This window comes from Xenopus tropicalis, chromosome 9 (assembly GCF_000004195.4).
Source record: "Xenopus tropicalis strain Nigerian chromosome 9, UCB_Xtro_10.0, whole genome shotgun sequence".
Lineage (NCBI taxonomy): Eukaryota > Metazoa > Chordata > Amphibia > Anura > Pipidae > Xenopus > Xenopus tropicalis.
Window position 1 is genome coordinate 20271495 of NC_030685.2, and position 144179 is coordinate 20415673.

The 144179-nt window shown below is 44.4% G+C and overlaps 6 protein-coding genes and 1 pseudogene across 9 annotated transcripts in view; 2 read left to right on the forward strand and 5 right to left on the reverse strand.

Annotated features, from left to right (window-relative positions):
* Positions 1–7511: 7511 nt before the first annotated feature.
* foxj1.2 (forkhead box J1, gene 2) lies at positions 7512–13989 on the reverse strand. Its single transcript, NM_001008142.2, is given in 3 exon segments — positions 7512–8868; positions 10630–11118; positions 13875–13989. Coding segments are annotated over 2 exon segments (1116 nt in total). The 5' UTR covers positions 11092–11118; positions 13875–13989; the 3' UTR covers positions 7512–8214.
* Positions 13990–15592: 1603 nt separating this feature from the next.
* On the reverse strand, positions 15593–25875 carry dnaja3 (DnaJ heat shock protein family (Hsp40) member A3). 2 transcript variants are annotated; one of them, NM_001126905.1, is given in 12 exon segments: positions 17321–17592; positions 18417–18538; positions 19690–19787; positions 19879–19994; positions 20448–20576; positions 21372–21436; positions 21521–21668; positions 21750–21902; positions 22148–22351; positions 22568–22651; positions 23823–23947; positions 25651–25875. In NM_001126905.1, coding segments are annotated over 11 exon segments (1374 nt in total). In that variant the 5' UTR covers positions 25793–25875; the 3' UTR covers positions 17321–17592; positions 18417–18428.
* Positions 25876–28718: 2843 nt separating this feature from the next.
* Positions 28719–108128, forward strand: coro7 (coronin 7). The gene is made up of 28 exons (XM_002932462.4): positions 28719–29066; positions 32232–32328; positions 32866–32940; positions 34519–34589; positions 35834–36011; positions 36423–36499; positions 37866–37916; positions 54281–54367; positions 55035–55117; positions 95937–95991; positions 96278–96335; positions 96858–97003; positions 97437–97532; positions 97670–97789; positions 98873–98969; positions 99241–99416; positions 101272–101377; positions 101731–101817; positions 102651–102793; positions 103047–103151; positions 103241–103326; positions 103462–103603; positions 103829–103918; positions 104565–104681; positions 105009–105144; positions 105414–105505; positions 106604–106690; positions 107449–108128. The coding sequence occupies exons 1-28, from the start codon at positions 29007–29009 to the stop codon at positions 107452–107454; spliced, it is 2724 nt and encodes a 907-aa protein (XP_002932508.2). The 5' UTR covers positions 28719–29006; the 3' UTR covers positions 107455–108128.
* LOC116407881 lies at positions 36875–37050 on the reverse strand (annotated as a pseudogene).
* Positions 71253–85380, reverse strand: vasn (vasorin). The gene is given in 2 exon segments (NM_001005036.1): positions 71253–73731; positions 85120–85380. A coding segment is annotated over 1 exon segment (1986 nt). The 5' UTR covers positions 73722–73731; positions 85120–85380; the 3' UTR covers positions 71253–71735.
* A 5699-nt stretch (positions 108129–113827) lies between the features above and the next one.
* pam16 (presequence translocase associated motor 16) lies at positions 113828–119402 on the forward strand. The gene is given in 5 exon segments (NM_001004771.2): positions 113828–113923; positions 115414–115498; positions 116127–116263; positions 117016–117081; positions 118836–119402. Coding segments are annotated over 5 exon segments (378 nt in total). The 5' UTR covers positions 113828–113920; the 3' UTR covers positions 118923–119402.
* A 4030-nt stretch (positions 119403–123432) lies between these two features.
* Positions 123433–144179, reverse strand: part of glis2 (GLIS family zinc finger 2) — a 25172-nt gene continuing 4425 nt past the window's right edge. For 2 of the 3 annotated variants that reach the window (XM_004918028.4, XM_002932461.5), the window contains exons 2-7: positions 132614–132811; positions 131900–132042; positions 131029–131202; positions 130226–130359; positions 128037–128155; positions 123433–126918 (exon numbers count right to left, since the gene is read on the reverse strand). In XM_004918028.4, coding sequence (XP_004918085.1) covers positions 126185–126918; positions 128037–128155; positions 130226–130359; positions 131029–131202; positions 131900–132042; positions 132614–132791 — 1482 coding nt within the window. In that variant the 5' untranslated portion in view covers positions 132792–132811 and the 3' untranslated portion in view covers positions 123433–126184. Of the gene's footprint in view, positions 126919–128036; positions 128156–130225; positions 130360–131028; positions 131203–131899; positions 132043–132613; positions 132812–133087; positions 133187–144179 lie in introns of those variants that run through there. The other variant, XM_004918029.4, reaches the window with a different exon arrangement.

Sequence of the window (144179 nt, forward strand, 5' to 3'; positions counted from 1 at the left end):
AGAAATCCCTAATATTTCGTTATATTTTGCCTTGAGTGGAGCTCCTCTTAACAATGCAGGACGCAGTTTGCTAAATGCAGAGTGCAGAGACCTGTGGCCTGAGGCTTGAATAGAGTGTCAGTAAGGGGTGCGCTCTTGCACTTGCACCCAAGTCTTAAGGGTCTGATGAGTTCTTGGTGGCTGCCTGTTACCCATCCATGAAATCACAGGCAGATTTTAATTAAACCACCCCCCCCCAAACCAATACAAATTAATTTCCTACAACACACAGGATGGAGGCAGTATTTGGCACTGCGTTTATCCTGCCGTGTGTTCTGGGGTATTATACATGGAATTGGCACTGCGTTTATCCTGCCGTGTGTTCTGGGGTATTATACATGGAATTGGCACTGTATTTAGCCTGCCATGTGTTCTGGGGTATTATACATGGAATTGGCACTGTGTTTATCCTGCCATGTGTTCTGGGGTATTATACATGGAATTGGCACTGTGTTTATCCTGCCATGTGTTCTGGGGTATTATACATGGAATTGGCACTGTGTTTATCCTGCCATGTGTTCTGGGGTATTATACATGGAATTGGCACTGTGTTTATCCTGCCATGTGTTCTGGGGTATTATACATGGAATTGGCACTGTGTTTATCCTGCCATGTGTTCTGGGGTATTATACATGGAATTGGCACTGTGTTTATCCTGCCGTGTGTTCTGGGGTATTATACATGGAATTGGCACTGTGTTTATCCTGCCATGTGTTCTGGGGTATTATACATGGAATTGGCACTGTGTTTATCCTGCCATGTGTTCTGGGGTATTATACATGGAATTGGCACTGTGTTTATCCTGCCATGTGTTCTGGGGTATTATACATGGAATTGGCACTGTATTTATCCTGCCATGTGTTCTGGGGTATTATACATGGAACTGGCACTGTATTTATCCTGCCATGTGTTCTGGGGTATTATACATGGAATTGGCACTGTGTTTATCCTGCCATGTGTTCTGGGGTATTATACATGGAATTGGCACTGTGTTTATCCTGCCATGTGTTCTGGGGTATTATACATGGAATTGGCACTGTATTTATCCTGCCGTGTGTTCTGGGTTATTATACATGGAATTGGCACTGTATTTATCCTGCCATGTGTTCTGGGGTATTATACATGGAATTGGCACTGTGTTTACCTGCCATGTGTTCTGGGGTATTATACATGGAATTGGCACTGTATTTATCCTGCCGTGTGTTCTGGGGTAAATGTACATGGAATTGGCACTGTATTTATCCTGCCGTGTGTTCTGGGGTAAATGTACATGGAATTGGCACTGTATTTATCCTGCCATGTGTTCTGGGGTAAATGTACATGGAATTGGCACTGTATTTATCCTGCCATGTGTTCTGGGGTATTATACATGGAATTGGCACTGTATTTATCCTGCCGTGTGTTCTGGGGTATTATACATGGAATTGGCACTGTATTTATCCTGCCATGTGTTCTGGGGTATTATACATGGAATTGGCACTGTGTTTACCTGCCATGCGTTCTGGGGTATTATACATGGAATTGGCACTGTATTTATCCTGCCATGTGTTCTGGGGTATTATACATGGAATTGGCACTGTATTTATCCTGCTGTGTGTTCTGGGGTATTATACATGGAATTGGCACTGTATTTATCCTGCCATGTGTTCTGGGGTATTATACATGGAATTGGCACTGTATTTATTATACATGGAATTGGCACTGTATTTATCCTGCTGTGTGTTCTGGGGTATTATACATGGAATTGGCACTGTATTTATCCTGCCATGTGTTCTGGGGTATTGTACATGGAATTGGCACTGTGTTTATCCTGCCGTGTGTTCTGGGGTATTATACATGGAATTGGCACTGTATTTATCCTGCCATGTGTTCTGGGGTATTATACATGGAATTGGCACTGTGTTTATCCTGCCATGTGTTCTGGGGTATTATACATGGAATTGGCACTGTGTTTATCCTGCCATGTGTTCTGGGGTATTATACATAAGATTGGCCTGCTTTCTGGGGAGATAACCAGGTAACTATTAGACACATGAGTGTGCTGTGCCCATTGGGCTAATAGAGCTGTACTGGGCAGTTTATGTCCCTTTTTGATGGCTTTATAGGCATAGGATGGTTTCCATTGTGAGAGCCAATAGGTAAGAGGAAGGGAGCGATGCACCTGCATGTGGCTGGGATAAGGTTAACTGCCTCTCTGACACCTGATCCCCGGCTCGCTGCAAGATGAGGTTACAGGTTTTGTTCTTTCACATCTGACACCAGGAAGGGATCACAAAATTACTGCTGCACACTCGTACAAAGTATCATGACTAAACCGGTATGGGCCGTTTGTACAGAAATGTTACACAAGGTGTCCCGTTAGGCCCCAGCCAAGAGCATTTCCTACTATATCTTGTGGTGGCTGCGTCTGTGCGCCCACACTTGCTCTACACTCCCATACTGATCATGTATGTAACATGTTGTATGACTGTGTTGGACTGGCCTGCCAGGGTACAGGGAAAACTCCCAGTGGGCCGAGGTGATGATAGAAATAAAAAAGAAGGTTATTAAAGAGAGAAGCAATTTGGTTAGTGGTGCTTGGGGGTCCCCGACACCCCAATCTGACACTGTACAGGACGTTCTACCAGGACCATAACTAGGGTTAGGGAGAAGAACCATGTGCCTAGGGCACACCATTGGGGGGGGGGGGGGGGGGGTTGCTAGGACCCTGGGCACAGGCCTCTTCTGCTTTTAACTCTTTCCTTTGCTGACTTCTGAGGATGGCAGAGAGTTGCTGAGTGGGGTGGTGGGTAAGTGGGGGGAGACTTGCCGACTGGGTGTGCAGTGTGGCCAGTGGCAGTGGGTGTTTGACATTAGGTGCCCTTCTGCATTGGCAAGCCTCTGTGCTCTACAACCGAACTATCCTGTACAACTCCTATACTGACCATTCACATCCTGTATAACTCAACTGCTCAACTGATTTTGTATTTAGGGAGGATAAAGACACTGATGCATTCTTATTATCCCAGTCTGTGTATAATACCCCAGATAAGGAACTTCTGGCCAACCTAGCAATTGGACAGTGGTTGTTTGGGCCAAAACTCACACCCCAGATATTAACTGCCACAAAAATATATTTAAAAGAAAAGTAACCCCATTAATCATAAGGATGCCCTACCCCCTCCCTAGAGAAGAGAAATATGGTGGGAGCATATACTGAATAATGGGGAAGGTACGAATAACAAGATGGACGATGCATTATGGGGGGTATACGGAAAAGAAAAAATGATGAGGGTTGAACGTGGTAAAAGGAGAAGGAGGTAGGGAAGAAATCCTGGCATAAGATCGGAATAAGCATCAATGTGAGAACAACAGAAAGGTGAGTGATGGCATGAATGATTCATTTCACCTCAGAATATTAAATATTTACACAGGTTTGGGCTTTGTGTTCTGGTAGCTTGCGTGTGAGAGGGGAGAAATGTCGGCCTTAGCGTTCGCTTTGGGAGAACAAAGGGAGGCCTTTCCTGCAGTAAGGATTGGTGTGAAGGAACGCGCTGAAAGGCTCATTTACAAACAGAGCTGGGGGGGGGGGGGGGGGCTGAGCACAACGTCTTGGCATTTGCTCCCAGTGCCCAAAGGTGCAGAAGCAGCAGAAGAGTTGAAAGGGTTCCGGAGTCAAATTTGACCTGAGAAATTGCAACATATCCAACCATCAGTCAGATAATAGGAAGGTCAACCACGGCCTCTATCAGTGATGAAGAAATAAGTCCACTCTCAGGGGCATCGATTGATAAAAAAAATGTGGTTTGGGCAGATCAGGTGAGGGACATGGGCATGGCCAGGCGCAGGCCCGGATTTACATCTCTGCTCATCAACCCCGCCACCCTCCCCTTCATGCAATGCGCATGTGCAAACTTTGATTCTTTGGGTATGGAGCACTGAAGATAGGGGTGCGGAGGACAGCACTTCCCCAGGGCTTTGGACCCAAAGTAGTTGCAGCTGGGCCAGGCCAGGTGGGTGTATAGGGACTGGTAATTTCTCAAGGTTGCCACCTTTAGCCTTACTTATCACAATATACTGCTAATAAAATCCTTTTATCTGGGCCTGCAAATCAACTGAGCAACCCCAATAGCAACACCCAACTGAGGCAGAATATACCTAAATAATCGGGGTGATTTACAGCAATTGAATGAGCAAGTAAATTACTGGGAACTGTACATTCCTGCCCCCCCCCCCCCTGGAACCACAGGGTTTGCTTCCTCTGTAGTAACGCCCCCAGGCAGCATCATGGTCCCTACAAGGCCTGTATCAGTACATGCAGAAAACTTGCCTCTAATGCAGTGATCCCCAACCAGTGGCTCGTGAGCAACATGTTTCTCACCAACCCCTTGGGTGTTGCTCCCAGTGCCTCCAAACCAGGGAGTTATTTTTGAATTCCTGACTTGGGGGCAAGTTTTGGTTGAATAAAAACAAGATTTACTACCAAATAAAGCCCCCTGTAAGCTGATAGTGTGCATAGAGGCTGCCTAATAGCCAATCTTAGCCCTTATTTGGCTCCTCCATGAACTTTTATGGTGCTTGTGTTGCTCCCCTAGTCTTTTTACATTTGACTGTGGCTCCAAGTAAGAAAGGTTGGGGATCCCTGCTCTAATGAATCGGGTGCAGACGTCATTTTCAAACATCATCTGAACACAGAAGATTTCCAGCGTGATAGCTTTCCATTCACGTCAAAGCAAAGAAAGTTATCGTTGATATAAGATAAATATGGATTTATGATGGACTAGCCAGTGGCCACCATGCCAAGCATTCCAGAAGAAGACTTTGGTGTTTCCATTCCAGGAGACTTTGGTATTCCACTTCTGGAAGAATTCTGCATGAAGAATACTTCACAGGGGATTCCCTGAGAAAAGGACTACCAGCACTGTGAGCCCCATCTTCATATTTTTACAAAAAGATTTGGGGAACCCAACCACCATTTAGTCCAGTGTCCCAATCTTTACATAAAAATATGTCTTTTGGGTAGGTTTTTTGCTAGAATATTCCAAATCACTAAAGATTGAGATAACACAGATATCATTGCACTGAGGCAACCCCAGGGGTCTTAAATGCCTTATTACCCAGAGACTTTAATTAATCCTGGGTCATTAAGGTCATAGCATTACTTTTTCTCCCCACTGGTGCCTCACCACCTACACATAAATACCATAACCTCCCCCATGCCGTGTAATTACACCACGAGTAACTGAGACCCTGCTGGAAATAATTAGCTGTCATCCGCTGAGAGAAGAGATGATCACACAAGACTCTAGGATTACACTGGGAACTTCACACTATGCAATATGACGGAGCCTCCTCGCCACTTGAATAATCAGCTTAAACTGGAGGTGCTCCTCAGAGTGTGGGAGAGTCAGCTGAGTGACGGGGCCAATGATGCTGTTCCAATGGGGACGAACATCCCAGGAGGAATCCTAATAACCTTTTGGGGTTTCCAGCTTTTCTCCAAATTCCCCAGAGTGGAAGGATTTAGGAAATTTACCATGAGCTCAGGTGAACCATTAATCGGTACAGGCCAATTTATATACAGCACACTCCTGATGGGACAAGGACAACCCAGAACCTTTATAACGAGCCAGAGAGCTGAGAGCACCAGCTTTTTTCTGCATAATAGCAGGAAATCTGGGAAAGATCACCTGCTTCTATAGTTCTACTGCACTCTCATAGTAATTAATGGGATGGGAATGACTCTAATCACCCTAATGAATGTTTCATTGGTTGTTTCAGTTGCCTGTACTCTGTAATCTGCATCTCTCACACTATATTCTTATTCTGTATATGATCTCACAGATCACAGAACAAGTGTCAGCCATGTCTAACACTCTTGATCGTCTCGTCCCCCCACAAGTTGACAAACAAGGGGTTATGTTACACCCGCTTATCAACATGGAGAGGGATAAATCCCCTACTACCCCAGCAGGCCCGGACTGGCAATCTGTGGGTTTTGGCAAATGCCAGAGGGGCTGCTGTAAGATGCCATAGACAGTCACTATTTATTGGGCTGGTGGGGGGCTGTTTGGGTGTCTGTGTACTTGTAATGCCAGGGCCTAAATATACATTGCAATCCCTGTTTCTCATTGGCTGGTTGGAAGAATCAATAGAAAAGTTCTTTAACACATGGTCCACCTACATACTAAACTTCCCTCCGTATACAGGATACCTATCCCATGCACCCATTTTGCTACACACTATGGGGTATGATATAGAGAGCATTCCTGGTAACAACCATCATAATTCACCAGGGCAGAGCCTAGCCACAATGCTGGCACCATTTATGCTGTTATAAATTAAAGCAATATGAATTTTCTATGAATTATGTTTGTGTAAAGAAAATTATGTTTCAACAAAAATGATTAGGATTCTTGAAAAAAATGCCTTCCAATAGTGTGTGCTACCCTTTATAGAATGTACGTGGCCCTCAATGGCCCTCTTTATCTTTGAGATTGACCACCCATAGGAACTACAACTCTGAGAAGCAATAGTGTGCCATTTTATAGAATAACACCATTAGGGTTCACACTGTGGGGTGTAAAGCACACATTTTACCCTGGTCCCTGTACTGCAAGTGTCTATTTTTCTGCCTCCCCATATTAGATAAACAGTACCAGCAATGGCCAACATACAGGGAAAAGTGGGAATTGTGACATAAGTCATGTGATGCTCATGACCAAAATGCTTCCTTGGCTTTAGTGATCTTGAACAGAAATTGCCCTGGGTAAACTCCAAATGCTACATTATCATTGTAAATAATTCATAACTACTGTATTTAATTTTAAAATGTTTATACTTGAAAGAAAAATTCTGGATTTGGGTTACATGTGACCCTTTCTCCGACTAGTGCTACTTTTGTAGTACAGGTCCAGCAATCTGCCCCCTAATGATTTTCCATTGTGGCTGATATGTTGGGTAAAAAGAAGGCCCTTCCCAACCTAAGAAGTCCAAATGCTGCTTTTTTTCTAAAATAAATTCTGCTAGTTTAGGACTATAACTATAAATACTTGGCTCTCATATATAATTATGATTTCTGTTAAGACCTATCGTACCCAAGCATAACAAGCTGTAGGTGCAAAGCTTGAATTTGGGTCAAGCAACCCATAGTAGTTTTTTTATTAAACAGCTGCCTCCTGATTGGTTGCTGTGATAATTATCAATAGGAAGCTTCAGTCTAGGCCACCAAAGGCCACGGGCTAGGGTTGCCACCTTCCTAACTCTCCTCCTTCCCTATTAATAATATTGACATCAATTGTCATATCCTGAACACGTGGCAACCCGCCCTGAGCCCCCAGGGGGTATCAAGGGTGCCCATTATTGTGTCTCCTTCTGTTGCTAATGGGGGATAAAAAATAAAACCACGCTATGCAGTTGTGAATGATAACAGGTGTATTAACGATTTAGAAAAAAAATCCATATTGCCACAAATAATAAGAACAAATTGAACATCAAATTGGAAACTTGTATTCCCCGTATCATAACCACTCACATTAAGGCAACGTGTGCACACAGGTTACCAGTCCTAATATTCATAACACAACAATGGCTGCCAAAAGTCTCTGTTGATTTCATACACAGCCCAGGTGCCCTATAATGAAGGCCTGTTGATCCGGAGCAGGGATTCCCTTTGTCTTTTAAATCAAAGCACCCAGCATCCTGCAAGTGAAGGCACTGCGGCACATTTATCATCAGAAAATGATTCCCCAGACTCCTAGGTATTGGAAAATATCTGTAAAAAATATCTATATATTCTGCCAGTTACGTTAAATTCTCTTTCAATAGACTTCTCTCAGCAGTTTCTCAAGACCTCACTCTAACATTGCAGAGACCAGTTTCCAATCAAGTCCAAGGCCCAGAACAGGAAGGGGTTCGGATATTCCAAGAATGTATGTGGCAGAGCAGCTCTAAAGATGTCATATGGCTAAGGGCTCTCTGCACAGAGAAATGGATGGCAACAAAGTCCACAAGGTTGATTGGATCCATACATCAATGAAATACAAGTCCCATCCGGAGCAACAATCTCTCTCTTCCTTATGCAGTTTGGAGGTTGGCAGCTCTTCAAACAAGAGTTCAGAGAGATTTGATGATGGATTCTCTCCCCTTTCAGTACGAGTTCCTCCACTTCTAACAAAGCTGTAAATAAGTCTGAGGTCATAACAAGGTCTCCACCCGTTCCCAAGGCGGACACTCATAAAGCACGTCTTCCACAAAGCCAGTTTCGTTGTACCATTGCTCCACCACGGGTTCTTCCTTGACCTGTTCCCAGGTCTGCTGCCCCTCAGTAGAAAGGTACCAGTGGTTGTCCTGCATGGGAGGATCCTGCAGATTCATGTCCATCCCTGAGGTGCCCGTGAGGGTGCTATTAAGATTAGAAGCCGCTAGGTCTCCTTCCCAGCACATGGATATTAAGGCTGTTTGTAAATCCAGATCATCAAAGTTACTCCCTTGCAGGGGGTCTTCAGGAGTGAACAGGGCGTCCCCTTGCCGTTCTGGAGCTCTAAGCGCCGGCAATACAGGATTGGGCTTCTCATACCGGCGAGACTGCCTGTGGCCACCAGATATGTGCTGCATGTGATGGCTGCTGGGTCTTGAAACTGGCAGATAGGGATGGTGGGCTATGGCCTTGTTGCAGCGTGGTGGGTCAAGGTGTGAGGCAGGCATTCTTCTCCTCTTCAGCACCCCATTGACAAACATGTCAGCATAGCGAGGATCCATCTGCCAGAATCCGCCTTTACCCGGCTCGTCTTTGCCTCTCGGCACTTTCATGAAGCACTTATTCAGAGAGAGGTTGTGGCGGATCGAGTTCTGAAACACAAATCAGAATGTGAGAAACAAGTCTATATATTCATACCAAGCCCTCACTAAAAGGATATAGGACTGCTCAGTCCCACAGCTCCAGCCACCTACATTGCCCACCTTATTGTCCTTCAAAGATCTGGTAGATTGAGGTCCCAGTAAACATCCTGTCCTTGCCAAAACAAGGCTACATTTACTGATTTTTTTTTTTGTATTTATCAGATGCAGAAGACCCAGAACCTGCCTTTATGATTCCTATTTAAGATAAAGGTGCAGTCATTTTATATTCCTGCACTTCATGAATTAAGACTATAAGCCTGTGTAATCAAGGGGTGATTGAACTCATGGCAGGATAAATGCTGCATCTATTCCTTGTATAATGTCCCTAGAACATATAGTGGAGTAAATGCAATGCCAGTTCCACAGTGCAGGACAGGGTTGGACTGGGCGGGTGGAATAACAGGAAAAACCTGGTGGGCCCCAGCCCTTGTGGTCCCTGCTCAGACCTGGTGGAAGATGGCAGCGAATGGAAAAGTTCATGACTGGGGTGGGGGACCCCTGAGGTGGCAGCCCCGGTGGGCCCTGGACATCCCAGTCTGACACTGGTGACGGATAAATACAGTGCCAGTTTTTTTAGTAATAGCTTTCAGAACCCACAGCAGGATAAATACAGTGCCAGCTCCATGTATATGTGTTGTAAGAATTCCATTGGTGTTGGTTTGGGAGACTTAGGTGGTTATGTAACAGAAGGCAAGTTTGCCCAGGAGCATTAACCCTTAGCTACCAATCAGCAGGTAGAATTTACTGGTCATCTGTTTTATAGCACAAACCTTATTGGTTACACCCAAGTAATCTTACTGGTCACCTACTGACAATCATGCCTCATTCATACATCCCCTCCTCTTTTTCTGAGGAAGTCACATGTACATTTTTGTGCATATTGGGACTATTATTTAGTGTATGTACCCAAGTCCCTTCCAATTACAAAGCATTAATACCTCCTAATAACCCCTTTATGCCCTTTTCTTTCAACCCCCCCCAGCTCAGGTGTCTCTCTTTCCAGCAGAAATTCCCTATTGTGCAGCTGTCTATGGGACCAGTCAGCATATGCTTGACCATAGACAGACACCTGGCTGGAGCTTGCACAAAGAGAATTCTTGCCATGAATAATGCATGTGGCACAGACAGGAGAGCTGTTATCAGCAGGCAGATAGAAAGTATGTCATCTGCTGCCCACCAGATACCCCCCCCAAAAAACTCTATACAGAGATAAAAAGTATCATTCACATCTTATAACAACAAACAAGACCCAGACTGGCAATCTGTGGGTTCTGGCAAATGCCAGAGAAGCTTCTGTAAGATGCCATAGACAGTTACTATTTAGTGGGCTGTTTGGGCCTCTGTGTACTTGGAATAACAGGGCCTATATTGAATCCCAGTCTGGACCTGGTGAAGACCTATTCCTAGTAAACTGTGGCCCCTGGAAACGTTCCCTTGTCCACATAAGACACTGGCCCACCACTGTCTTCATTCATTTCAACCACTGCCAACTAGTACTATACAACTCTCTATATATATAGGATGTCTCCCAAAAATATATAAACACTCTAAATAAATGACCTGTATAGAAATAGGAGCCCACCAGTCTTTTATGTACAGAGAAGAAGTCATTCCACTGTTATAAGTATTTAGTTTCATCTCACTGAGCTTGGCTAAACTAAGCATTCTGATTGGAAGTTGAATTTACCCCTTCTGATGATTCTGTCTCACCTGCCAGCTTGGGTCAGCATGCCGATAATAGCAGAAGTTCTGTGTGATCCAGCTGTAAATGGCGGATAGGGTGAGTTTACGCTGCTGGCTGGCTTCCATGGCCATGCAGATGAGGGTGGCATAGGAATATGGTGGCTTGATATTAGCATTGGTTCTATAATCCACCTCCTGTACAGGGCTGGGTGATGGAGTTGGCAGGGAGGCCCAGGCAGTGGGCACTGCGACTGATCTCTGTTTTCCAGTGCGAGGAGCCTGGCAAGAAGCAGTATCACCCGCTGGTGGGCTGCAAGGTCCCTGAGAGGCACGGGGAAGAGGGGGGCGACTGTTGGCGATGGAAGACAAGTCTGTACTCAAGATGGAGAAGTCCTGCAGCCACTGGAGGTTGGTGAGGCTATCATCCTCCCGACTGCAGTCTCGTTCCACAGAAAGCGGGAGCCGGTGAGCGGTGGAAAGTACTGGCATGGTTCTGGGGCAGAAGGTACACACTTTCTGGAGGGAGATAGAGAAATGGTTGAAAAACATCTATAAGATGAAAGCTCTATAGATAATGCACAACCAGTGGATTTTATACGTCTCTGGGCCACCCATAGCTCATAACAAGGTATACATGGAAAGGAGTAGCCACTCAATGTGTGTAACCCTAATTGCCATTTAGTCCATGCCTCCCCTATATAATGCTTTAGGCTACCCTAGTGGGATTGACCCCATATCTATCTATCTATCTATCTATCTATCTATCTATCTGTCTGTCTGTCTGTCTGTCTGTCTATCTATCTTTAATCTATCTATCTGTCTATCTATCTATCTATCTATCTATCTATCCATCATAATGATGTTCCCCATACATTACATATAACTGAAGATGAATGATTTTAAGCTAAGAAATATGCCGACTACAGGAAACTGGTGAACCATATCTTCTAATATATTTGCCCATGAATATCCTGTTTAAAAATCTGCCTCCTCTAGGGGTAACTTTGTAAATACCTGCAGGTTGTGGTGGTAATTTGGTAGAATGCAAGTTCTGCTATTTTTTAAATGACCCGAGCACACAAATATTATTCCATATAGATTTGATGTGGGTGATGTACAGGTGTGCACCTGTGAATGGCTCACTTGCCTTGTTTGCCATTTGTTCTCCATTTAGCTGCCTCCTCCCTAATGAGGGTAAATATAAGCACATTATTGCCCCCACTGGGCCCTGAGAAAGGATCGTTACCTCCCCCTAGACCTCACCCTAGAGCCTGTTTGTTGCTCTGCACAGAACAAATAGCGCGTGTTCTGCCTGCTGGCGCGCGTGTCACTAGGTCTCCCAGGGAGTGCCATTCTATCCACCTGCTAACCCTTTCCTGGCCTGGAGCAGTGAACCACAACACCTTGAGTACTGGCACAGGATACTGTGAACATCTGCCTTATCCTTCCTTTTCTACCCTTAAACTGGCTGGCCATGGCTCATTCTACAAACAGAATCTTTCTTCTCTGTATATTTCCATTTATACATTGAGATGGGGACTGCCATATCGCTTGCCTAGCTGAGACATTCCTCTTTAACCCTTCAGTATATTTATCATGATAGGCTAGTTCAAGACACAGAATTACCCACTACACAGCAATGATCTTGGCCCCATTTTCCCTTTAGCAGTGCCAGACTGGCAATCTATGGATAGGGGCTGCTGTAAGGTGCCATAGACAATCACTATTTATTGGGCTGGTGGGGGGCTGCTTGGGATTCTGTTTACTTGAAATGCCAGGGCCTATTTTTAATCCCAGTCCAGATCTGCTCTTCAACTAAAAAAGGGAGGCCCAGATACCAAACCTATGCACTGGCTGTACTGTGGATATAACTTTCCCAATCAATACGGCAGCTTCTACTCAATGTGCAGTGAAGGGAAGTTTTATGTATTTAGAGCCCCCACTACATTAGATAAGATCTAAGCTCAGCCCAATAAACTGTAATTGGGATACAGCCGGAAGCCATCCAAGTTAAAGGGTAACCCTGCATTTGCCTGCACCCAGCACCCTGTTAGCTCATCCTGAATGAATGGTAACCAGGTGACATTAAACAAAGTAGAAACCCAACACTGCCTGGGTTTTTCCTGCAAATCTGCGATCAGAACCCAGTACACTCACTATGAACCCTACACTGGATAATCTGTAGTCACAACACAGCTGCACCCAGTGCTGTGCAGTGTCTGCACCTGACCCGATATTGTAACCCTTGCAATATCCAATACCTTTGCTTGCCTTCATCATCAGAACCCAGAGGGTATTGCCTGGTATTGGACATAAACGCAGCATGTGTAAGCCTGTCCTGATAAAGTGAGCTGTGAAGGTGGCACAGTACTAGCTGAGCCTTATAAACTTCAATCACTTGGCTACACAAGCCTGGTAATCTGATGTCAGTTGAGCCTGTCCCTATAAAATGAAGCCAGGCTGTGGCATGATACACGCATTTAGTACTGAGTGAACTGGTCCTGTTAATAAATTCTGTGATGGTGTTGGATCATGTACTTTCCAGGTATGGACATTGCCTACACTGTAAACACAGCCCTGGTTTGACCTGTCTTTAAATATACCAATGGCAAAGCTAGAAGACACCAGGCCCCTATAAACTTTTGGAAATATCAGCCGGTGCCCCTTATACCTGTCCCTCCCCAACAGCCACAGGGTCTGCTTCCTTTAGGTGCCTGCTGAATACCCACCATATGCTGTGCAGGAGGGAAGGTGACACTGTATGCCTGGGTTTTATGTCACTCAGGAAACCATGTGCTGCAAAATGGACCAGGTGGGAAGAAAAAAAAAGCCTTTTGTATTGTCCAGGTACATCCAGCTGGTCACTCGGAACTCCTGATATCTGTCAGAGCATGCTGGGGGTTGTAGTTTAGCAACAGCACAGCTAGAGACTAAAGATCAATTGTCTTACAGTTCTACCCTGGTAGCTCCTGTGTATCACAGGAACCACCACCAACCAGGGATGTGAGTCTCTTGCTGAACTACAAGTCTCACCATCCTCAGCAGGACATTTCATACTGCAGTGACATATTGTAACACCCTGACTGGCTTTACTCTTTGCTTCTCTGGCATGTAAGGGTTAAGCCTGTGCTTGTAATAAATAAACTGAAATCAATTTTATTTTGCCCATTGTATAATCCTATTACATCCACTATGTGTGATTTTTTTTTTTACCTTTTAAATTAGGTTAGGCCTGACATTTATAGAAATAAAAAGCTTATTTTGCATCTTACCTTTTTCTGTTGAGTTCCGCCCCAATTAAAAGCCAAGACTGATAAGGAGATGTGTTGTGAGCCGTGTCCTGAGATCAATTGACACTGAACCCTGAGCAGATAACTACGCAATGCCACCTTACCTCCCAGGGGGACCTCAGTCCTATAAACAGATCTCTGGCATGTGATTGGCTGGCGGTTGCCTGGTATCCGTTTTCTGCGATGGCCAATAGCGCTCGCAGGAGCTTCAACTGTCTTTAACTTCAATTTAGGGATTGTCAGTCAACTCCTCCCCCTGTTCCGGAACGCAGAATGAGAAGTCATGCTGGCTGGACCTGAGGAATGCTACAGTTAGGGGGAATTCTGTGGGCAGAACCAGGAGGCGGTGCCCGGTGTATAGTTAATAGCTTTCCCAACAAAGGCTTTTCAAACTTTCAATAGAGAGTCACTTGTCACCTGTTCCAGGGACATTTTATTAAGATTTAAGGGTCTCTTTAAAGGTATAAACTCTGGCCAGAGCCCTTTTTCTTCAAATCAAGCTCAGATATGTGAAGTAGTATTTGTTTTACTAATCTTTATTCATTTGTTCCAAATAAGCGTTTGCCCTCAAATCTCATTCTCATTTGGCTGTACTTTTCAGGAAAGTCCAAAAAAACAGTTAATCATTTTGCAATTTACCATTACCTTTTCTACCACACAGGGGCGCTAATTACAAATGTTGGGGTCTGAGTATGGATGACCAAATATCTTAGATATTGCCAGTGGGCTGGCCAAATTCTTTAGGGCAGCGGCAGACTGGGAGTTTAGTCGCCCCGCATCAAATCTTCATTGCCGTGGGTGACTAATCTCCCCGCAGTGCCATCCCACTGGCAAGAATGTAAATCGCTGGTGGGATGGCATACGCGTCGCTACGATTTCCTGAAGTTGCCTTGAGGTGAAGACACACGGAGCTACTTAGTAGCAGCTACTTGTCACGGCTACTAAATGCCAGAAAATACCCTGCCATAGACAATACTGAGAATTGCCTCTGCTAAAACACACGTAGATACAATTATCAGTAAATGATCAGCATTGTCTATTTTAGTAGCCAAGATCACGGCCGGATTTAACTTTGCGGCCCCCCGAGTGCGCCTGCTCAATCACGCGGCGCCCTCTCCCCCTGAGTGCGCATGCACGATCAATGTGCAATCGCACATTTAAACTCCCATACGGAGCAGTGGGGAGAGGTCCCGACTGCTCCGTATGGGAGCCAAATTTAAAAATTCTGTTGCGGCATGCTGCCCCTAAACTTGTGCCGCCCTAGGCCCGGGCCTTTGTGGCCTTTCCACAAATCCGGGCCTGGCCATGACAAGTAGTTGCTACTATTAGCTCTGTGTGTCTTCACCCTTACTGCAAAAAGGGTCTAAAACCAGAACATATTGAAGCCCTCTGTTACATACGTGTGGAATACCAGGATATATAAGACAGCTTTCAATTTCAGTGTAAAAAAATATCCAGGCTTATTTAATAATAGGGGCTCATAGTTACTAAAGGGAAGAGCCATTAATTCTTCAATAGATAGCACTAGGTAAGTGAATGTGGGGTCATGGGACAGTGATATGAAATATGTGATGGGTTGGGTGACTGCACTGATCCAAATTAGAGACTTGTTAGTAGAAGAGCCCGGGCAGTAAACAGAAGGGGTTAAAAGAAAAAAAAAAGAAAAGATATAGATAAATAAAACACACTCTGGTCAAGGATTTTAGGGAGAAGAACTGCTGTTTATTCCATCCTGCAACTAAACAGTAGCATTGGCCTAGCAGAATCAGTGCAGAGCTATAGCCTGGCTAGGTTAGGTGGTCTCCAGTGTAATTCTAACCTCAACTCCTATACAAATATTACATTATCAGAGCAGCCACCCATATTGCTCTACTGCAACTCCCAGAATCCCACCCAAACCCTTCAGCTAAAGGTGGGATCCTGGGAGAATTGTTCAAAAACAACTATCTCTTGCCCCTGTCTATTTTAGGATGAACACCAAGAATGTGCATCATGTCTCTTTATCTCCCAGGCATTCGAAAAATATATCATTTGAATTGTGGGTCCCATTCAGACTGGATGGGGAGTTTTACAATGATACCCAGGACACAGCTTAAATAGTGCCACTACAGGTCAATAATCCAAAGAATAGGGCTCTAGTCTATAAAGCTCTTGGAATCCATATTGGCTCCTGGTGATGTCTCAAGTCTGAGTAACTTTGCAATGCATATTTTGCATTTATTCTGTAAGGAAATGCCTTCTGTTTCCACACCCTGCCTGCCTCTGATTAATATGCAAACAGAATTCTCCAATCAAAAAAGAGAGAAAATCCACAGACCAAAAGGCAAACTATTTGCACTTAAATTGATTGCAAGCAGTACAGTCCTTTAAGATGGGTTTCTAGAGGGGTCCTGGAATTTTCTTGTGATCTGGCAACCTCAAAGTAATTGCAATAACCTAGCCCAACCAACTATAAGCACATGAGAAGGTCAGAGGCTGTTGGGTGCCCTCTGCTGGTTTCATTATAACATGAAACCTAAAAAGGTTTTTAAAAAAAAATGGTGAGAGGGGAGGCTAAAAAATGTCAGTGTCACTTAAAATGTTTCTGAATGATAGGACTTGTTTATGGGGGAAAAAAACACTAATTAAAAGAGCTGGAAAACCTATTAGCCTACCACAATTCCCTAGGTACGACGGTGGCTTTAAGCTTGTCCAATTTAAAAAGAGAGCATAGCTGCAGGAGTAATGTAGATCAAAGAATCTTAACCCCTTCCCTCATATCGGCAGACACACGAGAGAGAGAGAGAGAGAGACAGAGAGAGAGCAAGAGACACACACACAGAGAGTGCGAGAGACACACACAGAGACACACACACCCCTAGGATTTAAGACAAAGAGGCAGCTGCTAGACTTGCACAAAAAGATTAAGATGTTTAAAGAAATACTGACACTTTTTTCTATAAACAACCTATCCCCTGGTCAGCTGCCCAATTTTAAAGGCACTCTAGTCAAGTGCAGCCTACTACAGGCAGACATCTACCTAAGCTCTCCTTACTGGCCAGGCAAGGGATTCTGGGTGGCAGTATAACCTATGAATATGGGAGCGAAAAAGCAATATACTGGGGCTTTCTGCCTAAGAGGCAATCCAGACCCTATTTTCCCTATAGGCCCTGTATTCACAGAATGGACTTTCCAGGTACAATGAAGACACCAGACCTTAGGTGGTGTATATCCTGTTTTCCATCTAACAGATCCTTTAAAATACAGAGTCTGAATGGGTGACAGAGGGCATACAGCATGGCACTGCAAAGCGTCCTTTTTAAAAGGAAACTTGTATAAGGTTTTAACAAACGTGACAGAAGCTATCACCCTTACCCACAATTGGTACCATTCATATAGAATACGAGCAGAGGAGAGAGCACATGGCAACGTAAGGATGTACAAGTTTTTTTTTTTTTTTTTTTAGATTGTTACAAGAACAAGAATGGAATAGATGGTCTGTATGGCAGATGCCTCCTTCATTCAACCTTAACGTCAGTCCTTGGTTATTTTGTGCCCGAGCAAGGTGCAACTCAATATGGCTTCTTCTGGCTGCCTGGCAAATGGTTATGCTTATTCTGTATGGTGCTTCATGGCATAGTGGTGAAAAGAGTCCATAGATTTGCTCCATTTTCACAGACAGGTAAGCTCTGCAATAACTAGTTTCCTGTTGATCGTTTTCCTATGGGACAGAAAGAAAGCAAGTTTGTAATAGCAGAGTACAGTCATTGTATATTATTGAACAGTATATATATATATATATATATATATATATATATATATATATATATATATAAAAGTAAAAATAAAATAGCATTTGTGCTACAAAATCAATCTTTACTAATTTAAGATCCCACACACAGGGAGGATCTATATGACCCAAATCGCCCTGCTTTGTTTGTTTGTTTGTTGTTGTTTGGTTGTACTTCCCCTTTACAATTAAGCTTATCAATAAAATACCTGCAATTCCTATAACTAAAATCACAGGTAGGTACTTAATTAAATCACTTCTTAAGGAATAAATCCATCCTGCAAGCATATAAAATAAAGTGCTTAAAGAAGCAGCGCAGTGTAAAAATATTTTTTATTTTGCGCAGTCAATCAGTAGCAGCCACCAGAGAAATCATTGGGAACAGGAAAGCTCAAGTTTTACTATGACTGAGACTCATGTATTTGCTATTACTATTTTTGATGATCTCTGAATCATGCCTAGATATATTTTCCCTGCAGTTTCCCATTTGACTGGAAGGCTGCTGCTTGCACATCCCTTGCTCCTTATGTTAAATGCAGCTAGCTGGTTGCCTTTGAGGGAAGAGGCCTGAGACTCGGCAGGGAGAGAATCAGCCATTTTATTACCTAGATAAAAGCAAATATCCAGACAATTTTAGCACAAAATATGTTATCATCCAATTGGAACAGACATTTTTAATTGTCTGGACCATATCACAGCTACTGGGTTATCAAGCTTGTTAGACTTTAGAGTAGAAATAAATAGACTGTTCCTACCTCACTGAGGTGTCAGGAGCTAAACATTTTCTTTAATTTGCTTAGGAATCCCTCCTTGTTCTCCCCTGCCTCCTTAGTCTCAGGGCTCTCCTCCCCAGTTGCAGATCTGTGCTGGTTTCTGCCTGATGAGCAAACAGCAATTGACTTTACAGTACCTTGTACCTTACATGCAGGGGGTGCCCAAGGCAACGGATGTCAACTAAGCACTAGGCAAGGATTGTCACTGGATCTAAGTTTGTTAAATTAGATTATGTGCCCCCAGCTCTTCCCACTATACACTCTACATTAGTGTTCGAATAGTTCCTATAGCTGGATTCTTCTGCTACATGGAATGATGGGAATAATTCCATGGAGCAGAAGAATACAGTGTTATCTCCACACATTCCCTCAAAGCCTGACTGATGTGATCACAAAGATAACTGTTGGCATCAAGAGCAACTGTCTTTAGTCTGTCCTGTAATGGGCAAGTTTCCATTATCCTACACCTAACACTTAACTGTACACAGCTATATGGGAGACAGCACAAATATGTGGTAACCAGAAGGCAAAAACCACCCCCTGGCCTGCATTACTCCCTCAGAGAAGATCTAAGTCATGCCTGAGCTGAGGGTACTTGTATAATGTCTACAGACAACATGAAGGAAATAGTCTATGCCAAAATTCCAATCAGCCTGCTATGTAGAGACTCCCCCTCCCAGGTGTGACTTGTCTGAAAGCCCAAGGGCCAAATAAGCGAATAACCCAGTCTGAATCCAAAAACAGTTTTTTGTCATTGTATGGATCCTATAAAACACTGGGGCTTATTTTGTAACACTGGGCAATTTTACCCCAGTGCATTAACCCATATCAACCAATCGCACAACTGCATTAATTTTCTGACTTCCAGTAGAGTGTTTAAAGTTTATTGCAGATTGGTTGCTATGCATTGCTGCACTAAGGGAAAATGACAGTTAGGGAAAAGACACATGAGCAGATAAGTCACCCCATGAAAATTCTCCTCTAGTGGTGGAGAATAATCTCCTCTGAAAGCTTTCCTACTGGCGATAATGTAAATCGCTGGTGGGAAAAAATATGAGACACTTTGGCTTTCTGAAGGCAACTTCGGAAAGCTGAAGCGACACGTTTTTCCACTGGCAGAAAAGCATTCAGAGGAGATTGGTTGCAACCGCTAGAGGATATTTGCGGGGTGGCTAATCTCCTCATGTGTCACTGCCCTTAGTAAGTAAGCCCCACACCTTTCCTGTAGCTGGGGTAACCTGTAAGGATCACTCACCTGTTGTTGTGTTAGTGATGCCATTTACTGTTCCTTCTACATCTGTCTCATCTTCTGCAAAGCTAAGCATTAGCATCCGTTGCCTGTCAGTCAAATGCCTGCACAAAAGGGGAAATTTGCCAATTAGTTAGGCTGCATTTATTTTACCCAGCTTGGCATTCCATAATGTTCTCTCATAAGATCTCTCACCTGGGTACTCTGACCTTGATGTGGATATAGTGATCTCCAAAGCCATAACTGTTCATACGAGGGATACCTTTCCCACTGATCCGAATCCTCTGGTCTGCTTGTGTGCCGGCAGGGACCTGGGAAGAGTAGCAAGAGACCGGTTTTAGGGGTTGAACTACATGACTTTTTTAAAGATTAAATAAATACTAGGTATTGACCACATGCATCATTTTTTAATTTGACCAAAATCCTATATATTGGGGGGGGAATAATATGGTGAAATCTTAAAAAAAATATTGCTTTACCCCCATTAACTATTTTTTGAAAGTCCTTCTATGGTAAAAGGCTAACTTCCCAGTGACCCTGTATTCAAGCTTAAAACAAAGAGTAGCGCAGCAAATATTGCAAAAAATATCCATCTTGAAGATGAAAAGAACTCACTCCCATTTTCTGGCATCATATCTGCCAAACCTCAAGAGTTAATAAACATGCCCTGAAGTGTTGGGATTGGGCCAAAGCCTGGGTTTGGTGCGTTCATAGTTCCTGCTATTCTGACCATGCATAACAAATAATAAGACAGTTATACTTACAGGGACATTGATGGGATCATAAAGTCCTTGTGCACGAGCCGAACCCCCCAGAACAGCTTGAGCAATGGAAATATACAGGTCCGAGTGAATATCTGCCCCATCCCTTCTAAAGATTGGACTTTTCTGCACCTGTAACAGACCAGGGGTTTTAATGCCAGTCCTCCAGTACCTGAGACTGAACAGGATGTAAAAAAAATTTCTAGGACTGAAACCTTTAACTTTTATCACAACACAGAGAGTGCTATTTTAAGACAATTTGCAATTGGTCTTCATTTTTTATTTGTTGTGGTTTTTGAATTATTTAGCTTTTTGTTCAGCAGCTATCTGGTTGCTAGGGTCCAATTTAACCTAGCAACTGGGCAGTGGCTTGAAAAAGAGACAGGTATATGAATAGAGGAGGGCCTAAATGTAAAGATAAGTGATAAAAAGTACAACTGTAGCCTTACAGAGCAATATTAATTTTGGCTGGAAAGAGTCAGAAGAAGGTAAACAATTTCAAAACTATAACAGACAGAAAACGAAGACCAGTTGGAAAGTTGCTAATAAGCCATTCTATAAGTTGAAGGTGAACCACCCCTTTAACATGACCGAAGCCTCCAGCAGAAATAATAAAGTAAATTTTTAGCAGCAAATCTACTTGACAAAAGTAGGCGAATTTACTACTGAAGGAGAAAACATAACATGTCTGATGCAAGACAAGCAGGCTGCTGTGTAACTAAAGCACATTGCCAAGGATAAGCATTACTGCCCTCTGCTGTGCAGGGATGGGTAGTAACACAATACTCCTGTAACTCATTACTTCTTAATTCTCAAATCATATTATAAGAAAACAGTTGTCAAAATCTGTGGACAGCACAGGCAAGTTAGGGAAAGGCAACCCCACTTAGAACTGAAAGCATTTAGGACCCAGGAGAAAGCACCTACCCGAAATGTAATAAAAATCTCTTTCTTTCCCACCGGCATCCGAACTGTCTGCCCGTCTTCCACACCTGTCAGGAATCAAAAATGAGACTCCATTGTACATTCCAAAATGGATCACAATTTATATATCTATTTACCTGCAAGAAACTTACCAGCAGGCACAGGCACTGTAACAGTTTTCTTCTGCTTTGTTTGGCCAGAGCCTCTGCATGACAGGCAAGGGTTGGTCATCGTAGCTCCCTTCCCACCGCAGCGCCGGCATGTTGAGCGCATCACAAAGGGGCCAGTGTTGATAGTTTCCTTGATTAAACAAACAAACGGTCATATCTTGCCTGACCAAAATCAGCGTGACACAGGTGCCTATGTCAATGTCGTTCTTACCATGCCAGTTCCATTGCAGTAATGGCAGTGCTGCAGTTTGGTGCCGGGCTCATTTCCTTTCCCATCACACCTCTGGCACGTGTCCGTAATGTTTACAGAGATCTGCTTATTCACTCCCTTAGCCGCCTGAATGAACGTGAGATCCATGATGTACTGAAAGAGAGAAGTTTTATCGCCTGGTAAAGCAACGCCACTTATCCAAAATATGACCATTGCTTCTTGCTACTCTCTCAGGACTGGATGGGGATGCAAAATAGGCCCTGGCATTTCAAGAACACAAAGACCCAAACAGCCCCCCACCAGCCCAATAAATAGTGACTGTCTATGGCATCTTACAGCAGCCCCTCTGGCATTTGCCAGAACCCACAGATTGCCAGTCTGGGCTTTTACTCTCTTACCTCTTGCGGCTGCTCAAACATGCTACCCAAGTCTCCGAATGGGGAGCCAGAAAACTCCCCAAAGATCTTTCGGAACAGTTCCTCTGGATCAACAGTAGGACCTCCTCTCCAGTATTGTTGTCCTCCTCCCCCTGCTGCCCCAGCAGCAAAGTCTGCAGTTCCATAAGTGTCATACTGCTTGCGTTTAACCTCGTCGCTCAAAACCTAAGCAGGAAAACGGACATCAGATTGCGCCAGCGACAGTTCTTAGGAATGTCATTTAATTCAAAATCTGGATTTTGCCAAGTAGGAGTTTAAATGCACTGTCCCTGGTTGTCAAAGTAAATGATAAACTGAAAGGCCAAGTTTGGGCGCCTTTCCAGCAGCTTAAAAAAAACTCTTTGGCAGAGAATATGCCCCTGTGCCCTTTAGAACTGTTACCTCGTATGCTTCTGCCAGCTGAGAGAACTTTTCTTTGGCTTGCGGATCCTCCTTGTTAGTGTCTGGATGGTACTTTTTGGCCAGCTGGAAAGGAAAACAGCAGCAGTTAAATGCAAAAACTTTGTGACAAGGTAAAAGGAAGAAGAATTCCAAACTGATTATATCAGAAGCAGTTGCCTGACAATGTGGGCGCACTAGTTAGTCAGGTGATGGTCACTATAATGTGTGGCAGAACCTGTGGGTGCACTCATGCAGCAAAGTGACTGCTACTGAAAGAAAACAAGGGGGAAAGTCTGAATGTGTTACCCCCTTCCAGCAGAGCAAAGACAAAACACTTGGGGGTGTATTTATTAACACTGGAGACAAGCATCACAGGTAATGTTGCTCATAGCATCCAATTTGATCTTTGCTTTTGTTTTCCAACTTGTAGATGACCATACTAATCTAATTGCTGATTGGTTGCTATGGGAAACATCACCGGTAATGTTTGTTTCCAATGTTAATAAATACACCCCTTAGAATCTCCCCATTGGCCATTGCCATAAATGATGATGCAACAGACCCCCAGTTACACAAAGTAAAATAAATGAATAAGAACCTTGTCAGCTCTGTAAATAAAATTAAGAAGCCTCAGCAGCAGCATTTAGTCATTTTTAAAGGGGTATGTTACAGAACGGTGTATTAGCATCTTTTTAATTGGTCTTTATTTTTTTTTTGTCTTTCTCTTCTACCTCTCTCTTGCTTCAAATGGAGGGTCTGAAAATTATAGCCATCTCCAGCTACAATTTTGGAATTTTTTTATTTATTGCTTATTATCATATTCTAGCCTCTCATTCACACCACTGCTTGGTTGCTAGGGAAAATTGGACCCTGCTGAACAAAATCCTAAATCATTAAAAAAAAAAAAAAAAAAAAATATATATATATATATATAAAAATGAATCCCAACCCCTTTCCTTCCTATGCTGAGCAAGGGAGATGGATTTTTAAAAGTCTCTGTACTGTATTCAGCAGTGAGATAACTATAGCTCAAACGAAACCAGCACCAGCATATTCTGCAGCACTGTACAACAAAAAGGTACATACATCAAACATACAGATAACATACTAATAACGACTGATACAAGAAGTAGAGAGGGCCCTGTTCAACAGAGCTTACAATCTATAAGATGGTTCCAAACAGCTGCTGTACCATGGTAACAAATAGTCCATTATGCCTTGAAGGTATGAAAAGTGTTCTGCAAGTGAGACCCACCTGGTAATAGGCCTTCTTTATTTCTTTCTGGCTTGCGTTCCTTGGCACCCCCAGTACCTGGTAAAAATCTGTCTTGTTGTATGAGGAAGAGCTGGTATGGAACTGGGACAGCCGCTCACAGGGGCCTGAGAAATAATGGAAAAATCAGTAACAGGTTTTGTATGTGTAATATAAACAGTACAACACACACAGGGAAAAAAATGTATTGAAAAAAATCCAACGTTTCGAACACAAACTGTGCTCTTCTTCAGGGAAGTCCCTGCGTGTGTGGTACTCTTTCTCTATTTTCTTTTATTGACCAGCACCTAGAGTAGTTGGTTTTCTGAAGGGTGTGCTCCTGTTCTTCTATCCTCATAAACGGTCACCTGTCACATGACTAAAACTTGTATATTATAATAAAGTACCCCCTATTGTAAAATATGAAGATATTAGGAGTCACCTCGGAGTTCCATGACCTGTATAAAAGCACTCAGCCTTCGGCCCAGTACCTTTATATGGTCATGGAACGCCTTGGTGACATAATATCTCTATATATTACAATATGGGGTACTTTATTTATTATAATATACACGTTTTAGCGAGTCATGTGGCAGAAATTACATCACTAAGCTCCAATTATTGTAAAATATGAGGATATTAGGAGTCACCCTGGGGTTTCATGACCTGTATAATAGCACTCGGCCTTCGGCTTTGTGCTTTTATATGGTCATGGAACTCCTCTGTGATTTATAATATCCCTATATTTAGCAATATTTTATTCACTATGCTACACTGCTGCAATTCAGAACCAACCATTTCACTCTAGAGAGGGACTTTATCAATGACTGGGGAAAGTGTTCATTCAGGGGGCATGGCTGCACCCTTGAGCTATGTATTTAGGTGGCTCCAATGAATGTATAATATCAATAGTACATACTCTGGTCCCCAACAGTTGTGGTGCTTCTTAAATATGTTTCCCCCTGCTGGAAAGCCACAGGCTTAAGATTTTAGGTCCAAATGATAAACACAATCATTACCCTAAAGACATTTAATCCTGATTGGATATATTGAACAGAAGCAAACACCTCCCCTATGATGTAGGAAAATTGCCCCTGTCTCTATAACAACCATATAAAATCCAGAGCACACATATAGATTGTAAGCTCTACGGGGCAGGGACCTCCATCCTCTTGTGTCTTTGACTCTTAACTTATTGCAACTGTAACTTGTATTTATTTGTGCTTATTGTAATATGTTGTAATTATCTATTTTAATACCCCGTTTATATTAATGTATTCTACTGTACAACACTGCGTACATAAGTAGCGCTTTATAAATAAAGTTATACATACCTACCTACACATTAGACTGCAGGATTAGGAGCCTATCCCACAGCTCCCCAACTCCCATGTATTGGGTACAACAAGGAGATACAACCTTAACCCTGCCCACTCCATCCCCTTAACCACAAGGGTATAGATAGGGTCAATTTTCTTGCATTTGTACCCTGCAGTTGTCCCTGTTACAGGCTTGTAGGTCACCCAAGATAAGAGAGAGAGATCTGCAACCTGTGGCTCTCCAGCTGTTGCTGAACTTCACCTCCCACACAGATCCCAATCCCAAAGGCACTGAAATCTTCACTCAGTTTTCAGGAGCAGCTCTCGGAGGGGACGCTGGGAGTTGTAGTTGGAATAAAGCTTTAAAGGATTACACTGAAGGCTTCTACACTAACCCTTTTATTCGCTGGGGGAATAGAACCCGTGTCCTTGAAGTTTAGATTTGTTGCACAGCTTAGAGCTCCACGCAAAGGTCAGCCCCAAGCTGCACCACAGACCCCATAGTCCTTTACCTGCTAGGGATCCGCGGCCCGCCCGCAATGCCAGCAGCAAAGCCGCCTCAGCCCTGGGCCACCGATGCACACCGGGAAGGATGTGGCCCCTAGCGCCTGATACTGCGACCGAGAACCAACGCGACGAACAGCGGGCCGCCATCTTCCCAGGACAAGCCGGCACACTGCACATGCCTATTAGAAACACGGGGAGGAAAGTCATCTGGACACCGGAAGTGCGCCATCTTACTCCTCTCAACCCTCCGCTAAATGAATGGCTCTCAGTAGCAGGAAGTGTAGGTGTCTCCATATTGGGACTCTCAGGGGCTGTCAAGTGACGACAATTGTCAACGTCGCCATTTAGATGGAAAGTTTATGAAGCGAAACCTTTCCTACGGAAATTACAATTTGTGTTATTACCTTCAAGTGCTATAAATCCTCTTTCTTGGCAGGGATGATGAAAGAGTGTATTTGGTGTTGCTATATGTTTTGGGGCCTAGCAGCAGTCATTTTGGGCTTTGGGAAGAATACTCTTTTACAGACCTATATCTATTGGATCTGTTTATCTCCACTGATCTCTTTATATCTCTTTAGCCCCCCCCTCAGCACTGCAGGGTCCTAATCTCATAAGCCATTTGGGGACAATGTATGTGTTCATTCTTTACTATAAAACAAAAACTGTAGTACCGTGTTAGCCAGTGTCAAAAATAATAATAGAAAAACAACAAAACACAAATACAAGAGTATTGTCGAAATGATGCCTATATTGGCTAACAATAAAAATACATTGCAAGCTTTCGGAGCTCTAAGGCCCCTTCATTTTGCCTGATGTAGGGGCCTTAGAGCTCCGAAAGTTTGCAATGTATTTTTATTGTTAGCCAATAATTGCAGGGGCAATTAACCGCCAACCCCTTAGAAAAGACATAGCACCCCATTCCCAAATAGGCCGCACGATTTGACACCTAACTCATGGGTCTGCGACAAACGGTGCGGGACAAGTTCCGTGCCGAACTTTTGTACGGAAGAATAATAATAAGCCTGTGAGATAATAGAAGTGATGCTTTGCTTCGCAAGCACCACTAATTACACCCATGTATTTGCTAGTAGTAACCATGCAGTTGTCAGAGAGTTTTAAATAAGCTATTACGCTGGAAGCAATAATCTGATTGGTCACTTCCTTTGTGCATTTAGCGCAGTGATTCTCAACCTTCCTAATGCCGCGACCCTTTAATACAGTTCCTCATGTTGTGGTGACCCCCAACCATAAAATTATTGCTAAGACCATCGGAAATATGTGTTTTCCGATGGTCTTAGGCAACCCCCATCAAAGGGGTCCCCGACCCACAAGCTGAGAACCGCTGATTTAGCACCTATGTTCATAAATCACCATCTTTATCCTAAATGCAAATGTTTGCCCTAAAAAGTGACAAAACACTGCATTTTATTTGCTATATCTTTATATATGGAAGCAGTGTAAATATGCATTTAGCAGTAATGTGTGCACACACCCGTAACCCTAATGTAATAATTATAATTTAATTATTGACTGTTCTCTTACATTCTTGTGGTTGGAAGGCATGTAAGGGCTCTGTGACACATGACTCAGCCTAATTACCTATTAAGTGATTAGAAAATAAACCACATATTAGTCAGTGGCGTGACACCCAGAAGTTGGTTGCATATAAGACAGGGGCTGCATTGCTTTGGTGCACATTGTATGTGTATGTTCATTACTTGGATTATATGAGCCTATTCAATAAACCATGGGGAAGTTATTGGCACCAGGGGAATTCTGCCAACACACTTCGGTTCAGTGCCTTTCTATGAGTACCCATTTTAGAAATAGACATATGATAAATGCCTTATTCCTAAGGTTTATGGTCCCCCTAAATTGATTTTGCAATGGGGCCCAGTAACTTCTATTTACAGCACTGCATATTGTTATTTTCTCTGTAATGTTACCAACCAGCTTGCCACCTGTCCTGAAAACAAAATACCAACAATCCCATCTCTGATTTGTTTTCTATAAAATAGGCAGTGCCTTTTTACCATGCAGGCTGTTCAGATACTGGCCAAGTGGCAAAACTAGCTACAAAGCATGAAACAAAGGTCAAAATATTTGTATATTATGTGAGATGACTGTCCTTGGTACAATGTAACTTTATGTTCAATACCCCATACAGATTCTTCTGTTCCATACCCACAGTGTTTTCATATTGTCCTCTGAACAATTCCTGCCTGTCCTGGTTTGACCCTCAATAGTCTCAGACACTTTGTAGATTAATCTCTAAGGGGGAGAAAAGAAAGAGACTGCATTCCCCAAGGGATATATAGTAGCTAAATGAGTGAGAGATAGCAGTACAGTATCAGTGTTCTGCTGATCAACTCCATTCTCTGTCCTGCAATATATAGTGTTCTGTGATTTCCCTGGGACCGCTACTTTTTAATTACGCTTTTTAATTGGGCATGTTGGCACATCAGCTGTGTTATCCATGACAAACATGTTGGCATGCTGTTTGCCCCTGCAGAAGTTTAGGGGCATTATCATTTTAAAAAATGTAGACTGTGTATAAGCCCTGCTTCAAAATTGGTGCAGTTAATAAATAGTAAAGTCTTTTATGGTAATGTATGATACATGGCACTGTTTGCAGTGAGCCCCCAGTCTATGGGTTGCCAAAATTAATAAGTAGCACAGGCAACAGCCTAAATGCAAAAAGACCATCAATAATTAAGGCAGTAGTGGTAAAATAACAATCAAAAAATGTCCTAATAAATGATTTTTATTGTTATTTTACCACTACTGCCTTAATTATTGATGGTCTTTTGCATTTAGGCTGTTCTGCTTAGGGTTATAATTTATATATTATTATAATAATATATATTTATGCTGCTTCTTTAATGGACCCTGAGAGCAAAGTCTAATTTTCTTCATTATGCCAAAATGATTCCCAATAAGTCGTTTATTAATTAAAGCTAGTTGGCCAATCATTTACACTGATGTTATAACAAACGAGGTATTTTTCATAGTCTGACTGTGCTTGTACAGCCCGGTAGGTGTCGCTGTTCCTACTCAATCACCTAGCGCAGTGACAGGGCTACATTTGTACCACACTGTATTGGCAGTCATCCATAGCCGATCTTGGAGCAATAGAGAGAGGAGCGGGGCAGGGACAGGGAGTGGCAGTGGATGGCCGATGGCATCGCTGGATGCTGTCTCAGGGGCAGGGAGGGACCCGAGGGAGAGCAGAGTGAGAGGAAGAGACAGCTGAGCAGTGAGTGTTTATGGTGTAGCAGGTAACTGGCTCCGGGACTCAGGAACTCTCGCATTCACTGCAGCTCAGCGACTGACTGACTGCGTCACAAACTACTTATTCGTCATGAATCGATTCAAAACATCGAAATTCAAGAACTGCATCCCCAAGATTCCCAAGAAGGAGGTGAGTGCTGGAGACATGCCTTGCTTTGTGCAGAACTACAACTCCCAGCATCCTCCTGACAGTAGCTGGAGGCTCCCTGGGGATCCATGCCTGCACATGGCTGGGGCTCAGTGTGTACATGAACTTGACATAGTTCTAATAATATATGTTTGTGCTGAGTAGCTTGGGATGGAGAGGGGTGTGCATGTGTAGGGGGCATAAGCTCTTTTGGGCAGGGCTCGCTTGTATCGGTTATTGATTGCTTTATATGTTACTCTGTATTATTATTATTAACACTTATTTATAAAGTGCCAACATATTCCGCAGCGCTGTACAATATGTGGGTTACATACATTGGACATACAGAGTAACATATAAAGCAATCAATAACCGATACAAGAGGTGAAGAGAGCCCTGCCCAAAAGAGCTTACAATCTATAAGGAGAAAGGGTGTGTGTGTCCAATGTATGAAACCCACTTATTGTACAGCGCTGCGGAATATGTTGGCGCTTTATAACTTAATGTTAATTATAATAATAATTATAATTATGTCACAAGCCCAGGTTGGTAAGGATGGCAGGACTCCCCTGTACCACTTCATTGGCAGGCCCCCCCTGTAAAACACTGGGGCAATTGGCATCTAAAGGATTGCAGTCCCCCCCCCTTTCCTCCCAAACCCAGGCATCTGCTCCACAGAAACATGCATTCTCTAGGGCTGCATTAAATGTCACTCCGCATTCTTTGGTTTATGTGCCGTGCTGAAGGCGGAAGTGCCAGCGCTTTCAGGTGGCCCCACAGTACCTGTGAGTGAAGAGCAGCAGATGGGCTAGCAGGGGTTAATTACGTGGCCGACTCTGCCGGGGTTATTTCAGGCCATTGGAGAGAAGGTGTTTGCAGTAGGTACCCAGCATCAAAGGGACCCCTCGGGGGAAAGAAAGTTGAAATCAAAGTACAGGTATGGGATCCGTTAACTCGAAACCCATTATCCAGAAAGCTCTGAATTACGGAAAGGCCATCTCCCATAGACTCCATTATAATCAAATAATTGGATTTTTTAAAAATGATTCCCTTTTTCTCTGTAATAATACAGCAGTACCTAATACTTGGTCCCAGCTAAGATATAATTAATCTTTATAGGAGGCAAAACAAGCCTGTTGGGTTTATTTAATGTTTAAATTATTTTTAGCAGACTTAAGGTATAGCGATCCAATTTATGGAAAGACCCCCATCTGGAAAACCCCTGGTCCCAAGCATTCTCCATAACAGGTCTCGTACCTGTACAAGGTATATATTTATATTTGTTGCGACAAGGGGGGCTGCTGGGAGTTGTAGTTTCTTCTCTCAGACCTGCCCTCTCCCAGACGTCTGATCAGATCAAGCAAATCGTATTTTCCCTGTACAAGCATTAAAAAGGGTCCCTATGAGAGACGCGCTCCCTGAAAGCTCCCTTGTTCTGTTCAGGCCCAAGCAGGCATTTAACCCCCTCAGTGCCAGACACGTGCTGTCAGTTTGCTTTGCACTGACACCGATCAACAGGCACTCGAGCAGCCGACGGAGCATCAAGTTTCCGCTGTTTTGTTTGCTCGAAGATTTCACAAGATTTGCATTTCCTCTTCTCTTTCCTATTCTAGTACCTAGGTCTCCTGCCTCATTAGGCAAGCTCTGAGGGGGACCTTTTGATTGGCTCAGGACAATTTAAAGGGGAACTTCATCCAAAAGGAGTTTTTTTGCCTAAAAAAAATGTGATTCTAAGTGACTTGCCAATATACGTTCATTGCACATTTTTAGATTCAGAGTTCTCTGTAAATGTAATTGCTATTGAAAGCAGCATCTGGCTGTTTAACTTCTGTGCACTCCTTGTTCTGGGCAGAAGTCTGATTAACAGACACAACAAGAACTGACTTCTGCTACATTGTTTCAAGAGTCAGAACCATAAAACAGAAATGGATAAACAGCAATTACATTTATTGACTCAGCAAACTCTTCCCGGTTTTTCTTGTCAGCCCATATGACAGGAAGCCCTTGAGTTTGCCGTACAGCTGAAAGCAAGGAGCATTGTTTTGGTTGGTGATTTTCGCCAGAATTCTAGGAACAGCAAGTTAAGTGGCCCGACATGGCAGCCACTAACCCTACTGCTCTGCTGTGCATTTTCAGTTCACCTACAGGGGTTTAGTGCTGTTATGTGGCATCTGTTTGGTGCAAGGGCCTTATGATTAAACAATGGGTTCACTTGTCCTTTAATACATTCATTACTGGCTGCCTGACAGCTGTTTTAAATTACAAACCCCAGCATACACCCACGTGGGAAGGATGGGGGGGGGGGGGGGTTAAAGTAAGAAAAGAAGCAAAGCTTGGTCTAGTAACCTGCAGCAACCAATCAGCAGGTAACATTTACTGCTCAAACAAGCATCTGACTGGTTGGAAATGGTTACTAGACCTTGCAAGCTTTGCAACGTTTATTACATTATCCTTAAAGCTGTAGCCCCCCTAGTCACCTAGTAATACACTAACTAGTTACACTATCACAGGAAGCCTGTTGTACAGTGTTAATAAGCCTTTACTTGTGAGGTTCACTTGAAACTGTGGTGAGGCCAGATGGCAGCTCCTACACCCAAGTGTTCATATCCCCATGGGTGGAGAAGAGACACCTTGGTGCTGCCTGGCATTTGGTCGGGGCCTGTGTACCTTATAGCATGGATACAGGTATATTGTAACAGTCCAAAGACAGTATAGAAGCATTCCCCCTACATCTCTCTCTTCAAGCTGCCTTTAGACTGCCCCCACTCTCACTTTAACCTGTCCTGCCCTTTAGTTTGGGAACCTTTCCTTCAATCAGACATTTGCTTTTATTGCTCTTACTGCATTGTTCTTTGAAAAGCTGATTACTGATTGGTTACTCTGGGGTCATTTCACCTCAGGCATCAATATTTTCCTGTATAAAGGAACGGTCTTGAAAGTAAAGGGTAAGCAGCACATAAATAGTAGGCATTGTAAAGCATTGGTAGCATATCACACTGGGCAGTTTGTCCATGGCAGTGCTGTGATTATCGCTGAGTGCGCTGTGGAGGTAAGTTTGCCCAAATGATACAGTTGCTGTCTGTTTTTTTATTTACTATTCACAGTGAGGCGTACTTAGCCCATTGGGTTTATCTACAAATGATATCTCTTCTATTACTGTGGTTTCAGGACTGGATTAATGACATCGGATCAGCATCATCTTCGTCCACTGGGAACAACATTAAGTGTGGGCAACGCGTTATTGCTTTTAATACAGACAGCGCAGGTAGGTTACACCAAACCATCACTTACAGATTATACGCAACACAGCAGGTTGCACCAAATCCTCTTGGAGTGGCCACTTTACTATCATTCCCAGGTTGGATGGCAGTGATTGGTGACCAGCAACATGTGCACTGGGCAAGGACCATAGATTGTCCTTTCATGTGCCAGCTTCTGCTGTGATCATTGGCATCAAGCTGGTAATGGAAGTGACAAGGGCAAATACTGTATAGCTTCTGCCAACATCACTGCACAATGCTGCAGCTCGGGAGTAGCAGTGGTGGTGATGGGGGTTAGAGGAGGCAGGGGGCACTGTGTGCTGGAGGTAAAGATTAAAAATCAGTGGGGGGTTTGTTTCCCTTTAAACCTAGGAGGAGTGTGACTCCTTTCTCAAGGATGATTTTATTGGCCACTTTAGACTGGCGGTGTGGGGTTTCCAGCTTTATAACTGTAATAAAATGGATATGATGTGAAAGCTCCACCCCTGAGTCTGCCCAAACATAGAGATGACCTAGTTTTTCCCTTTTTGTTTCTCCCTCAGGGGTGCTGGGTATTACTCCATTGGAGGTCAGAAGCGGAGAGAAGAGGACGGTCTCCAGAATAAGCTGTCACACAGGTATGCTCTCTAAGTACATATGACTGATGTTCTGGCCTGGGCCTCCTTGGGCCCACTAGAGAATCCTACATCCTACACTAGAGAATCCTACATCCTACACTAGAGAATCCTACATCCTACACTAGAGAATCCTACATCCTACACTAGAGAATCCTACATCCAGGGCTCATTCTCTTACCAATTAGATGGGGACAGTGCCAAAATGATATAGAGGTTAGATAGGCTTATAGTGGAATGAAGAAAGGGTTGATGGGAATTTTCCAAGCCTGGGGCCTGTTAGGAGATCCTCTGGTAGTATGGCAGGTTAGAGTGGCCCTTCTAGGCTTTTTCCTTGCACTCTTTCACTCCCAACTCTGCTTTCTCCCTCCCTCGTTTCTCACTCGCATCCCACACAGTTTGCCGTGGGAGTTTGGAGACCACGTGATGACTGATTCCTATTTAGAAACCTCTTTTTTCCCCTCTGCTGTAGCTTGAAAGTATTTCTGCATCTCTATTATATATAATGGTGCAGGAGAAAAGAACACTGAGCAAGCGCTGGCCAAAATTGGGCTGATCTGATCACGTAGGCCGTCTACACAAAACGGTCTATGACTCTACGCATTCCACTGGATAATGGAATTTTCCGCCTGGCCAATCAGCATGTGAATGAACCCTAATAGTTAATTATACAGATGAACTTTTTGGGCTGCTTCACAGAATAGCAATTGTTGTCTGCTGTTGCCTAATATAGACAGTGGCATACTAAGAGATTGCTCTTGGTGGGGTAACTGTAAGGTAGCTCTCATTGGTTGGGTAACTGTAAGGTAGCTCTCATTGGTGGGGTCACTGTAAGGTAGCTCTCATTGGTGGGGCCACTGTAAGGTAGCTCTCATTGGTGGGGTCACTGTAAGGTAGCTCTCATTGGTGGAGCCACTGTAAGGTAGCTCTCATTGGTGGGGTCACTGTAAGGTAGCTCTCATTGGTGGGGCCACTGTAAGGTAGCTCTCATTGGTGGGGCCACTGTAAGGTAGCTCTCATTGGTGAGGTCACTGTAAGGTAGCTCTCATTGGTGGGGTCACTGTAAGGTAGCTCTCATTGGTGGGGTCACTGTAAGGTAGCTCTCATTGGTGGGGTCACTGTAAGGTAGCTCTCATTGGTGGGGCCACTGTAAGGTAGCTCTCATTGGTGGGGCCACTGTAAGGTAGCTCTCATTGGTGGGGTCACTGTAAGGTAGCTCTCATTGGTGGGGTCACTGTAAGGTAGCTCTCATTGGTGGGGTCACTGTAAGGTAGCTCTCATTGGTGGGGTCACTGTAAGGTAGTCCTTGTCCAGACAGAAATTAAGAATGGAACTTTGGGGGGAAAAAAGCAGCAAATAGAAGAAGATGGCCAGAGATGTGGGGGGTGTGGAAAGGTGGGGGGATGTTCAGTGGTTTAAAGGTGCAAAGGGCTTTTAATGGGAAGAATGTGACAGCGCAAGTATCAGAGTACATGGCCACATTCAGGGGCTTCTCCACTGGCAGAGACGGTTCCTGAAGGCACAGGAACAGGATTGTTTATATAAGGAGCGCAAATTGTATTTCTCTTGTTTGTACTGCAGATTTAGTCACAGACTTCGCATTTTCACCCTTTGCTGATGATCTCCTGGTCACTGGATCGTCTGACCAAACAGTGAGTGGCCTAGAAACTTTCCATCTCCTTTACACCTCTGCCTTTTAACAGCGCCACCTGCTGGTCACTTCTCCTACTGTACATCTCCCTTATACTTCTGCCATTTAACTTGTAATAACAGGGCCACCTGCTGGTCACTTCTCTTACTATACATCTCCCTTATACTTCTGCCATTTAACTAACAGTGCCACCTGCTGGTCACTTCTCTTACTATACATCTCCCTTATACTTCTGCCATTTAACTAACAGTGCCACCTGCTGGTCACTTCTCTTACTGTACATCTCCCTTATACTTCTGCCATTTAACCAACAGTGCCACCTGCTGGTCACTTCTCTTACTGTACATCTCCCTTATACTTCTGCCATTTAACTAACAGCGCCACCTGCTGGTCACTTCTCCTACTGTACATCTCCCTTATACTTCTGCCATTTAACTTGTAATAACAGGGCCACTTGCTGGTCACTTCTCTTACTATACATCTCCCTTAGACTTCTGCCATTTAACTAACAGCACCACCTGCTGGTCACTTCTCTTATACTTCTACCTTTTAACTAACAGCGCCACCTGCTGGTCACTTCTCCTACTGTACATCTCCCTTATACGTCTGCCTTTTAACTAACAGTGCCACCTGCTGGTCACTTCTCTTACTGTACTCCCTTATACTTCTGCCATTAACTTGTAATAACAGCGCCACCTGCTGGTCACTTCTTCTGCTGTTGGAAAACTGACCAGCAGGTGGTGCCGTTGTCATGAAATTCATTATAGTGCTTTGAAACCAAAAATACAGACTCATTCATATTAATTACAAGTCAGAGCACCCTGATGAATTTAACATAGTTTTTACATTTAAGTTTACATTTTAAAAGGGTGGGTGCACTGGCTGCATGATATGCTCTTAATAAAAAAAATATAATTAGAACACAGTTTTGGTTGAAAAGATCTTTTCTGTGAATGAAATACTGTACAGATCCCCATGATGTGCTGTAGAGCTAGTGTATGAACTCACAGATACAGCAGCTATAAGACAATAAAATATCTTCTTGTAAGCTCCAATCCAATAGACCCCCATACTCCAGCCGTATGCCATGCCTGTTTATACCATAGTTATAGCAGTATGTACGTATACTTGTATCAGGGGGGTCCACCTTTTTTAAAACAGAGGTACAGCAGTTGCGTTTTGCGGATCAAGCAGCCCTGTGTTTATCCTGTGGTCTGTATGGTTAAGCTGTCATATATATTGCAGATAAAGCTGTGGCGAGTGTCAGAGACAGGAGATGCGGGGTCCCTGTCTGGCACACTGGCAGGAGTTGAAGGGCAGGTACGTTCCCTGCAGTTCCACCCATCAGCAGATTCCTTGCTTGTGACCGCTGCTGCAAAGACAGTGCAACTATGGGACTTATCCAGAGAGAGCAAACTGACAGGTGAGAGTTAATGCATGCACAGGGGAGTCTCGTGCCCTCATTGGCCTGAGCCCTCTCACTAGCATTCATCTGTAGGGCAAACTGCATTTCTTATTACTTTTATGGATATAAATGACTTTTAATGCCTAGAAACAGGATTGCAAATCACTGACAAAACCTGGTCTCCATGGTAACAAGGCAAAAGGAAAGAGCTTTTTTAATTAAACAAACAAGCAAAGGATTATTTCCTTTTACGCCTGCAGAGGAGAGGCCCCTACATGACAAGTACCATTTATTTGTGTTAATGTTTAAAACAGATTCCTAAAGGCCTAGTCAAAAGATGTTTCATACAGGAGCAGGAAGGTTTCTATGTTACATGGAGAGGATCAGAATTGTTCATTTGTTCCTCACGTTCTTTTCATTATGTTGTAGCTCTAGAAGCACATGGGGATCAGGTACAAAGCGTTTGCTGGAGCCAAGATGGTGTCCTGTTAGGGACATCCTGCAAGGTAAGAAAGACTAGTGACTTCCCCTCTAGATTCCTACAAGGACCCAGGAGGGTCATGTTACACCAAATCCTAAATAAATAATAAAAATTTCATTGTCAAAGTTGCTGTGTACAGCCTTTTGGCCGACATGTAAAAATTCAATTACTCCCAATGCCCAACAGGCTGGGGTAAAAGAGCAGTGCCACCAAAAGTAGTAAAAGTAGCCCAAGTAAAAGTGCGCTGTGCCATGGGCTTAATTCCTGCAGTCACAGTGATCTTAATGGTAGGAACCAACAGAGCAGTTCAGTCACCAGCAACAATAGGTGTCGCTGGTGGCAGGGTATTTTCTGGCATTTAGTAGTTGTGAAGAAGTAGCTGCTACTAAGTAGCTCCATGTGTGTTCACCCTAAGGCTCCCAGGGGTACAAAGCCTAGGGCACAAAAATGGTTGGGCACCATAGTGTCCAGCCCCCTGGCCAAAGCATCAAGGTTGTTCTGTCTGTCAGCAGGACCCCCCACTTCTGCTGATAACAGTTACTACACTTGATCTTAGCCAAAATGCCAAGAAGTGACACAAATCGTTAGACTTTTAGTATGTTTATACAGTACCTTCAGTAAAAGCGTGGGCTGTCCTTTCCAGAAGATGGCGCTGTTTACGCAAAGTACCCTGTTAGCAAAAAGAGCTGTGTTGGTGTTGTAGTTCAGCTGCATAGTAACAGGTTGGCTATCACTAGTCTTAGAGCACAGCTCTAGATGTTATGCAATTCAGCTCACAGCCATATTTGAAGTTAGTGAAATAATTGGCATTCGTTTCTGCTTTATGTCCACTAGAGGGCACTCTTGTTCTACTTTTTTTAATTACGTTCTAGTCATCATTAGGACTCCAGGTAATTAAAAAAGAAAATTATATCATCCCTTTATTTGGGTAAATTCTGAATTCCCAAATAAAACAAGATTAATAAAACATGATGACTTTACATCTGAAAAAAAACATTTTTAAATGTTGGCGGACACTGGAGGTATTTTCTAGTACTGTGTGGGGATATAAGGCAACCACACCACCATATTACTTATGCTGACACCCAACACAGAATTTCAAGGGAGAAAGAGAGAGCGTTTGCAGTGGAAGCCTTCCTATCACTGATTGCAATAGGACGAGCAGCAGGTAGCCCCTTTATTTGGCGCCAACACATAGGACTCACGTTTCCTTTTGTACCTGGACCTGCTGTGCTTTATTGAGTGGGAGGAACTAATGTAGCCCATGCACCTCCTCCTAAGTGCATATTGAGTAACTAATGTTTAAGGGTTTATCTGCCCATTAATATCTTGATACACTTATACCCCATTGTGTCTGTGGGTTAAATTCTGTCCATATTTTCTGTTGGCAGGATAAAAGGCTGAGAATCTTTGACGCACGCAGCGGTACAGGAGCCATACAGGTAGGGATAAATCTACAGTACGGAGCCCAGCTCTGCCGCATACAGTAACATACACACACAGAAGCACAATTTAGGCCCTCGTGCCGAATTATAACTGGATAAAGTAGATTTCATTGTTTCCTACTGGGCACGCCAATTGGGCTATTAATGGTATTATAATGCCCCCTTCATGGCATTTTCTCCAGCACTGTTTCCTGATGGATGGCAGCGGCAGACAAAGTACCATATGTGCCATAGCCCATAGAACTGGACATGCTGCACACAGAAATGACAAAGGGTCCGTGCTTATGCCGTGTGTTCCCTGCAATGTTGTTAACCATGTATGTGACCCCCCCAGCACCGTAATCAGAAGCAGTACTTCATGTGTGCCCACCTTACCCACCTTACCATTAGTTCATTTGATTCATGGAAGTCAGGATTTAGTGAAACACAGGTTAAACTGGTATCAGTGTGCCATATTTTTATTTATTTATTGCTTATTTTTCTATTCAGGCTCTCCTATTCATTTTTCAGTCTCTCATTCAGACAACTGCTAGCTAGGATAAGAATAGCAAGCACTAATTGCTAGGATAAGAACCCTAGCAACCAGATAGCTGCTACATTTCCAAACTGAAGAGCTAGACAAAAAGCTAAATAATTAAAAAAACAAAACAAAAAACACACACACATAATAAAAAAAAAGACAAAAGAGTATTAGTAAAATTATATTCTGTATACCCAGCTTTAAAATAACAATAGATAATACCCCCCAGTAGTCAACAGCAAGCAGGTATAAATGAACAGCTGTAAACTGTCTTTCTGGCTCGTAAGCGTCATATGTTGCTCCCGGTGTCCCCAAAGCAGGTGCTTGTTTTTGCCAGTCCACATAGAAGCTACTGAATAATAAATCACAGCCCTTATTTGATACCCCCATGAAGCTTTTTTATGCTTGTGTTGCTCCCTAAAAGGTGGTCATAAATATCGAGATTTGCTCTTTTGTTGAGGTTGCCAAACAAGCAGATCTTCTTCTGATATCGGGGCAACTTGATCATTTGGCCCTAGGCGGGCATAAGTGCCATCGGACCGAGAGCCGCATCAATGAGCTGATGTTGGTCCCTGATCCAAGGGAAAATCAAACCTGCCCGATGGAGATCTAGGCAATTTTAGGCCAGACTTTGGTCGGGTAGGCCTGTCAGGGGTGCCCATACACAGGTAGATAAGCTGCCGAATCCGTCTGAAAGACACAAATTCACTGCTGAAATCTGCTCGTGTATGGGCACCGTAACTCTTTTTACATGTGACCGTGACTCAGGTAAAAAAGATTGGGGATCCCTGATATAGAATATTGATGTGCTGTGCCCACTTGTAACCACTAGGTGGAGTCAATTCTCAAGTATTTTATGCCTATTACCTTCCCTGTATTGTTTATTTTCAAACATGGAAGACCTGTTAGGGGCCACCTTGATTAAAATCTGAAGATCAGCAGTTGCCATGCATATTTTAGTCTTCTTACCATGTATTTATATAAAGTTTATAATTAAATTGCCAATCTCAGATACGTATCTGTAGTCTAAGTTTGATATATGCACCCTGGCCTAGGGATGTAGCTTTAGGGGGGCAGCCCCTAGGTCCCTATATGGTAAATGAAAAACACCATAACTGCTGCTGCTAGGACTTGTGAATGCATAAACTCACCCTAGAGGACACCAAAACCTTAATTCACTCCCAATTAGTTAGGCACCTCCAGTGACAATTAGAGAAGAGGAGAAGGGGCCCGGTGTCCAATGTAAAAATTTAGAATTACCAGGAGTTGGCTCAGTTTACCAGGACTGCCTTTACTCAATCTAATTCAGCAAAGTCGAGCCTGCGACCCTCCATCTACAATGCTGTTTACAACTCCCATAATCCTCCAAAGCCTGGGAGCTATAATTCAGCAGCAGCTTAAAGGGCCCCCATTGGTTGTATATTAGTATCATTGTATTGTATTTTAGGGGAACAGTTATTTAGAATAGGTTACTATATATTTAACATAATAAAAGTGAACTTCCCCTTTATGATTGTTCTTTAGTTTCCAAATGATTATGTATTTTGCAACCTGTGTACTTAAGATGTACTAGAAATGCACCAAAACGGAAGCGGCTCCTGGATTCAGCGCTTCCCTAGTGCATATAAATGCCGAGGGGAATAATATATTCTAACTATAAATGTCCTAAAGGATTTAATGGTCTTTCAGCTTTCAGATATGGGAATGGGCTGCGTAGGTGGGCTGCATGCTTCCAATATGATCCCCTGCACAGTGTTATCATCTCCAACTTGCTCTGGTGTACCTCTGCCTCCCACCACTCATTACAGCATTTGCCCTTTATCTCTCAAATATGACACCTGCCCACGCCGGCCTGTTTGTTGCTTTGGCGTTTTTTGGACAATTTTGGCAGGACCTCAGCAAGTCCGTGTGTCAGTTGGCACAGCTTGTGCTGCCACATATTGCAGGATAAGACTCGGCCAGCCTCCTCCCTGAGTGTGTGTGTGTGGGTGCGCTGGCCGCAGAAACCATTTCCAGATGTTACTGGGCGGCCCAGCATCCTTCAGCATTCAGGGCGGACGGCAGAGCGAGAGGGAGGAGAGACATTCTTTCCTTCAGCATCATGAAATTCCTGCTCTCCCCTCATTCCCCCCCCCCCACTACTCTGTCCAAATAAATTAAATTTCCTTCTTTCTTCATGAAGTGGTCTGCAGGTCTGGAGCACGAATGGGAGGGGAGGGTAAGGTCCTTGTAGTGGCATAACAGGGGTTAACGCAGAGAGAACTGCTAGCCCATGGCAGGCAGAGGTTAAAGAGGGCAAATTGCTATTTTCTTGGAATAACCTCACAATTATAACATAAGTATTTAATTGCTGGCCTTCCTCTGCGCTCAGGGAGTGATGGTCTGCAGGCATCTGCCATCAAATTCCTCAGTAGAACACTTGGATGGAGCTTGCTCCTGCAAAGCATTCTGGGTGGGATTCTGAAGGCTGCGGTGTATGTGGATTACTGGTATACGCCCGCATTGACCCAATATAGGACCTCTGTCTCTCTCTGTCTCGCTCTTTCTCAGCCTAGCGGGGAGCAGAGTTCTGTAGGTCACTTACTGGGGTAATACTTATCAAAGGGAGTAAAATATGTTGCCCAAATATATATATATATATATATATTTATGTAGTACAGAGGCTGAGGGAGGAGGGATATAGTACAGCTATGTGGTACAGAGGCTGAGGGATATGGGATATAGTACAGCTATGTAGTACAGAAGCTGAGGGAGGAGGGATATAGTACAGCTATGTAGTACAGAGGCTGAGGGAGGAGGGATGTAGTACAGCTATGTAGTACAGAGGCTGAGGGAGGAGGGATATAGTACAGTTATGTAGTACAGAGGCTGAGGGAGGAGGGTTATAGTACAGCTATGTAGTACAGAGGCTGAGGGAGGAGGGATATAGTACAGCTATGTAGTACAGAGGCCGAGGGAGGAGGGATATAGTACAGCTATGTAGTACAGAGGCCGAGGGAGGAGGGATATAGTACAGCTATGTAGTACAGAGGCTGAGGGAGGAGGGATATAGTACAGCTATGTAGTACAGAAGCTGAGGGAGGAGGGATATAGTACAGCTATGTAGTACAGCTATGTAGTACAGAGGCTGAGGGAGGAGGGATGTAGTACTGCTATGTAGTACAGAGGCTGAGGGAGGAGGGATGTAGTACAGCTATGTAGTACAGAGGCCGAGGGAGGAGGGATATAGTACAGCTATGTAGTACAGAGGCTGAGGGAGGAGGGATATAGTACAGCTATGTAGTACAGAGGCCGAGGGAGGAGGGATATAGTACAGCTATGTAGTACAGAGGCTGAGGGAGGAGGGATATAGTACAGTTATGTAGTACAGAGGCTGAGGGAGGAGGGATGTAGTACAGCTATGTAGTACAGAGGCTGAGGGAGGAGGGATGTAGTACAGCTATGTAGTACAGAGGCTGAGGGAGGAGGGATATAGTACAGTTATGTAGTACAGAGGCTGAGGGAGGAGGGATATAGTACAGCTATGTAGTACAGAGGCTGAGTGAGGAGGGATATAGTACAGTTATGTAGTACAGAGGCTGAGGGAGGAGGGTTATAGTATAGCTATGTAGTACAGAGGCTGAGGGAGGAAGGAAATAGTACAGCTATGTAGTACAGAGGCTGAGGGAGGAGGGATATAGTACAGCTATGTGGTACAGAGGTTGAGGGAGGAGGGATATAGTACAGCTATGTAGTACAGAGGCTGAGGGAGGAGGGATATAGTACAGTTATGTAGTACAGAGGCTGAGGGAGGAGGGATATAGTACAGTTATGTAGTACAGAGGCTGAGGGTGGAGGGATATAGTACAGCTATGTAGTACAGAGGCTGAGGGAGGAGGGATATAGTACAGCTATGTAGTACAGAGGCTGAGGGATGAGGGATATAGTACAGCTATGTAGTACAGAGGCTGAGGGAGGAGGGATATAGTACAGCTATGTAGTACAGAGGCTGAGGGTGGAGGGATATAGTACAGCTATGTAGTACAGAGGCTGAGGGTGGAGGGATATAGTACAGCTATGTAGTACAGAGGCTGAGGGAGGAGGGATATAGTACAGCTATGTAGTACAGAGGCTGAGGGATGAGGGATATAGTACAGCTATGTAGTACAGAGGCTGAGGGAGGAGGGATATAGTACAGCTATGTAGTACAGAGGCTGAGGGAGGAGGGATATAGTACAGCTATGTAGTACAGAGGCTGAGGGAGGAGGGATATAGTACAGCTATGTAGTACAGAGGCTGAGGGAGGAGGGATATAGTACAGCTATGTAGTACAGAGGCCGAGGGAGGAGGGATATAGTACAGCTATGTAGTACAGAGGCTGAGGGAGGAGGGATATAGTACAGTTATGTAGTACAGAGGCTGAGGGAGGAGGGATGTAGTACAGCTATGTAGTACAGAGGCTGAGGGAGGAGGGATGTAGTACAGCTATGTAGTACAGAGGCTGAGGGAGGAGGGATATAGTACAGTTATGTAGTACAGAGGCTGAGGGAGGAGGGATATAGTACAGCTATGTAGTACAGAGGCTGAGTGAGGAGGGATATAGTACAGTTATGTAGTACAGAGGCTGAGGGAGGAGGGTTATAGTATAGCTATGTAGTACAGAGGCTGAGGGAGGAAGGAAATAGTACAGCTATGTAGTACAGAGGCTGAGGGAGGAGGGATATAGTACAGCTATGTGGTACAGAGGTTGAGGGAGGAGGGATATAGTACAGCTATGTAGTACAGAGGCTGAGGGAGGAGGGATATAGTACAGCTATGTAGTACAGAGGCTGAGGGAGGAGGGATATAGTACAGTTATGTAGTACAGAGGCTGAGGGAGGAGGGATATAGTACAGTTATGTAGTACAGAGGCTGAGGGTGGAGGGATATAGTACAGCTATGTAGTACAGAGGCTGAGGGAGGAGGGATATAGTACAGCTATGTAGTACAGAGGCTGAGGGATGAGGGATATAGTACAGCTATGTAGTACAGAGGCTGAGGGAGGAGGGATATAGTACAGCTATGTAGTACAGAGGCTGAGGGTGGAGGGATATAGTACAGCTATGTAGTACAGAGGCTGAGGGTGGAGGGATATAGTACAGCTATGTAGTACAGAGGCTGAGGGAGGAGGGATATAGTACAGCTATGTAGTACAGCTATGTAGTACAGAGGCTGAGGGATGAGGGATATAGTACAGCTATGTAGTACAGAGGCTGAGGGAGGAGGGATATAGTACAGCTATGTAGTACAGAGGCTGAGGGAGGAGGGATATAGTACAGCTATGTAGTACAGAGGCTGAGGGAGGAGGGATATAGTACAGTTATGTAGTACAGAGGCTGAGGGAGGAGGGATATAGTACAGTTATGTAGTACAGAGGCTGAGGGAGGAGGGATATAGTACAGTTATGTAGTACAGAGGCTGAGGGAGGAGGGATATAGTACAGTTATGTAGTACAGAGGCTGAGGGAGGAGGGATATAGTACAGTTATGTAGTACAGAGGCTGAGGGAGGAGGGATATAGTGCTTTTCTGTGGCACAGGCAGAGGTACAAAGCAATAAAGTTCTGCAGTATCAAGGCTGTTGGGGCAGAATGTTCTGCAACTTAATTGTCAGGGGAAGGATTTAATTGCAGCCTAATTCTGCTCCTTGGCACACACACATGTAGCAGCACATGGCTTCCATTAGCCGCTCAAACCAAGCTTCTCATGAGAAAACTACCCCCCCATAAAGTATATAGGCTCTCACCCCTCCCCCAGCCTTCCTATATCCTGTGCTCTATCATTGCTATGTATGTGAATAGGAATATGTACCCTCTAGTATACAGAGAGGGCGCTCCTCCTCTTAATGCACAGACATTAGGGCACCTACCTCTCCCTTCCTTCTAATGTACAGATATCAGGGCACCTACCTCTCCCTTCCTCCTAATGTACAGATATCAGGGCACCTACCTCTCCCTTCCTCCTAATGTACAGATATCAGGGCACCTACCTCTCCCTTCCTCCTAATGTACAGATATCAGGGCACCTACCTCTCCCTTCCTCCTAATCTACAGATATCAGGGCACCTACCTCTCCCCTCCTCCTAATGTACAGATATCAGGGCACCTACCTCTCCCTTCCTTCTAATGTACAGATATCAGGGCATCTACCTCTCCCTTCCTCATAATGTACAGATATCAGGGCACCTACATCTCCCTTCTTTCTAATGTACAGACATTGGGGCACCTACCTCTCCCCTCCTAATGTACAGACATCAGGGCCCCTACCTCTCCCAACACTAATACACAGATACCAGGACACCTACCTCTGCCCTCCTCCTAATACAGATATTAGGGCACTTTCACCCCCCCCCCCCCCCCACACACAGGTATGAAGGCACTTACTTTTCACCTTGTTCTAAAAAAGAGGCACCAGGGCACCTATCACTCCCCACCTTCTAATACACAGATATCAGACACTTAATTCTTCCCTTCTTCTAATATCTGGAACCTACCTCTTCTAATTCACACACATCAGACTTTCTACCTCCTCCCAATACACAAACTCAAATAATTCACAGATAAAAGGCACCTACCTCTCCTAATACACAGCCTTCTCCCTCCTCCTAATACACAGATAAGGGGAACCTACCTCTCCTAATACACAGCCTTCTCCCTCCTCCTAATACTCAGATAAGGGGAACCTACCATTCACCTTCCATCCCACTCTCACTTTCTCACACATTCGGTATGTCGCTCCCTACCACAAGCTGTTGGTGAGCATCCAAAGCTGCCATAACTCAAGTTACACCAGAAATCATTCTTTATGAAGGGGAAGTCCAGCAAATTGTGCTCCCTGGAAAATGAGTCAGATTTTTTTTTTTTTTTTGCATTCCCAAAAGGTTGGAAATGGTTGTGCAACTGCAGCCACGAGCTAGAAACATGACGTCTCCGTCCCTCTGAGGAGACTAAATACAAATCTGCTTATTTTTCTGCGCAGAAAAACAAAAAAACCGTCAACGGCTTTTTCTCAGATAGAGTGATTTAACGCATTTGGCGCACAACCCTCCTCCCTCTGAATGAACCCATTTTCTCATATGTTCATTGATTTTTTTTCCTTCCTTACAGACAGGGATGGATTTAGAGAACTGGTAGGAGCCCAAGGGGCCCAAGACAAATTGCCCTCACTGCCGTACCCTAAATTTGGTGCTGTTCATAAAACCAACTGCATTGTATAAAACCCACTTATTGTACAGCACTGTGGAATATGTTGGAATAATGTTAATAATAATTATGTAATTCTGTAAAAACGCCCGTATATATAATATAAAGTCAAGCTGTGTATAATATATATGATATTTATGGGAAGGGCAAGACATTGGCATCCCTTGGCCCCTCTCTACCTTGAGTGACTTTCAGATGCCAGAAGCACCAGAGGATGCTAGGATCAGTGGAACCCTGTTCTTAAAGGGGTTGTTCACCTTTAAATTAACTTTTTTATGATGTAAAGAGTACTATTCGGAGACAATATATAATATAATAAATTTGAGGTTTTTGAATTATTTAGCTTTTTGTTCAGCAGCTTTCCAGTTTGGAATTTCAGCAGCCGTCGGGTTGCTGGGGTCCACATTTCCCTAGCAACCAAGCAGTGGTGTGAATGTGAGATTGTAAAATGAGTAGGAGAGGCCTGTACAGAAAGATAGGTAATAAAAAGTAACAATAGCCATTAAATTGTAGCCTCACAGAGCAATAGCTTTTTGGCTGCCGGGGTCAGTGATACCCATTTGAAAGCTGGAGAGAATCAGAATAAAAAAAAAAAAAATTAAGACCTATATAAAAATTGCTAAGAATTGCTCATTCTATAACATATATGTAAACTTTAAGGTGAACTACTCTTTTTAATGCCTACTGTAAGTACAGGGCTCCATGGCACCCAGGCAAGCTGGCACCTACTGTGGCTGGCACCTATTGGCAACTTTAATCTAATGCAAGGTGCAGAACACAACCTGCACTGTAGTTTTGGCCTGGCCGACAAGTTGTCACCTTGAATCTGTCTCCCAACCTAGGAACTTACCTGACCCACCATGCCATCATAACTTATAAACCCACACCCACCCTGCCCATATCTGGTTTCACTGGGAAAGGGGGACAAGTGCAAGATTATAAATGAAAGTGGCAAGTGGGCAGGAATGCTGGGAGGTCATTGGGTAAAATTAGGCATGGTACCTGCCTGTGACCTGCAAATAAATGCTTTGGTGGCCAAAATCCACCCAACCCCTGGGTTTTGGAAGGCCTGCACAACCTTACTGCACTAACTAATGCTAGGAGTGTAAAGGTGCCCATACACCTTAAGATCTGCTCACTTGGCGATGTTGCCAAGTGAGTGGATCTTCTCTCGATATTCCCCACCTACAGGTGGGTGATATTGGGAGAATCCAGGCTAATTCGATCAAATTATTACGGCGGGTATAGGCAAAGTCAGTCCAGGGACTGCATCAATGAGCCGATGCGGTCCCCGATCCAACTAGATTTTTTAACCTGCCCGATCGAGATCTGGCCGATTTCAGGCCAGATATCGGTCGGGCAGGCCCGTCAGTAGTGCCCATACACGGCCCGATTAGCTGCCGAATCGGTCTAAGGGACCAATATTGGCAGCTAGAATCGGCCCGTGTATGGGACCTTAAGTTATGCCAGTACTGAAACTTGGCCACTGCTTGCCTTTGTGGCCACTTGATCAATTTGGCCAATCATCGTCTGGTTTGAACATGCCAAAGCAGATCAGCCATAATAGAAAATAGACCAATGATGTGATATGCTTGGGCCATTGATTGGTTGAGAACTGCACAGTCCGCACTGCTAACCAGTGATTTGACTCATTGACTTTGGGGCCAAATCTCTGCAGTCAGGCCACCCACATGTATGGGCAAACTGTGCTGAATCTGACCAGTTGGATACCCTGCACATCGGCCTCATTTCTGGGAAGTTTGTTCTGTGTCAGTGGCTTAATTGTACAATATCTATATCAGACAGGTATTCCAAAACTTGCCCTGTATGTGAGTATCTTGAAATACAAGGTACTACGTGCCTGAATTCCTTATGGGTAACAGTGGTACCAGCTGTGCACTTACTGAAAGAATCCCACAGCTGTGCAATGGCCACCATTGTGTACAGCTCATAAGCCATGTAACTGGGATTGGCATTCTCCGATGCTCTGATATTAGTTCTGTGTGGGGAGAACTGTTTATAAAGGGTGCTTGTGACAGTCACAGCTGTGCCCCAGTCAGCAATTCCCAAAGCTTCATATTTGCTTGCTGGTCCCCCCACTGAGATCTTCAGATTGAGGTCTCTGTTGCCATGGTAAAGTCAACAGTAGGGTCATCTAGTAAAATGAAGAGGGTGCTATGGGGGCTTATGTTGAGAATTTTACAAACAGACAATATTTGGGCTTAAATATCACAGCTATGTTTGTAAAGGGGGAATGGGCAATGTGGACAGAAAGGATGACGCCATAATTCAGTGGTTCTAAGTGATGCTTAGGTCCTACGTGCTGGGAAGGTACAACAACCCTATCATCAACTGAATCCCCTCTGGATAGTTCGTATAGCTTTCTTATACACAATAACTTGCATGATATACAGTGGTGTGAAAAACTGATTTCTTATTCTTTTGCATGTTTTTCACACAAAATGTTTGTGATCATCAAACACATTTAACTATTAGTCAAAGATAACACAAGTAAACACAAAATGCAGTTTTTAAATGAGGGTTTTTATTATTTAGGGAGAAAAAAAATCCAAACCTACATGGCTCTGTGTGAAAAAGTAATTGCCCCCTGAACCTAATAACTGGTTGGGCCACCCTTAGCAGCAATAACTGCAATCAAGAGTTTGCGATAACTTGCAACGAGTCTTTTACAGCGCTCTGGAGGAATTTTGGCCCACTCATCTTTGCAGAATTGTTGTAATTCAGCTTTATTTGAGGGTTTTCTAGCATGAACCGCCTTTTTAAGGTCATGCTACAACATCTCAATAGGATTCAGGTCAGGACTTTGACTAGGCCACTACAATGTTCATTTTGTTTTTCTTCAGCCATTCAGAGGTGCATTTGCTGGTGTGTTTTGGGTCATTGTCCTGCTGCAGCACCCAAGATCGCTTCAGCTTGAGTTGACGAACAGATGGCCGGACATTCTCCTTCAGGATTTTTTGGTAGACAGTAGAATTCATGGTTCCATCTATCAAAGCAAGCCTTCCAGGTCCTGAAGCAGCAAAACAACCCCAGACCATCACACTACCACCACCATATTTTACTGTTGGTATGATGTTCTTTTTCTGAAATGCTGTGTTACTTTTACGCCAGATGTAACGGGACACGCACCTTCCAAAAAGTTCAACTTTTGTCTCGTCGGTCCACAAGGTATTTTCTCAAAAGTCTTGGCAATCATTGAGATGTTTTTTAGCAAAATTGAGACGAGCCATAATGTTCTTTTTGCTTAAAAGTGGTTTGCGCCTTGGAAATCTGCCATGCAGGCCGTTTTTGCCCAGTCTCTTTCTTATGGTGGAGTCGTGAACACTGACCTTAATTGAGGCAAGTGAGGCCTGCAGTTCTTTAGATGTTGTCCTGGGGTCTTTTGTGGCCTCTCGGATGAGTTGTCTCTGCGCTCTTGGGGTAATTTTGGTCGGCCGGCCACTCCTGGGAAGGTTCACCACTGTTCCATGTTTTTGCCATTTGTGGATAATGGCTCTCACTGTGGTTCGCTGGAGTGCCAAAGCTTTAGAAATGGCTTTATAACCTTTACCAGACTGATAGATCTCAATTACTTTTGTTCTCATTTGTTCCTGAATTTCTTTGGATCTTGGCATGATGTGTAGCTTTTGAGGTGCTTTTGGTCTACTTCTCTGTGTCAGGTAGCTCCTATTTAAGTGCTTTCTTGATTGAAACAGGTGTGGCAGTAATCAGGCCTGGGGGTGACTACAGAAATTGATATTGAAATTGAAAATTGAAATTGATAAACCACAGTTAAGTTATTTTTTAACAAGGGGGGCAATCACTTTTTCACACAGGGCCATGTAGATTTGGAGTTTTTTTTCTCCCTTAATAACGTAAACCTTCATTTAAAAACTGCATTTTGTGTTCAATTATGTTATCTTTGACTAATAGTTAATGGTTTTTGATGAGCAGAAACATTTAAGTGTGACAAACATGCAAAAGAATAAGAAATCAGGAAGGGGGCAAATAGTTTTTCACACCACTGTATACTTATAAACAGTGCTTATTGATGGCAGCAGTTATATCAGGTGCTTAGTGGTATCACTTATGTCACATGACTCTTTAAAGCTTGTGTGCTAAATGGTATAGTCACCATCTGGGCAGGGATATGGGACACACAGGACTGCAACGAGGAGCTTGCACTACCACCAAAGGGAGGAGCTTGGACTTGTCATTGATATGGCCAGGCTGGTGTAGTGACTCTATGACTACTTTTGGCAACCTTGTGAGTGCTATTAGCCTAAAGGTGGCCATATACACTCGCCAAATAAGTGGATCTTCTCCAGATATGCCCACCTAAGGTAGAGGCAGTATTAGGCTAATTCGATTGTTTGGCCATAGGGCCCAATTTTAGGCCAGATATCGGTCGGGTGGGCCAGTTGGGGGCAGAAAAGCTGCCGAATCGGTCTAAAGGACCAGAATCAGCAGCTGAAATCTGCAGTGTCTCAGCAATGTTTTTTTTTCCCTCAACAATGTCTCCAAGACAAACCATTAGGGTGAGGTCAGATGAAGCGTATATCCGCTTCTCTCAGTTCTTCGCTTTTCTGCCAGGCTGAGAGAAGCGGATCCGCCTCTGTACGCTCTGTGTGACTGCCTTATAGACTATGGCTACGGCCGAGTGTGGGCACACAGAGCGAAGCAGATCGGAGGTCGGCCTGGAAAACGGAAAAGCTCCCCTCTGTGCTGGGAGAAGCAGATATATGCTTTGTCCGACCTCACCCTAACAATATGCAGAAGAATTGGGCTCTTTCTCCCAACTTCTCGCTTTCATTATGCTGTCATGTGACCATATACTCATTTTATAAACTTATATATTTACATTTTTGTGAGAGGAAGGATCCAGCTTATGCAACTTTATGTTTTTTTTTTCTTAGGCTAATGTCACACCAGGCGTAGGGCGTATATTTTCGGCAAGCGAAAAAACGCTTGCCGAAAATACCGCCATACGCCTTCTACCTGTGCCTGCACCCGAATGAATAAGCTACACTTGGGTGCAGGCACATGTAGCCGATATCCACATAAAAATGTGAGAGAATGCAAAGTCTTGTGTTTTTATGCGTTTTTCGGCTACATGTGCCTGCACCCGAGATCTCATTCATTTGGGTGCAGGCACAGGTAGGAGGCGGATGGCGCTATTTCCGGCAAACGATTTTCGGCTTGCCGAAAATATACGCCAGACACCTCGTTTGACATTAGCCTTAGATGCCTACAGGCCTGGACTGGTGGGAAGAACACAAACAATTAAAATAGGTCCTGTCATTTCAAGCACACAGATGCCCAAACAGCCCCCACCAGCCCAATAAATAGTGACTGTCTATGGCATCTTACAGCAGCCCCTCTGGCATTTGCCAGAACCCACAGATTGCCAGTCCAGGCCTGGTACACATTATTTGCAAATGACAAACAAGTGCCAACTCCAGCCCCACCCCTCATCTCTCTGTACAAATACACATGGCTGTATAGAGAATCCTACAGCCTTTTTTCCCTCCATGCATGTTACAATAAAATGACACATAGGGAGTGTTTTGTGTCCCCACTCTGACTGCAGGAAGTGTGTGGGATTATTGTAGGGACCGGGGTCGTGGGAAGTGCTGGCCGAGCCGAGGTGAAGACTATAAATAGTAATGGGCTGATCCTATCCCAGCGACAGCACGCGTAGGAACATGCATAGACTCCCATGTACATGTATATATACTCCCACAAACATACACTGAGCCGTTACCTAGAACTGACTCAAGGCACAGCACAACTTGCTACTTTGCTTCCTATACATTTGGCAGAAGGCACAGGGAATCCTTGGCCAGAAATGCTCTGGTAAGCCACCTGGAAAGTGCCCACGCCTGCACATCTGCGTAATGACTTTCCAACTGAGTAGAATGTGGCCCTCAGTTATTTAAAAAAAATAAAAAAAGCTCACCTATAAGATCAGTGACACACGGAGAGATTAGTAACCGCGCGACAAATCTTCGTGGTCGCGGGCGACTAATCTCCCCGCAATGCCATCCCACCGGCTAGAATTTAAGTCCCCGGTGGGATGGCATACGTGGCGTTGCGATTTTCCAAAGTCGTCGAAGTTTCCTCGCAAGGCAACCTCGACAAATTGCGGCGCCGCATATGCCACCCCACCGGCAATTTATATTCTAGCCGGTGGGATGGCACTGTGGGCAGATTAGTCGCCTGCAACAACTGCCCGTGTGTCATGGTCCTAAAGTGTGCCTTCCCACTCCCCTGTTCCACTCAACCTGTGTTGCATTACTTGCAAAATATGTGCAAACTCTGCCCATATCTGATCTTGCCAGTTTGCAATTCTGTTCCTCGGTGTGTGTGAGCTTCTTGCTGCCGTGTAGTCCCTGACCAGACTTTGTCGGATGGCAGGCCATCACAGGCCAGACACATTTCTCATTAGGTGGCCTCGCATTTGTTGTCGTTGGCTTCTTACTTTTCTGTCTCATACTGTCTCCAAAATCATTATCATCTGTTGTGGGGGTTCCTATCATCCTCCATAAATCACAGCTCAGGAACATTTGTTAATTTGTCAAACTGAATACATAGTCGACATGTGTAATTTATTATTCTTGCACCAGGCACACACGCGCTTGTGTTATAAACTATTCCATGGCACACACATGCTTGTGTTATAAACTATTCCCTGGCACACACGCACTTGTGTTATAAACTATTCCCTGGCACACATGTGCTTGTGTTATAAACTATTCCCTGGCACACACATGCTTGTGTTATAAACTATTCCCTGGCACACACATGCTTGTGTTATAAACTATTCCCTGGCACACACATGCTTGTGTTATAAACTATTCCCTGGCACACACGCACTTGTGTTATAAACTATTCTCTGGCACACGCATGCTTGTGTTATAAACTATTCCCTGGCACACACGCACTTGTGTAATAAACTATTCCCTGGCACACGCATGCTTGTGTTATAAACTATTCTCTGGCACACACGCACTTGTGTTATAAACTATTCCCTTGCACACACACATGCTTGTGTTACTATTCCCCGGCACACACATGCTTGTGTTACTATTCCCCGGCACACACATGCTTGTGTTACTATTCCCTGACGCACACATGCTTGTGTTACTATTCCCTGGCACACATGCTTGTGTTACTATTCCCTGGCACACACATGTGCTTGTGTTACTATTCCCTGGCACACATGCTTGTGTTACTATTCCCTGGCACACACGTGCTTGTGTTACTATTCCCTGACACACACATGCTTGTGTTACTATTCCCTGACGCACACATGCTTGTGTTACTATTCCCTGGCACACACGTGCTTGTGTTACTATTCCCTGGCACACACGTGCTTGTGTTACTATTCCCTGGCACACACATGTGCTTGTGTTACTATTCCCTGGCACACACGTGCTTGTGTCACTATTCCCTGGCACACACGTGCTTGTGTTACTATTCCTTGGCACACACACGTGCTTGTGTTACTATTCCCTGGTATGCACATGCTTGTGTTACTATTCCCTGGCACACACATGCTTGTGTTACTATTCCCTGGCACACACGTGCTTGTGTTACTATTCCCTGGCACACACACATGCTTGTGTTACTATTCCCTGGCACACACGTGCTTGTGTCACTATTCCCTGGCACACACGTGCTTGTGTTACTATTCCTTGGCACACACACATGCTTGTGTTACTATTCCCTGGTATGCACATGCTTGTGTTACTATTCCCTGGCACACACATGCTTGTGTTACTATTCCCTGGCACACACATGCTTGTGTTACTATTCCCTGGCACACATGTGCTTGTGTTACTATTCCCTGGCACACACATGCTTGTGTTACTATTCCCTGGCACACACATGCTTATGTTACTATTCCCTTGCACACACATGCTTGTGTTACTATTCCCTGGCACACACATGCTTATGTTACTATTCCCTTGCACACATGTGAATAGTTAAAATGAATAAATAAAAGTGTAGCTGTAATTTTGCTTACCACTAGTGATAAACTTAGTAACCATATCATGCTAAATGGCAGACTGCTTCTGTAACGAGGATACGTAAATATGGGGGTTAATGAGTGGATGGAAAGCCAGAAGCCCCCTGCTAAGTGCTCATACGCTGACTTTACTGTCGGTATTGTTGTCACTGAATGTGTGTATGTGTATCTCTATTAAGACTATCATTATGGTTTTATCCTCTCATATATACGTGCAATTATGTAGAGAGGGTGTAATTCAGTGTAATTCCATCCTACTCTGCTGTGTAATAGTTAAGGGAAACTAAACCATACATATATTTAGTAGTTCAACATTGCATGGAAACCCTCATGGTAAGCCCCCTTATAAAAATTAGAAGTAACTGAAATGACAGTCTGCAGTTCCCACTGAACCTCATTGCCATCCTGTAATATAGAGAACTTGAATCTGCCCCTTGGGGATTTCTTGCTATTGCTAAACTACAAATGGGGAGCCCATACTGCTTTCCAGTGTAAGGGACAGTGACTTATTTGGGGTCAGCGATACCCAAAATGCATTGCCATTCCTAACTTCATTTTCTCCCCCCCCCCCATCTTTTTTTTTAATTTTAGAATGCGCAAGGGCACGACAGCAACAAAGACTCTCGGGTGCAATGGACTAACTCAAACAGCCACTTGCTAACATCTGGGTTCAACCAGGTAATTTCCTACACTCCTCAGTGTGACTGCGAGCTGCTCTGCACAGTAGGGGCACTACTATGTGGCAGTCGCTACCAACCTGTGGTCCTGGTCCCCTTATGGTGAGTGGAGCAGGTGGAGGGCCCACAGCCAAAGGCCAGTAAGGGTTTGGTATGGGGAGAATGCCTGTTTGCTCTTCTAGATACACATGGGAGCCCAGCTTAAAGGCCAATTAGGGCTAGGGTAAACATTTAGGGTAATCTAGAAAGTTCTGAAATATGGGAAGGCCATCTTCCTATAACAAATAATTCTCATTTTTAAAAACGATTCCCATTTTCTGTGTAATAATAAACCAGTAACTTGCACTTGATCCCAACTAAGATTAATTCTTATTGGAGGCAAAGCAATCTTATTGCGTTTAATTAATGTTTAAATTATTTTTTAGCAGTCAATATGTTGCTCTATCTTGTTATAGACTAATGGGGTTCCTGACTTAAGGATGAACGTGCAACAACCATTGCTATATAGTTTAATGGGAGCCAGCCACATTGCTCTCTATTAGACATGATATGTGAACTCCCCCCCCATCCATTCTGTTCAAATTCATCTTCTATATCTTGTTAGCTTTCCTTGTTATCGTTGTTATTTACTTCTTGAAATAATTCTCACACACTCTCTACACTTACAGGTCAGGGAGAGAGAACTTCTGCTTTGGGACATACGCAGCTTCAGTCGGCCATTGACCTCTTTCACTCTGGATGCTTCGTCCGGGTAGGAATCCATTTTCCCTAGAATCCTTTGCTGTCAGCACTGCGGGAGTCAATTGCTTTCTTGTGATATTGGTTATTCCCATCTATTCCTATTTATGTGCTGCAATAGGGTGATATATAATGCCCTCCCCACTTCTTTTCCTTTATTCTACTACTAATATCTAAAGCATAGAGTTTCTGTGTCGTCAGTACTTTAAAGCCCTATACTCAGAATGCAGTATGGTGCACATCAAAGTGTTTGTTGGAATAAATATTATAGCGAGTGTTACAGGCAATGTTTTGGTCCCAGTGGCCCTACTTTGTGTTTGGCAAAGGGCTTAGATTAGGATCAAAACATTTTCTGTTTTATTTTTATTTTTTTTAAAAAAGGGAGGCAACAGCCTTATGTAAAAGACAAGCACAAAAGCAGTTAACTAATTGGCACCCCACAGTATTTCTATCTTTCTTTCGCCTTTAATCCCCTTTAGGGGGAAACCTCCCTTGTCGCGGGCAACTAATCTCCCCGATATGACATCCCACCGATGAAAATGTAAATCGCAGGTGGGATGGCTTATGCCCCGTCTGCCATGTTTTAGTCCCTCCTCCCCTGCCAGGATTTCAAATGATGCAGAAAGAGATGAACTGTTTTGCAGCTGGATGTTAGCATATAAAAATGGTATTAATTGATACTTTTTTTGAAGGAATAGATTACAGTGATAGCTAGTGATGAGCGAATCTGTCCCATTTCGCTTTGCTGAAAAATTCACAAAAGTACAGAAAAATTTGTGAAATGGTGAAAAATTTTCGAAACGAGGGTCTTGCGTGGCGTTCAAAACTTTCTTTTTTACTGGAGCGCGAATATTTTGCCTCGACCACGGCCATTTTGATGTGACCATGCCCAATTCACGGAACGGTAAAATATTTTTGAAACGTAGGTGTCACATGACCATTTTGAAGCACGCAACTTTTTTTGCCACGACTGTGCCTATTTTGCTGTGGACAATGCCCACGCCTTTTTTGACGCGCAACAGATTTTTCCATGGCGAATATTCGCAGAGGTTTGTCAAAACAATTCGCCATGCCTGGAGGAAAAATGTACTCATCACTAGTGATAGGTATATTAGGGGTTTCTGTGTTGTGTGGGGCTCATAACAAATCTTGGTTCAGAGACTGGAGTTCCTTTTTAAGGAACCAGGAATAATCTGGCCCCATTCAGTGATACCGCTTCTGCCCCTGCCCATACCGATAGATATCTGGGGCTACTTTTATAGAAATGGCTGACTTGCTTATTAGACCCTCAGGATGATAGATCCAGTTTTAATATTGCCTTCTTTTTAACAACTGTAATAAAATTGTAGTGACCTGGTGCTGTTGCGAGGAAGTGACACTCAGACGGCGCAGTATCGGCAGCCTTGCAAAGCACATACCTTTCTCAGAATGGCTACATTGTCTTACAGAGGGAATGACTTCATCATGTAAGATTTAGACCTGTCACTTGCATGCTGTGTCCCTTCAGCTGTTACTGATCTACAGCCCCAAGCTCCTTCTCACCATTGTTTGCCGGAGGTTGCTGAGAGTTGTACGTTGGCATCAGCTGGGGCGACACGGATTGTTCATTCCGGCCAGAGAAAGGCAATGAGATATGCGTCTGCTGTCTCAGGTCAAGGAACAAGCTGTGCAGAATGCATTTTGTATTTACTTCTACTGTAACAGCCTGGATCCTGGAAATGAGGAAAATTGGGGTTGAGAGGGGTGTATAATACGATATTTGTGAAAACACACTTTTAACATAAGGAATATAGCTATTTCTCATACTCTGAGAATCCACACATTCTAGATGGTCTTCTGGCTTTCTGTTAGAGGTGGGCAGTGTTATAGCAATGGGTATTGCTGCAAAAGTAAGTAGTAACTTGCTATCTCAAGTGTACCCTTAACTCTTGTATCCCCTGAGAATTGTTGAAGGGCTAAATCTCCATCAGAACTGTAACCATGTGAGCCATTCCATCATTGGTACCACGCAGAACATATACAACTATAGGGTATGGTGGGATTGAGCTTGCAAGGTAGACTCACTATGCTGGTCTGCTGGTCCTACCCAACATCATATATCTACAGGTAGAGTCCTGCAGGGGTCAGGTAGCCATGGGTTACCTGCAAAAAAAGCGGGTACCCTGCAGGTTGTGGGTAGGATTTCTGGATGCAGGTGTAGATGTGGGTTGCAGGTCTTATCTGTATTTCTTATTTTATATTATATATATCTTACTCTTTAAAACATTTTTTGAACTTTTTTTCTTCCCTGCCAACTTCCAGTGATGTCACTTCCAGTTTGCAGCAAGGCTGCAAACAGCTTACTGTTCCTGGTGGTCATTGGGTCGCGGATTGGGTAGTGGATAAGGCAGTTGTGGATAGGGTCAAATGTTAAAAATTGGTTCCGCACAGGACTCTATAGGTACCAGAGAATTTGTCTGACATATCGGAACCCAGCTCAACTATAAACAGTATCAAAGGTTCTGTCACGGTCTATGTTCTAAAATCCAGGCTGTCTACATACATAGATTTACGTTTCTCTTTTCTATTCGTATGATCTCTCTACTCACCTTCTGGAAAATGCCCGAGGCTTGGGTACGGCAAAAAATGCAGGTATTGGGCAGGAAATTAGGTTGGTGGCTGGTCAGTGTGAGGTTGCAAAGGGCAAAGAACTAGGGCTGCCACCTCTTTTGGAAAGAAATCCTATATTTTCATCTTTCTTCCCTATTAATAACATTAGCATCAAGCACAATTTTACTGGCCAGGCTAGTAAAATACCAGCCAGGTGGCAACTCTAGCCAGAGCTAGGTATAGACAGAAGAAACAGCTTTGAGGCAGGCGCAGGGGGTGTGTGGATACACAAGTAATGAGAAGCAGCAACAATGGAGAATGTTATGTTAAATACGTCCCAGAACACATTTCAGGTGCAACGCCAATTTTATGTACAGTCTAATACCCCCAAACATATGGTAGTATAAATACAGATTTCATGTATTACTATACAATAAATGCATGGCAGGTTATAGTGGCAGTTTCATGTATAATAACCCCATTACACAAGGCAGGAGAAATTTAGTGCCAACTTCATGTATAATACTGCCATGCTCTTTATTGTAGCAAATTAATTGGAGATGGTTTGGGGGGCTTAGCCCTGCCAAGCCTTCGTTAAAACCCAGCCATGCTTGTCTGTCTTTTAGCATCATACCAGAGGCTTTAGTATTCTGCTAGAAGATGCTTCATTGTCACCTAAAATCAAATAACAAATTGGGATCCCATTAGCCTTGGTTTATATAGGCCTATAGTGGAAATAAAAGAGGCCTATTGGAATCTTTCCCAAACTGGGACCCATTAGGGACAGGGAGACTCTCTGGTACTGTGGCAGGCCAGGCTTAAAGAAATTTCGCGCAACTTCAGAAAACCGAAGCGACGCGTATGCCATCCCACTGGCAGTTTACATTCTTGCCGGTGGGATGGCATTTCGGGGAGATTAGTCGCCTGCAAAAGCGGAGATTTATCGTGGGCGACTGTGTGTCGCTACCCTAACAGTGTGTATCATACGCAAATGCTCTACTTGCAGGAGGCAATTGTCTTCTTTCCATAGGACTTTCCGTAGGATTTATTTCCCAGCATCCTTTGATTTGCTCAGATGAGCTGTGAATGATATTGTGCATAGTTACTGCTTTTCTTGGTTGAAATGATTGCCTTATGCCTTATTGTTATACGGTCCCTAGCCCACTTATCTTTGGCTCTGCACAACCAAATATCTGCCCATGTAGACACAAAGATCCCCCATGCCCTTCCTGTGCAGAGCCGGTACTATAATAACAGTAGCCTGGGGCTATTCTAACACCATGTTTATGGCCACAGGATGGGAGGAGGCTGTTTATTACACACATATTGGGCACTTAAAAAGGAATGTCTTTTCTCTTTTTATGGAGGTCAGAGGCCAAAAGCCTCGTGGCTGCATTTTGTTGTGTGCACTCAGTCCCTGCCTAGGGCCACACAGAATGTCCCAGAGACAAGTTGGGTCCAGTGCTGCCAGTGCAATAAAAGACAGATAAAGCCTGAGACATCCGATGCTAGACAGACACAGGTCTGTTGTTTATTTTTATAGAACCCTAAAGAATCTCCGGGTTCTGCATTTAGCATTACAGAGTGACCCATAAACACAAAGTAGTGATCATGAGCTATCCCTAACAAAAATGAAATTGTGTTATTGAATAGAGGGTCAACTGCCCAAAATGACCTCTATTGAAATATGGCATAATTATGGCATAATTAGATGTTCTGGGTCTCCCAGCAGACTTCTATAGGACCCAACCCAGAGTGAGATATATATATACACATTGATGCTGTATGGGCAGCTGTAATCCTGAGCTTCTGTTACAGCTGCTTCACCTGCTGCCACCACTGTTACAGCCGTGCTTGTGCAGAATTATGGTTATATCTACAGTTGTAATGACAAAAAGCTTATAGCTTGCTTGGGGTAATGTCATTCATGGGAAGTTTTTACAGCAGCCTGTCTCAAGGGAAAATCTCAGGGATAAAAACATGTCTAATTGGTACTAGTTGCTTTAGTGTTTTGTTTAATGGGAAAGGTTGTAAGTAAGCAATTGGGCACAATTATCACCAATTATGGGGATGGGCATTGAAAATCAATGGCCTAACTAAAAATTTACTAGGCCTCCTGCACTCTTGGGGGCCCAGGCTTATGTGTTGGGAAGGGGCGGGGCACGAGGAACAGTTTGTGGGGGGAATGTAACCATAATTGCCCTGGAAATTATTTTGTCCTATTCTATTTGTTGGTAGGGCCCTTTGCCCAGGGGTCCTAAGTGACCAATGGGCTAATAAATGCCCCCCACCCCGGGGGGGGGGGAGGACCCTTCTAATATTAGTATGGGGCCAGTTGGCTACTAGCTATTACTCAGTGATTGCTCTTATGTACCAAACTGTATATCTTTGCACTGTGGTAACACACTAACACATTCATGTACAGTTCTATCTGCTCCAGCCAGATAGGTCAGAAGAGGGAACGTATATATAAGGACAAATGAAAGGGGAGGTTGATTTGCGGGCTGCTTGAAGCATATTTTCAGATTCCAGACAGCACGGCCGGCCAAAGCAGTGTTCTGAGTAGGGGAACCGCAGATTAGAATCAGACAGGAAGGTGAGGGTTCAGGCAACAGAATTGCTGACCTGGTGAATATGACAGTGTGGTGGGAGAGGATCACTGAGTGATTATGGTGCTGATGCCAATTGGCCCCAATTCATTATAGGCAGTTAGTCTTGATGTAAACAGTATAGTCTAATTGCAAGGATTCAAGCGGGCTAAAGAAAGTGGTGGGCCCACCTGGAGTTTATAGCAGAGGAAGGAGGTAGATGCAAGTCCCCCTACAAGCAACATCACGGTGAAGGTTAGATAGCACCTATAATGGTCAAAAACACTACAGGGCTCAGTAAGGGCTGCCATCAGGGAGGAGAGTTGTGTGGGGGACAGTCGTGTGATATGCTCAAGGTCCCCAAATGATCAGATCTATGCCCGATATGCCCACCTTGTGGGCCAAATGATCCCCAGTTTGCCCAGCTTGTGGGCCAAATGATCCCCAGTTTGCCCACCTTGAGGGCCAAATGATCAGACCACATTGATGGGATACGGGCCATTGGAACAAAAAACCGCATCAAGCACCCGGTTTTTGGGCAGATATTGGTTGGGTAGACCTGGCTGTGAGCCCCATACAGGGACAGATAAGCTGGCGACTCAGACAATCGGCAACTTTATTGGCCTGTGTATGGCCACCATTAGTAAGGTTTCTGTAGGTGTAGGTCAGCCAGGAAGTCCAGACCTTGTTGTATGATTTTTGTATGCCATTCTTTCCTCTTTTTTTTTTTTATTTCAACCAATAGAGCTCCTGCCCACCAATGTGTATTTTGTTCTTTAACCATTAGGACCCCTGAAGGGGGGGGGCAGATAATAATGTTGTATGGGGCCCTGAGATTTGTGATGGTGGTCTTGGTGTAGTATAGCAGTTAAATGATTAGATGATTAAATGATTACCAGGAAAGCAAATGCAATGGAGCAGGGATGGGAACAGGGTAGGTATAAGGGACCCTGTGGTTGTTTAATGACATGTATATGGGTGGGGGTCAGCTTTTATAGTTACTGGAGGTTGATCCTGTAATAGGGCAAATATAGGAACAGGGCAGTTAAATTGGAGGGGTGAAGGAGAGGCAGCCTGCAATAGATTAGACACAGGGACAGAGCTGGTATAATAAAAGGGGACCCAGAGGAAGGGCAGAATTAGTTATAGGGGGGATAGCTATAACAGTGCAAAATAATTCTGGGTAAATTGTTCCTGAGAGATGTAGGAACAGGGTAGCACTATTTTTTGTATCATTTGTATTATATCTTATTTGTCTAAAACACCCCCTGTGTTTTTTCCTGAGTTTCATACTATATGATTATTATGATTTCTATAGCACCGACATGCATATGCCTTGGCTGCTTTCTATCTCAGCTTCTCCGTTTGCATACAAATCTGCTAAAGTGCTTTATTTTCCATCCTTCTACCTTCCTTTTCTTCATCCCCCCCCCCACTCGCCGCTGCCTTTTCCTCCCCTCTCCTAGTCTCCTGGACAGATCTGGGTTTATTTAGCAGGGGCTCAGGCAGAGGCCGATTTCCATAGCAACCATTAAATAAACAGGTCAAGCCAGACCTGAATTGTTCTCTTTCCAATATGAGCTACACCCCCCCAACTGAAGCAGGGCCCGGGGTGTGTTGGAGCCATCAAGCCTCTGCCTGGGACACGTAGCCGGGCTCTGATTCCTTCTGCAGGCTTTCCACCTTCCCCTGTCTCTTTGTCCTCGCTCTGTGTCCCTCTGGGGCCCGGCCAACCCCATCATTAGATCAGAAATAAGTTTTCCTTTCCTGCTTACCTCACCCCCCCTCCCCACCCTCCCTGTCTCCGAGTTGGGTTCTGGCACATTTTAATGTCAGTTCAGAAATGGCTCCCAGATGCTGCGCTTGGTCAGAATTAGGGAGGGAAGACGGCTAATATGAACCAGCGTGTGATACTAAGGGGTTAACCCTCTCCGTTGTCAGAAACTTTTGAATAGTTTTAGGGCAAGTGGTCGGGGTCAGTTATAGGGCAAGGTGTAGAGGGCATTTGTCCTTGGGCCCCCTGGTCCGGATATGTTTTTTGTTTTTTTTGGTAATATATACAACATTTTGTGTATTTTGCTGTGGTTGTATTATAACAGCCATCTTCCTTTAGAGGGATGCTGGAAGTTGTAGAGCAATGAAATAAGACAGGGACGAACAGTAAAAGAAAATTGAATTCCAAGCATCTTTCCAAAATACATTTATTAGATATTTTTACTGGTTTTGAATAATATGTAAGTGTAATTGCTGTTGGAATCCGTGTCTGGTTGTTTATATTCTCTGACTCCTGAAACAATGTAGCAGAAGCTGGCTGAGGTCTTCCGTGTTCTGTGCCATTGTTCTAGTTCTTCCTTGTACCACCACCCACTCACTTTGGGCAGGCAGGGGTTAAATGAGTCTGGAAGCAGCGTGATTGACAGCAGCATTATTAATGGGGAAAGGATTTATTAGTGAGCCTCTGATCTGTTCTGCAAGGCAGCTTCTTAAGGGGAACAAACTCCTTGTTAATAAACAGGGTTAAGGACAATGGCACACTGGGAGTTTTGTTTGCAAGGGTTAATGTAGATGGGCCCCTGTATGGGGAACCATAGGGACGGAAATCTAATCTGTGGGACCGGAGAGGCCAGGTAGGTCCCTAATAGGACGGTGTATTGCAGCCGGATTGCTCTGCAGGACCCTTTCAGGGGAAATGTTAGTGGATCAGCACTTTGCATCTGTAAGGGTTAATGGAGTGATGCCAGAGTGAGGGTAGCGATTCTGTAGGAGGAAAGCTTCCCTGGCAGTGACCCAGACCACAGAGAGTTAATAATAAGACATAAGAGAGCTTTGTGCTGGGCACAATATCCCAGCATGCTGTTCAGCTCAAAGTCTGGTTTTTAATTTGAGGCTGAAAGTTGGCGCAGGTTTGAGGGATTGGAAAAGAGACGCGTCCAGAGTGAAAATATTTACACAGCAGCAAATTCCAGAAGGAATCCAGGGGCTTGTGTCTCAGATCCAGACAAAGGCTTCTTTCTGAGGGTTCACTCATTCCTACATGCTCACTGCTCTGCCCCGTGTGCTGCCCTCACTCACTGCTCTGCCCCGTGTGCTGCCCTCACTCGCTGCTCTGCCCCGTGTGCTGCCCTCACTCGCTGCTCTGCCCCGTGTGCTGCCCTCACTCGCTGCTCTGCCCCGTGTGCTGCCCTCACTCGCTGCTCTGCCCCGTGTGCTGCCCTCACTCGCTGCTCTGCCCCGTGTGCTGCCCTCACTCGCTGCTCTGCCCCGTGTGCTGCCCTCACTCGCTGCTCTGCCCCGTGTGCTGCCCTCACTCGCTGCTCTGCCCCGTGTGCTGCCCTCACTCGCTGCTCTGCCCCGTGTGCTGCCCTCACTCGCTGCTCTGCCCCGTGTGCTGCCCTCACTCGCTGCTCTGCCCCGTGTGCTGCCCTCACTCGCTGCTCTGCCCCGTGTGCTGCCCTCACTCGCTGCTCTGCCCGGTGCTGCCCACTCGCTGCTCTGCCCGTGTGCTGCCCTCACTCGCTGCTCTGCCCCGTGTGCTGCCCTCACTCGCTGCTCTGCCCCGTGTGCTGCCCTCACTCGCTGCTCTGCCCCGTGTGCTGCCCTCACTCGCTGCTCTGCCCCGTGTGCTGCCCTCACTCGCTGCTCTGCCCCGTGTGCTGCCCTCACTCGCTGCTCTGCCCCGTGTGCTGCCCTCACTCGCTGCTCTGCCCCGTGTGCTGCCCTCACTCGCTGCTCTGCACTCTCTCGGGGTGCTTTACCTACTCACCTCTCTGCCCCCACTCACTGCTCTGCCCTTTGTGCTGCCCTCACTCACTGCTCTGCACTCTCTCGGGGTGCTTTACTTACTCACCTCTCTGCCCCCACTCACTGCTCTGCACTCTCTCGGGGTGCTTTACTTACTCACCTCTCTGCCCCGTGTGCTGCGCTCACTCACCTCTCTGCCCTGTGTGCTGCCCTCACTCACTGCTCTGCCGTTTGTGCTGCCCTCACTCACTGCTCTGCACTCTCTCTGGGTGCTTTACCTACTCACCTCTCTGCCCCCACTCACTGCTCTGCACTCTCTCGGGGTGCTTTACTTACTCACCTCTCTGCCCCATGTGCTGCCCTCACTCACTGCTCTGCCCTTTGTGCTGCCCTCACTCACTGCTCTGCACTCTCTTGGGGTGCTTCACTCACCTCTCTGCCCCGCGTGCTGCGCTCAATCACCTCTCTGCCCTGTGTGCTGCCCTCACTCACCTCTCTGCCCTGTGTGCTGCCCTCACTCACCTCTCTGCCCTGTGTGCTGCCCTCACTCACCCCTCTGCCCTGTGTGCTGCCTCACTCACTGCTCTGCACTCTCTTGGGGGGCTTTACTTACTCACTTCTCTGCCCCCACTCACTGCTCTGCACTCTCTGCTTTACTTACTTACTGGTGCTTTACTTACTCGCTGCTCTGCACTCTCTCGGGGTGCTTTACTTGCTCACCTCTCTGCCCCGCGTGCTGCGCTCAATCACCTCTCTGTCCCACGTGATGTGCTTTTTCCTTTACACTTTCTGCTTTAATCACTCACGCTCCCACTCATTTATCCAGCATTCGCATTGTGCTGAATCTTAATTCACTTTCTGTAAATTGTGTCTCTGTGCTGCACTCTGTTGTGTCTCTGTGCTGCACTCTGTTCTTTTTACCTCTCTGATTTAGTTATTGCTCTGTACTTCTGCTGCATTCATTCTTCTCTGTTGTGTCCTCTTTGTAGTTAGAGCTGAACCCACTCATCCATACTGTGTGCTGCGCCCCCTGCTCTCTACTGTGTGCTGCGCCCTCTGCTCTCTACTGTGTGCTGCGCCCCCTGCTCTCTACTGTGTGCTGCGCCCCCTGCTCTCTACTGTGTGCTGCGCCCCCTGCTCTCTACTGTGTGCTGTGCCCCCCTGCCAGGTCCAGACTGAGATACAAACTAGGCCCTGGCATTTCAAATACACGCAGGCTCAATCAGCCCCCCACTAGCCCAATAAATAGTGACTGTCTATGGCATCTTACAGCAGCCTCTGTGAGTAAGAAGTGCTTTGCTGGCCTCCCCATAGTGCAGTGGAGCAGTTAGTAGCTCTAGTAAGCCATGTGTCCCACATTAATGTGGAGTCTTGTTATTCTGTTGCATGGCTGCCAAAGATTTTATCCAGAGACAGAAGAAATTCTGGTTTGCATAGGATTACACATATATATCGTGGCCTTCCCATGATTGCACTCAGATGGCTGCAGAAATGCTAGCTATTTATTTTCCAGGTGCTGCTATGGATTCTTGTGGTTTAATCAGAAACCCTGATGGCAAGGGTAATGCTGTATAGGGTAGCTTATTCTCAGGGCCCCGAGGGAAGGTGTTGGCTGGAAAGTCAGTTCCTTTGTATAATATAGGATCACCCAATCATATCTTCTTTATTTTTCCTATTTCCATTGTTTGTTTCTTTAGCACTCTCTCTCCATTCCTCCACATGGCCATCCGCAACCCCCAGCCCCCAATATTCGGATAATATCTCCCTTGCACAGAGAGACCTTTCTTCCCCTGTAATATAAAACATGCCTTCAGGATGCACACACCTGCCCCCCACCCTCCGGCTCACTCCCCACACGCTTGCCATAGATTAGCCAAGGACCTCCTGCCCCGGGCATAGATAATCACTTCCAGAAACCCCTACACACTCAGCTGCCCAGAGCCGACTCCATAGATTTTATTCAGCTTAAAGTGGCTAAGTAGAATTAGCACTGAAATGTGCTGCATGTGCCTGTATTGGAGCCGAGAGTCACAGCCCTTCAGGGGACATGACCAAGGCGAGGGGATTGGATTTCACAAGTCACCATTTATACCGGCAAAAGAACCCCTATTAAAGGGGAACTAAAACAAATATCAACATATAGGCTTGCTGGGTGGATAGGGAACTTTCAGATTGACTGTGATCCTATAATGGTCAAGTAGTCAGAACCCAACCAGATCTGGGCACGTTGACCACCTTAAGGCCTGTACAGAGTGGTACCTCACTTAGGTAGCTTAGATTAGATCACTTGAAGCCAGAGACTAAAGGTAGCCATACATGGGCCAATAAAAGCTGCTGACAGTCACCAGTTTATCAGCTGTGTATGGGACAAGCCTGCATGACTGATATATGTCCAAAAATTGGCCAGATAATGATTGGGCAGGTTTAAAAATCTTGTTGGGATGAGGAGAGCATCGGGGCATTGATGTGGTCCTCATTCCAGGCCATAATGATGACTACACCGGCGTAACACTCTGCAGGCTGTAAAGGTGACCATACCAGCACAATGCTCTGAAGGCAATAAAGATAATCATACTAGTGTAATGCTCTGCAGGCCATAAAGCTGACCATACCGGCATAACCCTCTGCAGGCCATAAAGCTGACCATACCGGCATAACCCTCTGCAGGCCATAAAGCTGACCATACCGGCATGACCCTCTACAGGTCATAAAGCTGACCATACCGGAATAACCCTCTGCAGACCATAAAGATGACCATACCGGCCTAAGGCTTTGAAGGCCATAAATATGACCATACTAGTGTAATGCTCTGCAGGCCATAAAGATAACCATACTGGCATAATGGCCATAACACTGACTATACAGGCATAAGGCTCTGCAGGCCATAAACATAATGGTACTGGTGTAATGGTCTGCAGGACTACAGGAAATTGACTGATGCTCATACAACCTTCACCTCTGCGTTATTGCAGAGAAACAGACAGACCCCCTGAATTCCCAAGGGGCATCATTAGTACATAGGCTGCTGCCAGGGAACAGCCAAGGAGCAGTGTGTTCCAGCCCTAACTTGCAGTGAAAAGGTTAACAATGAATCAAAAGGGGATTTTTTTGGGTTTCACGTGCAGGCCTGTTCCCCCCCTCTCCCCACCTAAGCTCCCCTCTCTCCCGGCAGTGCGGTTTGGATCTGATCGCTCTAGCAGACTTGTGCGGATACCTCACATTTTCCCTCTGCTTTTATATAGGTAAAGGAAAACTCAGCATCGAGCTTGGGGCAGAAGTTCTGAGGTTTGTAGTGTGCGAGTGTGTGCCGAGTGGTGCCTTGGGCATCATGTTGGTAGCTTTTCTGATACACACAGTGGTGTATGCCATGGGGATTTATTAGACTGACACTTATTCCTATTCCGAGTTTTGACTATAAGTGCATTCAGCTGCTGTAGTGATCAGAAGACAAAACCATACAGGGCTTGGACTGGGATTCAAAATAGGCCCTGGTATTTCAAGTACACAGAGGCCCAAACAGACCCCCACCAGCCCAATACATAGTGACTGTCTATGGCACCTTACAGCAGCCCCTCTGGCATTTACCAGAACCCACAGATTGCCAATCTGGGCCTGTCACCATAGTTAGGGTAAATACAAAAGTTGCGGGGGGCACTATTTGACTATATTCCTGGAAGCTTAAGGGGGCTGCATGGGCACAGATAACTGCATCCAGGGTCAGACTGGCCTATCAGGTAACCAGAGGATCTCCATGTGGGCTGCAGCCTAGGATAGGGGTCCCCAACCCTTTTACCTGTGAGTCATAATTAAATGTAAAGAAAGCTATGGAGCAGCACCAGCATGAAGAAGTGCTAGGGGGTGCCTCTCTATGTGGACTGGCAGGCTACAAGAGGCTCTGTTTGGCAGTACACCTGGTTTTCATGGAACCAAAATTTGCCCCAAGCCAGGAGTTTAAAATTAAGCACCTGTTTGAGCAACATAAAAAGGGTCGATGAGCAACATTTTGCTGAGCCAAGGCACTGGCTGGGGATCACTGGCCTAGGCCAATCTATATCAGCCCATACCTTTCCATTGTAGTCTTATAGAAAGAGATATATTTTGTTACTATCTATATCTAACTTCTGTGAGAGTGGGCCAAGGGCATCGGATTCTCTGGTGGAGACGCAGTCTGACACTGACCGTAGTGTAATTTACAACCCCAAACATAATGGAATGATAAGTATGGAGTAGGAATGTGAGAATATGCCCTTCTGCTAGTGGGAAAGGACCACTAATATATAGAAATAAACTGTACTGTTAGTCTGCACTATTAAATCTCTGTTTTTGGGGGGTAATATCACTGGAGGTCAATCTCACTTACTGTGGTAGGGTGACTAGGTCATTTGAAAATTCAGGGACACATCTAAAAAATATATGTTACAGGCCAGCAATGATTGCATTTAATATAAACTGCAATCAGTTCAGCCCTGCTAGCTGGATTTTTTAGACATGTCCCTGAATTGTCAAGTGACCTGGTCACCCTATGTTGTGGGTATATAACACCTTGAGTTGTCAGTGTAAGTGACTGTGTAGAATAATAGCTGTAGTAACCTTTAGGTTTGTGCTGAAGCTGAATACTTACCATGGATTGCTTATTTGGTAACCCAAACTGTAGGGTTATTACCATAAAAACATGCAGATATTCTTAGGTGCGGCTGTACATGGGGAAGAAGCCATTGTGAGACATACAGTAAGGGGTAACTATACCTTACCAATGCTGGAACTACTTTTAGTGAGGTGACCGCAATAAGGGGCATGTCTGCGTGGGTTTCCTCTGGGTATCCTTGGGCATAGGATGAGTGAGACCATTCAGTCAAAGACACAAGGAGGATTCAAATGCCTGTAGCTTTAAGTACAGAAAAGCTTAGGGACTCCAGCTGCTGCAGAACTGGCGGCCTAAGGATTCTGGGAATAGTAGTAAGTGCAGTCCTTATCCACATATGTAGCACAGCTTTTATCTGTGGCCTTGTTTAGCGCTCAGGGAATATGTATTGTGCACAAGTTGGTCTTGATCTTGCTGGTTGATTTATCCCAAAACCTGTCTGCTCCCAAACCATATACAGTAATGCAGCGTTTTTCAACCGCAATGTGCCGCGAGATGTTGCCTGGTGTGCCGTAGGCAGGGCCGAAATTTTTACTTTCAAAGGGGGCCCAGCGATGCTACAGTTTTTCTTAGTAGCTCGGCCCCCCTTTAATAAAATCCGGGCCCTGTCATTGGTTGCGCCCCGTGTGTACGGGTGACGTCAGTACGCACGGGGCGCAACGTTATAAAAGGGCCTGTGTGCGGTCGCGTGTAGGCAGAAGTGCAGAGGTGGCGCGCGTGAGGGGAAGATGCTGTTGAAGCCGCCGAAGAGCAGAAGTAAAATGCTGCTGGGCACCAATGTATTAGGGGGGGCCACGGGGCACACTGACTTATGGGGGCACTGCTGCTGGGCACCAATGTACTAGGGGGGCTGGCTCTTGGCACCAATGTACTGGGGGGCACTGCTGCTGGGCACCAATGTACTAGGGGGGCACTGCTCTTGGCACCAATGTACTAGGGGGGCACTGCTGCTGGGCACCAATGTACTAGGGGGGCACTGCTCTTGGCACCAATGTACTAGGGGGGCACTGCTGCTGGGCACCAGTGTACTAGGGGGGCACTGCTCTTGGCACCAATGTACTAGGGGGGCACTGCTGCTGGGCACCAATGTACTAGGGGGGCACTGCTCTTGGCACCAATGTACTAGGGGGGCACTGCTGCTGGGCACCAGTGTACTAGGGGGGCACTGCTGCTGGGCACAGAGTTAAATTTTTTAACATTTTCTAATGGTGGTGTGCCTCGTGATTTTTTTCATGAAACAAGTGTGCCTTTGCCCAAAAAAGGTTGAAAAACACTGCAGTAATGTCTTTCTTACTATCATCTGTGTGGGTGGGTGTGGAAAAAAATTGTTATCCATTATAAAAGTGAAATTATGGGCATTAAACGATAAATATACCAAGTCATATTTTCTTTGCCCTAAACCCACAGTTAATTATAACCATGTAGTTTGTAGTTTTTTTCTGAGCTATAGGCCCCATCAGTACATGTAAAGCTGCTGTATGGTAGATAGTCTAAAAATCTTTAGGGGTTCTGACATTATTCCTGTTGTCTTTAGTTTCTTCCATTTACTGTACCGTGATTTGTCATTTATTATCTACCTGAAGAGATATATGTATGGTATCACCATATACTCTATATTATGGGAACCATTTGTATACATATGCCTCTCTAGGGATTTGCTTAGAAATGGGGCATGTTTACAGTTTGTTGGACTTTCCACTTCAAGTCTCCTTTGCAGCTTTACCCTTTGGTCGGGGCCCCCTTAAGCTCATAAGAAGGTTACTGGTATAGGAAAACATTAGTGTATTAGTCATTCAGCCATGGTTTCTGGAACTGGGACCTATTATCCAGAATGCTTGGGACCTGGGGTTTTCCAGATAAGGGATCTTTCCATAATTTGGATCACCATACCATACGTCTACTTGCAAATCATTTAAACATTAAGTAAACCCAATGGCATTGTTTTGCCTTCATTAAGGATTAATTATTTTAGTCAGGATCAAGTACAAGGTACTGTTTTATTGTTACAGATTTTAAAAATGTAAATTATTTGCTGATAATGGAGTCTATGGGAGATGACCTTTCTGTTACTTGGAGCTTTCTGGATAATGGGTTTCTGGATAATGGATCCTATACCTGTATAACTAGAGGAGCAAATACGTTTTCATCCTATATCTCAACCTGGCATGGCTTGGTGTGTGTAGGAGTATATTTCTGGACTGGCATTTCAAGTACACAGAGGCCCAAACAGCCCCCCCCAGCCAAATTAATAGTGACTGTCTATGGCATCTTACAGCAGCCCCTCTGGCATTTGCCAGAACCCACAGATTGCTAGTCCAAGCCTGATCTAGTAAGTCAATTAAACATTTCCCTTAAATGTCACCCTAAATGGCCTTCAGAACGAGCCCAACAATTTGGCAACATCTAATTGAAAGTCACAGGCTGGTCATCTGAATTTCACGTTCTACTAGGACCTTGTAAGCAGATCTCTTGTTAATATTGCTACTTTCCATACCCATATCTGATTTAAGGACTTCCTACCACAAGTATTGGCTTACACTAGGGTCCACCACCGACAAATAAAGGCATAAACATAAAAACACAAAGGGTTGTAAGAAAGTCTTTATTAAATGGAAATAAGTTTTGTATCCTGGCATGAATCAATACTATAAGGCGCCATCTTGTCCAGCAATAGGCACCTAAAAATCCAGGCCCAATCAAAACTTGACTTTTCCCCTTCACAGGTCCAGCCTAAATGAAAATCCCTACAGTCTCTCCAAACTTGGTAGGGTATCAGTCTGAAAAAAAAGACCAACTGTTCCTTAATGTTTAGAGTCTGTGAATAACTATCTCTTGGACATTGCCTCTCCAAGCGGTAGCATGTGTAACACTGTGCTGCGACGGCAGAAGCTCCAAAGCAGTGCTTAAGTACGTCAGGCTTACTTTCTGGCACTCTTCACCAAAGATGAGAAAGCAGTTGTTGCACTTTTCATTGCCTTGCACCATGATGTTCTCAAAGTCCAATCATCTTATGACTGGGAGTGTATACCGACCAAATAAAAGATTTCACAGTCACCATATCTGTGCCTTGGTTAGAAATATGAATGAGGGAGTCTGCCTGTGGGTGCATCATTATTGTTCCCAATCCTTGTTGAGTCCATTAGAGGCTCCTCTGATTCTGCACCAGTTTTTTCAGGCCCAGTTGGATCCTCTGATAGTTTTTTGACCTCACCCTTCCCATCTAGTCCTTTTTTTACTCCATCCATTTCTAGAGGACCACCATCCTCAACAGAGTGTCCCTTTCCCTTACGTCTCCTAGCATAGCAAGCTGCGGCTGCTACTGCTGCAGACAGAAGGATCCCAGCAGCCACCGCAGGCACTAGCACCAGGGTAAGGTTTCCTTCTTGGGATTGGGTGACTTGGGGACTGTGCTTTGGAGGTTCTCCTAAAGTGTGAGTTTCAGTGCACAGATCCTCTTCTGGACCTCCCTCACCCTGTGACCCAAGGCATACCCAATAGGAACTATTGGAGGACAATGCCCTCACTGTGTATTCAGGCAGAGTAGGAGGTAACTTATATATCATAGGCCGACGGTCTGCACCATACAGATTACGCACAGTTAGTCTGATTGCCCTTAGCTTTTCTTTGTTTTGGCTGTAACTTTGAAGATCAACTCGAATAGAGCTAACGGTCACTTCAATGATTTTCACCTGTTCTATGTACATCTCTGTAACTACAGCTGGTGTGACTGGACCAGTCTCGCAATAGGTGCCCTGAAATCCAGGTGGGCATTCACATTCCAGTTGGCCAGTGGGATCTAGATGGCAGGAACCTCCATTCAGACAAGTCTGGGGTGGGCACAAAGTGTCTTCAAAGTCAAATTGAAATGGTTGAGTGTCTTCTTCCTGCTCCTGGTGAGGGATGGTGGTAGTTGTAGTGGAGGCAGTAGTTGGGGCTTCAGTCTGCAAGTGCTTAGTGGTTGTGGGTGGCCCAGTGGTGGTGCTTGGTGGCATTGTTGATGGCATCTGAATAGTTGTTGGTGCTGGGCATCCATACTCAGAATCCCGCAGCTGCCTCAAAGTCTTGCCAGCATTTTTAGGAGGAAAATGGCAGCGTGTCTCATCTGGCCGCAGCAGTACCACTCCACTAACCCGCATCCATTCTGATAACCAGCCTAGCGAGCAAACACAGTTGAATGGATTTTGTGCCAGGCTCACAGCCCGCAGGCGTTTGGAAGATCTAAATAGACCCTTTGGCAGGGTTTGTAGGCTGAGCCCACTTAAATCTAGCTCTTGTAGTGCAGGAAGGTTTGAAAGGTCATCCACTTGGATCTGAGAGAATCCCACATTACCAGCAATGTTTAGTTTTGTCAACCCATGCAGCCCTGGAGGTACTTTGTCCAGCTGGTTGTCAGACAGGTCAAGTTCATGAAGGTTCTTGAGGCCACTCAGCAACTCTTCTGGTACTTCTTTCAAACCAAGACCAGCAAGACGAAGAGACTCAATATTGCCTGCATTAAAGACCCCTTGTTGGATTACAGGAATTGCATTGTAGCTCAGATCAAGGAGCAAGAGATGGGGCAGAGAAAAAGCTGGAGGTGTTACCAGTTGGTTGTTGCTCAGCTTGAGTTCCAGCAGACTTTCAATACCCTTAAAAGCTTCTGGGTGAATGCTGCGGATACGGTTTCCATTGAGGTACAGCCTCTCCAGCCGGCTCAGACCCTGAAAGGTGTCTGCAGAGATCTCTGTCAGCTGGTTGGATGTAAGGTCTAGGTTGCTCAGGTTGGCCAAGTTCCTGAATACTCCACCTGGGAGACTAGATAATTGGTTGTGAGAGAGGTCTAGGAGATGTAAACCATTTAGCCCAATAAAACTGCTCTCCTCGATGGAGCTGATGCCATTCTCAAATACATACAGATTGAGAGTGTCAGGGGGCACACTTCGTGGGAAGTTTGAGTTCTTGCGTGCAAGGCAGAACACGGTCTGTGGCGTATTGCACTGGCAGCCAGCTGGGCAACCTTCAGTAATCATCTGTTGGGCAGTGGCAAGCAGAATAATCCATACTAGCAGATGCCACATCTTGGGAGACCTGCAATGAAAAAAAAAACCTTGTTATTGATCAAGTACCAAGAATATTCCAACACTATGCAGAGTTAGATTATTATTAGCACTGACATTGCAGCCTAATGTTGTCCATACAGTGTTGAAAAGCATGCTTTTATCATTGCCTCACAGGCAAAAGAGCAATGACCCTCAGAGAGCAGTAAAAGAGCAACGTTCTGAAGCAAAAACAACAAAAAGAGCAAGAACATGATTGAGCTTCTCTGTAGCTTTGCAGTGAGCAGTGCACAGCTCAGCCTATTATGCAGGGATGGATGACTTTAAAGCAGCATCGTCTTTAAATAGTTAACTTTTAGCCCTAGCAATTTGGACCTTATCATTTAGGCTTTATGGCCTTTCACCTCTGGCTTAAAAAAGGCTTTTGCCTGTCAGGCCCTGCCCTGTGTGTATAAACAGAGCCCTTATGGTATGCAACCTGCTCCACCCCATTTACCATTCTAATAGCATAATGGTGATATAGAAGCCAGGTTGGTGGCCACCTAGTTGCAATATTAGGGAAGCTAATCTGGGACTACTGCTCCTGGAATTCTGGCTCAGGCAGCTGGAAGTAATAGTGGGTTCAGTGTGTGTCCAGTTTGGGGTGAGTTGGCACAACCCTAGATGCATACTGTCCGGCTGTGCTGGGTTCTGTGCCTCTCAGATAGTGCGTGGATTTTGTATGCATTCCAGTTCTAAGGAATGAAGGGGCAGCCCTGGGTTTGTACATTAGGTCTGGGCAACACACACTGTCTGTATTTAATCCTATAGCAGTATGTGTGCATCTACTACTACATGGCTGTATGTGTCGGGCAGCATAGGTGGATGCAGGGAGTAGACGCATGAATATACAATGGTGCCTTGAGCTGACAGGGTTAATGATGGGGTCAGTGGGAGCAGGTAATATTTTGAGGAATGTGCAGCTGTGAGGGGGGTAGAACAGAGGTGGAAGGAGGGAGAAATAGACAGGGAGAAAGCCAGGAATTGGAGATGTTACAGATGGAGCATGGAGTCAGGCCCACTAATTACTGGCAGGGGGGGTGCAGGTCTTGTGGTTCTGGAGGAACTTTGGGGGGGTAAATCCCATCTACAGTTCATAATCTCCTAGCAGACTGTTACAGCAGGAGATATAATTTATTTATGAAGAATTAAATGCTGAAGCCCATGTCTTCCAGGCTGTATTATATATGGTGATTATAATTATATATATATAAATATATATAGCACCATCGTTCCCCCACATCGCTTTCCAGGGTAAGGGGTACAAACACAAGACCTAACAGCTTACATGTACAGACAAACATTTCACCAGAATCACAAACACAATTGGATATTGTTAGTAGAGAACATCTAGTTCTTGGGCCCCAAGATTTTATTTTAACAGTCAGGGTCTGCTTCTCTTACAGAAGCTCTCTGATACAATATACAATATAAAACACAAATGTAAATATTTCCCAATGTAAAAAAAATGGCACTCTCAGCAGCTATCCAATACACATTCATTCCACCATTTCCTTGATTTTAGTTATTCATAAACATAACTGCTGCTGAAAGTAGTGTCTGTCCTTTCTCTGCTGGTTCTGACTACTGAAACAATGTGGCAGGTACAGACGAAGATGCAAGCAACACTGACTTCTGCTGCATTGTTTTGAGAGACTATAGAAAAGGACAGATAATGTGTAGTGAATGTATAATGGAAATAAGATCATTAGGCAGAATTTGCATTTTGGGTTTATGTTCTCTTTAAGGTGTATAACAGGTTAATATTTTTAATCTTCTTCCCCGTTAACTGACTTCAGATAGTTGCCGTATTGACATTTAAAGGTCAGCACGCGCTGGTGAACTTGTTGCATGGTATAAAGATCAGCCAGGTCCCTCATTTGAGGAGGCTCAAGATCATAGGCCCCAGGGAGTGGTAGGTATTCATCTTAACTGATACAGAGAGGAATCCTGTCTCACAACTACCTGGGGCAAAATGGTCATGACTTGGTCTAACGACCCCCAGGTCTTCCTTTCTAGCCAGTCCCCATTCTACCCACAGGTGTCACAAGCCATCTGCACAATCGGTGTGTGCAGGCCGCAACACGAAAGCACTTCTGTTCTACACAGACTCCCCCGCCCCCTCGCACACACACAGACCCCTTTGATCGCCTGAATTCCCCCCACTGTTCTTTGTAGAGGTAAAAATAAATACCTCAGTGTGAAACAAAAGAATAAAGAAAAAGTGTGAGGAGCTAAAATGGAGTGGAACCTTTTTTTTATAGGAATCAGTCAGGTTTAACGTGATTGTGAATCACAAAAATCAAACACTTTTATGTGCAGCTGATCAGTGGTGCCAGACTACAAATCCCATGATCCCCGGCCTTTGTCTGTTGGAGAAATGCCTGCAGGTATGACAATGATAAAAGTAGCAAAAGCATGCACCCCTGCTGTCGTAACACACATAAGAGCAGAGTTGTAGCCCCCCTACTTGCAAACCATAGTTCCGGCTGCCACAGTTCTGACATTTTTGACATGAGGTTCTGACAGCAATGGAGGTAATATTTGGTCCAATGTACCCCTTCAGCTTGGTGGAGTGGAATGCAGGAAAGTAGATTGTACGTTAAGTATGTGTTGGCCCTGGGGGAACATAGTCTTAGGGATTAAAGTTGCTGCATCCAGTGCTGTGCGCTAGGACACACTGCTAGTAGTTTGCTGCACAAATCACTAATGACCCATATGTGAAAGAGCCTAGGATACCTTAGTAGGTATGCTGTGCTCGTGGGCACATTGAGAGTATGCCAGTGGGAGGATTATACTCTAAATGGGGAATGGAAACTGATCAATAGATACCTTTACCTGCCCTTGATGCATTTGGACATATATTACTAAATCCCAGTGCATTAGGGGCATATTTCATAGATAGAGAATACTGAGGTGCAGCCAACGCTTAAACACAGAACACCTTGAATACATTTGTGGGTATTTAGCCTGATGTAGTGGTATCAGACCAGGTCCAGACTGGCAGTCTGCGAGTTCTGGCATGCCACAGGCAGTCACTATTTATTGGGCTGTTTGGGCCTCTGTGTACTTCAGGGCCAATTTTGAATCCCAGTCCAAGTCTGTCCTAGACAGTGGGTCTGGCACCCATAACACTGATTGCAGGGCCCTGAGTGAATAGCCTGTTAGACTGAGATTTAGCAGGGAACTGCTTTCCTGGAATGCCAGCCTGCAGTTCATATACCTATGCTGAGAAGTAGGGGAGCACTAATTCCCTGTCCTAAATATTTTGGGGCAGTGCCTGCCCCCAAAGAGATTGTTATGGTCCCCAACATGGCCAGGATCTCCATAGACCTCTTTGTATGACATTTGGCCACCCCAAACATTTAGAATTACAGAAAATTGGCCAATAGCATAGGATGAAAATTTAGGACAGTATTGTTCTAGGAATTTGTAGGATAAGTCAACTCTTCTGGAGTCCCATGCATTTATACCATCCTGCACAGGTGTCAGTTAGTGGAATGGTGGAATGGCAGGGTATGCTTGGGGCATGCCGTGGGCGAGGGCAAAATCACCTGGATTTGGTTCCTTTGCAGGTTGATGTTTCATGGGTGTTTTTTATCTATCTATCTATATACCTATCTATCTATATGTATGTGGTAATGCAGAGCACTGACCAAATATTCGACAATGTAGCAGTAATCTGTATACTTTCATATAACAGGCAATCGTGTAAGACTGTAAGTTAATCGTGTCTGTTCCTCTACTCTCAGACATTTGTTTGTATCCGAGCACTCATGATACAATGGTACAGACATATAGGTTATGTATGAAGACAATAGCCGGCGAGACACCTATATATCAGCCACATTATGTATGCACTAGCCTTGTTAGTTACAAACGACATGTGTATGTTTTGCCAGGTGGCTAACATAACATTTCTTTCACAATAAAGGACCTTGCTTGTATTTAGGATCAGTCACGTTGCGGCATTTGTAACATTCTTTAAACTTACACTGAAAAATGTAACCTGGGTACAGGAAAACTTGTTTTCCCCAGGTGCTTTTAAATGAGCGCAGTCAATGTCAGCTTTCATACCTTCAAAAGGGGCTTCCATCTCCTTTAGTGTGAAGACACACAGAGCTACTAGTAGCAGCTACTTGTGACAGCTATAAAAATAGACAATGCTGATCATTTACTGATCATTTTCTGTACGTGTGTTTTAGCAGAGGCAATTCTCAGTATTGTCTATGGCAGGGTGTTTTCTGGAGTTTAGTAGCCGTGACAAGTAGCTGCTACTAGTAGCCCAGTGTGTCTTCACCCTAAGGGCAGTGACACACGGGGAGACAAATCTTCGTTGTTGCGGGCGACTAATCTCCCCGTAATGCCATCCCACCGGCTAGAATGTAAATCGCCGGTGGGATGGCATACGCAGCAACGCGATTTCCTCTCAAGGCAAACTCAAAAATAAAGAATTGCCTAATGAAAGAAATTGTTATTCTAAGCAGTTTCCAGTATACATTAATTACGCATTTCCCCTACTTTTAAATGCATTTGTAAAAAATATCATTGAGAAGCAGTATCTGTCTGCCCTTGCTATTTTCTGCACTGCTGGTCCTGACTTTCAAAACATTGTAGCTGAGGCCAACCGAGTAACAAGTTTAGGAAGAAGTGTGCAAGGCTGACTTCTGCTACTTTGTCTATATTGGAACATTGCCTAGAATTATATTCAGTCAAATTTAGATTTTAGGTTTACATCTGTATTTAGTTCAACTGAATGCTGTGTATTTGTCTAATCCAGATCTTAAAACTGCACCCCTAGTATATTAAACATAAATGTACTGAACAATGAGGTGCATGTTGGAGGGGGTATATATATATACATACATACATACATACATATACACATACATACATATGTATTGCTTGCTTTTTATATTAGGGCAATTTGCCTTTAAACTTGACTGTCCCTTTAGGCATTTCTGCCATTTTAGACAGGCTGGAAGGGATGCGCGATGCAGCCCCTACATGTTGGCGAGCTTTCGCTTAGTCTCGGTCACTTCTGGAATGCTTCTGCCATTGCACAACTCCTTCACAACAGATTTTATGATTTCCCTGGAAACCTGAGTTTGTGATACAAACTGCAGAAATAGAGAGGCTCCAAGGAAACCAAACAGGAGTCAATGTGGATCTGATATGTGTTCCTGCTGGCCGGTCCCACTAATGGGCCGTGCTATTGGGTCACGCTGATGTCTCTCCCTCTGGTTCCAGAGTGCAGGGTGACAGGGTTAACATCACAAAGGCAGCAGGTCATTAATCCTTCCCTCTGTCCCCCAGATAAGGAAAATAAACACTGGGGCAGGGACATTATCACCAGACTGTTAAAGGGAAACTGTTCCATGTGGCTGAACTTCTTATATCATTATTATATACAAATATATGTTGCCTTTAAACGTTACCCAGATTTTAAATGGGCATGGTTTGATAGGAGAAAGCAATGTTCCCCTGGCACCCCCTTGTAAAGCAAAGCAAAACATCAGTGTGAGAGAATGGGAAATGACTGTATGGCAGTGCGGGGAGCTGTAGATTGCAAGCTCTCAGTTCAAGTCAGTTCTGTTTGTTAGTACAGAGTATTCTTGTTTTACTTGAGAGAATGATGATGTTGCTTTAACAATCAGCCATAAAGAGAAATAATTATCCGGCAGGCCCAGTACCACACATTGCAGTTTGTTTATTCTGAGATTATCACACAATGCCCATCTGGAAAGCATCAGGCGCTAAGCCCTGTGTGCCTGCAGAATATTGTAGCTCTGTAACTAAATCCTTTCTTCCTTTTCCCAGGTTAGCTTTTTAACCCACGCTGATGTGGCCATTGTCACCAATTGGGCCATTTCTCTATACTGGGCCTTATATAGGCCCTGTTTTGGCTGTTGCAGAACTGCACCAATGGGACGCCAGAGAGGGGAAGCAGGTTTAGCAAAGCAAGATGGCACCAAAAGGGCAAGATGGCACTCAACTCCCACCTTTAGCTGACAGTTATGCTTTAGCAAGAGCTGCAGGTCAATCATTTATATAGAAAGGTCCCTTTTGCAATTGAATAAGCAAACCCCTGCCCCAGTGCAGCACATCTACCTACAGTATATCCATCTCTCAGGCCCGGGCTGAAAAGGGTAATTAGCCTGTATGATTTCATTTTAGAAAGCACAATCACTCCAGAGCACAATACAAAGCCTATTATTAGGAAAAGCTGTGGGCTGGCATCCAAGCTGGCATGATCCCTCTCTGTGATGCAATAGGGCTATTGTCCCATTTCTCATTATGGAGGTACAGACAGGTAGAGCCGCCTTCTGGGAACATCATTAAACTGTGTGTTTTGGCTGTAAAATCACAGCAGCTTAAGCTGTTTTCACCTGAATAGAAGCCTATTTTATTGTACTTTGTTGTGATGCCTGGGTGTTGAGAGGCAGCCTTTCATTTCATATACAGGAATGGAACAAACGAAGCACTAATTAGGGCTCATCATTGTCTTAACCTGTTCATCTGTTGGGAAGAGCTGGGAGTCATGGTGGCCCTTTATCTTGAATAACTATAACTCCCAGCATGCTCCCTGCCAGTTGAACAGGGATAGGGATGCTGGGAGTTGTAGGCCCACCCTGGCTGAACTGGGAAAGCTGTCCTTCAGCAAAACATTCTGGGGTGCCACATACAGCTGTACGACCATACCTGTAGCACTGTAGTTGCCAAACTTTGATATCATATATATACATATATATATATTACAGCATTCGGTGCAGAGAATTCTAGGTTCCCACATAGAGCCGTGCTACCGTGCTCTCGTAAAGTTCCTAGATGGTTGGATCGTCAAAGGTTGCCAATTTTTGCCCTATTCTTTAATATCAGTAAAGAGTCACTCTTCCCACTGACACATAAGAAAGAAACTGGATGCAGTGCTGTAGCAAAGGATTCTGGGAAGCCGCAGCCGTCCACCCTTGCTTGCTGCATATGTATTTGGTACTGGAGTGTGTCATAGGCATTTACTTATTGAAAGTAGAGAAAAGGAGGCATTTTTCAACCGAGAGTGATTGTGAAAACAAGCATTGCGCTACTATGATGGGTGGGTATGAAGGCTGGGAGTAATGAGGAAGTGCTTTGTTATAAATCACAGAAAACAGTGAGAAAAAGGCTTACAAACAGGGATAGTAGGTCAATAAAAGGCAATAGACCTGTCAGGGACTGGAATTCATAGGGGTAACAATAACAGGTGCAAGGTTTGCTATGTTTCTTGTAACCTATAGCAACCAGGTAGCAGTTAGCTGATTAAAAGCAAATTTCTTAGGGTGAAGACACACGGAGCTACTAGTAGCAGCTACTTGTTGCGGCTACTAAAATAGACAATGCTGATCATTTACTGATGATCGTCTCTTCATATGTTTAGCAGAGGCAATTCTCAGTATTGTCTATAGCAGGGTATATTGTGGTGTTTAGTAGCCCTGGCAAGTAGCTGCTACTAAGTAGCTCTGTGTGTATTCACCCTTATGGGTTAGTACATGTCAGGCACATTAATCTGATGAACGTTGTTGGTTAGGGAGCTGAAGAGGGATGCTGGGAGTTGTGGTGTTGCAGCAGTTTGTTTGCAGCAGTGGTTTTGCTGCTTTTTTTATCCCTAAAACCCACAGTGCCACGTGTGCTCGGAGCAGGCCAGAGATGGGACACCTCAGCGCCTGTATGTTATTTTGTATATAAATATACTTACGTACACCCAGGCACCAGGGGCTCCATTCCACCCCCTAAACTATTCCAGGCTTCACTTCACAGCCTGCCTGCCCCACCCAGCCCCTTAATTACGACCACTCCCGGCAGCTCAGCCGCAGAGACTGGGATGATGTTCAGCGCTGGCAGCTGCATCACTTGCACCCGCCCTTATCCAAAACAAATAGAGGGTCCCATTGGAATAAACAGCTCCAACGCCTAACCCGTGGTCTGCCACTGTCTGTGTGTGTGTGACCCCTCACTCCTCAGTCTGCTTCTGTCATTGGAACAACTTCTTAGGCTTCAGGGAAAGATGGACTTGGTGGGGAAAACTTAGATGGAGAGCACAGTCTTAGCCTTGTGTTTAAGGTCCGGCTATTGGAGGGATGCTGGGTATTAGAGTTTAGGCAACCATGAGTTGTATTAGTCACTCACTCAGTCAGTGTGGGTCTGGCCCTTCATTCAGGGCACTGTTTCTTAACCATGGGCCCCCAGATGTTGTTGGACTACAATTCCTAGCATCCTTTAACATATAATCAAGGATCTAAGGATGCAGACAGTTGTAGTACTACAACATCCGGGTGCCAAGGCTAGGAAACAGGGCTACAGTGGAAGAAGACCCAGCAGCTACAAGGAGGCAGTAGTGTACAGGGACCAGTATTGTTGAGGGCCAAGTGGGGCCCTTATTAATGAATCTTTTCTATATAAATGTAATAGGGAATCTAAAGGATCTCAGCTCACCAAAACCCTTCCCACTTAATCCTGAAGCGACTTTATTGAACAGTTTGTTAGAGGGCTAGTACTTTTATTCACAGATGGATATGAAAATCTGATTGGTTTGTGCTTTATTGAGGAATGGATATCAAAATGTGATTGGCTTGTGCTTTATTGAGGGATGGATAACAATATAACAATATATGATTGGCTTGTGCTTTATTGAGGAATGGATATCAAAATGTGATTGGTTTGTGCTTTATTGAGGGATGGATATCAAAATGTGATTGGCTTGTCCTTTATTGAGGGATGGATAACAATATAACAATATATGATTGGCTTGTGCTTTATTGAGGAATGGATAACAATATAACAATATATGATTGGCTTGTGCTTTATTGAGGGATGGATATCAATATATAATTGACTTTAATTAAGTGATGGATATTGAAATATTACTTTTTTGTCTGATAGAAAATAACACGTAGAGTATGCTATCTGCAGCTGATCCCCCTTAATTAAATTGGCAGTAACATGTGCATATGAGCTTTATATATATATATATATATTATATATAGCTTCCAGAAATAGCTTTGGTGTGTGGATTTTTGGTTTCCCATTCAAAAATCTCATCTCATGATGTAATTTCCTCAAGAACATTGCTCTGACCACAAAATCTTATTTAGAAAAAACGCAGGCTTAAATTCTGGGTTTTCAAAGGCGCGCTTGTAGTTGTAATTAAACCCTGTCACAATAGAACCACCCTCGCAGCATCTAATTATATAGAAAGTAAAATATACAGTAGAGTCTCATTGGTTCCCTTTCTAAGTAATTTATGGGATAATGTTATTTTAGTAAAAAAAAACTAAAGAAATAAAATTACTTTTGGGTTCATGGGCCCTAGAAATAAAGGTGGCACTGCAAGAAATGTAAAACCCAGGAAGTTCAGCACAATCTATGTTATATCTGTTACATGGCACATATACAGCTCATTCTTAATAACCTCTATGCTCTGTAGGTCTATCTGCCCTGGCCTATTGAGTGCAGCATGCAAGTCCAATTTACAGACTGTTATTACATTTTGTTAAAAGTGAGTCAGTGCGAATGAAATCATGGCCTATACGTGTTAATAGATCTCATTTTGATGTGGCAGGCTGTACCAGCAGGAACAGACATTAACTTAGATCAGAACCGGTTTGTTTCTGTGTTCAGCGTTGATGCTCACTCCCATTGGTACAGATCCAAATGAACACTAAAGCCAAGTTAAACTGCTATGTAGCCATATGCGCTGGTAAAGCCATACGGACAGCCAGTTGTGCTGGGGTGGGGTCCTGACTGATGCCCAACTTGTATCTATGTGTATTGCCCCAAGCTTGCAGCTGTATGAGTCCCATGGGACTCTGTCACATCTCTTTAAACCACAGCAACTCCTAGCATCCCTAGCCAACCATTACCTTGGGTGTTGTAGTTCCTTACAGTGTGAGAGTAATGGGCATGAGGTTCTATCATTACAAGGTATAGTGAGAGTTGTGGTTGGAAGCAGAGAGGTGTTGGGCTGGGTTGTGCAATATATAATGGGAGAAAGAGACGGGGAAAGTAATTGGGGAGAAAGATCAAAAGCTGGGAGGGGTGGCAATCAGGCAAAAACCTTGCCCTGGCACCATCTTGCCTTACTATACACAATGTGCCACACTTACAGCCCTTTCCCCAGCAGCATCCTATTTTACTATACACAGTATCTCTACAGCTGCTGACAAGCAAAGAGATAAATGCAGCACAATGGAGTATCTGCTACTCTGCAGGGTCACCCCACTTGCACCCCCTAAAGCAAACTGCGCAGTATAGGAGAGCTACAGTGCACTAATATAGCGAAGGCAAAACCAGGGTGGGCCATTAGCCAGGGGGTGCTGGCTGGAGGGGTAGGAGATAAGAAGGGGGGTTCTGGCTGGAGGGGTTGGAGATAAGAGGGGGATGAAGAAAGAGTCAGTGCTGGGAAATGGGGGAGGATGACTGTTGGGTGCTGGGTTTGGGAAGAAGACTGAAGATGAAGGGAGCGGATGAACCTCACAGTGACACTCTGCCCCCTTTGGCCACATGTCAGACCCAGTGGCTGCCAGCTGCAAGAGCGCTCATGACCGAGCAGTGAATAACTTCACAGTGTCATGAGATCAAACAGAATGGGAATCAGTGGCGGCAGCGGCTGTGTGTGCACAAGGGATTGATGGCAGCGCTCGGGCTGTGCAGCCTCATTAGTTCTGTGGGAGCTTTGTGAGGTTTCCAGGCTGCTTCCTCTGCACACATTGCTGCCCGACTGTGTGGGAAGCAGACAGTAGGTCTGTGTGTGCTTCTGTGATTTTCTCATTTAACAGGGGTTTGTACAGTAGCACACTCCATTAGAAGGGGCCCTGGCCCCAAAGGCTTACAATTTAAGGCCAGTGATAATAACGATACTAAATCGATGCCTGTGTGCGACTACATAACATCTCTAACCGATAGCTGCTCTGTGGTTAGTACCCAGCTAGACCCAACAGATCTTTGGGATGTCCCAACAGCAGTCACTTACTGCACTACAACTCCCAGCATCCTTTGACAGCCAAGCTCTATTCAGGGATGCTGAGAGTTGTAGCGCAGCCGCAAAGTTTCGATGTCCCGGATGCATCACAGTTTTTTACAGTCATTATATAATAAAGTAAAACAAAGTTGCCAAATAGTTCCCGGGTCCCTGTTGCTAAACCACAACTTTGAGCATTTATGGCTGACAGAGGGCACTGGGAGTTTTGTAAGCTTAGCGTAAGTATGTGGATGTGATTATGGGTTGGCTGCAGTCTCAGTGCAGTGGAGCAGAGTGAAGCTCTATAGAGCAGCCCTGGGCCAGACAGATGTGCAGAGCTGCAGTAGCACTAAGGGCTGGGGTAAACAAATGAAACACTGCTCTTACCTTACGGCTTGGCACTGTGTACAGGTTCCAACAGACAAATGGCATCCAGATGATGGGAATGTCACCGCTCTATTCCCTGCTACCTTTCCTTAGATATTTTCTCTTCTTCACTTCTATGTTCCCCTTTCTGTTCCCTCTCTCACTCAGCTCACTTATTGTTTTTCTTTCTCTCAGTGTTTCTGATTTCCCTCAGCCAGTTCCCCCCTCTTTCCCCCTCTCCTGGCTAAATCCAGCTTTTCCTTCTCTCTCTGTGTGTCTCTCGCTCCCTCACTCTGGATGGGGAAGTGATAGTTTAGCTGCTGTTATGCTGTGTGTGCCTGGGGCATTGAAGGCGTCACCAGGAGAGGGGCAGGTCTAAGCTTCCCTCCGGTACTTGCTCAGCAGCTATTGGCTAACTCCAACCCCCCTCAGCCCCACACACCTCTCCCCCCCCACACCTCTCACACTGACCCCATACCTACACTCACACAGACCTTGGCTAATCCAGCAAACCATGTCTGTCACATTCCTATATACCCAGAGCCTACCTGAACTATGTGCCAGCAGTGCTATTGGTGGGTTATACATAATTATGATGGGCTGGAAGAGAGTTGCGAGTGACACCCCCCAGGTTAGCAATTGTGCTTTTTTACCAATAGTAAAATCTGCCCCAGCAAGTTGTTACACAGGGGGATTATTCCACTCCTGCAAAGGAATGTTATATAGGATTCCAGGTCATTGTTATTAGTGAGACCCTGTCTGGCAGTGCAGGGGTTAACCCCCCCTTCTGGATTATGACCTCTCCAAAGTTGATGCAATTAGTTTAGACCAGATGATTAGCAGATGCCCATTTAGTCAGGTTTTAGCAGATGCAGTGGTTGTGTGTAGGTATATAGCACCCACAAAGAAAGCTTAGTTATGTTTAACATGAATAAGGCTAAATTTGTTTTATATAATGGGGCTCATTTACTAAGAACAGGGTACAGCAGTAACACTAGTATAAGTGCCGTATATGTCACCCTATAATATATGGTCTGTAATTCATTTGCACTTATTAATTGTTCAGCAGCACTGTAGCCACTAGGGAGCCCTGTACTTTACATGGAAGATTGTGCCAGTTTTCCCACTTGTGTATGTTACTGGCCCCAGGCCCCCAGCAGCCCTTGCATGTAGTGATGTGCAGACCTTAGGTCAGGTGGGTAAGGGTTGAAATTTGAGCAATCATTGTGGGTTTAGGTTGGGTGCGGGTCAGCCTGGAGAAGTACACTCTTTGTCTGTCCCCAAAGTTTCTTGGAACCTAAGCCCTGCACATAAGTAATGTACAGAGCGCATACAGGTTTAGTGCGAGTCCTACAGTGGCAGTATTTCGCGGGTTAGGGTCAGTGCGGGTTAAGGATCTGCGGGTTAGGGTCGGGTTTTTCCTGACCTGCACATCACTACTTACTGTATATGTGCTTGGCGATGTGGCTGGTAGCAGCCCTGCGGATGCCTACTGTGCCACCTCTCCCCACAGGCCTTCCTGCAGTCATGAGGTCTGCTCCACTGATAGGTGTGCCACTGCACCCACTCTCCTAATTCCAGGGGTGGGAAGAGGGGGTGGTAAAATAAAAGTCCCATTTGTATTTTATCATGTAAAAATAAAAATGCTTTATCTTTCAAATGAAAGAATGGGCAGAATGCATTTTGGCTCAGCGAACATATGTGGATATTGCCCAGTATACCAATCCAGGAATGCGCATTAATTGGGGCCCTGACCAAAAGTTGGCTGTCCAAGAGGAACCATAAATGTCCAACAACTGCTGGTCTAGAGGGAACAATGGAAAGGGGGCAGGCTAGCCTGTGTGCCAGGGATAGGCAACCTTTGGTTCTCCAGATTCTTCACATGTACAACTCCCGACATACAGATTGGCTGCAGATCTGGGAGTAGATTGGAGCTGTACTTCTGCAAAAGCTGGGGTGCCAAAGGTTATCTGTCCTTGCCCCTCCGGCTCACAAAACTAGATGCCAGCGTGTCCCTCTAAGGCTGGCTGGTAATTTGATGACCGGGCGGAGCAGCGCAGATAGTTTTATTGCTCTCCTGTGAGCTTCATTTCTGCTTTTCCAGGCTTAAATGATGCAGTTTATGGCATTTAGCCCATAAAAGTAGGTGTGGGCATGGGAGAGGCTTAGGACTACTAAGAGAAAAAGATGCTAAAGCTGTTTTAGGGTTGAACGTCAATGTTATATGTGCCGAGAGCTTACCGGGAGGTGTCCCTTTAGGGGTAAGGCACGTAGCTACACCGCACTAGGGATGGGAGCAACCAGAACCCTGAACCTGCCACGTGCTACAGCAAGGACATGCATGCAGGCACTAGGGGTCAAATTTGCCCGTGGGCAGTAACCCATAACAACCAATCAAATTGTTGCATTCATTGTTCTGCCTGCAGCTGCCTTAAAAAAATCCAATCACTGGTTACTATGGATTACTGCCAATAAGCACGTTTTCCCAGTGTAGATAAATGAGCCCCAGTTGTGTTTACATTCAACACATTGGTTAAATATTTGGCCATTTACTTGGTTGGCTAAACAGCATTGATCCATCTGTGGTCCAAAGTGCATCTGAATAGGATGTAGAACGCTGCTTCCAGGCCCAGACTGGCAATCTGGCAAATGCCAGAGGGGCTGCTGTAAGATGCCTAGACAGTCACTATTTATTGTGCTGGTGGGGGGCTGTTTGGGCCTCTGTGTACTTGAACTGCCAGGGCCTATTTTGAATCCCAGTTCAGACCTGGGCGCTTCTCATTTCACTAATGCATCTGACACTGCTACATCCAGCACAGATCAGGGCCCATATTGGCTACCGCTGTGTGTAGTCAGATTGCCCAACGAAATGCCCATTTAGCAGTCAGGTCAAACAGACAGACTCAGTACTAATGCTCCTATAGACACTGCCCCCGTAGCTATCCATGTATGACTATATATCATATAAAACATTGTAATTTTGTTTTAGTATCGCTTTAAGATTTGAGTCACTGCCTGTCATGTCAGGTTCACTGAGAGGAGATGTTCGGCGGCTGACGCCCTGAGGAATTATTGGGCAATGAGTGTGGAGAGAAGGGTAAACGTAATCTGGCGCAGACTCTCAGGTGCATGCTGCTTCTTGCCAATTGTCTGAGTGACATTTGTGGGACTGGCCGGACCTGTTCTGTGCGCCAGGGACAGCAGGTGCCGCGCGCGTGTCACTTCGCTGACACATCAACAGGTTTGTGCACTGGGAAGGAGAAGAGCCATTGCTCAGCACAAAGCAACCACGGAGCTACCTGTCACCTATAAATAGAGAGCGGGCCCAGCCAAGCACATAGGGGCTATGCTGTCATCGGTATTCAGAGCACGGGCGGTGCCGCATGGCATTCCTAAACCTATTGCTCTGCATACCTGCAGTTTTCCTGTTGCTAAATATACCCCCCTCTTCATCAAATGGCATAGTAAATCTGCCGCAGAGTTGTTGGCTTTCTGCTGTTTATCTTGTTTTGCCAATTCATTCTGTTGGGCTAATGGCCCAAGGGACATGGTACTGAGCCACACTCAGCCTGGAGCTGATCCATAATAACCCATCTTACTGGATTCAGAAAATGTCGCCCCTGTTGCTTTCAGGGGTTTGCTCAGGGGATGCTCAGAGGCATCAGTAGATTTTCATGCAGACGGGCTGTCTAGGATCTGATGGCATTGTTGGGCAGTGGGACCCATGGGACCAATAGGTGCACTGAAAAGCTATGAGAGCCAGTAGGCCTTATTGTATTGTTTTGCATATCAACAACCTAAGACATATTATTTGAGCCTTTATAATAATAAAAAATAAACGGCTTAAAGGGACAGTATACACCTATAAACTGCTAAAAATGAGCACGTTAAATAGGACTTGTGTTTAAATATCACTCTGCCTATTGTTTTAATTTTAAGAAATCCATATTTTTAAACCACTAATTTTAAAGTAGGGTTATGTTCACTGTACCTTCCCCTTGCTTTATAAACAGGGCAATTTGTTCCAAGCTCCTTATCTACCTTTACACAAACAAACCCCTCCTCTCTCAAGCAGTTGCCTTTGAGCTTCTCATTGTTAGGGGCTTCTCAGTGAACTGGTAATTAGTTTTATCAGATTCTGCATTGCTCTGTGGAATCTGGCACACGGGGAGATTAGTCGCCCGCGACAAAACTCCCTGTTCGCGGGCGACTAATCTCCCTGAGTTGCCTTCCCCTGCCATCCCACCGGCGAAAATGTAAGTCGCCGGTGGGATGGCACACGCGGCGGCGCGATTTCACGCAAATCGTCGAAAAAGCCTCGCGAGGCAACTTCGGCGATTTGCACAAAATCGCGCCGCCGCGTGTGCCATCCCACTGGCGACTTACATTTTCGCCCTAAGAGAGGGACAGTTAAAGAATCATAAGCATTTAAAAAGAATATCAATGAGACTGAACTATTACAGTTGATTTAGGGGTTTTGTTGTGCCATGTTGTGTCATTGTTGAGCGACCCTGGCAATCAGATAGCATTTTCATTTGCAAGCTGGGTATGGGAAGAAGAATAATAAAGCTAATCATTAAAAACCATACATAATAAATAATGAAGACCAAGTATATACAAGTGAACTCTCCCTTTAAATAGCAGTATGTGAGAGAGAGGGAGCAAATAAATCTGTAGTATCTAGAACAAAATGTATTTGAGTTGATCTTACTGTAAATGCTCTGTAAAATGGAAAGAAATTGAGACTATCGTGCTCTTGCTGGACTAAAGCTCTCCACACTCTGTCTTCCTTAGATATTCAGAGAGTTTTAGTTCCGCTACAGCGGGAGAGTCTGATCACTAAATTAGGAGCTTAAAGCTGCCCAGGACCATATGCAGTATGCATTCTCCCATTCACCCCCACATTCCTCCCACAGAGACCCAGCTACTGCTCAGTATAATGACCTCCCTCTTTATTCCCCTTTTTTATTTTTTCACGTCCCCCTTCTCTCACGCTTTCCTTTCTGCCTCTTTCACACAAATCCAAGTCCTCTTCCTGTCCCCCATCCCCTTCTCTCTCACGGTCTCCCCCCTTACTTTACTATACTTCAGATATTTCCAGAGATAAATCTCTGAGCAGTGTTTGACAGGAGAGACGGGAAGATGTGTGAGAGAGTTCCCCGGCCGACCAAAGGGGTCACTGGAAGAGGAGCCAATGCCTTTGTACAAAACACGAGCCCAATTAACCTCAGTGGTTTTGTATAGACATTCCCAGCTTTATTTACACAACAGCCATAACATAAATAGAAAATTCCTTACTTGAACCCACTGCTGCATAGTCATTGCCATGGTTACAAAAGCCAAATGGTGGCCATTTTGTTTCTACATTTGTTTACATTGTATGGAAGTTATTGATTTGGATTCATGAAACCCACTGCCCTGAGGGAAATGGGAGTTATAGCTCACACATCCATTTTGCACTCATGCTGTAGGGGGGACAATGAGCAGGGGTGCTGCCATGGGGCAGTGTGCACCAGGTAACTAGGGCAGCAAAAAGCCAAATTTATTTTCTTTTAAAAAAGAAATGTATCATTTCAAGTGCAGAAACCCAAATTGGATATTCTGATGCAAAAGAGTATAGGGTGGCATCAGAAGCACCCCCACACAGTAGAATAATGGGTGAACAGAAGAGGTGGGATCATTAAAGGAACAGTAACACCAAAAAATGAAAGTGTATAAAAGTAATTACAATATAATGTACTGTTGCCCTGCACTGGTACAACTGTAGTGTTTGCCTCAGAAAGACTACTATAGTTTATATAAATAAGCTGCTGTGTAGCCATGGGGGCAGCCATTCAAGCTGGAAAAAAGGAGAAAAGGCACAGGTTACTTAGAAGATAACAGATAAATCCCCATTATATGGGGCTTATCTGCTATGTAACCTGTGCCTTTTCTCCTTTTTTCCAGCTTGAATGGCTGCCCCCTTGCTACACAGCAGCTTATTTATATTGTAGCTTTTCTGTAGCAAAAACACAATTTTTTTGCAGAGCAACAGCACATTATATTTTAATTACTTTAAAACACTTCAATTTTTTGATGTTACTGTTCCTTTAAGTGTGTAAGTGTTTGAGGGCAGTAAAGAAGGTTTAGAACCGTATATGTTCTGTGGTAGCACATATAACTCCTAAGTCACCCTTGCAGTAATGCTGCCTGGAGAAAGATACCTCATGTAAACTGTTCTTCTGGCTCCAAGGCCGCCATTAAGTCTACTACCTTTTTTAAAAATTACTATATTACTTTACTACATTATTCCATCTCTGGACCCCAGAGGCGGCCTTTCAGATGCTGGCCCCCCCCCGCATCCCATGCTTACTATTCTGAGCATCGGAGCAGTGTGAGGGGGAGCCGCATTGCTTGTGCAAAGAGCACAATAGCACAAGAAGAGCCGAACCACTTTAATCAGGTCCAGGCTGAAAATCAAATTAGTCCCTGGCATTTCAAGTACACAGAGGCCCACACAGCCCCCCACCAGCCAACTAAATACAAGTTTAGGGCCCGTTATCCAGAGAGATCCAAATTACAGGAAGGCTCCATTTTAATCAAATAATTCATTTTTTTAAATCAGTCCTTCAGACTGATTTGGCAGCTTATCTGCCCATGTATAGGCACCACTGAGAGGCCTACCCAATCGATATATGGCCTAAAATTGGCCAGATCTTGATTGGGCAGGTTTGATTTTCTGTGGGAGCGGGGACCGCATATGCTCGTTGATGCAGTCCTCTATCTGATGGCTCGGTTAGGTCTGTAGAAGAGGAGCAGAAAAAAAATGATAAACCGTTAAAAATAAGAATAACAATAAACTTGAACCCATCACAGTTTGTTTGTTTGTTTTTTTGTCTGCTGGGGGTCACTGATATACAAAATAAATAATGACCAACTGAAATATTGCTTAGAATGGGTTCATTTCTAATCTACTAAAAGTTAATTTAAAAGTAGACACCCTCTTTTGTTGGGGGGGGGGTAATATTTACTGGGAATTTGCTGCTGGGAATAAAAAACAGTTGAAAATAACAATAACAATAAACTTGAACCATCACAGTTTGTTTGTGTGGTTTTTTTTGGTTGCTGGGGTCTCTGCTATACAAAATAAATAATGACCAACTGAAATATTGCTGAAGAATGGATTCAGTTCTAATCTACTAAAAGTTAACCTATTGTGCAGCGCTGCGGAATATGTTGGCGCTTTATAAATAAATGTTAATAATAATAATCTAAAAGTAGACACCCTCTGTGTGTGTGTGGGGAGGGGGTAATATTTACTATGCTGGAAATAACTGTGTCAGTGTTGTCAGAATCTTCTGTACTGCATAACTTGCCACTTATCCAGAGCAGCCGATGAGTTCTAGATATGCGTGTGCGTATTGGTTAGCATCAAGCCTTGGGAATACATGTAATATTTTGTTATTTGAGCTATATGACTGTCTGAGGAACGTCACAATTAAGAGTTGTTGCTTTTTTCCCCCTTCTGTTTGGCCTCTGTGTATAACATGGGTGAGTGGTAACTGTTTACTTCCCACGGGCCTTTGGTTCCTGGGGAAGAGTTCCCAGCCCTGGGGGGCATAGGAGAAGAGGAGGTGAAGAGAGCAAGAGGTAGAAATTTGGGAATCTGAGCTAGGGGCAAGTATGAGAGAGGTCTAGGGAGGTGACGTAAATGAGGAGAGAGGGCTGCCCAGCAGGAAAAAAAATAGCATTAATGAGCATCCTGCTGCTGCTGCTTAACTTACTGATTCCCAGGTCTGCCTGGTGCTGGATTTATCCATGGGGGCTCGACCTGGAGAGAAAGCTGCCTGGAGCAGGATAGGTCTTTTAACCCTTCTTGCTATGGCTGTGTGACTCTACATTTAATTCCCAGCAGCATTTATACTTAACCTCTTTTGATAGTTTCCCCTGATTGTATGGCTGGCTGGGAGTCCTTAGCTGAGTACCCAGAACTAAATGCTCCTTGTCTGACTGTCAGTTTGGTGCCCCCTACCTGCATAGATTCGGCTTACAATTTCACCGCACCCTGCATGGCTTAGTCATAGGAATGTTTGCACGGCTGGCTATAGGGCAGAGGCAAGGGGTCATGGCAGGTGGTAGATGGGGTCAGGCTAAACACAAGGAAGCTGCAACAAGTTCAGGCTAGGAATCCTTATCCCTAGCAAAAAAGTTCACCTTTAAATCTGACCTTTCAATATTAGTGCAGCCTCTACGTCCAATTAAAATGCAGAGGATGCTCATATTTCTAGAGAATCTCCATCATGTCCCTTTGCCAGTGTGTTTTACCTGCCCAGTGAGACGTAAAATGGCAGCCGGCATGTGAGCTGCTGCGCCGACCCACACGAGGAAATACCCTATGAATATAAGGATTGTTCCCAGAATCTGAGCCCTGAAGACAAGCTGCTTCCGTACAGGTCTGGTCAGCCTGAATCCACAATGGGACCTATTTATTGTGATTGGAGAGGGGGATTACTGTGTTCAAGTTACACAGGGATTTCCAAGTCTAGTTGCTTTGCATATGGCTCTGCTCACAACTGGGTGCATCTGACGCACGTCCCACAGAACATCTGATTAATGAGCGGGATTCTGCCATAAGACCGCATGATGCACATTTATGAATAAGGTGCTGTTAATGGTGAATTGTGTTGTCAAAAAGAGAGATGGGAGCTCTTTTACTCAAGCCCTGAATATGTTGGGTTCTAGCTCTGCTGAGCGATCTCTGCTTATGGCCTCCATTGTACCTACAACTTAAGGCCTAGAGAGTGAGGTGAGTCAAAAAAGTGTAAGGCAGTGGTTGTGAAACATGGAACATTTTATGGACACCCCTTGTGGACGTCCAACCATTGGTCAGGGCTCCTTGTAGCTCTTAACAAGGTTACAGATATAATGACACCTTGACAGAAAATGTGTTCACCCCCAGTCTTACCCTAACTGTCCTTATAGTCGGGCTTTTAGGTGTATCCAGGTGGTAACCAATTTTTAACCTTTTGGGCTGATTTAATGAAATTTCCCTAAAAAGCATTCTAGCACCAACCATCTATACAGCTTTATGCTGTCTGCTTTCCCAGACTGGACAGCACATTAGAATGTCAAATACCAAGCAATAAGCAGCTAGGTGGACCTGACAGGTGTGAATACATGGCTGTGATTGGCTACCCCCAACCACCTACTATGCTTCTGGCAGGGAAGGTAATTGTGCAGGTGTGCACGTGTCCAAAGGATGGGGGCTGTCTATGGGGTGGGGGGCCAGACTGTTGGGTTTGAGGGGCAAATCCTGAACCCTGGACCTTGCAATTCTAGTTATTCCACTGCTTCCTCCTGTCGTTTCAAACATAGACAGGGACCAGAGAGGATCTATTGGGAACTGTAGCACAGGAGGCATTTTTTAAAATTATAATTTTTGCCCAGATTGAATCAGAACCATATATTCTTCATTATTGCCTACAAGATTTTTAGTTTTGCTATATATCTTTTTTTTTTTTTAAGCTGACCATGCAGAAGCTGCCCGATTGACACCTCCAGACCTAAGAGAATGCCAATTTAAATCTGGCAAAAATCCTCTCTGTAGGCCCCCATTATAATGTGGCCCAGGGTGAGGGTGGTCATCCCAGTTTGCCCAAATCAGGAGACCTCAGCAAATGAACAGATCTCACCCTGTATTCCTAAATCTTGAATGGTTTGTGAGGCCCAGTATCTACAGGTTAGTGTATGTTGCCTAGTTATATTTACCTTCTATGGTATAAGGTTATATAACTAAGCTTTGCATCTTTGCTGCTGGGAGTTGCTAGCTCATGTGCTTTAAGGGTAAAGTTACCAGAACATCAGAGACATTTAAAAAAAGCCCAAAGTTTTTGGGCTTCACACATTGTAAATTGGTTCCATATTAATTCACTGCAACCCATGCAGCCCTCCTGGCTGGATATTGTAGCCATGTCCCTGATTCTGCCTATATACACAGTTTTCTTTTTTATGTGAATGTCCTCTGCCCCCTGCCGTCTGTTCAAGGGAAGTTCAGGAGTCGTCTCTAGTTATCTCAAGGGAAGCTGCTAGAGAATTGAGCCTTTATTTAATGTATTTTTTACTTGTGGAGGATCAGTGTGGGTTATTAACAAATTGCATTAGGGTGACTTCTCACTAATCTACCAGTTCAGTTTGGACTTTATGGTGAATAGTATTCCTGTATTTTGCAGCTTTCTGGAAAAAAAAGATTCTATACCTGTACTAATAGTAGTGCTTGAGTAATATAATTGGCATCAGATTTTCTCTGACCCAGCACTTTTATGGGCAACTGCTCCTTGTTGAGTCTACAGAGCACAGTATGTTTCTGTTATTGGGCTTAGTGTAGAACTCTTGGATTGGGTTAGTTCTCGGGTTCAATAAAAGACAATGGGAACATCATGTGACACAAGCATAACTAGCCACTTTTATATGGGTTACTGGAGCAAGGTGGGGGGTCAGGGGCATGGGGCTTGTAGACTTGTGATTGCTATGGCACTGTATAAACTATAACAAAATAAAAGGGAGGGGGGATGGAGTTGTGCTCACCACAACATTTTAAATCATTTGGCTGGGGTGCAATAAAGCTGTGACCACAAAATTCATATAGACAACAACAAAAGGTCCTCTGCACACCCCCATTATCAATATATATAGGACATTAAGACATTCTGTGGATTAAACTAGCAAGATATGCCCTCCCCTTTAAGCAAAACAGGGACCTTTTGTTGTTGGCTATGGCGCTGTGTGGCTGTAGTACCGTGGGGTAGGGATGTGTTGGTACTGTAACCCAGTAAGTAACCAGATGTTCCCTCTCTCCACAGACTTCTCATTCCCCTGTATGATTACGACACTGGACTTCTGATCCTTGGAGCTCAGGTAAACATAAATCTGCACGCACAGCCTTACCCAGAAGCCCTTGTTCCCCTTATACCGAGTGCTGCTTGTCCCAACCGCCCACATGGTTCCATTTTAGCTCATATTTACTTTGTTAATGGCTTCTTCCTTACACTCTGATACTTTATCCAGGGAGCCCATATTAAAAAAAAAAATGCACCGTGCCTATGCAGTTGCTACAATTATCCCTTGGGTTTGTGGGCTGCCTGCGCCACTGAATGGTGTATGTGTATAACTGTTAGGTGTAATGTTACTGTTTCTCCTGTAGGGGGAAGGGAGCCTGTATTGCATGGAGGTCAGCACGGAGCCGCACTCCCTTACACAAAGTAAGGATTCTATCTAGATTTTTTTTTTTATCTATATGTATATACTGTATCAATATGTACATCTATATGAATATATCTAATTGTACATGTATATTTATGTAACTATATGTACATCTGTATGCATATGTATATATTTATATGTAAATGTGAGAGAATCTTCCTGTCTTTCCACCTGTGATTGTTTCCTTTTCTTTTGTAATCTAAAGGCATGTGGCCCTCTGTCTTCTCCCTTGTCTCACTGTCTCTTTGCTGTGCCACTGACACTCTCATGTAAGGTGAGACGCTCTCAATTAGGGAGTAGGTTCTCGGTGTGTCAGTGTGAGTGTGTGGCTACCTCACGTCACTGTCTTGCTCTCATATATCGGGGTTTTCTTAGTTACTATGTGGTGTTACACTCTGTTCTTGCATTCCTAGCTTGAGCAACATGGCAGCTCCTCATTCTGTGTCTGTGTCTGTGAGTGTCCATGTTTAAGTAAAACAAAGGAGGCTTTAGTGTTGTTTCACACCCTGTCTCTATCCCAGTTTCGCAGTGTGTCACAGAGGAGCAGTCTCGTGGCCTGGCTCTGGTCCCCAAACTCTGTCTGGATGTGATGAACTGTGAGCTCCTGCGCCTACTCCAGCTTACTGACAAGTTCATTATTCCTATCAGTTACAACGTCCAACGAAAGGTACCACTGGTCACCTCTCTGTAATAGCCCTCCTCCATTTACATTTTATTCCCTGTACATATCCTGCCAAGTTACCCTCTTCCACTATAATTCAAATGCCTCTCCTTTACATACCTTTCCACATTATTCTCTTCCTCAACCAATCACCTGCCTCCCTGTACCTTGCCACATTATACTCTTCCTCTACCAATCACCTGCCTCCCACACATACCCTGCCACATTACCACATCTTAGCCTATACCTACAGTCTACCATGTATCTATTGTGTCTATAGTGTCATTGTAATGACTAGATAATGATTATATAATTGCCAGCTCTATGGGGAGCACCACAATGAACATGATGTGGCTCTAATTTTATATCTCCTATTTTCTTTCCTACATCTGTGGCACTGCCTCCCTACCTGCTGGCCTCACCTTTGTCCATCTCTCAGTCAGTAAAGGAGCTACAAGTCGATCTCTTTCCCAACACTGCTGGTTGCACCCCAGCCCTCACAGCTCAGGATTGGTGGAAAGGAGACAACAAACAGGTGAGTAAGCCAATCAACACACTTCTGTACATATGTGACATAGCCCTTCTCTGATGACTTTTTGTATTATAAAACTACGTAGAAAGGGATTCTCAGTTTGTCCATTATTATACTTATTATTATTATTATGTTTTCAGGTACAGAAGGTCTCCTTGGATCCATCTCGTCGGCCAGCCCCTTCGTGCCAGGGTAACTCAGGGAAGAAAAAGAATGAACCGCAGGAAAATGACATAGTATCATCCATTGCAGAGCCCAGTGTGAGCATAAACATTTTATTTGTTAAATGGGTGGTTCACCTTTAAGTTAACTTAGGTTAGAAGGTTAGAATTCCGATCTTTCCTATGACCCACCCTGTCAACGAGACAACCGATATCAAAGGCTTTTGTGATATCGGTCACCTCGATAATCCACCATACACGCACTGAACTCTTCCTAAACCTTGTTTCGTACAATAATATCGGTACATGTATGGCCGGCTTTAGTATATTATAGAATGGCCAATCCAATAACGATTTTGGTGAGAAAAATCACGGCAGCAGTGAAATAAAATTAAAAATTAAAAATTTTATTAGGACATATTAAGCCTAATGTGTTTCGTACCTAAAGGGCACTTACCCATAGGCTTATGAGTAACTGATTTTTAAATTTAAGATTTTTCTTACCATATTCGTTATTGTTACTTTGTATGACTTATTTTGTTATTCGGGTTCTCTTCTTTTCATATACCAGCCACTCATTCTAAACACATCCTGGTAATTTGAACCATAGGGTCCCGATTACTGCTGAAATTCCAAACTGGAGAGTTGCTGAACAAAATATTTGAAAAACCACAAATAATAAAAATTGTCATGCTAAAAGTTAAAGGTGAACAATCCCTTTTGTCATGTCCATTATGTGTATAGAGAGCACACTGAGCTGGATACTACATGAATGAAACCTACTAATTCCACTTACCCTTAGCCCACCTGCACGTGGGCTCTGCGCTTTCTACTTCAGTGCAGTTTTGTTCTGATCTTTGTTCTAGAATGTTCCCCCACCAGATGGCAGTATTAACCAGTAGCTAATGTGGACATCTCAAAAAGAACTGACTTCACTAATTAGTGCGGGGAAAAAGAACACCAAAGAGGCAAGAAAGCCTTATATGCCAGTTGAGCTTGGCGTCCATCTTGTCAATAAGGCAAGGCTGCCGTAGAAGCATAGCCTGCTCAGTGGACCAGGAAAAGTGGGTTAAGAAACCCTGATATTATGTACAGTATATGGGTGTGCATACTAAATGCATAAATGCAGACCCTGCAGTTTGTATAGCATAGTACATAGTTTGCTTTTTTATTTTCCATTAGGATGGCAGCACCCTGTCCTCTCCCTCCAGCTCACTCACATCCCCATCTAGTGGGATTGTGTCAAGCACCAGTCAACGCTCTCTGCAAAGCTTTCTGGGTAAGTGCGGTTTACTGACTTAAGGGTGATGCCACATGGCTTGAATGGGTAAAGTGTTGGTATAGGTGCTCTGGGGAGTGTTTTTGGGCTCTAAGCACCTGTAGTGGTGCTTTCAGGTGCCGCTCATTCAAGTCAGTTAGAGGGGCAGCAGTGGAAGATTTTTGGTGCTTTTCAGCCAGTGTGCCTTCAGCCTAAGATATTGAATCTGCTAATACTAATGTAATATTTTATATGGATTCTGTTTGATTTTTCTTCAATGACAACTCTAAAGGTCCAAGTTCCCGTCTGCGGCACACTCAGGGCACAGTCCTGCACCGTGACCACCACATTACCAACCTGCGGGGGATAAGCCAGAGCACGCCAGGGGAGAGTGATGGCTTCTGTGTTAATTACCAGAGAGCGGCTGTGCCATTGGCTGCCCCAGGAGGGCAGGTGGCAGTACTAGAGGTAAGCAGGCAAGAGGATAAATATATAAGGGCACCATGCAATAAACTTCCTTGTGCTTTCTTCACCTGTCATGGTGTCCAGACAATACGTGCCTTTAAGGTGCATAAAACATATTTATTACAGCTAGGCTGTTGTGGAGTTCTCTTCCTGTAGCAGTTGTACTTGCAGATACATTAGATTGGATCAACAAAGGGCTGGAGTCCAATCAGGCTGCACAGACATGAAGATGCTTCCCTGCCTGTAATTAGATAAGAACACTGCCAGTCAAAGGAGAACCCCCACCCTATTGAATACATGAGGCAACTTTATTATTATTGTGTTTGTACTACCAGCAGTTCAAGTAAGCTTTTACAGTTGCTAAGCCCCTAGAGATATGGGCACATGGATCCTTGGGAGATGGTGCTAGTGCTACTATTACTAACCTCCTTCTCTGAGGTGTCCATTGTATGCCCCCTTTATATGGCTACCAAACTAAATTACAAGGAATTGAGCTACTTTGGCCTTTCTTGAATCCCAGGACAGAAGGCAGATTTTATAAGTGTTTGGCCTTTTCCCTGCAGCCATGGAAGCTCTTCCATTGGAAGATGTACATATGAAAACTCTTCAAAGCAGACAGGTTTGCAACCTCTGGTTTCTGCCTGAAACAGTAAATAAACATAAAGCTGTCCAAAATCTTTGCTTTTACAGTTAGGGCTCAATCTACCACATAGGCACTTAAGAGTTTGTGCCTAGGTTGGCAGTTTAGGGGGACAGCCTGTGAGTGTCAACATGGTAACAAAAAAAAAAAAACACATTTAAAAATATCTCCCTAGGCCGCCGTTTGATACTGGCTGCTAAGCCGCCGATAGAGGGGGTGGGCAGCGCCAGACCTAAATTCAGCCCTGCTTACATTAGGCAAGGGAATGGTGGTGGTGGACAGTTAACTCAGTCCTGGAATTGCCAATTAGACATTAAACTTTTCCCCTAATTCGTTAAAGTTGGAAATATTCAGCATCGTACTGCAGCAGTGATGATAATTGCTCCAGCCTGGACTAGAGGCACTTGGTACTCTGATCTACTGCAGCCATCAGTCTGTCCCCCTACATGCCTCAAGGCAAGAGCACCTTCTGCAGGGGCCAGTTCCTAATCCTTTACACTTCATTTAAAAGCACGGGAACAGCAATGGATATAATGGCCCTGAAGGACATTTTTTCTTGGATTACTGACTTTCTTCTTTGCAGCCAAAAGGACATCACTAACCAAATATGGAGGATCCGCTCTTCCTTTTGGAAGTGGAGTCCTAAAAATGCTGCTATTGTTCCAGATGTTAAAAATGTGATATGGTCATTTCCATTTCTTACGGAAACCTTTTCAAGACTTGTAAGCCCAAATCTAGATACCACCTAAATTCTAGACATAGGTTTAAGATAGCATTGGGTAAAACCCAACATATGGTCTACAAAGGCTACTCCTCTATAGGCTCCCAGGTCTGCTATATGAACCTTAGTAATGTAGCAGCCAGGTTGCTAGAAGACCCATCGTATAGAAAGCCCAGCATAGCTAAGCCCTTTTGAGGAATTCAGGAAGGTGGACCAGATCCTTGGATCAAAGATACTTGGCTGCAAAGAAGAGAGTTAGTGACCTGAGAGATGAACAGAAGAATTTATTTAACCTATAGCAACGAATCAGCAGGTAGCATTTAATGGTCTGTTTTTTAACCATACAGTTGTGTTTGGTTGCAATGGGTTACTAGACTGGAGTAAACCTTGTACCAGTTTCCCACCTTATTACTGAGTGCTTTTATCAGATGAATCAAAAGAGTCAAATGTAATCAGCGGACCAGTTGTAACCAATTATTCTGCATTCTTTCTCACAGTTCTCGCAGACTGGCCGTCTCCCAGACACATTGCCCACTGTCCAGAACTCGGTACCTGTGACAGATCTCACGTGGGACCCCTTTAATCCTCACAGACTGGTCACAGGTAACTACATCTAAACAGCCACTTCTTCTGGTTCTGTGCCATTTAATAAGGGAAGCACATAGTAGTGACATTTGTAGCTTGGTATTTATATAGCGCTGGCACATTTCCATGGAGATATGTCATTCACATCACTTCCTGCCCCAGTGGGGCTTTGTAGTCAATTTGTAGTCAACTAGAGAAAGTGCTAAACCAACTAAGATATTTATAATAATGAGTGGAGTGCTGGTGGAGGATGGCATTACCATTTCATTATTTGCTTATGTTGTAATGATCTTATTGGCCATCCCACTAATGGAGGCCATACGGCATTGCTTTGCCAGTCTGACACTTCTACTTCCTTGCAATTTACTCAGGTGGGGAAGATGGTCGGATTCGTGTTTGGCAGATACCACAAAAGGGCTTAAAGAAGACCCTTACAGAACCCCACATTGTGCTCACTGGTAAGACTGACAGCTCTGCTAAACTGTTTTAAGACCTTGTATCAACAGTTCCCAAACTGTGGGACTTGGATCAGGTGTTTGGAGGGGGGCTCTGCCTTAAGTTAAGTTAAGATTTAGTGAGAGTGCTTCTTTTCTTAGATACACCTGAAATCCCAGCTCAATGCTCATTTAGGGCAGAATTTGGGGTGAAAATGTGTTTGGTGCTCTAGATATATACTTACATCTATAACCTTGCTTATAGGTATAACCTTTAATTATAGGTAACTGGTCAATCTATATTGATCAGTTACCTATAATTAAAACAACACATCCATACCTCTGTGAGGACTCTGTCCTACTTGAGTGATCCTTTTTCCCTCAGGTTATTGCTTATGAAACAAGAGTTTTTCAATAGATAAATGATAATTTGGTTACCGGGGCACCCTTGTACTGGATGCTATCCACAGAATAACCTATATCTACTGTATATGTACTAATACTGTGAAGGTCTATAAATAGGCTGTATTGTTATTATTAAAAGACTCATATTTGAACCAATGGGACCATGTACTACTATAGACAGGTCTGGACTGGGAATCGAAACAGGCCCTGGCATTTTAAGTACACAGAGGCCCAAACAGCCCCCCCAGCCCAATAAATAGTGACTGTCTATGGCATCTTACAGCAGCCCCTCTGGCATTTGCCAGAACCCCCAGATTGCCAGTCCTGGGCCTGACATTATTTTTGTCCATGATTAGGATTTTTGTTCAGGATAAAGGGAAATGGTCCCTCAACAACTGCACATACTGGCTCACATGAATTGTTTAATATGGTCTGTTTCTGCCTCCCATCAGGACACAACGAGCGCATTTACACGGTTCGGTTCCACCCCTGTGCCTCAGACATCCTGGCTTCATCTTCCTATGATTTTACAGTGAGAATTTGGAACTTACAGACAGGAAAGGATGTCCATGTGTTGCGGGGGCACGAGGATCAGGTGATTTACCATAATTTCAGTTAATTTAGCTGTAAATTGCATGTGTTTGGTGTTGTGATGACAGGTAGGAGTCTTGTCAGGGGGTCAGTGCCATGAAAGTGGCTAGGCATCCTACTAAAGGGCCAGGGCTTAGATAGATTGTGATTGGGTGGATAAGAAGTGTGCGGGGCCCCGCAATCCCTTATCGTAACTGTCAGTGGGAATTCATTTTATTGAATAAACTGGAGAGTGAAATGTTGCATCTTCTCTGCAGATCTTCTCTCTGGCCTGGAGCCCAGATGGAAAATACTTGGCTACTTGCAGCAAGGACCAACGGATCCGAATCTATGAGCCACGAAAATCAAACCTACCCATGCAGGTCAGATTGCTTTAAGTGCTGTTGGTGCATTGTGGGTAGTGGGGATACCTACTGCAGCCATGTGACTCTTTGTGCTCTTTTCTCCATAGGAAGGCCCTGGTCCTGAGGGATCTCGAGGGGCTCGTGTGGTGTGGGTGTGTGATGGGAAATATTTGCTGGCGTCTGGATTTAATAGGTAAGAATATACTGTATAAATGGAAATGACTCAGCATTTTCATTCCCAGTGATCAAAGCTTCCATAGCTTGACCACTACCATAAAGGGTTTGACAACTGTGGAATCAGAGTTGACATTGTGTTGATTTTTCACAGTCGCAGTGATCGCCAGATCTCTCTTCTCAGTCCCGAGGACCTGTCATGTGGCCCTGTCTCCAAGACGAACCTGGATGTTTCTCCTTCCACCCTCATTCCTCATTATGACCCAGACACCAGCCTCCTGCTGCTCACTGGGAAGGTGTGTGCTTGTAAGCTTGTTCTAATAATGCTACCTCATCATAACAAACATGGCTGCCCACAAATCTGTAGATACACTGGGCTCCCCGCAAACTAACAAAGACAAATATGTTTTACTGAATGTGTCAAATAAGTATATAAAGTTCATTTATAACTGTATAAACTGTATACTTATCCGTAAAAACGAATTATTCACACAGTTACTCCCCACCCTTCTCTCTTTCAGGGTGACACCAGGGCGTTTCTATTTGAAGTGTTGGCCGAACCCCCATACTTCCTGGAATGTAATACCTTTAGCTCCACTGATTCACACAAGGTGAGGCCCTGCCCACAGTCATATGGTCCCTGCACCTGGGGCTGATTTGGTACCTCTTGCCGCCCCCCCCCCCCTGGTTGCTAGGGTCTTATTTATACTAGCAATGAGGCAGTGGTTTAAATGATAGATGGGAATATGAATAGTAGAGGACCTGAGTAGAAAGATAAGTTATAAAAAAAAATTACAAGCATTCTATAACATACTAAAAGACAACTAAGCTGCAACCTTCACCTGTCAATGGAATCTGGGAGTTGTAGTTTAACAATAACTTGGGTAGAAGAGTAAAAAACGCCAGTATAGCGACACACCCAAACTATGTATTACTGTGATTTAGCAGCATAACAATACAGAATGCAGAACGTGTGACCCATTTTTGCAAAGAACATATTCTGCAGTACTCTACAATATATACAAACTGGCCGCTCCCAGCCTACATACAGAGATTAAGGTACAGGGGCTATAATTACTAATAGTTATGGCCTACTATGGGAAATCCCCTTTGCAGTGCATGGAAAGGGCCCACGGGTGCAACAGGCAAAATGCCCAAAAGTCGTTCACATGACATAGTACATAATACTACCTATGCGCACTGACTGGGATATTATAATCTAAATAAGACATGAGTTATATTGTGTTTTTGTTACAGGGCTTCCAGGTGCTCAGGAAGTTGGACTGTGCAGTTTGCGATGCGGAGATTGTACGCGCCGTGCGTCTTGGGTCGAGCTCACTAGAACCGGTGTCTTTCCGTGTTCCACGTGTCAAGGTAGGTAACTGCATTATTCCTCTACTTTACTTTTACATTTGGCATTCATCACCCTCCCATTGGAAACAGACGGATGAATTGGCCCAGGTAATACACATGTTGCTGTGTGGTGGCGTGCATGGGAATAGCAGTAATAGTATAAATAAACATCCTAGATACATACTGTATGGGAGTGCTGCTTTGTGCCTTGAATAAGGAACTACCCCTAGGCCTCATTAGAATGTCATTTTCTGTAGGTGCTTTTATATTGGTGTCCTTTCGCTTTAGAATATATAGAGATGCATTATACCAGGTAGAGGTTAATGTATTAAGTTAATTCCCTTACAGAAAGAGTTCTTCCAGGATGACCTGTTCCCCCCATCGCGAATTACCTGGGAGCCGGCTCTGTCTGCAGGAGACTGGCTCGATGGGAAGGACCTACAGCAAAGGACTATTAATCTGTGCCCCGATGGCATGGTACCAGGTATAAGTTCTTTTCAAGCCTCACATCCAGGCATGGGTATTATCCATCATTTGTGATTTACAGTGTTCGCCTTTAACCTGCAACATGCCAGTGTGGGTCTAGTGCCCGTCTCTTCTGTTCTGCAGAGAATCTCTGCCCACTATCCTTTCTTTCTCCTGCACAAGGATCTGCATTCCCTTTCTCCTACTCCGCACAACTGCCATGCCAGAATACTACCCATACTATACTAACCATTTTTAGGCTGCTGACTCTTAATACTTCTCTCATAGTCAGTCAAGCACCGAAGGAGGCTCCTGCCAGAAAAATTCTCCCCTCATCTGTGTATCTGCAAGAGAAAACTGATGAGCAGAAGAAAGAAGAGGTTGGAGCAATTAATTTGTATTAGATTCAATTCAGAAAGCTGTTGTTTAAAGAACACGGGTCAGGTAGCTCAGTTTGGTCCCAGAGGGCTGATGCTAGGACAGGTAGGCCCACCATACCTAGATCAGCAGGGTATAGCGCAGTTAGGGTTACTTACACCAGTACAGTTAAAAATGAATTAGGTTCCGTGCAGCACAGTTTGGTTCAGCACAGCAACTAATCTAGTTAGTCAGGCAATGCATGTGCTACAGAGCTCAGTTCTATTGTAACAGAACCAGGTTCCATGTGACTAATGGGGCAGCACAATGGAGCAATGTTTAGCACTGTTGCCTTGGTGCCCTGGGTTTGATCCTGACCAGGGCACCATCTGCAAGGAGTTTGTATGTTCTCACCATTCTTGTGTGGGTTCTCTGGGTACTCCCAAAAACATACAGGCAGGTTAATTGGCTTCTGAAGAAATTGTGACTAGTGTGTGGGAATGTAATAGGGACCTTAGATTGTAAGTTCCACTGGGGCAGGGACTGATGTGAATGATCTCTGTAAAAGCATGGCAGAATATGTTGGCGCTATATAAGTAGAGGATAATATTAAAAAATAACACAATGCAATACAAAGTTGGATTCATCAGGCCAGTGTAGTAGAGCTGGGGCTCATGTGGCTAATGCAACCAAGGGGGATTCCATAGGCCCAGTATAACAACTGGCTTCCAAATGGCTAAAGAATCAAAGCTGGATTCTCAGGGCCCAGTGTAGTTCCATGTAGTAGAGCTGGAGTCCATGGGTCCAGTATAGTTTCTGAGCTGCATGATGTAGCAGAACTGGTTTCTGTGCGGCTTGTGCATCAGACATTGGGCCCATGTGGCCAGTGCAGCAGGGTTTTGGGTCGGTGGAGCTAGTGCAGCGCAGGTGGTTCTGTGCCACCAATTTAGCTCAGCAAATGAGTTTGTTCCATGTACATAGAATTTCAGGGCAATATATAGAATCTTCTGCAATTCCAGCAATAGGAGGGCAGAAAGTGAAACAGAGCAGGATGTAGCTACCTGATATCAGCAACTGTAAGATAAGGTGTGTGATATATGAAATTCCTACTGTTTCTCCAGCTGCTGAATGCCATGGTGGCCAAACTGGGAAACCGCGATGACCCACTGCCCCAGGATGCTTTTGAGGGGGTTGATGAGGATGAGTGGGTGAGTAATTTGGACCATAGCAACCACATAGCTGCTAAAATGCCAAACTTAAGAGCTGCTACATTAAAAGCTAAATAATTTAACAAAAAACACAAAATGAAGACCAATTGCAAATTGTCTTAGAATGTCACTCTTTACATCATACTAAATATTAATGCAAAGGTTAGTTTCAGGCTAGTGCCACCCCAGGTGGATTATTCCCTATGCTCCTAACAGTTTTCTGATGTGCCTGCACTGTGTCAGCTCAGATGCAGGATTTTAGTGCGAAAAAGTTAGCCGTAATCAACTCCATGTTGGCTTTTTGTCACCGACACCTGCTCTGTGTGCCTGCACTCAAGCCGGCGCAGTGGTTCCCAGTAGGGATGCACTGAATCCCGGATTCGGTTCGGGATTTGGCCAAATCTAGCCTTTTTTTTTAAGGATTCGGTTTCGGCAGAATCCACAGTCCCGGCAGAACCGAATCCGAGATTAGGATTCAGTTCGGGATTTGGCAGAATCCATCAGGGTGGGTTTGGGGGTTCAAATAAACCCAGAAAAGTGGGTTTGGTGCATCCCTAGTTCCTAGACATCAGAAAGCTATTAGGAGAGTAGGGTCAGATCTTCTGCTGCATTCATCCGCAGGCTGAGAATCCACCTGCTGTGGCACTAGCCTAAGAAACACTGGCACATACCCAGTGAAACCAATAGTAGCCCTGCGCATACCTAGAGTAGCCCAGACTGCAACTGTTCTCACTGGCGTTCTGTTGTGTCCCTTGCAGGATTAGCACTGACCTCCTGTGCTCCCAGCTGTATCCTCACCCTTCACCTCTCCCTAGCCCCTCTCCCATGTAACTGGAAATCATTTGGAAAGCAGCCGAGCTTCTGATACATTCCAAGCCCAGGGAAAATAAACTCAGGCCAAAATGTTTACATAATACCAGCATTCCTGACCGGTCAGAAACTGGATCTTCCTCCACACCGGGGCAACTTACAACATGCATGTTCTCATGTACAGCCTGCGTACAGAGTGGCCATGCCTGCTGTTTACATTATTATTCTAAAATGCATGTCATGAGGATCTGTGTGGAGATTTGTGTGACCCCTAAATTGAAGAGTCAAAACCTTCATGACATCACACAGAAGACATCTTGGTAAAGACAATGGCACTTGAGATGTTCAAAGCCACTTGCTAAAAACATTCCATATACCTTTTCTCACACATAGCACTGACCAATTAAACAATCACATAGGATCATCCAGTTGCAATCATTGATCCTGCTTCAGTACAACTGAAGGAAAGTGACGCTTATTAGCTGCCCCCCCAATGCCCTGACTAATGTTTACCTCCATGGAAAAGCCATACACTTTACTAACAAAGGAACTATTTACGGCATTGCCAAATCTGCCCCGCAGAGCAGGGTCCGCCTTATGATGTTTAATAAAACATACTAAGACCTTCTGTTTCTTATTATTTTTTTATTTGTGTATATGCGTGTGTCACCCTGCAGCTGTCCGGCCTGAAGGGCATAATGAACTTATTTTATACAATTGGTCACATGAAAAGGACAGAACATATAAAAAGGAATAAGACTTTGGTGTATATAAACTAATAAACAGGCCAATAACAGAGTGTGGTGGCTGTTGTAGCCAGTAGCCCCAGGATAGGCTGTAAATACATAAATATTGAACAGTAGCGCACCCTAGTGATAATAGACTGGCTGGTCTTTGATTGGTGCTCATTTTCCAGCATGTATGTGTATGATAGCTTATACCACTGCTCAGAAAGCATACAAGTGTCTATGGATTGCTAATACAGGAATGGGATTTGTTATCCAGAAACCCGTCAGTAATCTCCTAATTACAAGAAGGCCATCTACCATATATAATCAATTTCAATAAAAAAATTCAGATTTTTTTAAACAAATATTTCCCTTTTCTCTGCTATAATAAAACAGTACCTTGTACTTGATCCCAAGAGAGAATCAATCCCTTTGGAGGCATCACAATCCTATTGGGTCAAATGAATGTTTAAATTATTTTTAGCAGACTTAAGGAATACCTGAATCCACCAATCAGAGGGGCGGGGAAGCTTCCAAGCAAAAAGGGTCCACCATGACACCAATTAGATACCAGGAATCCTCTTTGCAGGAGATGTGCAGTCACGCCTCACAAGTGAATAAAGTTTCGCTTCAAAGCAGCTGCACAAAAGCCTTTCAAGGGGAAATAAAAATTCAAAAATAGTCTATATATATCATAAATGGAAAAAATCAACCGAGGCTGTTTCAGACAAATAATCTTTATTCTATCTGTTAACCAAATGAGCAAATGTAACATGCAAACATATGACTATCAAAGAAGTTGAATATAATAAAAAATAAAGTTAAAAAAGAATAATTAGTCTAGTCATACACCATATGTTCTGGCTTCTATACCAGCCCAAGGCCACCACAGCAATGAAAATCTGTGCCTTCAAAGATGCCCCAGTAGCTCCTACACATGCTCTGTGCTGCTGTCACTTACTGAGCTTATACTGTATATAGATATATAGATATAAAATGCATAATACAAGGCTAATAGTGATTAATTCAGATTCATATTATGGGAGAACCCCTATTTTATGTTTTTCATAGAACCAGAAAAAAACAGTGTAAAATCCAGGAAACGATAAAATCAGGGAAATGTATTATGCATTATATATTGGTGGGATCACAAGAAACATTGTCCAATGAAGGAAAATACAACAATAGGGGATGTGAAATTGAGGTTTCACTGTACATGGCAGCATAGAAACCATTTTATTCTGTGTCAGGCAGTAGCGTAAGTAGATGTTACTGGGCTTCAATACATTGGTAAATTCTACCTAGATACATTGAAACTGCCCTTTAATTAGGGCTTAACTGGGTCCCCTACCCTCCTGGGCCCCCTGCAACCGCAGGGTCTGCTTCTGTTGTAGTTACGCCCCTGGCGTCAGGACTGCTGAACCTCTCTGTTGGTACAGTAAGTTCACTATATAAAATACACAGCCTGTAGGCAAAAGCGATAAGATTAAATGAAAAAGAAGACAAATCAGAATGGTATAACTGGCACAACGTAATATGTTTGTCTGTGTGCTGGGTGATATAGAAGGATACCTTGCCTGTAGCCCACTACTGTTATTTCAGCGGAAGGGAGAACATATCTGAAGAATTTTCCAGTTAATCAACGGGAAAAAATGCTTTGTGACTCCAGAAAACTGGAGAATGAGATTTCTCTTTGCATCAGCATTTTCCTGTAATGAGACTAATGGCTATAACTCTGTATACCCTTGGGTGCTAGAAATATGCCCTTTCTTAGATGTATCAGCCAGTTCTGCTCACAGCATTTCCCTCAGTAGACAACTACATATCTTTACTCCCATTTCCAGCGATGCAGGTGGAACCAACTGGTTTTTGATCTCGACACAAAATAGCCGGCTCTGTAGCCTGAAATGTTCTCCTGTTCTTTCTAGAAACCCCTGAAGATGCAAGAAGATCTCATCCCACTTCTCTGCCTCTTTTCTACTGTAAACTAACAATATCGATTCATAGGTTCCCTGGAGTCATTTTTAGGTGTAGTATATACAATTATTGTCAAGAACACGCCACTCCCAGACGCGTATAACAAGGGGACGGGGCAACAAGGTTAGACTAACATCAGACACCCCCAAACACACCACCGCCCCAAATAACTATTCGCTGCCACCATCTATCATTAACAGGCGATAGAAACCTAATACGCAAATGTATCACACAAGCTTTCTTACTGTAGTTAGGGTTAACTTTAAACTAGTTCCACAAGCACACTAGCCGTCACAGGGTTAATATTACAGTCAAACCCACTCTCCAGCTAGCAATTCAACTGGTTAATTAGCCTTTCCACAGAACTGGTCCCCCCCCTACTCAACACACACACACAGCCAAGCAGTTAATACCTTTAGGCCTGAGCAGTTATACAAGGTATGTGGAGATCGTTATAGAGCCGAAGGACAGAACTTATTCAATTTTATATTTAATATTACAAAGGTAAACAGTGCAAAAAAGGTTTTACAAAAAGAGACATGTACATACAAACAGTAAATAAAATAAAAGGAAATAAAATACCTAGTTATCTTTTGTGTCCTCTGAGGTAGGAATTTGGAAATCCTGAGCCCACACTCCAACATAAGTTGAGACCTCCAGAATGAGCTAAAGAATACCTGGGCATGCGTGCTTTTATCCCCCGCTGGGCCCCTCCCTTATTACAGTATGCATGAGGGGGATTGTCCAGAAACTGGTCACATGACCCCCCCTGTAAAGAGCTGCACTTCTTATGCCAGTTTCTTGTCATATAATATTGGTACTTGCCAGTAGCCAATATTATTATGAAAGTAGGGGATTGTTTTAACCCATATGTGGGTGATCAAAATGATACCAAACATGAGGGGTGTCTCCTGTCCCAATCCCCCAGAAACTATCCCCCCTAACTGGTGGGTATAGGCCGTCCCTGTTTGGTATCATTGGGAAGCATGCGGCCCCCTCATAACCAATATATGATTTATGAGGATGTGAACCCTAAAGCAAAGGAGATATGGATCCCTTTCTATAATCCAGATTTTTCTGTATGCTGTTCCCCCCTGCAGTTCTAGGTCCACACTTTGCCTTGGTTTGATCAGCAGATCAAAGAAACGTAATGAAGTTGTCACCTTCCACAGTCCCTGGTTGTGTCTTTAGGGGGTATTTGTGAATTTCCCTCAAATGTGGATTCCAACCAGACTTTCTAAATTGAAAACTTAACCCTTTACATGTTGAGCCTTACTGCTTCAACATGACAATTATAGTGATTTGCGAGGAGGCAATAAGATATCCTCTTGACATGTATCTATACTCGTTGGTGTATGTAGCCCTTACTATGGCCATGTTGTCAGTGCCGTGGGGCCTTTTGATGTAGGGTTGCCACCCTGCTGGTGCCGCTATCCATTTATGCCTACAATTTTCCCATTTAAGCCCTCACATTCACCCCAATCCCCACTCCCACCATCCCCATCTCCCAGTCTGTGACCCTAGTCCTGCCAGTCTCCACCCACATGATATCCCCACCTGTCTGTCTGGCATAAAATTGGGAAAAGGTGGCAACTGTAAGTGGATATTGGGACTGGGATGAAGATAACCCTAAAGGAGAGGCAGGAACACAGTTCAGAACTGATGGTCAAATGTTTTAACAAGTTTCATCAACAGAATTCAGGCAAAGGTCAGGGCTGGCAGCAGAGTAACAGGAACTGGTAAAGAGTGAAAAACTGGAATATCGAGAATTATAACACAACCAGGATCTCAGCACTGAAAGACCTACAATATTGCACTGAATATGCTCTTGGCTTACTTTTATTTTGAATTTATAATATAGAACCTATAGGCGGGCACTTCTGGTACACAGGAACTGCTGAGCAAGGTCTGTCTAGTACTAAATAGCCTAAAAGGAACATTTTAAAGGTTTCTTAATTAACTTAATTTTAATTAATTTCGTCTAGCCGTATAATTGTGTAAAAATGTAAATTCAGCAGCTATCTGATTGCTAAGGTCCCATTAACCCTAGCAACCAGAATGAGAGACTTGAATATGAATAGGTGAGGGTCTGAACAGAAAGATATCAAGAAGCAATATTAAAACAGTAGCCTCAGGTTCTTGATTCTACGGGTCACTGACCCTGATCTGAATGCTGGAAAACGCCAGAGGAAAGTCAAAGGCAATTAATTCAAAAACTATAAAAGGATGACCAATTGAAAAGTTGTAAGATGAATTTTAGCTTCACAGCCAGACTTTCTATTACATCCAAATGGGGAAAAGATCCTCCAGTAGCCGGAGAAGTCATCACATGAAACTTATGGAAGAGATGATCTCTACACAATGCTGTATTTATTAACATTGGAGACAACAGCACTGGTGATGTTGCCCATAGCAACCAATCAAATTTTTGCTTTGTTTTCTTGTAGGTGACCATTCAAATCTAATTGCTGATTGGTCGACATCACCAGTTATGTTTGTCTCTGATGTTAATAAATACACAGTGTCCTCTGCTTCTTTCTCAGCTATGTGAACAAAAAAAAACATTGTGCAGGCATTTTAAACTTTATGTTTTAAACTGTGTGCTCAGGTCTGAATAAATGTAACATTTTGTGTTTCCGCAAAAATATTCTTTGTGTGCATCACAATTTGTGTGTGGGCAGGCCTGAAAATTAGAAACACTATGGGGGAGATTCACTAATCCACAAATCCGAATCCCGAAAGGGAAAAAATCGGATTGGAAACGAAAATTTTGCGACTTTTTCGTCGGCGTCTCAATTTTTTCGTCACCACCGTGACTTTATCGTATTTTGCGCCACTATTTCGTCGCTGTCGAGATTTTTTCGTATTGAGCGGTTGTAAACGGCGGAAAAACCAATCTGATTTTTTAGCGACAGCGACGACGACGAAAAAGTCGCAATGCCGACGAAAAAGTTGCAAAAATACCAATCATTACGAAAAAAACGCATTCGGACGCCTTCGGACCGTTTGTGAATTAGTAAATCTCCCCCTATGGGTAGCGTTGGTGATCATAATTTTAAAGACTGGGTACTACAATGTGAATTATTTTTATACTTTATTTCTTTTGTCTGTTTGGTATTAATCAATCATATAAAGAGGCAATAACCCAGAGCTTATAGTGATTTTCATTACTTTTTTTATTCTCTTCTATTGTTGTATAATTGTTCTTACCCAACATACTATGTGACCAGTATAACTGGAACCTTCTGTTCATACAATATATTAAAACCAATAAAAACAAAGTTTTAAAAACAATTGCGCACAGCTTTGAGGGAACATTGCCCCTATAGAGGGGTATTTTCTTTTATTTGATTAATAATACTATTTTCTAATTATTCTGGTTTTAAGTGAAACAAAAGCAAAACCAACAAAACCAAGCCGCGACCTTCCCAACTAAACTAAGCCCCTATTCGGCTCTCATAAGGAAACACAACATCCTGGAACTACAAAGATGGCGCTACTGCATATCCGGTTGAACCATGTGCGTAACGTCATTCAAAAAGGCAGCATTGCCGGACGTCTGGTTACGTTACATCAGCCAAGGCGGAGCTGTCATGGTAACCCATGTGGACGAATGAGAGGACCAATATGGCCGCCTAGTGTCTTCCGGCTGCGCTATTCCCTCTGACCCCGCACGATTAACCTTGAGTGTTTCAGCGCTGGGCCCCTAATCAAGATGGTAAGTAAGACATAGGGTAAAGGAGTATTAGATACGGATCTGTCTAAACGTGGAGTAAGGACAAGTGACAGACTGAGACGTGAAATCCTGTGGGGCTGGGTGACATGTCCTGTCTCAGCAGCTCGATACCCTGTGGCACTGGCACTTGTTTGTGGTGTTATACTTCCAGCATAGACACACTGTTCCATTCTTATTGCTGTGCCTCATGTATACAGGGCTCATATTCCCTTCCCTTGTTGTGTTGCCTTGTGTGTGTGCAGCAGTGACGCCAAGTACGGACTCCAGAGTTGTCACCTGTCCCTGGAATTTAGGGACAGGTGACAACTCTGGTGTCCGTACTTGGTGTCACTGCTGCACACACACAAGGCAACACAACAAGGGAAGGGATGTGAATATGCCCTTGGTTTTGTTACTCTGTCCCTAGATTTCTTTCCATAAAAGAATTCCATATGTTTATAAAAACTGACCAACTGCTTAGTAAACCTCCAGGCTTTTGTGATTTATCACTTTAGCACCAGCGTATTCTGTAGCGCTGTACAGTGTGATTATTGAATTTATTATCATTATGGCGCCAGCATATTCTGTAGCGCTGTACAGTGTGATTATGGAATTTATTATTATTATGGCACCAGTGTATTCTGTAGCGCTGTACAGTGTGATTATGGAATTTATTATTATTATGGCACCAGCGTATTCTGTAGCGCTGTACAGTGTGATTATTGAATTTATTATCATTATGGCGCCAGCATATTCTGTAGCGCTGTACAGTGTGATTATGGAATTTATTATTATTATGGCACCAGTGTATTCTGTAGCGCTGTACAGTATATACTGGGGAAAGCACATCCTAAAGCAGAAGCCTGTTTTTTAAAAGATGCAGAGGTTCTCAAAAGAGCAGTCAGATCAAGTTTTATTTTGTTTTTGACTTCAGACAGTAACTATAGAGGAAGCAGACCCTGCAGCTGCAAGGGGCCCTGGATTGTAGGGGGCCCAGTAAGGCCCTAAGTAATGAGCAATTTCAATAGAGCTTGATAGAATGGGTCAATTTATCAATGTTTTGGGGGCCCTTAATTGAATTTGCTGGTGGGCTCAGTGACACTTAGTTACGCCACTTGCTTCAGATAGACTCCTTGGGTATATACCCCTTTTAGTATGATACCTTTTGTTTCTGATTTTCTATGTTAAAAGTTTTCTGGTTCTGTTTACTCTGCCAGCACTAAGCTTTCTTATCTCTTTCTTACTTGGCCCCATTATGGTTCACTGACTATTTGCTTGAATATTATCAAACACCTTATCAGGCAAGGCACACCAGCCCAGGGAAAAACTTGCCCAACATATTGGCACTTGCGGTGAATTCGCCTTCCATTGTCCAACAAGTTGGTTGTTGATAAAACCTCTCTGTCCCCAGCTCACGTTAATGTTCAAATTCTCACAAAAGGACATAATTGCTTTTTATTTACCCCCTGTGCCCTTTGTTGTTTCCTTTGCAGGCCAAGTACTTGGCACAGATCATGGTGATGGGTATGCAAGTGGTGGGCCGGGCATTCACACGTGCCCTACGGCAGGAGTTTGCTGGTAAGACTACAATACAGATACTGAATAAGAATCCAATACTAATTTTATCAATATAATGAGAACTATATATATATATATTTTATAATATCTAATACGTATATAATCTTTCATAACTTGGCACTTGTACACATAAACAGAGCAATGGCTCTGCCGTTTCATTTGCTAACCATTTGTACTGTGTATGACCACTGTCAGAGAAGGGGAGGCTTTGATTTTAAAAAAAAAATTGCCAAAGTGTTCAGCATTTAGTTCCCCTTTAAAAGCCACGCATTTGCTTCCATGTAATTATATGAGGAGATGCTGAAGGGTTGGGTATTGTGCAAGAAAAGATAGGGACCATATATTTGTGGCCCCTTGGGGTGCTTCTGTAGCAGTGCCTTGTGCGTAACCTCTAATAGAGAAGGAAGGCTCACACTACACACTAAGCTAAGAAACCTTATTTATGGAATCACAGAAACACCCAATTAATTTCTATATAATTTTCTCCCACCCTGGAAAATGTCCAGGAAATCACCCAGAATAGTGCAAAACATTTTGATTGCCTAAATGGTTCTCACCAGAGGGATGGCTGCCCCTTGTCTCTGCTCTCACTAATTCTTCTCCTTTCCCTATGGGGTCTGTTTTGTAGCAAGCAGGGCAGCAGCTGAAGCGCGGGGGCGAGCTGGGACAGAGTCAGCGGCAGTCAGCAGCCTGTCTGGCATAAGCCTTCAGGAGGCCCAGCAGATCCTAAATGTCTCCAAACTGACACCAGAGGAGATCCAGAAGGTAAAACTGTAAAAATATATATATATAATATAGTGAATAAAGTACCACCTTTTGTAAAATATTAGGATATTATAAGTTACTGAGGAGTTGCATGACCATATAAAAGCACAAGACCAAAAGCTGTACTTTTATACAGGTGATGGAACTCCTGAGGTGACTTCTAATATCCTCATATTTTTTAACAGGGAGTACATTATTTATTATAATATTGAGCAATTATAACTGATTATATCGCCAAGCACCATTTAAACTTACAGGATATTAACGGCTCTTGTTTATTATATATCTATATAAATATAGTTGCATCATTGCATTAATATCATTAATTCATCTGTTCTGTCTGTACAAGGTCGGCCTATGATAATTCCCATCAGCCCATGTTTAATTCCGCCATGGGCCTATGTAAAAACCTATACTGTTGAGCACTGTCTGTATTGAATTACTGTGAGAGTGGGCCTAAGGTTTCAGGTTCTCCAGTGGGCCCTAGGAGACCCAGTTAACCCTGTCATGCCCTCTTTTTAGTGAATTCTGTTTCTATACTGTTTATTTTTCTGCCCTTCCCTAGAGACAATTGACTCTCTGCTCCCTCAGGCGTATTACCTTGTTTCAGTGTTACATGACATTGGCATCAATAATAAATGGCAGCAGTGAGGTTATTGTCATTAGCCTTGCCGTATCCTTGGCATTCTCACTCGCAGTCTGTTCATTCAGCTGATTGGCTTTTATTGTGACCTCACTCCGTCTCTCAACAGAACTACGAGCACCTGTTCAAGGTCAATGACAAAGAAGTAGGCGGATCCTTCTACTTGCAGTCTAAGGTGAGGTGCCGCCCAAGGATGGGTTACCCTGCTGTGCCCAACCTCTATACAATATTCTATCATTTGACATGCACAAAGCAGGATTTGGGGTCATTAGTGAGTTAATTTCTTGTGTCTCTGCTTCAGTGCAATGAAATCACCCAGCAATAGCTTTTCCATATGCAATTAGATTCATGCGTTCATTTTTTTTGTAATACAGGTAGGGGACCTATTATCCAGAATGCTCAGGACCTGGGGTTTTTCAGATAAGGGATATTTCTTCTAAAAAAAAAATAATTTAAACATGAACTAAACCCAATAGGATTGATTTACCTCCAATAAGGATTAATTATATCTTAGTTGGGATCAAGTACAGGTACTGTTTTATTATTACAGAGAAAAGGGAATCATTTAACCATTAAATAAACCCAATAGGGCTGTTCTGCCCCCAATAAGGGGTAATTATATCTTAGTTGGGATCAAGTACAGGTACTGTTTTATTATTACAGAGAAAAGGGAATCATTTAACCATTAAATAAACCCAATAGGGCTGTTCTGCCCCCAATAAGGGGTAATTATATCTTAGTTGGGATCAAGTACAGGTACTGTTTTATTATTACAGAGAAAAGGGAATCATTTAACCATTAAATAAACCCAATAGGACTGTTCTGCCCCCAATAAGGGGTAATTATATCTTAGTTGGGATCAAGTACAAGGTACTGTTTTATTATATCATTTTGAATTAATTGGAGATGACCCGAAACCTTTTACAAATTCTTCCAGGCTAGTCTAGTCTAGACCCTCCCACAGTCCTAAGTCACTGACTTGCCCATTCTAATTGGCATCGCACAGAACTACCTTCTCATGATCTATGTCAGTGCCCAGAATTAATAAAAGCAATTGTTGTGGCGTGTGTTACATACATAATAAGGCCTAGGTCCAGGCCCGGACTGGCAAATCCCATAGTGACTGCTGTAAGATAGACACTATTTAGTGGGCTGGTAGGGGGCACCTTTGCAACCCCCAACTCTGCCCTGGAATCCTTGGTATGTCGCTACTTTCTGTAGTCCGGACCTTGTTCTGTACAATCTGCTCTATTTGTGTACCCTCCGGCCAAAATGCCTCACAAGCCATAAGGAATGCCTTGTAGCAGTGAAAGTAACATGGATGCAGATAATGGCACCGCTGAGTAGAAAATTGCAGCTATTGGTTTGCCATTGAGCTTAAAGCATTGCAAGGAGCGCAGAACTATGCCTACCCATGCATTCATCCGCACAGGGAGATTAGCATCTGACATGGAAGGATTTAGGCATCAAGCAGGAATCTGTAAACATGCTGCCTGTCAGTATGGAATCCTAATAGCTGCCACTACTTTATATATTTAAAGCTTTAAAGTGATTCTTTAGAAGTCAGCAATATTTGGTGGCTATAACAGTTTCCACTGCTGCCTTTTTAAATCTGCTCCTATCAGTAGTGGCTGTGTGGGCCGGGATCTCTAACATATTGATGCTGGACTGGCATTCATATTAGACCTTGGCAAGTACACAGAGGCCCAAACAGCCCCCCAGCAGCCCAATAAATAGTGACTGTCTATGGCATCTTACAGCAGCCCCTCTGGCATTTGCCAGAACCCACAGATTGCTAGTCCGGGGCTGCTTGATCTACAGTAAAGGTCACCCTGCAAAGCCGCCATGGTTTGTTTATATATATATATATATATATATATATATAACGGTACATTGGGACTGAAGAGAAATGCTTTGCCTTTTCAACAGGTTGTTCGAGCCAAGGAGCGATTGGATCAGGAGATGGACATTCAGTCAAAGACAGAGAAGCCAAAAGATGAGACAACACAGACATGACCCGCAGTTCTGCACCAGGTGCCAGCGTTTGTCCTGCCAGGGGGATTGCAGTTCACTGAAAAACTGTGCGGGCAATGCCCTGACCCACATTCAGACTTTCTCATTTCTAATTGAGACAGTAATAATTATTTCTAATGCTTGCCCCCCATAAAAGTTTGCTTACTACGCCCACCTTTTCAGGTGCGCAAAATGCCTTGTGTCCTGGTTTCCTGTTCAGGGAGAAGTCACACTACGTTTGGACCCCTTGCAAAGATTTGATGCAGATTCAGTTCTCTCCAAGCAAAGTTCAATTGTGTATCACCCAAAAACGCACAATATTGTGTTTGGAGAAAAAGGTTCCATTGGAACACGCTGTTTGGTTTCGCTAATGACTTTGGAGACAATTATCTTCACCCGCGGTGCCAGAATACTGCCGTGCGCCAGATGCATCATTGCTGGTTGTTTTTATGGTCCCAATAAAGAGCCTCTCACTGAACTGCATGCACTTGTGTGTTATTCCATCTCCTCTAGAGGAACCCCTTCCATTAACAGCACAATCTAATAACTATTTGTAAGTAGGGATGCACCAAATCCGGATTTGTGCGAATCCCGAACTGAGTCCGAACCCTAACACACATATGCCAATAAACGCTCAGAGCAGCAAAAAAACATGCATGAAAAATGTAGCTATTTTCTTAAATGTGAGCCCTGGAGTCATATTATATTAGGGTTCAGATTCGGTTTGGCCAGACACTTGGAGTCGGCCGAGTCTTGAACCAAATCCTTGATCGGAGGCATCCCTATGCACATTTACCTAAGGCCACCATGTTGGGTTCCATTCAGCGCAAAACTGTTGGGTAATTATTTTTCTGGGGGCCCTTGCACAGCAGCTTGAATAAATTACTCTTAAGCTCAAGAATGAAAATTTGGTTGACTTTTTGTCACGTAAACATGGAAGTTGAAAATGTACCCCTTTCAAAACCTAATTAGGATTCGTTCCGTATTCAGGCAAATCCTTTATGAAGAATTTGCCAAGGGGATTACTCTAAGTCCCCTTGGTCAGGTCTGGACTGGGATTATAAAGAGGCCCTGGCATTTCTAATACACAGAGGCCCAAATGGCCCCCCACAGGTCCAATAAATAGTGACTGTCTATGGCATCTTACAGCAGCCCCTCTGGCATTTGCCAAAACCCACAGATTGCCAGTCTGGGCCTGCCCTTGGTGGTCAGCCCTGCAGATTGGGAACCACAGTAGTTTTTACACTGCTGATATAATGAAATTGAAACAATAGCGCCACCTGCTGTTTATTGTGGCTAACTGGATACAGTAGAAAATGAATCTAGTGGTAAAGTCTTGTATGACTATGATACAGCACTGGGACTTTGGCTGTTTGAGCATTATATATTTTATAATGATATATTGAATCCATTAAGTTATTGGCCGGAAGATAGCTTACATTAAAGGGAAAATACCCCCCCCCCCCCTGCTGACATGAGCTCATTCACTTGGGATATGTACAAAAGATGAATAAACACTATTGACCTGCCAAAAATAAATATAAATGTATGTTTTTTCTTACACAGACTGACATCTGGTCAGCGTATTTGCCTTTTCTACTTAAGCCCACCGAATAAGCTCATGTCAGAAAGGGGGTATATTTTCCCTTTAACCCCAATATATTATTATATGGAATATAGACCCTTCATACAGACAGGACAAGGCACATGGCAAGATGGCGCTGATGGCACAGATATGCAGCACCGGCCAATTCACACCGTGTGTCCCAACTCCCACACAGCACTACACAGTGTGATAAATATACATATATAAATGGCTGACAGATCATGTTTATATGTATGGAGCTAAAAGTAGAATGTTTAACTTCTTCAGCTCTGAACAAATAAACTGCAGGGAGAAGGGCACAGGCCTCAGATAGAATTCTTGTGAGGCAAACCTTCCAGCGGATGAACGGGGGATATATGTGTATATATACACACACATATACACATACATAGATATATGGGCAGCTCCTTACTACAATAGCACCCAGATTTCAGCTCTTCCTTTACACTATCAATTGTACAGTATCTGCCAATACAACCACTATAGGAAGGGAACTGCTCACTCCCTTCGCCAGATAAAATATATGATGATTCCTTGTTTTCCCAAGGTGATGGGATATCCTTGTGTTCTGCTGGTGAATACGCATCCAGACGGATTATAGTAGGGTCTCCTTAGAAATATATTTATATACTTAGTGATCACATCAAGCTTTTTGCATCTTCTCCAGTGTAGCCATTCCCAATTTTGGCCCAAGATCCTTTCTTGCAATGGTTCAAAAACTGGGTTGCTGGGCAACTGGATGGGGGGTCAGGGTTACATGGATCTGTACAAGGCCATGCTCAGCCTGAATGTCAGTTTGGGATAAATTTGGGGAAAATTCATATTTGCTCTTTTAAATGGACCAGAAAGTCCAGCTTGGTACCAGGCCATACCAGTGCTCTGCAAAGTATAACTTCTCCACCCTGGTTACTATAGCCTGGTATTGTTTGCCATGTCCAAGTCTACTATCTGCAACTATTGCCTAGCTTCTGGCTAAGGCAGGTTCACTAACAAATTCCATCTCCCCGTACCAGCCCTTTACCAGAGGTTGTTTTGTAGCAAAGGGTATGGTTCTGTGCCACAAAACCTAGTCAGGATCCATCCATTGCTTTTAGATTCTACCCAAGTGTCCCCCTGTTATTCTTATGTAGGTGATAAACATCCCTGTAAAACACTTTGGTTCTGTTTGAGAAAGTATTTTGTATTGTCAGGCAGTTCCGAGCTTCCAATACATGAGAAATCCATGTAATATTCATATTGAAACCGAGGCTGGCATATAGTATAGGTCACAGGACCACCGAACGAGTAGGGATCAAAGAGGCAGGCTGGAATATGACTCTATAGGTGTATTTAATATCATGGGTGAAATCTGTGGCTGGCTGGCTCAGTAATCATGCTGATATTATAGAAGTTTCAGAGTGATTGGTTGCACTCCTCAGTGTTATTGCTTTTGCAGTCAGAAAGCCGCTAGGGATTGGCCACACCACCAACTATCAGCCCGGGCAGGGGACTGGGTGTTAGGCAGGCAATATGACCATTGCAATGTGCTCCATGTTTCACAATGGCCTCTTAGGTGTCTGTTAACTATGGGTCAACTTTATATTTTAGGTGCATAGACTAACAGAGGGGTATGGGGAGACTGAGGGGTATGGTGGTACTGCCAGAGAACACCACCATAGGACCAGTTTGGTAATGGATGACAGACTTCTATTATCAGCAAATGTCCCATTAATTCTTGGCAGAAGGGTACATTTCCATTGCTTGTGCTCTGTTCGTGATAAAAAAAAGACATTCTGTCACTCATGCTCTCTTTAGTATCCCATCCATACAATCCATTATGGCCCCAGGGTATGACCAGCGACTGATGTATTTATGGGCACCATAGCAGACAGTTTGGACAGGCCGCTTGTGGCGCTATTGTATTAGGCTATAACGCTATGTGATGTCATGTAACCTTCATTCTTCTTTGCTTTCAAGTTCTGGTCCACCTTTAGGCTGATGCCCCATGGAGAGATTTAGTCACTGGCAATAGATCTCTGCTGCCGCGGGCAACTAATCTCTGCAAGATGCCTTTCCACTGGCAACATATGAATCGCTGGAGGAAAGGGCTACACATTGCTGCTGTGTTCTAAAGTTGCACAAAGTCGACTAAATCTCTCCATGGGGCATCAGCCTTAAGTTAACTTTTAGTATTCTTAGAAACTTTTCAATTGGTCTTCATTTTTCATAGTTTCTGACTTATCCCCTTCTGCCTTTTTCAACCTCTCAAATGGGAGCCACTGACCCCAGTAGCCAAGATACTATTGCTCTGTAAGGTTACGGTTATATCATTTTTGCTGCAGTTTATTACTTATCTTTCTATATAGGCCCCCTACTATTTACATACCAGTCTCTGCTTTCTGGTTGCAGGAGTAAACTGGACCCTAGCAACCAGATAACTCCTGAAATTCCAAACTGGAGAGCTGCTGGGCACAAAAGCTAAATAATTCAAAAACCACAAAAAAAGACCAACTGCAAATTGCCTTGGAATATCACTGTGGAATATCACTGCCTAAATCATACTAAACTAAACTAGGGCATTAGGGAGAAAGCACTTTGACTGGGAACCCCTAAATTCTCAGTTTTACCCTAACTGCGGTGAAAGCTTATTGGCTGTCCTAGATATTCTTGAAACTATGGCGAAATGACTGATGCTGTTCCTACATCTCTAACTTTAATATGGGCCCTGACCTAATGTTGGACCACCAAGGGGGGCTTGAACTAAAGAACTCTGACAAGCCCTGCTCCAAATGGTGACATGGTATAACATAAAGAATGCCCAGAGTGGATCATTATCCTCCAAACAACATGGGGGGCATCTAAACAAGCAGTCAATGGTAATGCAGATTATCAGGGGGGTGTAATGTGTTCAGACAACAACACCGGTTGGTCATTCACTGATAAAAGATCAATTTTATTGGCTGTTGGAGCACTTGTCCCTCCGGATGGAGGCATTCGTCTGGTAAGCAAATTGTAATCTTATAGATAATATATTTGTGAATGTTACAAAATTCCTTCGTATAGGAGCAGCAAGTAGATTAGCTATAGTTTTCTTTTAACCCATTGGATGGCTGGGGGTCACGTGTCCAGGAAAAGACCAAATCACAAAAGAAAAAAAAGACATTTTTAAAACCAAAGCTCGCTTTGTTTTTAATAAGATTTAGTCGGACGTATAAACGCTCCTCGCTCGGAGCAGCGTCTCGTTGGCAGCTTGCCGCCTCGGGCGCACACAGGACAATCTCCGCACTCAAGGGGCGGTCTCGTCATGATGCAGTCACTCAGAGAGCGCTCTCTCTCTGCATCTCACACACATTCTGATACAAGGGCCGCATCTCAGCCACCGAGGAGTTAAACACACACTGGGCTGGGGGACCAAGAAGATTAGTTATGATACAGAAGGCACTTTGCTTGGTTGCCTGCAGATCATCACTCCCGTGACCTCAAGTCACACAGAGCATCACTCTCTTAAAGCAACAGTCCACACATTCTTCACTGAGCATGGAATACTCAGCGCAATTCATTGTACCCTTATCACAGAAAATTTGCGGACCCTTTTGGCGGAACTGAGATAGCAACATCTGTCCCCCTAAAGGCTTATCCCTTTACCTGATGTAGAACGTACAGGCCTCTGGCAAAAGGATTGCTGCTTTAAGTTCCTACCTAACCACTAAATCTCTCCCATGGCTGAATTCACACCTGGTGTCCCCCACTGTCCCTCCAAAAAGACCACCGGCTGGTCAGACGGAAATCCCTCACAAAGCACCAATCGCACATCATTCGCACAGTCTATAAAATAGCTTGGGTTGCTCCTTCACTGCCGGAGCCTGAACATATCCTTTTCCTCCTCCAAACATATATGGTAAATGAGTGATATATATATTTATATATAGGGGGGTTTGACTGGATTTAAAAAAAGAAAGCAACATTTCTGTTTGCTCTCCAGAAAAGCGCTGAGAAGCGGCATTCACTGCTCCTGAATGCGTTGTCATTGGGGATCCAGAGAGCGGGAGGATAGGGAGCTGGGTCGTTCATTAGTAGAACAAGGGAACGTGTAAAGCGAAAGAGATGGTTCTAGAGCAGGGGACTGCAAGGAACATTTTGAGCTCAAGGAAGGAAATAAGAGGACAAGCAGAGAGAATTTAGTAAGAGTGTAGGTAGTGTGTTCAAGAGCAGACAGTAGGAAAATGAATGTAGAGAACATGAGCAGAAACAAGAGAAATCTGTAGCAGAAAAAAGACTGGAACACAACGCTCTAGATTCTAGAATAGAACAGAACACAGACAACATTTAGTCTAGATAGGGTAACAAGAAGCTTGCAGGGGATAGAGTATTGGGAACATGAAGGCCAATAGACCAGATACAGTGAGAATGAAAAAGAAGGAGCTCTATGTAAAATAAATGGCAAAAAAAAGAGAATGGAGAAGAAAAGGACTAAGAAATGTACAGGAGGAGAGTGTGTCTGTGTATGTGGAGAAGTGAATGTGTAAGAAAAGAGCAGAACAAGTGGCATTAAGAAGCCTACCTTGGCTAAGCATGATAAGGGGGTGAGCACTGAGGGGGCAGGCAGAGGATATTGGTAGGAAAGAGACACACAGATTTCTGGCTTAGATGAGCCAAAGGCAGAAGAAGGGGACAAAGTGAGCAAGAGTGAAGGGATGAGCATGACAAAAGGAGGTGAGAGCAGAGAGAGAGTGGGAAAGGCTAAACTAATAGTGTGGAACAATAACAAGGAAGGGCGACAAGGTGACAGAGACAGAAATGGCTGAGCACAAGAGGAGGCCTCAGGGAAGGTGACGCAGAGGAGCAAGCAAAGCAGTGGGAAGGCGGCAGTACATGCAACGCAGCAGAACCCGTGTGTAAATGAATGAATAGAATACATTTGTGAAGTAAAATGCACAAGTGCAGTGCGAGTGGATCATGGGAAGGCGAGAGGGAGGGAATGTGATGCGACAGGCGCATGCTGTGTACATGATCAAACTGGTTTGCACTGGAATGGGGGAAAGGCTTGAGGGCGTGAGAGAATCAGAGCAGGTCCCCAGGCAAGTTGTCCTCCTCTCCCTCTTGTCATGTCCAATTCAGCTCTGTCCGAGCGTCTCCCGCATTATTGCTTTTCTCAGAAGGGATTCAACGCCTTCTCTCGTGAGTTTCCACAAAACCGAGGTTTGCAGAGGTCAAGAGTAGCATTAGCTGGCCGCACAGACCAAGTATCATAGTGCTCCTGTCAGAAACCGCCTCGCTCCTTCCCTCGCACAAGTGTCCTGCAGGAATGTCACTGGGTCCTTGGTTTTTTTTTTTTTAAAGGAACTACCATTTATATTTGGATGGTTTATTTTGGTCCCAAAAAAAGAAAGAAAATCCATTCGAAACTGAATGCAATTTCGGAAAAAAAAAGAAAAAAGATCAAAATCCAAAGCGTCCGCGAAATAAAGTTTCCGCTGCCAAAATCTAACGCGCTGCTTTGCTAATGTTCCACGTGTCTTAGATTGTGGCAAAAAGATCTGCAAAAGTCACAGTCCAGGCCATGTGTCTGTGAAATGCCTCGTCTTCAAGGGAGCAGCCCCACACCCAACAGGCCTGTGCGTTCCTGTCAGCGGCACATTGAGAGCTTACAAAGTGGGGGGCAGTTTCAGGGGGTACAGCTTTAATTGACCACGGCCGGTTTCAGTAATACAGATCCTGAAGGAATGACCACCCATCCTGGAAGCAGAGGTTCTGATCCCACTCCGGGGGAGAGATCTAACACCCCTCCGGGCAACAGAGAGAGACCTTCACCTGAGCCGGGTCTCAACTTTGACCCCTCAGTCCTTTCACTGCTGTCTCCCCTCTGACCCTTGGGACGTTTCTCATGCTCAGCTTTCCCTGAAGTTACCAAGGAGACCAGAGGTAGGCCGAGGCCTGCAGCAGAGTAGGCCTGTGACAGAAGAGACCCTTTTGCCAGGTTCAGAGGAGACCCTGCCAGTGTCAGCATAGGATTGGGCAGACCAGCCAGAGCTGATGCCATGCCGCTGCATGCCAGTGAACTCAGGTCCAGAGGCCCAGGGGTCAGAGGAATGGGTAGCGACTGGCTGCCGAAGATGGCTGCCGGGTTAGGAATGATAAGCTGTGTGCCATTGGTGTAGCTGCTGTCACCTGTAACTGGCAGTTTCGGTGGCTGGTGTATTTTAAGCAGCTGGCGCTGCTGGTGGGAGATGAAGTGGCCATGAGCCTTAATATGCTTGCGCAAGGAGCTTGGATCCGTGTAGCGTTTCTGGCACCCCGGCATCTTGCAGTAATAGGGCTTGTCCACGTAATGCGTGCGCGTATGCTTGAAGCGGTCACTCGAGTTGGAGTAACGCTTGTTGCAGCCCTCATAAGGACACATGTAGGGTTTCTCGCCTGTCGAGTAAATAACAGAAGTCCAATTAGAAGTAAGTTTAACACTGCCATTTCGCTATCAGAGGCCTACATTGTATTGTGCATTACAGGCTTCTTTGGCACCTCCCATAGGTCTCCTATTGTGTTACAATCATATTACAGGAATGTCTGGCGGTTGGGCATAATGACACCGAGGGGTTCGGGACATACCCGACACAGCACCCAAAAGGGGTGATTTTTTTTCCAAACAGAAGGCTTTTGAATGTAACTGCCAACAAAATCATCTTTATAATTTTTCTATCTGTAGTTGGTGGAGCATATGAGCAAGGTGAATGTTTCAAACATTATTGAGGTACAAGCACACTGACAGACACCAGTCAATATTTTTTTTAGACCTAACTGATCACTAGATCTTATTGGCAGTCAGAGGGCCTGTTGGTGACTGGGTTAAAACAACGGTTAAACTTCAGTCCACTCACATGGCTAAAATGCCTTCTATTCATGTGGAAAAATGACCCTGAATGGAAGATATTTAATACATGCACATTTCTGCCAGTCCCTTGGCAACCCAACTGTAGCCTATAAGGGGGTCAGAAAAAGCCTGGCTTTCATGTGCTCTCCTAGGGAGAAGCAGCAATATATTCTGGTGAGGAAGGATGATCTGAAATAGTCAGTCAGTTGTGCTAGAATCTGGGGGGTGCAGTTTTGGCATCTATATGTGTGATATAACTATCCTCTTGTCCAATAATGAGTTTGACCAACCGACTATCTACAAGTCATTGGCTTAAACTGTTACTGATACTAACTAAGTAGCCTACGGAAACATACTTTGTTCGGTCATTTGTGAGTGAACAGGGCCACTACGTCTCTTCCCACAGAGAAGCTATCAGCTGACAGGAAGTGATGGCGCAGCAGTACCTTATTTCCCCTTCCTGTGTGAAGCAGACAGCAGGCAAAGGGATTGATTTAATATGGCCATCAAATGCTGACTGATCAGATCAATAATTCCTCATGAGAAGCCAACATTAGAGTACTGGTTCCTTCAAGTTTGCTGACCCAATTGTTTTGCACCTTGCCTTCATACAGTTTGGTGTTTACACAATGTTTTTTGCTGTCTGTGGTGGGCACGGGTGACTGACCTGTGTGGGATCGATTGTGGATCTTGAGATTTTCCAGCCGGGAGAAGCTTTTGTGGCAGGTGGGGCAGCAATGCGGTCTCTCGTTAGTGTGGGTACGAATGTGGATCAGCATCTTATACCTGTAATGATATCAAACATTAATCGTATCTTTGCCCACGGCTCACCTATCCACCCATGCCACATTACACAAAGCCCCCCAGACAAGTTCATTAGTGCATCCCCAACCAATGAGAGGTCAAGGTCTCCTGTAGAATCCATTGGCACATTTGTGAAGCCCATGATATATATATATATGTATTCACAGCTACACTGAACTTAAGAATTTACAATCTAAGGGCATTGCCTCAGAGTTGTGTTTTTTCACAATATATTACTTGCCAAAACTGCAACAACTCCAAATGTAAAATGACACCATCTAAAAGCCGTCGAGGTCATGAAGAAGTCAGCAGTCCTCTTTCAATTGGCTAATCTTGATTTGCGCTTTTAAAAATGTGGGGTTTATTTTGACACTTGCATTTGTGCGACAAAATGAAACATTTGTCACATCATGTATAGACCACCAGGGTCTGCTGAGGAAGAACCGAAGTAAACATGAATTAGGCAGTGGGGGGGGGGGGGGGCTAGAGCTCAGTCTTGCACCTTAGTAACAGCAGTACAGAATGATTGATAAGCCACTGGAAAAAATACCCCAAAAGTAAAAAAACTTGAGATAGTGTTATGTAAGGAGCGTTCTTGTACCTTACTGCGAATGTGACTATTACCCTACTGATATGGGGGCCCGGCACTTCTGGTTGCATAACTAAAGCCAAATTCCCTGCTAGTGTTTTGCAATCCCTCACATTCCAGGTGCTGCTGTTTCAAGCAGAGCGGATGAAAAAAAAAGAACTGTTTGTAGAAATCCGTCTTTCAAAGGCCACATTGCAAAACATGCTCTTTTTTTTCTTTTTGTGTATTTTGGTTATGTAAACTATCAGAAAAAATGCACTGAAAACCCATGTGCCGGAAATAAGCAATCAGTGTCAGCCGCACCTCTGCAGCTGTAACACCCAGGCAGTGTCAATTTAACTCTCAAACTCGCTCTGCCCATATCTATACATATATATACACACAAGAAAATTCTAGTCACTATTTAGGGCACATGGGACTTTGAGACCCAAAGGGTAAGTTCTGTTCTAGAAGCAGCAAAGTAGGAGGCACCTCCCACACACACTGGGATAAACTGCATTATAAGGAGATACCACTGCGGCCTGGGCTGCCACCAGGTGGGTATAGGCGGTACTGTACATAGGGGCCCAAGGGCAGATATGGAACTCAAGATGGAAAATGGTCACAAAAGGGTTTGGGCTTATGGGAAAGTGGGTGGAGTTGTGTGGATCATGGGCAGAGTTTTGGCATAATTGGGGAGGGGCTAGGGGGGATTGGGGCATAGCAATTAAAGCAAGAGGATTTTTTTTTTCATTAAAGGAGACATATAGGATATGTGAAAATCTCCCCCAGTCTTATAGGCAATAATGTATAATATATGGTGCTGGTTTCACTCTGGGCTAAAAATGATCATTATCTTTAAAAATGGTCCCTTTATTAGTGCTCCCCACAGATCTGATACTGTCCCTGTCTGTCTTTCTGATACTGCCCCTATGTTTCAAATGAGGGGTGGGCGTGTCATAACAGTCTCTGCCAAAAGCACAGTAGATAGGGAATAGCCAATCACAACCCTGCAGTCACACAAGCAAGACTGGTTGTAGTTCCCTATCAGGTCAGCCTTGCTGCTGATTGGGTTCCTGTCCTACAGTGCAGTGTGCTGATTGTCAAGGCACAGCCTACAATGCTCACAATTATCCCTCTGTTGCCCTGAACAGTAACTGCCTAACAGCGTTAGCCCCCTCATAAACTGACATGAGCATTTCTCCAAATTATTGTATATATTTACATCACAAGACAATATAGGATATTTAAAATGATTAGTAATGGAAAACATGATTATTTTGGTCTTAAACATAGTATTTTTTATAGCTATTTTTTATTAAACAAATAAAGTCTCATTTGCTAAGAGGAGTCTTTTCTCACAATGCACCCCTTTTTTGCACCCAGAGCTGTAAGCTGTAACTATTTGTGCCCTTTTGTATTGAGCACAAAGAGTTAATGTACACAGCACTACAACTGAATCGTGTCTCTTTTCATGCACTCACCTGGCATTGAATCCTCGCCCCCGCCGAGCACAGCCCTCCCAGTGGCAGCAGTACCCAGCATCCTTCTCTGGCTTGACATGGAAATCGTTGACATGGTCCACCAGTTCCTGCAGGAGCTCGAATAGGCGATTGCACTACAGGGTCAGAGAGGAGACACTTAGGCTGAAGGCACAAGCAGAGGTTTACTATGTTTTGCCCATTGGGACCTCACCCATAAATCACCCGGCATTTCCTATTGGCGAGTGGAGGAGACAGCAGGGAATTTTTAAGCCATGAAATAAGGGCAACAGGTAAAATGCTACAAAATGTCACATGTGCATTAAGCCTTAAATGAGGAAAATAACTGTAAAGCTGGGACATGGCTCTGGAATTTGTCTGAATCCACAGGTTGCCAGTCCAGGCCTGGATTGGCAATCTGTGGATTCTGGCAAATGCCAGAGGGGCTGCTGTAAGGTGCCATAGACAGTCACTGTTTATTGGGCTGATGGGGGATCTGTCTGGGCCTCTGTGTACTTGAAATGCCAGGGCCTATTTTGACTCCCAGTCCAGGCCTAGCGGTGACCAACAGAAATAAGGACACATGGATGCAAATAAGACGTGATCCAGTAGCAGAGAACTTGCAGTAAAAGCAGAACAGGAAAAACGAGGGTAGTCAAATATTAAAAGAGAAAGCATAAGCAAATGCCATAGGGAGATGTATGAGGTGGGGGGGGGGGGGGAGAAGTGAAGAATCCTGTAAGGGAGGTGCAGTTGGGGTTGAAGGGGGGGTGGGACAGTCTGGCATAGCAGGAAAATCTGATTACCTTCGCCCACTGACACACCAGCTGTTTCTGCTCGGTGTACTCCAGGGAAAGACGCTTCTCTTTGGGGGGGGACATGAACATGGAAGGGGGCAGCTGAAGTCCGGAGCCGAGAGGCAGAAAAAACTGAAAAGGGCTGGAAGCAGAATCCCCTCCGCAGCGTAGCGATGGGTTGTCCTACAGCAACAGAGAATGATAACATGGCCAATGATTAGCCCTGCCACTCTACAGCACTAGATGTCCTTAGTTCAAATCCAGTCAGGGCACTATCTGCAAGGAGTTTGTATGGTTTCCATGTGCTTGTGTATGTTTCCCCACACTCTAAAAACATACAGGCAGGTTAACTGGCTCCTTAGATTGTAAGCTCCACTGGGGCAGAGACTGATGGCAATGATATATAAAGCACTGTCAGCACTATATAAATAATACATTGGCAGGGAAAAGAAATAAAAAGAGAGCTTATGCTAAATTCCCATTCCAGCTCCAATAATAACAAAAGATGTAATAATAAGAGAATTTTTCATCCCTTTCCATTTAGCTAAGTGCCCCAGGCAGTGAAAGGGTGGATACTGCAGCTACATGTGTTGGGGGGGTCTAACCTGTATAGAGGGCAGACCGGTAAAACTATGTGCTCCACACCTCTGGGCAGTGAGGTGACTAGTTGACTAGATGACTAGTTAGTCATTACAGAAAAATAATTAGTAACCTGCATGATTACCTTCCAAAAAACACAGGCTGCCTGCAATGCTATTGACTGAGGAATAAGGAAAGTGTCACAGCCTACACTAGCGATTTCCTACTGTTGCTGAACTACAACCTCTCAGCGACATCCACTGACTGTGGTTACTATAGAAACATCGCTGGTTCAACTCACAAATGGGGTGTCCCCTCCTGCAGCTCTTTCTGGGGACAACGATGATCGGCTGGGGGAGTCATTCCCAGAAGGTGGGGAGAGGCTGAGATCCACAATGGGAGGAGAGGAAAAGGGGGGGCTGTCTCCATCCCGATACCGAAACCCTGTACAAAACAAGGGGTGGTGGGGATTATTACAGAGATGCGCAAGAGGTTTATCAGAGCAATACACAGAATCATATTTAAATGGCACTTTAGAAAGGTACTGTGAGGTTCTAATAGGCACATGAATAATGGTGGTGCTCAGTGCCAATGTCATGTGATAGGAAGCTGACTGGGCAAGGGCAAACAGACATTAGGCAAGTGTAAAAAGCAAATGACTACCATTAGTGGTAATGGCACCATCTGGGGTGAGACAAAAAGACAGAATGAATTGCCAGCACCAGCTAAAAGGCACAAACTGGGCCAGGGCAAACAGAAAGTGTCTAGCGCACATGACTAGCGTTAGTTGTACTGGCACCATCTGGGGCGAGGCAAACAGAGGCCAGGAAGTGCCAGCACTGGGTGAAATGGCACAGACTGGGCAAGGAAATGTATGGTGCCAACACAATGTCAAAGGGCACTGACAACATAAACAAACGGAAGGCACAAAATGCACAGTGCCAGCATTAGGTGAGTGGGGCAAAGGGCAAACAGATGGCAGGAAGTGTATAGTGCATTAGTGCTAGAAGGGTACCTGGTGGGGGTGAGGAGCAAATGGGCGCAATAACGGTAGTGCCATCATCCCGGATCATCAGCTCATGATGCACAGATCGTTTCCTGGCGTTTGAGCCGATTCGCTCTCTTTTCTCCCTTGCTGCCCGCAGCTTGGATATACTGAGCTTCAGATCCAGGGGTTCGTCCAAGGAGTGCATGGCCACAGGATGCACAGCAGCTGTAGGGAGAGAGGGGAGAAGGGTTACACACTGCCCGCACAGCACTGCTAATTTAACCCCTCATTAACCCCTCCAATGCCACTGGCCTCAGAACACTGCACCAATAACCTATGCAGGACATGATTATCAGTTTTTGACCTGCTGGCAGTGTAATGGTTAAACAACTCCATCTGGCTAAGTGCCCCAGGCACTGAAGGGGTGTATTCTGCTGCCACGTGTGTTTTCCTGGAGCAACAGGGGCAGCATTGGAGCCCCCCCCCCCCCCACATACACACCCTTGGGATGTGGAATAAGTCTTCCCCTCCTTTGGGACTCTGGGAGAGGGAGGGACACCTATTTAGTGCCATGTGGGGATAAAGGCGTGTCCCCCCACCCCACACCACCCCTTATCCTGGGCAGAGAGCCAGCCACAGCCAGACACTGAGGAATGTTTGAAGGCCTGAGAGCACAGTGTAGGGAGAGGGAGAGGGGGAGGGGGGAAAGAAAGGGGAGATACACAGAGAAAAATTGGGGGGGTGGAGGGAATGTGATAGAGGGGTGGGAAAGGGATGCAGATTGATAAGAAAAGGGGAAAAATTAGGACAAAACATGGAGGAAGTGGAGCTGGAGGGTGGCTGCCGCAGGGGAAAACAAGGAGACAAGGAAGTACAGCATAAGCGGAGGTACAGGCACCACAGCAGCCAATGAGCACACACAGTCAGCCGGGGCTGCAGCAACACCACCTAAAATATATATATATATACTCCATGCACTCATAGCTGGTGAATCACTCATTTATTGTGACTAATTGCATTCACACACAGGCTTAGGATATTTCCTCCGGGGGGGGCCCCCGCCCTTTCCAGAAGGCTAAGCCGGGGTCACCACCAGACAACACAGGGTGACAGTGTCCAGCCAGCTGTGAGCCAGGGCGAGGGAGGGGAGCGGGGAGAGAATGAAAGGGGAGAGGGGGCTGAAAGACAATGAGAGCCGCAGGCAGAAAGCAAAATGGAACAGAAGACTGCTGAGGTGGGGGGGGGGGGGGGGAGTCAGGTATACATATATATATATATATATACAGCATGGAGTCAACCATGTATCCTGCAGGGTAATGCTGAACTAGACTTCCCTCTGCCTGGCTGTACTGGGGGCATTATTTATCAATAACAAAGGCTAGCTATCCTTATTACTATACATAAAGCCAAATCTGTATCCTATATTGCCATTACTCCACACGTATTACACAGGCACAAGGCACAGAACACCTACGCAGTCCTCTCCCAGCCTAGGCTCCTATTGGATATGATCATGTGCCAGGGGGCTTAGCATTTGGGTGGCCAAATCCAGCCAAGACCTGTTTGTGTATGGCCAGCGTAACCCCCATCATAATAGTCTCACTCCCCATTAGGAAACAATAAATAACCCCTCATAATAGTCTCACTCCCCATTAGGAAACAATGAAACCTACATCTACCCAGTCAAATACAGAAGCCAGGGAGCACAGACGATGATTAGATGGGGGGTGCTATATATAGGGAAAATACAAGTCAGTAATAATAAAATATAATAATAAATATAATAAAATATAATAAATAAAGTCAGTACCCATGCAGGGCAGGCCCTCACCCACGAAAAATAATATCTGTTTGTGTATGTCAAACTGCTGATAACAATAGAATGACAGAGGCAAAGAGTGATGTGCCTGACTGGTTTCCAAACTGGTCAGCTGACCAATTATTCTTACAAAGGATCTTACTTTCCACCCAAAAAACCATTCCTTCTGAGCAGCTTCCCACTGTACATACGTTCCACCTTTTTCACTGGTTTTAAAGTTATTTGTAAATGTAACTCCCATTGATAACAGCTTCTCTCTCTCTAGCTGTTTATATGCTCTGCACTCCAAGCTCTGACTCCTGAAACAATGTAGCAGAAGGTAGCTTATGACCGGCAATTTGAAGCAAGCAGAGAGTTAATGGTCAGACTGTTAACGGGTAAAAAAAATCAGGGAATGGGTTGAAGGGCCCTCCCATTGAGAACCAATATTACTAATTGTTAGGCACCAAATCCCAGCGAGTTTCAACATGTCTCTGGCCTTTTCCCTGCATCCATCCAAGAATTCCTTCTCCCTACATACAATAAGCTCACAGGGCTGCACGCTGAAACCCAAGATACACTGAAACAGAACACCGCAATCCAACGCCTTATTCACTTCCATGTTTTAATCAGGGTGATTGATTGCAGAACCATTATCTCCCTGGCAACATGGGGTTAGCAGAGGCACGTGCTTTGATCCACACTACTCAGTACCTGGGCACTGAGCAGGGACTGTGGCTGTGGGATAGCAGGTATAGTAGGGAGAGATGGTGCCTATAGTAGCAGTGGGGGGATAATAGCCTCTGGGAAGAGACTGTGGCTGTGGGATAGCAGGTATAGTAGGGAGAGATGGTGCCTATAGTAGCAGTGGGGGGATAATAGCCTCTGGGAAGGGACTGTGACTGTGGGATAGCAGGTATAGTAGGGAGAGATGGTGCCTATAGTAGCAGTGGGGGGATAATAGCCTCTGGGAAGGGACTGGGGCTGTGGGATAGCAGGTATAGTAGGGAGATATGGTGCCTATAGTAGCAGTGGGGATAATAACCTCTGGGAAGGGACTGTGGGATAGCAGGTATAGTAGGGAGAGATGGTGTCTATAGTAGCAGTGGGGGGATAATAGCCTCTGGAAAGGGCCTGGGGCTGTGGGATAGCAGGTATAGTAGGGAGAGATAGTGCCTATAGTAGTAGTGGGGGGGATAATAGCCTCTGGGAAGGGACTGTGGCTGTGGGATAGCAGGTATAGTAAGGAGAGATGGTGCATATAGTAGCAGTGGGATAATAGCCTCTGGGGAGGGACTGTGGCTGTGGGATAGCAGGTATAGTAGGGAGAGATGGTGCCTATAGTAGCAGTGGGGGATAATAGCCTCTAGGAAGGGACTGTGGCTGTGGGATAGCAGGTATAGTAGGGAGAGATGGTGCCTATAGTAACAGTGGGATAATAGCCTCTGGGAAGAGACTGTGGCTGTGGGATAGCAGGTATAGTAGGGAGAGATGGTGCCTATAGTAGCAGTGGGGGGGATAATAGCCTCTGGGAAGGGACTGTGGCTGTGGGATAGCAGGTATAGTAGGGAGAGATGGTGCCTATAGTAGCAGTGGGGGGGATAATAGCCTCTGGGAAGGGACTGTGGCTGTGGGATAGCAGGTATAGTAGGGAGAGATGGTGCCTATAGTAACAGTGGGATAATAGCCTCTGGGAAGGGACTGTGGCTGTGGGATAGCAGGTATAGTAGGGAGAGATGGTGCCTATAGTAGCAGTGGGAGCATAATAACCTCTGGGAAGGGACTGTGGCTGTGGGATAGCAGGTATAGTAGGGAAAGATGGTGCATATAGCCGCAGTGGGGGGATAATAGCCTCTGGGAAGGGACTGGGGCTGTGGGATAGCAGGTATAGTAGGGAGAGATGGTGCCTATAGTAGCAGTGGGGGGATAATAGCCTCTGGGAAGGGACTGTGGCTGTGGGATAGCAGGTATAGTAGGGAGAGATGGTGCCTATAGTAACAGTGGGATAATAGCCTCTGGGAAGGGACTGTGGCTGTGGGATAGCAGGTATAGTAGGGAGAGATGGTGCCTATAGTAGCAGTGGGAGGATAATAGCCTCTGGGAAGGGACTGTGGCTGTGGGATAGCAGGTATAGTAGGGAGAGATGGTGCCTATAGTAGCAGTGGGGGGATAATAGCCTCTGGGAAGGGACTGTGGCTGTGGGATAGCAGGTATAGTAAGGAGAGATGGTGCCTATAGCAGCAGTGGGGGGATAATAGACTCTGGGAAGGGACTGTGGCTGTGGGATCTCCTACATATTCTACTGGTAAATTCAAATTCCTCTGTCCTATATATCATGGACTATAAAAAAAAACCAAAAAAATTATATATATATAATGAAAGTTGTCTCAGTTTCCCATTACTGAGTATGATTGCTAGCGCACGCTCTAGCCTACTCACTGCAGCCCAAGGAATTCCTAGCTGCTCCTACGGATAAAAAACACAACAAAATGACAAGTATTTGTTTTAAATTACGCCTAATACTTAAATATAGCACCCGGAGTGAGATTTTTGTGATATCGCTGAGTAAACAGTGTGAATAACATTGTGAGGAGCCATGGCTCCGAGGCTTGGCTTGTTTACTAGTACACGGTGCAGCAAGTACTAAGCAAACAGGGAGCCCCTCTCACTCGCGCCAATGGCACGCACACACAAAAAATACCTTGATGGAAAGAGGAAGCAGAAATAAAATAGTCATTTGGATGCGGGGGGAAGAGGCTGAAAAACATTCAGTGAGTGAGGGAGGGAGAGGCGGATAAACACGCTCTTGGGTAAACCTGGTGGTTTGGGAAATGGAAGCAGATTCCTGAGGCGCAGGAGGGGCAGGCTCATTCCATTGACGTTACAGTTGGGAAGGGGTCCAATTATCCTTGTTATAATAGAGCACCAATAGCAGAATATTTAATTGTTCACGTGAGTCCCTGCCCCCATTGAGCTTACAGTCTAAGGTAGCTAAGGTGGAGATGCGCCTGAATCCGCTGAGTGGCGCTGCATGCACTGGTACAAGCTGTTATACGTTTTACCATGAAATGAATGAGAGCCAGGGGCAAGAGAAACCCACCACACTAGGTTCAATACAATCTATAGGGTGACAGTCACACAGTCGCTGGGGCAGCAGAATGTCACATCATCAACTGGCCAGTCAGATTTCTGTAGCTTCAAACAGACTGTTCTGAAAACCCACTCGTTTGCATTGTGGAGGGTAGCTTGAAACTTGGGGCCTACTGGGGTGTCAGATCAGTAACATATTTTGTTGTCAGAGGATTGTTGGGTTAAGAATTTGTAACAGTTTACTAGTGGGACTCTAGGACCCAACCCAAGAATTGAGCCCCAATGGAAAAGAAATGCCCACATTTATCCATTCTTAGTCACTGGTCAGAGTGTCTCATTATCACCACGGAGGTTCCCCTCAAAGGACAGCATGCATAGGAACCGGAGAGCAGAAAGAATGGGGCTAGGACCCCCCGCCACCAGCCCGATAAATAGTGACTGTCTATGGAATCTTACAGCAGCCCCTCTGGCATTTGCCAGAACCCACAGATTGCCAGTCCGGGCCTGGAGTAAAGCTCAGCACTTTTGAAAACCCCCAAGTAAGTGTTTTGTCCTTTGCCACAATGTGCTAGATAGGCTGATATATTACATCCTGGTTAATCTGCTTACCGACTCGATAAGAGGGTGGCCCCTGAAACAATGGTATATTACTCCATCTTGCGCTACTGTCACCATCTTGACTACTATCCCAGCTACCTTACAGAACAGCCACTAAATGTGGCAACAATCTGGGTGAGGCCAAGGGAAATCACCCTTTTGGACCACTTTTCCACTTATATAGTCAGGGTCATATTTATAGAGGAAGCAGACAATGCAAGTGCTTGGGGTCCCAAGAGGTACCAGGGGCCCCACGGGGAGGGACTGAATAAGCAGTTGCACTCGCTTCCTCTTTTCAATGCCACTCACTGGCTCAGAACGGAACCCCTGCGCCTACCCCCCTACCCCTAGCTCCAGCCCTGCTTCTATGAATATTTCAAGCAATTCTGACACATGTTCCTAAAGTACAGGGAATGCTTGTCAGCATAATGCGATGGTCGTCTTTTTTAACCCTTTAACTGACAGGTGCTCCTGCTGTATCAGGCAATTGGCATAACATGTAAAGCGCCATTACACTTAAATGTCATTTCTGTAATGGCTGAACTTCACATATTCTGTTTTTAAGGGAACAAAGTTGTGATTTTGAGACATATGCCACTTAGGGTCCTGCCCAAGGCTCTCCCTCATCCAGCGAATCACTAGAGAGTATAGCATACCCACAGAAAAGTCAATAAGGTCACTAGACAGACAACCAATCCAGGTACCACGTGCCACTGTATCACACCCACAATCTATCTTTACAAAAGCCGATCCTCTGCTTTAAAGTAATTTGTAAATGTAACTGCATTTGATAAGCAGTACTATCTCTTTCTGCACTGCTGGTTCTGACCCTTGAAACAATGGAGCAGAATTGGTAACGGCTTTTGCTGCTTTGTTTCAAAAGTCAAAACAAATGGTCAGCGCCGGATTTGTCCACTGGGTGCCCAGAGGCAGCCCCCTCACTTCCACCCCCCATCCCAGAATCGAGCGCACGCGCATCCATTTATATCACTGGAGAGCACTGGAGACAAGAGAGCAAGGTTCTATTGGAAGGCATGCTGTGCCACCCTAGGCCTTGCCACAAATCCAGGCCTGTGAATGGTTAAGAGAATAGTAAGAGGCAGATACTGCTTCCAATAGCAATAACATTTACAAATGAATGTGCTATACATGTTAGGAAGTTGCTTAGAATGAGACTGGGCCTGTAAATGAAAGTTATAGTCAGCGAGGTGGCAGCCAGGAGAAATCAGTAACCTCTCTGCAATCTGCAAATTGTAGCGTGATTTCTATGGTTGATAAATATAGATTTTGTTTTTGTGATTAAAACAAATAGGCCAAAAAGCATGTTTGGCACAAGCCCTCTTCATTGCACTCAAGTTAAACAAAGGGGTATACTTCGCCATTAAGAGCTAAAATACAAAGGAGATTTTGTAAGATGGTGTCAGTCAACAGGTGCATGGGTCAAAATGTAATAGGACTGATGGAAAAATCTGATGTGCAAAATACATTAAATATTTGCCATCTGCCGCGGCACCACTGGCGGAATGGATTGCTGTGCCTGCCTCTGAAAGGATAAAATCTGATGGAGTCCGAAAAACTTTTGTCTCTCACTAAAATACACTGACTGTCGGATGTAGATGAAGGAACAAAGCCCACCATGTGACTTTATTTGATCCGATTTACCTGACAGCAGGGGGGGATCCAAATCTTCCGCATAGTTTAGCCCTAAGTCACGTGTCTCAATCGGTTTTATTCATCCTCACCAGGCCCGGACTGGCAATCTCTGTGTTCTGGCAAATGCCAGAGGGGCTGCTGTAAGATGCCATAGACACTCACTATTTATTGGGCTGGTGGGGGGTTTGTTTGGGCCATTGTGTACTTGAAACGCCAGGGCCTGTTGGAACCACATCCTGAGAGGACCCACATCATGTGGGCGGCTGTGTAATTCCATTGAAATCAAAGAGATTAATTTGGAATCATTGCACAGCAACACAAGAGTTATCTGACTTTACCCTGTCCTCTGGGTCAGTTCCCACAGGAGTAAACAAAAACGCAGAATGCAGAAAAAAAAAGATCTTGATCAACTTATTCTGTGTTCAGCATTGGAGTTTGGTCTTGTGAGTACTGACCCATGGGGCATTGTAAAAGGCCAAACACAAATATTGCTTGTATTTGGGCCTGCTGAAATACAGAACATGAAGTGTAATATACAGGTTTGGGACTGTTATCCAGAGTGCTCATGACCCCATGGACCCGGATAGCCCCTTAAATGTCCTGTTTTCTTGGCTTGTGAGATGAGACTGTGAAGTCTCTACCTAAAAGCACGGCCAGTCGGACAGGACAGGAAGTGTGGGCATTTATGTTAAAGAATTCTTGGGAGGCTACAACTGTGTCTGTCATAAAATGCACAGTGGCACCGCTGCGTCTGTTATAAATTGCAGGAAAGAATACCACCGTGTCGGCCATGAAATGCTCGGGGGCAACAACTGTCTGTCATGAAATGCTTGAGGGACACCAGTGTGTTGTTTATCACAAAATGCTTGGGAGCCACCATTGTCTGTCATGAAATACATAATGGCCACCACTGCCTGTCATGAAGTGCTTGAGGGACGCCAGTGTGTTGTTTTTCACAAAATGCTTGGGGGCCCCACTGTCTGTCATCAAATACATGAGGGCCACCACTGTCTGTCATGAAATACTCGAAGGCCACAACTGTCTGTCATGAAGTGCTTGAGGGACACCAATGTCTGTCATTAAATGTTTGGGGGCTACCAGTGTGTGTTTTTTCATAAATTACTAGGGGGCCAAAAAATCTGTGAAGAAATTTTAGGGGCCACCAGTGTGTTGTTTTTCATAAAATACTTGGGGCCACTAGTGTGTGTCATTAAATATTTGGGGCCACCAATGTGTCTTTCATGAAATATTTGAGAGCCACTACTGTGTCTGTCAAGAAATGCTTTAGGGCCACAGTTTATCATGAAGTGCAGGGGCCATAGTGTGTCTATCGTTTCAACCATGTAAAAAGTGTTTTTTTTAACAGGCTGTGGTATTTTGGGGGGTGTGGCCAGAAAATGGGCTTGTTTAACATTTTTACTGATGAGCTATGTGCAGCAGTTAATCGTGTCCTTCTTTCAGTTTTTCAAATGTTAAAGGAACAGTAACACCAAATGATAAAAATGTTTTAAAGTAATTAAAATATAATGTACTGTTGCCCTGCACTGGTAAAAGTTGTGTGTTTGCTTCAGAAAGACTACTACAGTTAATAAACTAAATAAGCTGCTGTGTAGCCCTGGGGGCAGCCATTCAAGCTGAAAAAAAAGAGAAAAGGCACAGGTTACATAGCAGATAACAGACAAGTTCTGTAGAATACAATGGGAATTCATGCAACTTATCTGTTGTCTGCTATGTAACCTGTGCTTTTTCTCCTTTTTTAATTTGATTGGCTGCCTCCATGGCTACACAGCAGCTTTGCTTATATATACTAGCGATGTGCCGGCCGGCCCAATACCCACTGAACCTGCAGGTTTACCCGCATGTCGAGCGGGTTCAGGCCAACCTTGGCACAACTTTTGCAGGTCGGTGGCAGGTTGAGCTCTTTTGCCTGTGACCTTACACTGCCGGCTCTCTGAGGGGACTAGAAGGGTCTGGTAGGGTTCCGGCTGGGGGTGGGTGGGTTAGGGTCGGGTGTGGGTCGAGTTTTAGTCAACCCGCACATCACTAATACATACTATAATAGTGTTTCTGAAGCAAACACACAGCTTTTACCAGTGCAGGGCAATACTACATTATATATTAATTGCTTTGATACACTTTAATTTTTTGGTGTTACTGTTTCTTTAAGAGGAATGATTTAGTTTGTCTCAGCCACACAATTACACTCCTGGCCCGACTGCTGTGTGTGAGGTATGTTGGTTGTAGGTCAATAGGTCTTAAATAAGTCAGGCTTAAAGCCAGGGCCGGAATGGGCTAGCATTGGTAATCTGTAGGGCTCCTGGCCAGCGCAGTAACTCCTTACTAAATAAAATCAGCTTTATGGATAATATTAGGGTTGCCATCTGGCCAGTAATGATGTACCAGTAAAAATGATGCTTGATGTCATTAATAGGGAGGAAAGATAAATATATATGAAGGTTATTATTTTTTTCCAGAACAGGTGGCAACCCTAATGGCTATGTATCTCAGAGCTTAGTCTGTGCTTTATTTGCAGCAATACAATAGAATGAATAGGCAGAGGAAGAGTGGCTATGGATAGGTGCTCTCCTAGTTTCCCCTAGATACACCACTAACAACAGCTAATGTGTCAGGCAGCGCCGGCTGTGGCAGAGGGACGGGAATATGCCAGGAGGAACATGACTGTTAGCGCAGGCTGTGGCACAGGGAAATACACCAGCTGCCAGGAGGAATATGACAGTTAGTGCAGGCTGTGGCACAGGGAAATACACCAGCTGCCAGGAGGAATATGATTGTTAGCGCAGGCTGTGGCACAGGGAATACACCAGCTGCCAGGAGGAATATGACAGTTAGCACAGGCTGTGGCACAGGGAAATACCCCAGCTGCCAGGAGGAATATGACTATTAGCACAGGCTGTGGCACAGGGAAGGGAAATACACCAGCTGCCAGGGGGAATATGACTGGTTACTCCTGGGCTGGACACATGCATGATTAGTGTATCCCAGGGTAGAATCAGCATGTAATATACAGACAATGGGTTAACTTCTTAATCAGAAGCCATTGCTGTAACATGTAGTTAAAAAAAAAAATACTGTATATATATAGTAATAAAAACCAGTAAATGCCCAATTTCTCCAACCCCAAGCATAATACACAGGGTACCTACCTTTCACCTCTGACTAATGCAGGGGGCTCAAACTCAATTTACCTGGGGGCCGCAGGAGGCAAAGTCAGGATGAGGCTGGGCCGCATAAGGGATTTCACAAAAAATTGGCTTTCAAGGGATAATGCAAGGCACGGCGGGCGGGAGCTGCTGATTGCGGAAATGACGTTATGCCATCATAACAGTTATTATGGGAAGACGTTCTATGTGCACAATTAGCTGCTAAGGAGCTAATTTGTGCACACAGAACGTCTTCCCATAACGGTTATGATGGCCTAACGTCATTTCCGCAATCAGCAGCTCCCGCCCGCCGTGCCTTGCATTATCCCTTGAATCACAATAAAAATTCGCGATCCATTCATTGCTTTTGAGAAGGCGTTGGTGCGGGCCACAAAATACTGTACCGAGGGCCGCAAATGGCCCGCGGGCCGCGAGTTTGAGACCCCTGGACTAATGTATATGTAAAAGGTCACCAATCTCCTTTACTCCTAATACAAAGGCATCAGTCAACGTGCCTCTCTCTCCTTTCAGTGCTGTTATATTAAGGCAGTTGCCTCTCGCTCCTAACACAAACTACCTCGCCCCTCTTACCTCTCCCTTCCTCCTACTAAACACACATCATAGTAATAGCCTCTCCACTCATGAGGGCAACTAACTCTCCATTCTTATTATACACAGAGATCAGAGCCCTTCCCCTCCTTCCTCCTAATACAGGCAACTGCCCCTCCACCTTCCAATACATAAACATCAGGGCAACTTCCTCTTCTTCCTTCTAAACAGGACACCTGCCTCTCCCTACTCCAAATACACAGACATTGGGGCACTTAACTCTCTCCTCTTCCTAATACACAGGCATCAGGACACCTGCCTCTCCCTACTCCTAATACACAGGCATTGGGGCACTTAACTCTCTCCTCTTCCTAATACACAGGCATTGGGGCACTTAACTCTCTCCTCTTCCTAATACACAGGCATTGGGGCACTTAACTCTCTCCTCTTCCTAATACACAGGCATTGGGGCACTTAACTCTCTCCTCTTCCTAATACACAGGCATTGGGGCACTTAACTCTCTCCTCTTCCTAATACACAGACATTGGGGCACTTAACTCTCTCCTCTTCCTAATACACAGGCATCAGGGAACCTGCCATACACAGATATAAGGGCACCTACCAATTTATATCTCCCAATATACAGATATTGCAGCATTTATGTTAAGGCCACAGCTATTTGTTAATTATGGCCAGCTATTTATTGGTTTATGGCCAGACCAAATGCTGGGCCACTAAGGGAAA

What these genes read in the sequence shown, in the direction of transcription:
- dnaja3 (XM_012970085.3), bottom strand. Translation starts at nt 25,852, where the DNA reads ATGACTTTCCTCCCCGTGTTTCTAATAGGCATGTGCAGTGTGCCGGCT. An exon ending in ACTGCAATGGAACTGGCATG is followed by an intron (nt 21,669 to 21,749) that starts GTAAGAACGACA and finishes TGTTTAATCAAG; the next exon opens with GAAACTATCAACACTGGCCC. An exon ending in ATCAAGGTCAGAGTACCCAG is followed by an intron (nt 19,788 to 19,878) that starts GTGAGAGATCTT and finishes CCTTTTGTGCAG; the next exon opens with GCATTTGACTGACAGGCAAC.
- coro7 (XM_002932462.4), top strand. Translation starts at nt 29,007, where the DNA reads ATGAATCGATTCAAAACATCGAAATTCAAGAACTGCATCCCCAAGATT. An exon ending in CTGGATCGTCTGACCAAACA is followed by an intron (nt 34,590 to 35,833) that starts GTGAGTGGCCTA and finishes TATATATTGCAG; the next exon opens with ATAAAGCTGTGGCGAGTGTC. An exon ending in AATCAAACCTACCCATGCAG is followed by an intron (nt 103,152 to 103,240) that starts GTCAGATTGCTT and finishes TTTTCTCCATAG; the next exon opens with GAAGGCCCTGGTCCTGAGGG.